Raw genomic sequence first — 126,438 nt, forward strand, 5'->3', positions numbered from 1 at the left:
TTTTCTGCCAAATCCGCTCCTCTCTGTGTCCTCCATTGTGTCCAGTGTTGTGTTCAGTAGCTCTGGGCATTTGGCCGCTACAGAGGACAATGCAGAACAGACAATAGTCGGACAATAGACGGGATACTCTGTGGTGCAATGGGATGAGGCACCTCGTATGTACTTACAGCAGGAGCCTGAGTGCACAGCCCAATCTGTTCTCATGCACCATCTCTCTGAACCTTTCTGCCACTCTCTATTGTGTACAAGATGTAATGTTCTAATCATGGCGTGTAATAAAACCTAATTAATTATGCAGTAAATTGCGGCGCTGAAAAAGCATCAGGTCCAAATCAGACTGGCAGCCAAGGCTGTAAGATGTGTGTGAGTGTGTGTGGGCTACTTAGCCTTCTAGCCTTAATGCCATACAACCCCCCCCCCTCCTCCCCTCCTCTCCCTCCAATGACCTCCTTCGTCCACCAGAAGCCAACTGGCAGCTTGACATCCCGTATCTGAAATCTATTAGTCATCCTTTCTCCGTCGCTCCATCCATCTCTCTGTCTCAATAAACCATCAGTGGTTTTGGTTCTGATCCAAATCAATCCTGTTCTGACGCTGACCCGAATCATTCATCTCTCCCCGCTGTCTCACTCTATCTTTCTGCCTTTCTAACAGTAGGAGTGTGTAGCCAGCTGCCAGCCAGCATCAGTCATGTTGTCAGGGTCTGGCTTTGGAGCTGCTGTTGGCTTTGAGGGCAACTTCTGCCACGAGTTTCTCTTCAAGTCTGTCCCTGAACAGCCCTGATGTACTGAAGGCGTTTAGGATCTTCAGCCTGGTCACGTGACTCTGGAGCCAAGTTTTAAGGCTGGTCGAGCTAAAATATGCAGACGACTTCAGTGACTTTTTTTTATTTAATAAAGAGCAATTCTAATAAGAAGTCTGGGATATTTTTGATAGTGCCATAAAAGATTGTTGTCAAACTACATGTAAAATTGAAAGTAAATTGTCTGCATCTGATTTTTGACATTTTTTTCATTTTATGCATTGGATAAGTAGATTTTTTCTGAAGGATGTATTGGGATTTGAGAATTATAGGCATATTATGAATATACATTTTATTTTGGTACAATATGGGAAGGAAGCAATAATATATAGTGACAAACAAAGTAACAAAGTGTGTCAAATTCATATGAGAATGCCAAAAGGTTTCCCTAAAAACTGTGCACAATTTGTCTGTAATAATGATTCTGTGCTTTCACAGTTAAAAAGTGTTTACAAGTGAGAGTATGTAAGCAAGCTATGCAAAACAGACCTAACCGTAACTACTGAAGGAAGAGGAAGTTAACTTGCATAACCTAGCAACAGGAAGTGTTGGTGAAAAGCGCTCTGAAACTGACGTTCCAGCGCAAAAAGCAGTTACCAGATGTAGGCCCTAATTCACCTCAATGTTTTGAGTTTATTTCAATTATAGAACTTGGTAAAGGTGGCAAGAGATATTTAGTCATGCAGTAGCTACAGTAGCCTATTCAAATAATTAAAAAGGAATAAATCTATATGTCATGGTTGTTTTTTCCTGACTTCTTTTGTTGTGTTTAAGGTTGATTCTATCAAAAATATGAATTTAATTAATGTTGAATATGTCTGCATTGTATTCTACCATAGCATAACATAATTTTCTTAAGTTATTCATTATAATTTGGACAGGTGTATAACTAATTATTTGCTATTGTTCAAAATTATTCAAAATATAATTTTGCATTTGGTTTGGCTGGCATTATCACAGGATTTAGAGGCTTCAGTGCGATCTACTTTTAAGATTCTTACAGATTAATCGAAAAGTCGGACATCAGCCGTTGATGTTTGAGTGTTCTTCAGGGTGTGTGAGTACACCATGACATCACTGATGGGTGTTGTTACAGGTGAGACAAGGAAAACATCTTACCACATACCTGGTCTTCTAGAGAAGTTAAAACACTGTTTCAGCCTGGCTGTAAAGAACTCTTTCACAGGACCTTTACACTTATTCTTTACACAAAAACTTGATTGCCTTTAACTTATGACAAAGTGTTGATCACTTGTGTTTCATTAATTGAAGCACTTTTGCAGTAATTCTACATTCATGGCTCTTGTTACACAAGTGCTGTGCTGAGCTTCCCCACTTGAGAAAAACTCTTTTTTTGCTGATGTGTTCAGTATGGAAATGCACAGCATGAACAGCTGCTTCAGGTTCATAAAGGCACTGAGAGTGGTATCCCACTGAAAAGGCTGGTCTTCATCTTCATGCATGTCTGGCTCATATAAAACTTTGAAAAATGTGTTGTCTTTGAAAATAATGTTGAATCAAACAAGTTCATAGTTCACCTGTGAGTTGTTAAGAGTGTGTCTGCCAAACAGCTGTCCAACTCGTCAGATTGAGCGCCAAAGGAAACATCTACTTGTTAGGCTTTTAGGCACAACAATTTGTCAAGTAGACTAACATCGTGTTCAAGATTAAGTTACATTTTGACTGCCTGATAGAACTGTGTCGTTGTTATAGTTTTTATTTCATCAAAACTGGGGTCAATCTTGTCATCTCTCTAACTTCAAAAAACATTTTTTGCAAAATTAAGAAAAGATTCACCACCAAACACTCGCCTACTCTTTCCAAACTCAATCTTTTCCCTTTTTCTTCTCCCTCCGTTCCTTCCAGTTTCCCTAAGATCAAATCCAATCTATCTACCCGACATGACAAGCAGTTAACAAGCAGCTCTTCCAGGCCTTTAAGATTAAAAAATGGAAAACTATTCTGCTTTTTTAGACATATTTTTTCCACCAAAGCCCACAGAGTCTCCTCCAGATTTAATTGGCCCTATAAATAAACCGTTCTGCTGCAAAAGTCTTTTGGAGAGAGAGAGAGAGAAAGAGAAATGAAGGGGAACACACAGAGAGAGAAAGAGACAGTGATATGCAGAGATAGAGAGACAGACGGAGAAGACAGACTAGGAGTGAGGGTGTGAATTACCACAGTAGATGAATGTAATTCTCTAAGTCTTGCCTGAGCAGTGTTCAGACATCCGACTTGGGATGCAGACAGTGATGGCTTCATCAGAGCAGCTGAGGGAGGGAGGGAGGGAGGGAGGGAGGGGTGTGCACGCATGAAAATGAGAGAGAGGATCTGTGGATGCCCCATGAGGAGATGGAAGTGACAGAGAACAACAGAGTTAGAGGGAGGGAAAGATCAACTCACGGAGAAAGAAGAAGCAAGATGGGGAGGAAGAAACATGATTGAGTGAAAACAGACGTGGACTACATAAGTCTTTCAGCTTAAGCAAGGAACTTTCATTTTGTGTCGCTCTTGTTGGCCCCTGTGGACAACTTTTTTTTTAACCCGGTGTAACATCTTGATATTACAAGCACATTCACTTGTTTTGGATAAAAGGAAAGAAAGATGCAACATACATTTGAGACTTTTGTCTTTTTTAACATGGCAGTTTGCAGGATGCCAGGCAATGACACAAGGTATCTACTGTAAGTCTTACTAACTAATATTTGTAATACAATAATGGTACAGCAAAGTAAACTATTTTCGAGTGCCGTTTAGACACCTTGTGTGCAGCAGCCACTATATCCTCCTCCTAAGTTTCGATTTCTGTGGCAGAAGGGTTTGTTTTTGTTTCGACCAGAGAAGTAGACAGTTTTATGACAAACCAACAGGTGTTACAGCGATGAAAGCAGGCAAGCAAACTGGTTCAGATAAACTGATTCTACCCAAACTAAAATGCCTCTGCATTTTTCTAATAAGCTCCATGCCCAGAAACATGGTAAAACTCGGCTAAATATTGGAGGTGCTTTGGGAAAATAATAGAGAGAGGGTGAGAACACAGAAAGCTTTAAAGACTGATGCAGAGCTGGCTGAACACTGAAGCTTCAGTGTCCTTGACGTGATAAACCTGCTTGCACATCGACTCTAGGGAGGAGGGGTTGGGGGGAGAAAGCTCTCTCAGTGGGTGCGATGTAACGGTTCGTCAATAGGCTTAAAACCCGCCACAGCTTTGGCTCTAACCCTGTCGTTATAGGTTGACTGAAAGAAAGGCTGACTGAAAGTTAGGCTGAGACAGCATTTCCAGCATGGCGGCAGCTGCCCATGAGCCTCCGGAGCCCCCTGCTGTAACAGATGGCTGACATCACTCAGGCTTCGTCCATTAATATTTACAGTCTATGGTTTTAACACATAAATGCTCCTGTGAACTTATTGAGTAAACTTATTTCGGGTTGTCCAAGTTTGGGTTAGGAGAACTTGACTTGCCTGCTCACAGATCTTGCCTTACGTACAAGGCAAAAACCCTGATCCATATAGTGTCCATGTAGTTGTTGTCATTCGGTGTATCCTCAACTTGTGACCCCAATTCTATTGGATTTTGCAGTCTTCTTGGGTTTTCTCATTAAGATTCAAAGAGTTTACACCACATTAAAGTTGATGTGTCTGAGGTTTAGGCACTAACTTACATATAAAAGCATCTCTTCAATATGACTCAGTAAATTGAATACCAATTAGCAGTTTCAGCTTTGATAGACGTTTGAGAGTCATAATTCTTATGAGCTCATTTCATTCAGCAACATAAGGCTATAGCTAAAAAAGAAGGCCATTACTGCTGCTTGATTTGCTGGTGCATCAGTCACATAAATAGAATAATTATGTAATGTGTCAAGAGGAAAAGCACAAAATAAGGATGACAAATTCCAAACATATGTCTGAAATACTGTAGTCCAAGATTTGCAGTTGATACATCGGCAGAGGTTCCAAATTAAATTATATAGTCTGTCTCTTAAATGTCTGTGTGAATCAAACAAATTGGGTTCATATACAAAGACATTTTTTCTATTTGCATGAGCGAGTGTTTGTGTATGTGAAAAAAGTGATGCTTGAGAGAGAGAGTGAGAGAGGCTAACAGTGAGGATTGTTGTTGTGTTGAGAGACAGACACGGAGTGTGGAGTCATTGCTGTGCAGGGTGTTGACTCCACAGGGATGTGCAGTAACATGCCGTGTAATTATCAGTGTCCTCTCAGTGGTGCGACCGCTGGTTCCCACCGCCCCAACAGCCATGATTAAAAGAGTTGTTCTCAAAGGACGGGAAGCACTTCCAATTCACTCCAGATACTTCCTGGATGTCGTCCATACAAAATCACCCATCTCATCTTGACCAGAACGGACGCTCTTTTAACTCTGCCTCTCACTTTGTCTCTGGGTCCTACTCGAGTACGCACACACTTTTCTCTTGACTTTTTCTCTCGTTCCCTTCATCTGTGCGCCGCTTTTTTTTTTTTTGCTTTTTTTTGTGTCTCTCGCTTCTCTCACCCCTTGCTGTCTGCCAAGGCTTCACATCAAAGCTGATGATTGGTTTCTAACCGTTCAGCAGGCAGTATTTTATCCCACTTTGTGTGAAGAGACTAAAATAATCAGCATGAATATGGAAAAACCTGCCTCTATGGTAATATCCAGCCCAGTAATATCCATATCAGTCAAACTAACTTGGCTTGATTTGACTTACATGCAAACGGATGGCACCACTTTACTCCAAAGTCCCCTTGGCTTAGAGTCACATTGTAAACACAGACTTTGACTTGTGAGTATAAATAAACTTACTTGTCAAGGTTGTTGGCTCAGTGCTGAAATTAACTCGTGTGCAGAAAACAACAATTTACTTCCTTCTTTTTTTTTGTTTTCTTGGCATCATCTCCACCTCCTGATGTAAAGTTTCCTCACCTTGGTTTGACTTCTCTGTACATCCCCACAGCTCAAGGTTGTTTCCTTTAAAATAAAACCTATTTTGAACATTGTATGTTTTACAATCACTGAGACAATGTTTCAAAAAACATTTGATTTCACAATAATTGAATGAATCAAGCCAATGCCACAAGTGTTGTAAGAAGAACACTTCTGAGTCAAACTTATGATGACAAAGGTGACAGATAAGGTAAAAACAATTATTGAAAAATGGGTTAAAGATCCAGATAAGGGCATCTATTGGCAGAGCAAAATGTAATATATTATTTTTCATGATTGTATAACCACCTTGAAGTTAAGGTGTTTTTTTGTTGCCTTAGAATAAGCTCTTGATAGTGGGGATGAGTTTTCACCAAGGAGCCTGCAAGGTTGCAAGGCCATGTTGCAACATGATCGCTCCAGCTTGTTTTTTTTTTGTTTTTTTTAAAGGTTCAGAGTATGTTCTCCAACACACTTGAAAGGGACAGCTGAGAGGAGCAGTTGTCAGTTGGTTGCAATCGGCAACTTTATAGCTTAATGTCACCATATTCTACATCGAAATGTTCTTAATATGGCAAAAGTAAGGCATGGTTATATGAGAAAATGCATTGTTGTGTTTATCTGCCGTCCTTATGAAATCCACTGGTACAAACTGGGCAAACTAAACCGCTTAGCAAGCCAGGAACGAGCTCAAGCTGGTTTGCTCACTAAAACAGAAAACTAGTTATTTTTGGTTATTTATAGATATTTTTAAGCTATTTTCCTCTTAATAGCCTTCATATGTACTGGAATACTGTACTGAGTACATGACACAGATACTCTATACATTCTTGAACACTATTTGGGATGCACAAAGGGAGCTACATTTGACCTCCAGTCACAAAAGATTCCCACCAAAAGACGTAACAAAAGGATTACAGGTGTCTTAGAAGGTTTGGATACTTATCCAAAGCTTTCTTGTTGCTTTGTTAATGTGTACATTTTCAAGTGTTGTAATAAAACCAAGGAAAGCTACTTTGTTTCCGTATCTGTCCTCCAGTTTTTAGATATTACCACAACTCTCCAAACCTTGCCTCTTTTCTGGAACTGAATATTCAGAGTTATGATCAAATGGACGATCCAGTAATGGTGATGATAGCGTCCTCTGTTTAAACTTTCTGGCACTTTAAGTTACACAGCACATATGGTTTGCTGCTAGCTTTTTTTCCACTGATGTAACAGACTTACAGTATATCAACCTGAAGTCCATCAACATTTGTGAAAATTTAACATATTTACTAAAAAAAGAACCATATGGTCCGTGAAACTAAGTCTCCCAAAATGAGTCCAGTAATGGAATTGTTACTGAAATAAACCTATACATCACTACTGCTGACACCTCAAATCTGCCACCTGCAGTGTGCCATACAAGCCTCAGATTAGCAGCTACAAATGACACATTCTGAAAATTGCTTCCAGTGTGTTCAGGCTTTAACTCCAATCAAAGCCTGGCCTCACTGGTAAGCTTTATCCTGGTTTCATAAGTTCTGAGGTGGAAGTGACACACAATATATGTGCCATTTGGAATCTTCACCTCTGGATATAATAAATTCTGCATAGGCATATTTTGATAGAGCAGTATTAGGTTGGAATCACTAAAGCTCTGAGGATTAAGTCTAGTGACATGATCTGAATCCTCAGTATCTCTGTAGTTGTTCCTGTTGCTCAGAGCAGAATTGCTTTCTATGAAGCAGAAAGTGAAGGAGAAATACACAAAGACTGGAGCAGATTGAGGGGAATATGGGGGAGGGCGGAAGAGACATTTTTCTCTCTCAAAGATTGATAAAAGAGAGATCTTTCTGTAACTCCAGGCTAATTCAATGAGTAGTGCCAGATCTCGCTGGGGAGTTACAGGCCTGGCTTCAAAACAATTAGCTGGAGAATGGAAGCCGTTTAAAAGACAAGGAGACGAGGAGATCTTAATACAGCTGTGGGTATTTCCCCATGGAGGAGTCATTTTTACAACCCTCTTACAGAATCCCTCTTTCACTGTAATGCTGCTAACCAATCTCCTCTCTATCATTCGCACAGAAGACAATTCTGTGAAAGCTGCAGTAGGGAAAAGAGAGAGGAAAGGGGGAGAAAAGGGACTAACACCAAGAGAGAGAGAGAGAGAGAGTGTGGGGGGGTAGAGAGACAAATGGGGACACTTCAAGGCAGAAAGTGAGAGATAAAAACACAATTGGACAGAGGGAGTGAGGAGACCCAGAGCATAAAAGAAAGAAGTGCTAGCTTAAACAGTGAGATGAACAGAAAGAGAAAGAGCTCTTGAACGGACATATATACGGCTCAGCAGAAGGCTGCTTGTGGTTGTCTTGGGAGCTGGAAGATTGAAGATCCCTCTCCCTTTATGAGGACTTCCTGCTTGCTGCCCTGTTTGCCGAGGGCCAATCAGTGAGTCCATCTGTCCGCTGGGGCCAATCAGTAAGAGCGCAGGAGAACTAAGTCAGCATGTCCTCATCCACATAGGTAATCAAAGACACTGTTAAACCTCTGCCATTCTGAAGTACTTTTCAAACCATCTTAAACAAGGTTTTTTTTTTTTTACACTGTATCATGACTGAGTATAGGTTGCCTTTAGGCGGCTTGTCATGTAGCAGTAGCTAAATCTGGCCTGAGTTACTGTACAACGTTAACCTTTGACTCATACCTGCAAGGCTTAATCTGCATGCAAGTGAAGGTAATAATTTTAATTACAACAGGGATATACATTCTACCGCCAAACTCTGCTGTGGGTGCTTAAAAAATCACCTAAAAAGTGCTTTAGGCTAGGCAAGCTAACATATGGCTCATGTCAGACAAACTCAGTAAGTAATTAAATGCAAATTTAAAGCTGCACTCATCAATTTCACAAGACAAACATTAGACCACATGACTGGATGTGGTGTGAGGGACGCTCTTAAACCCACAGGAAATGATTACCAACATTTAGTTGCACACAATACTGAAGGCCTGTTTTAGCACTTTTTAGCCAATTTTTTGGGTTTGATAGATGGCGACTTTGTTTTTGTTTACTCTCACCACTCTCATAAACAACACAGGACAATATTAATTAATACTAGTTCTTAACAAGAACTAGTACAGGCACACGGCACTACATGCCTTGACCAAACAGCAAACAGACAACTTTAGAATCTAGCTTAGGTAGCATTTAGCAGCTAGTTTAGTCAGCTTGAATTCATTTAAATGTCATTGGTGAGAATGTTTTTTCTCATCACAGTTTGATGTGTAAATAAGCCCCTTTTTTAAGATTTATTGTTTGAGCTTTCTTGATAGGACAGTTGATAGTAGAGCCTGACCGATTAATCGGCGAGCCGATAATATTGGCCGATATATAGCAAATCCAGTTACCAACAGGGTAACCTGTGCACAGCCTAAACACATTCTCTGGTGCGCACGGTTGCAGGAACAAACCATGAAAAATAAATCAAAAGTCTGTGGCACACTGAAAATAGCTTTACTATATTTTATTGTGAGCGAACAATGCCTGTCGCTTCCTCAGGTTCGCCCAGCACCGCCTTTCATTTGAGTTTAATTGTACTAGCATAATCTCTTTCTGGCTGTCAGCAGCAGAGTGACCTATAAGGATTACAACAAGCAAGACTTTCCAGTAGAGACCATCTTGTCATCATTATATATCTTCTCCACAAGTGTTTCATAACTGCATTTGAGGGATCAACCTAATAAATGTGTATATCTATATCTACCTATCTATTATCTATCTCTTAAGATCGAACAAAGCTCAAAAAAGATATTGGCCGATAGATATCAGATATTTTTTTCTCTCTCCAATATCGGTATGGCCCCCAAGAATCCTATATCTGTCGGGCCCTAGTTGGTAGAGTAGGAAATCTGGAAAGAGAGTGGGGAAGATATTGGTTAAGGGGCCACAGGTGGGACTTGAACCCAGGCTGCCCACTTGGAGGACTAAAGCCTCTGAACATGGGGCGTGACCTAACTGCTAGGTCATCTGCACCCAAAATAAGCATTTTTGCTGACAAGAGTGCCATTCCACAATTAAAATGTAATAATATGAAATTATGAAATGAGTAATGTGTAACTGAGCTTTCTGGGTTTGCCTAACTGAATATAAATATTTTTAAAAATAGAGGTATAAAATGCAAATAAAATAAATTAACTTTAAGTTACTTAAATTCTCATCTTTGTCTTTCTTTAAATAAAATGGCTTCAATGTGTCAAAATGTAGCCTTAAAGAAATAAATGTTCCTTTTTTTTCTTGACTTCTTCACATTTTGTTCAGTCACTTTACTCTACATCACTGTCAGTATGAAGAAAAATTAATTACCAAAATTCATCAGTAACAGACACACCTTTTGCACATCCCACCCACAGTACAAAGGCGTGCTGCAGTTCCCTGTGATGCAGCAGCCCATATCATCAGTACACTCCCACCCACACCTCCTGCTCTCTGTATGATGAATGGACTCCTCCCTGGAGAGTAAACAACAAAGCCATCCAACCTCAACCCTACCAGTCACTGTCACATTCAGGTATACAGAGTCATAGGTTACAAGTGGCAGAAAAAACAGCTGTTAGACATTTAGACACCTCGTGATGAAAGTGTGTTAAGATGTCAGGCGAGGAGGTGACCATGATCTGAGGCCATCTTCTGACCTGCAGGGCTCATGGAGGAGAAAGAGCTGTTTTAAGTCTTTGGTTTGATAGAGTTTAGGGACAAGACTAAAAAAAATATATAGTTTTTTGGGTTTATTTTATCTGTCCAATTAAATTATGCATAAATTAATGCACAACTATTTTACAGTTACTTGTGTCGTTAGGCGGGGTTTATCCATACTTGTCTCCCTTTTCGACCAAACTTTGTGTTTTCTTGTTACTACATGGCACAGATGTAATATTTTTTTTTTCTTTTTGAAGATCTTGTTATATAACATCAAACATACATGCATTAATATCAAACTTTTATTAACTAATACACTCTCATCTCTGGTGAGATAATGGTTAATATATTAAATGATAAGAAATGCCATCTGTTAAAGCTACTTTTTCAACTGCCAAGAAAATGAAAAGCAAATACTGGTATTGAGTTGTATGATAATCATTAGCTTTCTCTGTTACTATTGCATCTGTTCTCTGTTCCTTTATACGAGTCCCATGTTGTCCTCGGCTGCTAAAATCATCAGCATCATCACCAACAACAACACAAACAGTCCATATCATCGTACATACTGGCTTTCTCTTAACCTGAAGGCTTTTGAAAGAAACTCTTGAAGTACAAGTTCCAAAGTTGTCTGACAACCACTTGTGAATTCAAAAGCTTCCCTGCCTCTGTTTTCTGCTTTTTATCCACCGTTTTTGTTTTATTTGCATGTAAAGGTGTCTCTCTCGCTGGGGACCAATTAAATGATAAAGCAGAGCTGTTACAGGTTTATGTAAATTCACTCTACAAGAGGCTTGTATTGATAAATGGCGTGGAATTACAGAACAGCAAATAACTGCGGGTGGTGTGCATTATTTTCCCTTTTTTTAATTAATAAGGTTGCAGAGGAAAATAGAGTGTCTTAAGATGAGTAGCAAACCTTTCTCAAGGGTTGTTTATGTTTAAAGAGGAAGGAAAGGAAGAAAACGAAATAAATAGAAGAAGAATAAACACCAAGAAGAAAATGAATGCAGAGGCGCAACAGTCTGTTCAGCTCGGGACATGAGTGAAAAATGGAGTTTCTTATTGCGGCAGCCAACATCATTAAAGCCGCATTAAGCAGTTTTTTTTTTTACATTATCACTGAATCAGATGGCTCCCTGAATCAACAGCCCGGTCTAAAAGCTGCTTTCAAAATCTTTTTCTGATCATTCTTGTGCCTTACAGGAGAAAAAAACAACCAGAGGACCTTCACCAAGCTGCTATGAGAAAAAAAGGACACACAAACTAGCGATATATTAAAAGTGACTAGTGAGAGAAGTTTACCATTTTGCAGGCCATTGAGACAGCAAAGGGGTTTTCGTACCATATCTGCAGTCTCTTAGCTCAATGAGATATTAGATTGAATGTACTAGACTAGAATCTACTCAAAACTTACACACTGGACTGCGCAGGTGCAACAGAAATACAAAGTTATGACAAATTCATGTTCAAAAACTCAACAGTCACATTTCCTGCGACGAATGACATTCCTCCATATTAACTACAATTACATAATTGTCAATGTTTCTGTTATTTACAAAAGACAGGGACAAAAGTGTAAAGTTATGCTGTATTCACTTGATAGGATTTACTGCCAGCCCCACTTACTTACCTGTGATGCTCTGTATGTTTATGAACAGACTTTAAGGTTCTTAAAGTATGGTTATACCTGATTTGAACATATTCCTTTATGGCCCTGTAGAATCAGTGGCTTCCTGAAGTTGGCAAGTGACAGTGTTTTTTTCAGCTCCAACATGTCCCTCTCTGCTTTCACATTTTTTAAAAAATCAGCAGCGATAAGTTGTTTGATACCAGTTTTTTTGTCTATAGCTCCAGAAAATAATATTCTAATATACATTAGCATGTTTGACATGATACAAATGACATGCCGCACTGAGAACCCAGAGTTCCTCCCTACAGCTGATGAGCTGCTCTTCTAACTCTGCTGTGTCATCTTATTATACTTTTCTTCTTGTGTCTTGTTGCGTGTGCTTCTTTTTCTGAGTTTGTTGTTCAATCGGGATCCGTCTGCCTTTACGCCACCTCGATTGTTGAGTGGATGCTACAATGTTTGACTTCCTTTTTATCTCATCTCAGATGTATTCGTCATATGTCTGCATTCAGAAAGAATTCTCATACTGTTACACCCCTTTTTTTTAAAAAAATATTACTCAGCTTGTAACAAGTTAAACTACTTGTTATCTTTCATATCAGAAATGATACACATTAGAAAGATGGTTTCATGACTCAAAGTAAGTTGCTCACAACATCATCACTTTCAAAGAGACTCTCCCTAAATAACAAGGATTGATTTTATATAAAGCATCTGGAATTTGTATGAAGCATCAACCACTTAGAGGAGACTGACAGGCACAGACACACACAGGCAGACAAACCAAAACACACACACACACACGCACGCACGCACGCACGCACACACACACACACACACACACACACACACACACACACACACACACACACACACACACACACACACACACACACACACACACACACACACACACAAACACACACAGCCATGAGTAAGAGAGGCCTCTTGATGTTCTCATCAAGCCAGAAGGCACAGCAGGGACTGACGACTCACTGTCAAGAGACAAATCAGTACATACACACACACACACACACACACACACACACACACACACACACACACACACACACACACACACACACACACGAAGAGGAATGACTAAATATTTCCTGAGACGCAGCAGTTATTTCTTCAAAATGTTAACTAGTTATGATTCTCTCTATATATAAGAAAATTGAATGTTTATGTGTGTGTAACGCTCTGAGTAAGTGTGTCTTTTGAAAGAGACAGGAAGCTGGTAGCTATTGGCCTGTGATTTTCTTCATAAACCAGGATGACAAAAAACAAAGAAGTTTATAAAATGCAAAACTATTGAAGCACTTTGCCCTTCAGGTTCTGAGAAAAGCAGGACACTTTTATATCTGTTAGTTAAGTTTACAATTCAATTCACTTAGCAGACGCTTTTATCCAAAGCGACGAATGTTGTATTATGTTGTACTAATAGTTGTATTAATAGTACATAATGTATTATTATGTATTATGTTGTACATAATTATGTTGTTCTTACTCTCTGATGAGAGTAAGAACAACATAAGCAAGGATCTAGAAATGAGGAAACAATATCAGTAAGTGCAAACAAACAGCTTTAGGTTATGACACACAGGTGCTGTCAGGCATTGCACTGAGGCAAAGCACAACATTGACAGCTGTTCTTGAGAACTCTCATCAGTATAGAAACCATCTTAAAATCGTCGTTATCAAACAAAACCATCATCATTACCATCATCATCAATAAAATCAAAACCATCATCATCATCATTAAGGTCGTAGGTATTCATGAACAAGATGGGTCTTTTTCTTAAAGGTGCAAGGAGACTCTGCAGATCGAATGGAGTTTGGAAGTTCATTCCACCACCAGGGGCAACAGAGGAAAAGAGTCTAGTTAGTGTCTTAGGACCCTGTTGTGAAGGTTGGATCAGACGCCTTTCATTGGCAGAGCGTAGTGGGCGGGAGTGTAGACCTGGATTAGCGAAGGAGGAGTCATTTTTGTCGCTGTGAAGAGCTGGGTATTTTCAGCACAGCAGTGGTTATGAGAAGCCATGAGATAAGGATTATTAAACCAAGTGAGCTTGTGTATATGGAGAAGAGATGGGGACCAAGCACGGACCCTTGGGGCACTCCTGTGGATAAATTGAGCGCTTTGGACACTTCTCTGTTCCAAGACAAGTTCAAAGAGCGTGGATAGGAGTATTTGATGGTTAACTGTGTCAAAGGAAGCAGACAGGTCTAGCAGTTATAGAACTGAGGACTTAGGAATTCACCCACCTACTAGTCCTTCCTAGTTTTTGGATGAGAGCTTGTTCTGCTGTCCGTTTCAGATTCAGACTCTTTTAAGCTTGGATTTTAGTGAAAATCCCGCCCCTGCTTGATTTTCAGCTTGCAATCAACAGAGTATGTGACCCCATTCAACTGACTTTTCCTGTTGATGCTCAGAGAATGAAACTTAAAGTGCTCAGCCCAAACAAAGTCTGACAACGACCCACTATCAATCTCTACTCAAAGCAAGTTTCACTTCACCCACCTATGCTGACTAGGCCTTTCTAGTTTTCAGATCAGAGCTTGTACAACACACACAATTTATTAGCATTTTTTTCTGCTAAAATACTACTTGAAATATATTTCTTTGGTCCAAAGTCCAATTTTATCTTAATAAATAAAATCATTCCAGAATTTGTGTTATGAATCCTGTATTCCATTTTTTTTGGCTTTATATTGATGCTTCACCAGCTCCTCAGAGGAAAAATAACTCATAAGCCTGTGAGATACACTGGATCTGAGCCCACAGAAGGAGCCATGCATCAGTTTGGGTTATATCTGAAGTACTGAAGGTCTCAACATTACACACTTGTGCACTGTAAGACTTGTCAAGGTGATTGATCGGTTTCAGAAGTTAACACAGCTCATATTCTCAAATTCATTTTATATTCATGTCTGATGGCATCTTAGGCAGATATGTATCAATAATAAAATCAAAGGATATCATATGATATAAAGTGGAAAGATCCTTCAATGAAGCCATCGTGCTTACTTACAGAGTTTCTCCTAAGGTCCCACAGTGTTTTCTACATCACAAAACATTCCAAAAACATATTTATTGAAATCTGATTATGTTCTCTTTATTGGTGCACAGCTACCTTTTATTACACCTCAGCCACTGAAGAGGTCATCAACATGTATCACTGCTCTATGAAGTTGGCCACATGATACAAACAATACAAAGAACCTTTAGTGAAAACATTGCGCTATAACCACAAAGGTGGTCAATTTCTCCATGAGGTACCTGAAACTCTAAATGAACAGTAATATCTTATATAAAAAGGAAATTCTGGTTTTAACAATGCATTAATGCTCACAAAGGCACTAACAAAATGAAACTTAATACCTTACCACATCTGTACTTAAGGAGCTTAATGTGAACAAACTACCAAAGCTGAGTAAATATGACAGTCTTTGCTGGAGCTTAGTGGATACAATTTTTCACGTGATAGCAGAGATTGGTTGCAACTATTGACTTTTATTATGCATAAATTGTATTAAATTTACAAGGAAAACATCCATGTTAATCAGGTCCTAATGCATGTTGTGAAAACATAGAAGTACAAGACTTAAGTCCCGTTTCAACCAAGCAGTCCGATTCAGTTCGGTTTGATACCATTTTATTTGTGTTTCCACTGTCAAAAATGTGGAATGGTGCCAAAATCACCAATCCGTACTGTCCAACTTTTCTGCTACACCTCCGTTTGGTTTGCAGAGGGTACAGATCCGACCCTAAAGGCTGAAGCTGGACACACTACAGTCACTTTATTGGTTGAAAGAATCGCCACTTCCTGTGTTCAACAGTGGTGACAAAGTACAAACTCAAAACACACCATGTTTAAATATTCTATGGATTTCGACAGAGTGCTTTCAAGGCTTTTGTGTTTTTGCAACTAATGTCAGAATGAAGCGCTGCCCCATCGACGACCTTGGAGGTGAAAACCTCTGCCCCCCTTGAACACAGGAAGTGGCGTTCTGTACCCTGTGTCACGTTCTTCTTCTTCGTTGAATATATTGGCGGGCTGTACGGCATCAGGCTGCCGAGATGTCACGCCATTACATAGCTTACGCGGCTATCACCATCCAGTTTACACTCAGCTTACAGAGTGAGGGTACAGTTGGCTGTGGAAACTCGAGTAAGATTAGGGTTTACCGTACCAAACAGTACCAAAATGTTCTGAACCAAACCGGACCACTTTGTGGAAATGGGGCTACAGGAGATGGAGATGAATGAAACAACAGGCAACAAGCTGCTATCTTTGATTCACAGCAGTAAGGATCACACCAAGTGAGCCGGGGAACAATATATCTCATATATGATGACAATGCATCTCTTGTATTTATGCACACAAAGAAACCTCTAACTAAACTAATGAGGTCCAAAGAATCACGACATCAATTCTTCTATTTCTCCCTTTGGCCCAACTTTTGTATACACAATGCATGCTTTTAATTGCCTTTAATTAAGCACTTCTTGCAATCTGTTGTTGTCCTCAGTGTCTTCATAAAATGCCAATATTACAGCACTTACAGTGAGAGTAGACTCTGTTGTAAGTGTTCCCAAGGTTGGGTTTAAAACTATGGTTCTTAAAATATGGTTGTAGGAATAACAATCATTGATATCGATTTAAACAAAAAAGATGATGATCGATGTGTGTGGCTTTGGTTTAGATCAGTTCTGATAAGAATCTGCTGGTATACATTGGAATCCAAACTATGAAAACGATACCCGTATGTGTCTTTTCTACTGTTTTAAAGGGCTTTGAAAGAATTGGTTGAAATCTTAAGCTGCTATTTCTATTTGTACTATAACAATAAAAAAATCAAATGTCCATCATTACAGTATAATCTAGCTATATGAAATAAATTGCATAGCCATGATTCACCCACTAATGACTCTGCTAATTGGACCGTAGTGACTATGTGGGTGTATTCAATTGGTGCTTGACTGACATTAAGCTTCCTTGTTAGCTTTTCTGAACCTGCTTTGGTAGGACAAATTACCCCTTCAATAATCTTATTGGTACATGTAATTCCCATTATAGGTCCTCCCACCCTTAACCTGAGCAGAGGTCTAATCAAACAGACCTGGAAACACCTGTGTGGGTGTGTGAGACTTAATCTGACACAGTGAGTGAGAGCTTAATAACAACAGGAATTAATGAAGCAGTGTTGCCCCGATAACTCCAGTCAAAATGTTGGAAAGAAAGTTAGCAATATAAACAAAAAAAAGTGTCTAATTTGTAGAAGAGATCATTTTCCATACTGCAACAGTACACATGTGATTTGTAACCAACTGCATACCACAACACACACTTTATTATACACAATCAGTGCTGACTCTGCTTCATTCTGAAGTTCAGAGCCCAATAATTTGGCCTGACAAACAATTTTTTTTTTGGTTTTTGGCACTTGGCTTCACTGTATAGAAGCTTAGGAATGTTTTTTTGCAAAGTATGAGGCATAATGACTGCAAACTTTGTGTCAAACTACATGGTTATGTAATATATTGTCTCTGACACTCTTGCCAAAGCGCTCTCTCCACAGGTGGGCATTTCTTCACACAGCATCACAATGAGGGAGGTGTGTTCTTTTGACCTTCATCTTCCCAGCTCATGAACTCTAACAGAATGGGCTGGTGTTTCTTTTAACATCGTTTTCAAAGCACAGATGAGAGTGACATGTTGTAAACATTGATGCACACTGAGAAGTAAGAGGCTGCAGTGTGCTCTGATAACTGTAAACTGGCTTTAGATCAATAATGCAACCACAGCTGCAGTATGGTGATGTGATGAACTGACATGACGGACTGACTAATGGAGGTTAGACTTTCTTCGGACTGACAGCTGATGTGAACGAGATGATCTGTGACTTTCCATCAGTGTGCTCTCTGTGAATTTTAGAAAACTTTATCAAGAGGGCTAGTACACTAACCAAAGAGCAGCAGATTACTTTTCATTGACCTTTGAGGACTGCAGGAAAAAAAACGGCATTTATAAAGTTGTGGATTTTAAAAATAAATAAAAGTTTGCTTGGGTGACCTTAGTCAGAAAAAGGTAGACATGTTTTGCTCAAGTATGTATTAAAGTAGACCCTGTCAATGATAAATTATTGAATAAGATGTCGAATAAATTAAGAAGATGTGGTGGAGAAAGCAAAACATGTGCCCACAAAACAAACACAAATCACCAGAGTTCAAAAACGTGTTGTAACCAGCTGATAAACTGATAACAGGGTGGTGTATTTTTGCAAACTGCAGTACAAGTTTCAGACTGGATACATTTTCTCCATATTGATACAAAGGTAATATGTCGAGAAAGGTGCATTTTGAAGTATTCCACAAACATGCTGTTGCCCAGGGCATCACCACGAGCGCACTACATATCGGAGAGAGTGATGGAAGAGAGACAAGTGATGAGGATGAGGAGTGAATTCACAACCAGAAAGAGCACTCACAGAAAAATGTGCAAGCGAGGGATATGAGGCAAATGAATTATTACCAATGTTTCACTTCTTAAGTGTGGACACCTTCTGTCAAATACAATACACTTACGGTTCATTGTGGATAATCTGGAGGTAAAAGCCCAAGGTCACCTTTTTTTCAACGCTCCAGCCACGTCATGGTCATCAGCTGTTGGAATTTGCTCAGTTTTAATGGCAATTGCTCGGTTGTTATCATAAAAAATGCCTATCTAGTGTTATTTTTTTGTTACTTTAAAAGTATAGCTGTCTTTCTTAACATTATGTTTTACAAATGATTTCTGTATTAAACTGAACAAAGGTGAAACAGATTAGACCAGTTACATTCATTCTTCCCAATTCAGCAGGTGTCCTTTACTTCTGTCGTCTTAACAACTCTAGACACTCTCAGGCTTAAGCGTTAAACCTCTGTGTGTGTGTGTGTGTGTGTGTGTGTGTGTGTGTGTGTGTGTGTGTGTGTGTATGCGTGTGTGTCTAGCTAAGAAGGAAACTCAGGGAGACAGTTGCCACCACCATTTCAGCACCCAGCATTAAAGTATTGATCTCTTGTTTCAGCAGCTCTCTCTCTCTCCTCTTCCATCTCTCTCATCCCTCTTTCACTTCTTGTCCTTCATCCGTCTTGTTTTTCTCTCTCTCCCTTTCATTGCCACCGTGTCTAATTAAATTCCATTTTCAGTTTAATTTTCTATTTCTTTATATTTAATATCTTCCCTAACCCTCATGATACCCAATCTAATCTCATTTAACTCCCCTTTCTTTCTCTTGTTGCCTCGCTTGCTTTTTTCCTCTCTCTCTCTCTCTCTCTCTCTCTCTCTCTCTCTCTCTCTCTCTCTCTCTCCTTGTCAATCTCTCCCCCATTTCTCACCCCCCCACCACCATCCCCCTCACTCCTCTCCTCGTGCTGTTTCTCCTCCCCTTGCAATCCCTCTCTTCCTGACTCCTACAGATGTTAACCTTGTAGCACAGTTTCCTCAGGTTGGAGAGACACACGGCAGAGAGGGAGGCGGGGACGCAGAGCTCAATACCTCCACCCTCAGGTGATGATGGGAACTTTTCTTCCACAGGTTCGCTGTATTAAGAGGAAACCTTGATGATTCATGGCTTTTTAGAGACGTGCTGTAGAGGGCTGTAAATCAGTTTAAGATATCTGCCTCATAAACCTTGGCACAGAATCATCGTCCCTATGCAGACAGAGATGGATGGTGTCAGGATGCTGCTTTTAAGACTTACTTTTGTTCACCTGAAGCCTTAGAAAGGAATCGTCAAGCCTTTTTATTCAAGCTATTTCTTTTTAGAATAAAGCAGTAATAAGACGATGTAATCTTTACATTGAACAAGTGTTTTTCTGTTACATGTCTGTCTTGATGGATGGATAGAAAGACAGCATAACATCTTTCCAACATTTCAGTGGAGGAGCTTACAGGGAGAAAAAAAAATCACAACTCAACATCTGTGAAATTAGCCACGTCTCAATGGAGTTTCTTGCAGTGGAGACAATAAATTATCCGTGATTCTCCACATGTGCAAGCAAAATATTAATGAAAGTAATTACAGTGAGACAAAACACATCATCAAGCCTGTATGTTAAATAAAAGCAGAACAAGGGAAAGTGATGCAAAAACATTCTCTGAGCTATCAAGACACTTAGCCCTCCATTGGACTGATACAAGCAAGCCACATATAGGATCTTTGTTGTGCTAAAGAAGTTACGAGTGCTCTAACTGCTAAAAGGGAAGCTAAACAGTTTTTGAAACTGTATTCTTAACAAGGGTCACTTTTTCAGGTGTGGTGATGGTCTGTGCCTGGTCTCTCTGCTGTCCCTCCTCCCTCTGCTTGCTGCACACCTGAGTGCAATTAGCTCTCAGGTAAAGAAGGGTAATTCAGACTGCAGGGTGCAGAGGAGCTAAGCACTCACATATTGTACAACTCTGGGCAGAAGGTGAGGAGATCTTTTGCTCTCCTGTGTTTTTGTTCCCTCTTTTCCCAATTAGATCTTTTTATACTCAGGCATGTTTAGCTCGCTGGGTTTTGTTGTTTCAGTCCAGGCTGGAGATACCCAGTAGTCTTATTTCTGGGTGTCTTGTTATTCAGTAGGTAAAGCTGGCCACATACTAGACGATTGTATCTTTGATTTTGGGCCCGATTTGCCCCTCCCGACAATCGGGGGGGGGGGGCGTGTCCCGAATCGAGGCTTGTCGCATACAATTATTTTGTAATAATAATCCTCAAGTGTGTGGCGTCACTTCGATTATTTTACTGTTACCGATCGAGCCGGAGCTTCCCCGATTCTGAATCGTAAATATCAAACATGTTTGATATTCAGATTCCTAGTCGGGCTGCTTCAAACGGAAATACCTGCAACAGCCAATGAGAGCAAGCGGACAGGGAAGCCACTTGGGCACTTTGACAGATCACAGACATGGCAGCGAACATAAACACAGCTGAGCCCCGAGCCGAGTGGAATATTGAAAAAGAAGACCAGCTTGTTGAATTACTGCAACAAAACGAGTGTCTTTATAACATCTCCTGCAAGATGTTTGCTTTTCGTTTCTTGCTGCACAACAGAGTTCACGCCAGGGCAGCCAGCTGCCGACAATCGTCATTCATGTTTGTTTATCTACTGAAGTCACGTTTAATCAGGCAAGTTTATGTTTGATCTGGAATCGGCGCTGTAAAATTGTGACAACAAACGGCATTCTATAGATTAAAAATCGGCGGAAAATGTCTTCATGTCTGTGCTCTCCTACATTTTAAAAATCAGTTAAGATTACAAAATCATCTAGTGTGTGGCCAGCTTTAGTTTTCTTTTATTTTTAGGGGGCCCATTGCAAGGTGGGCTAGGCGTCTTCCCATCTTTTGTTCTTTTTGGCCAGAGTCTCCAGTCCCGTTTGTTTACTTTGTTTTATTATTTACCTTTGATTATTTCCTGGGGGGGGGGGGGGGGGGGGTATTTTCAAGTAAATAAAGCTTGAGGTTAAAACCGTATATGTGTGTGGCGTCTTATATGTTCTGGTCTCCTTTGTTTTTGAGCCTTATCTAATTATTCTAATAAAGGAGGATGTGACACTTGTTAGATATTTCAATACATGCGCTGTTAATCACCTTTGAAAAAGACAGTAAGTGCACTGTTAAGAGTTTAATTCGAGAAAAGGGACAAGAATACTAATTTTTTATAACAATGTCAATTAGTTAACAATTTTGTGTTGAGCAACTACACAGACCCACACATATCTGTTCTCATGCATTAGCTGGAAAAATAAGTATTTCTTTAATGAATGTAATGGTAGGTGTCGCCACTACAATTAAAACAATTTTAATGGTCTTCTGAATGTATATGTTGAAGACCTTTCTTTGTTCAGCAGATAAATTGCCTTGGAAAGTTTAGACAAGGTCTAGTATCATCTCTAGACTGAAACTAGTCCAGGGTCTTGAGATCAACTTTTCCAGCATTAACGCTGCATCGTTTGTCACTTCAATCAATATTACATCAGAGAAAGAGATAAAGTAATAAGGTCAAGATGACAAGGAGCATGAGAACAACAGAAGGACGAGAGGGAAAGAAGAGAGGGGTTAGAAAGAAGAGGCAATAAGTGGAAGGGACAAAAGGAGGAGGAAGACAAGAGGTGAATGTAGTCAAATAGGAGAGAGAGGAGGAGGAAGGAGGAAGGGGATAAAGCGTGAGAGAATGATAGCTCATGGTAAATGAGGTGTGTATGTAAAGGAGACTGAGACAACATGTGTTGTCAGTCTCATTGCAGCTTCTCTTCCTTCACTGTCAGCCTGCGTCAGTTGAAACACTGAACTTGGCATTTTTCCCTGAAACAACAAACACAAACACATGTACTATATCTCACTTAGACACACACAAACAAACTCATACTGTACAGGCAGTTGTTTAAGTCACACACACACTCACTGAATAACTCCTCCCTGCATATTGCTTTCTGCAAATGCATAAAAAGAAATAATAATAAAAACAGCAGAGAAACACCAAGTCTCAAAATGCTGTAGATTGAAGGTTTCAAATTCAACAGGACATCGGTAAGTTTAACAGCAACAGAGAAGTATTGAACATCCAGACTTCAGTTTGAAGGTAGAGTCAGTAACATTGATTCAGCTTGTAAACACAGCATTCAAACTGGGCCCCTCCTCCTGGACTCATCGCCACCAGAAGCGCTCACTCACTGCAGGATATATTGGGTACTGCTGGTACCTGCAAGCTACCGCACACTAGCATAAGCTACAGTAACCATCATTGTGCGGAACCTGCCTGTCCAACAGAAAGCAGACCAACTCCTTGCCACAGGTAAAAGCCATCACAGGGTTTACCCTTAATTTGGAACAAGCTTTATCCGCTTGACGTTTCGCCGCACTTTGATCATATTTGCTCGTGTATGAGGCCATTTCCACGTCCATTATATTTGCTGGAATCCTGTCTTGAATTGTATCTACTTCTAAACTCACCTGTGCGCTGTCATTGGCTGGGGGAAACACACCAGCTCCCAGCCCAGAAACGTCCCGAGTCAACCAAAACAAACCCAAACATGAAAATCCAGGCATGAGAACAGGGTCTCTGCAGAAACAGTCACCAGCACTCATGTACAGTATGAAGGCCCAAAAGTGATGATTGAGCTGAAGAGAGAGATGATTTGGCACTTTTGTGCAAGTCTATATTTTATTTTTGAGCAAAAAGCTACTGAGTGTCCTTTCTTAAAATAACAAACATTGCAATATTTTTTAAGAGGGTCAAGCAAAAGATAAGATTTATCTGTGAAGGGGAAAAGGTTTAAATCAAATAATTACTGCTGATTTAGCAGATTTTTTAGAAGTGCATTTTACTTTTATGGGTAAATAAATAAATGTACTGAAGTACTTAAACTTTGTACTGCACAATAAAAAGGTGCAGTTTCTGTTTCTCTAATAAATAATTGCACCTTCCCCTTTATTCTGAACAGAGTAAAATTCTGCTCTTTTTAAAATTAACTTTCAGCTTCTCCCTGGATCCATTCATATGATTGATGTCTTCATACTCTATATTTGCTCAGTTTATTTTCTGCTGTAATACCAGTTATGTAAATCCCAGCTGCTTCATATTGAATGAAATTCTTGAATGAAAGTTATCAAGAAACGAAAATCCTGCAGTTTGAAGCACTTAGTTATAACATCTCTCAAATAACACTTCATAAAGAGACTTCAAATAATCCCTGCTACGTCCCTGATGGCTCCATCACTTTAAGTAGGAAGCACACACTCATCATGGTCACGCACTCACACACACATTGAAAAGAAAAGATTTTCAGAAAACACACACACATAGATGTTTTCATACACACACACACACACAGATCAAGAGAAGAAAGCTTGTGTTTGTGTGCATGTGTGTGTGTTTGTGTGTTCATGTGATTTGCGCCCGTGCATGTGCTTGTGAATAAAAAGAACAGCTTCTTGGACAAATCCAGTCTAAATAATCATCCTATCCTGGCCGTCCAGATACCAACACTGTGTCCCATGAGGCTTCATTACTGTTTGCTGCTAATTAAGCAGCTCCAAATAAACACCATCTTCTGCCTTCATTAACACAAACACAGAAGCATCAACACATGCCTAAACTGGATGCATTTGTTGATGCCGACATGAATAAGTGAGGAAATACATAATATTCTGCTAATAGGATAGAAAATGAACACTATATATCATGACATATCTACTACCTACGAGACTCTAAATTCCCCACTGTTTACATTTTACATACTATTTCACATTGTCCCAACCCTCTGGCTAGAATCCTCAGGAAGATGCATGTCTTTGATTTATTTTTTAGACTCACATTTTTTTTAAATAAAAATGATATTTCATCTAAAAATCACAATACTATTCATTTCATTTGAATTAAAAAATGGTAACAGCCAGAATTTGGAACTTTGAATCTTAGTTGTTGGGGAAACATGGGAACTTCGTATCAATAGATGAATTACTTTAAAACCAAGTATAGAGTTTAAATTATTTTCCTATTGATAGATGATTCAATAATAAAGCCAGTTTTGAGGTAAAATGACTATGTGTTGGGGCGCTGGTGTCGCAGTGGTCATTGCGCTCACCCTTATGTAGGGAGGCCATAGTCTTCCAAGTGGACGGCCCAGGTTCAAATCCAACCTGTGACTCCTTTCCCGCATGTCATTCCCTACTCTCTCTTTCTCTCTCTCTCTCTCTCTCTCTCACTGATTTCCAACTCTATCCACTGTCCTATCTCGCCAGTAAACCTCACCTGGGTTTATTGCTTTTAGTTTTAGTCACTGCCTTGAGGTATAAGCTTAGGTCACCATCACTATGTGCCCAAACTGACGTTTGTAAATGAAGCATGTCAATGTTAACCATGTAACAACCTTAGTTTTGAATGCTAGCATGGTATTTTGGCAAATTGGAAGGTGACATTGATCATTATGTTGTAAAGGCGCGGTCACACTGGCAATGTTGTTGTACCGTGCTTAAGCACAATTCAGGAAAACTTACTGCGAGGAAGCCAGCAGGTGGGGGTGATACTGTTGATACTGTGACTATGTTCAGTACCAAATATAGCATTGTTTCATAAATGAAAAAAGGCTTTACACTATTGCAAGGTAACCCCTTCAACCTTACCACAGACCATCAACCCTAACCCTAACCCACAAGAAACCTTCAATGCCTGAACAAAAATTCATGGCCATCCATCTAATAAATGGTGACATCTCCATTGGGACTAAAGCTATAAGCGTGACCAGGTGTGGGAGATCTAACATCGGCATCCCTAACACCACCATATCTAAAAATGCCCCAACATTCACCTGTACAAGTGTCTTCATTCTAAGGTTATAATGCTTTTAATGTCACATTGACTACTGAAACTCCTTACTGGCAGGTCACCCCGCATGCACACTCAACCCTCTTCAGATGATCCAGGATGATGCTCGCTCACAGACCAGCTACATGAGTGACTCCTCTTTACCTGATCCCCCTCATCAAGGTCTACAATCCCTCCTGCCCACTACGCTGTGCCAAAGAAAGGCGCCTGGTCACAATTCACAAACTAGAGTCTTCTCCTCTGTAGTCCCCCGGAGGTCGAATGTGTTGCTAAAATCTATTCGATCTGCAGAGTCTCTTTTCACCTGTAAGAAAACGCTAAAGACCCAGCTCTTCCATGAACGCCTACACACTGAATGATAATGATGCTATTGATGATATTGAAGATGGTGATAATATTGAGGATGGTGTTGGTTAGAATATTCATCATGATGATGAAGCCGTTTATGATGACGATGATAAGAAAACCCAAACTCAATTCTATTGAGCCTGTGCTTTGCCTGTCAGTACCTGTGTTTAATCAGACGTTAGACTGTTTGCTGGCATTAATGGATGTTTTTTTTTCTCCTCTTTAGATCCTTGCCTGTGTTGTATTTACTCACATGTGTCCGTCTTCTTGGAGCATCTGCTATATGCAAATGAAGAAGTGTAGAACTGTAAAGTTTTATAGAAATGCCAGTTTAGGTCATGGGATCAATTGGGAACAATTCAGGTAGTAGGAAGCTGCAGCCCAAAGAATAGTAATTTTTATTTTTACATTATGTTACTACAATAAACAAATGATAAGTCATACATATTAACACCCTAAACCCCCACATGCCCTCCATTAAATATTGCACAAGCATTGAGAGAGCACAGGTACTTAGACTTTGCCGACATCACTGACTCATATTGAAGAATTAAGCGATGCTTTACCCATTTATTAACTGCATGAGCACTAACTCACTGTACGGATAATGGAGAGTCACAATATATCCACCTCCTCCACTGCACCAGTGGAGTACACTGGATGCTGATGTGATTTATCAGCAGCAGGCAAAAGGGCAGACAACAACTGAAGATCTCGTTTAATTAATTGGAGTCTGTAGTGAAAAGTGTGCCATTAGAAAAGAGCTGACAGGGGAGAAAGCATTCCATTGAGGTGGACGACATCAGAACTGTACGAGCAAAAGGTTTTCAGAGTCCTATCAGGACAAATGTACACTCAGTAAATATTGTGACATTTCTGTTGAGTGAATATTCATACACTGTATGTGCTACTGCATTTATATGCTGTGTCTGCACAGCACTGTGAGTCAGTGTGTTTGAAATAATGAGCAGAGGATGAAACATAATTGTGTGCCGAAAACTTAGTACTTCAATTTATTCCTTATTACAGCTCAGAGTTCAACACGCGGCAGAGACAGAAAAAGCCTTTGATTAGGAAGCTGTTAAAAACGAGAACACAACGTAAACAACAGCAGGCTGATCTCATTCGCTTTCTTTCATCCTAACAGAATTGATCCTAGATTTGCATACAAGGACATTTGCCGACAAAATGCTTGTAATGTGCAAATGTTTTGAGGCGTTTGTTTGAAGACTGCAGTGTTGCAGTTTTTTTTTTTTTTTTTTTTTTTTGTCAGAGTTTGGCTTTTCACAAAGTGTGAGGTTGATAATGTCAGAGGAGCTGCAGAGTCTGAGAAAGGCTGTGATAAAATGCTTCATAACCCCGTGACTAAAGGACACCTCGCCTCTCTTTATAGAATTCCTCAAATCTCAATTTTTCACTGCCTTTTCCATTTCCAACAGTTTACCCTTGAGCACCCTTTAGGAAACCAAAACAGGTGTCTTATGTATTTTATTTTGAAGTCACAGAAGACCAGGCCAGAGTATGATGGAGATAAAGAAGGAGACACTATCAGTATGTGCACAATGGTTAAAGTGAACACATTGAGGCTTCACATTTTCGGTTGAGTTTTAAAAGGGAAGAGAAAATTGCCTGGAAAATAGACTCTTTAGATCATCTCGTTTTTAAACATATCCCACATAAAAACTCACTTCCAGTGTAGGATTTTGCAGTGTTAATTAGTGCTGATTTTTCAGTGACAATTATAGGGAGATGATGATTTGATGGAGTGTTGTTTGTTCCCTCATAGTTGTGAACTTTGCTCTAAAGCCTCCTGTCGACTCTATCAGAGCCTGTCATTCAGCCTCAATAGTATCGAAACCTTTATTTATCACATATTCACAGTGAACAGTTTAGGATCATGTGTTTTATTTGTTTTAAAATAAATAATAAAGCTGGAATTCAACCAAGAAGTTGGACATTTGGTTTAAAATTAAAAGGGAAACAATTCCTAACCAAATAATGGGGAATGTGGGGGGAAACAACTGTTTTTTTTAATGTCTGGTTTCAAAGACTTTATCAAATCATCACAGAACCGCTAGAGGGGCAGCTATGGGGGGATCTCACAAACCACATTTAGCAACGGGGTGTCTTTTTCTTCAGATTATCAGATCAGTGAAATTCAATATCACAATCAATTAGAGTCACCATCCTATTACTGATTTAAAAAGAATATTAAGAAATAGTTTATTGAGAACCAATGATGTCTTAACTGGTGCTCTGTCAATGTAACGTTATCAGATGATTACAACCAATATCAAATATTGTCAGATCTTGCTGTTGAAATGTTTTGTAGATTTTGTTCCTTCACTATTAAACATGTCTTTTTTTATCTTAAAAAGGCTAAGGGACTGCTGATTAGCCTTTTTGGGAACACTGGTGGCTGAGTGGTTAGTTTGCGCTGCCCCATGTACACAGGATGAAGTCCTCAAAGCGTGCGACCAGGGTTCAAATCCGACCTGTGGCTCCTTTCCCACGTGACATTCCCCACTCTCTCTCTCTTCACGATTTCAGACTCTCAACTATCCCGAAGACCCAAAATAAATATTTTGAAAAAATGAGCCTTTGGCTAACTAGGGTACATTAGCATTTGTATGAATGTTGATTAATTGATTTACATTTTCCCTAATGAAATATCATGAAGGTCTATTACCGAAACGTTGCCAACAAATGTTTGTTTGCAAGTAAGACAGTGTGAGGGAGTTTACCTTAAAGGTAGAGATTTGATGGACACATTGCTCTCCTACGCACCTGCCTTATTTCTAGGTTTTTTCTATTTCCCTTTTTAAATAAAACAAGAAAAAGAACTCATGTGACATCCTATAAATGATGTATGAGTATGAACTAACACGTATATGAAGTGTCATGTCTGAAGGATTAGCATACTGCCATCCTATTTGTGTGTGAGAGAAGAATATTACTTAGTCTTTCACAGTGGAATGGCTAGTTCTGCCACACCGCTGAATCTTTGAAATATGAATGATATCCACACACAGAATAAAACACATCTAAATTTTACCCTTTAACTGGTTTAAACAAATTAAATAAATGTAGGGTACAGGGCCTTCACTCACTGTGAACTAATTTGTGAAGACTGATCTGAATCAGTCAAAGTTGCTTAGCTGTATAGCTTAACTAAAAGAAATTCCATTCAGCAGTCATGACCTTTTCGTCATTCTCTCCCTTTGTACTGGCCTTCATCAAAATTTTAAAACAAAAATATCCTCCCCCGCCACCACCACCACCACCACAATTATGTCTGCACGCTCCTAAATCCACACAGCATGTAGCTTTAAAGGTCTCTTCACTGAAAGCAGATCTTATAAAAATCTTTTAAACCAGAGAGTCTAAACTCACCTATTTCACGGCTGGAGAAACACTGAGGTTACAAACGAAACAGATTACATGCTTCCCCGTTGTTACCCATACAAAATCATTTCCACTTAACATCACCCTCATTCAGCGAGTTATGAATGACATTTCCCTGGGCAGACTGTTAAACATGGTCTGCTTCACATGCGTGTGTAAGAAAACAAACTGTCTTGTCCATCTCAGCGCTTTGTCTCAGTCTAACTCCCACTGGTGCCCTTTAATATTATGCAGCAAGTCAAACTGTGTTAGGTGGCATTTGCTGCTTATGTGTGTCCAATGAATTCCACAATAGTTTTAAACTCTGAATGAAACCTTGAACGCATTCAAGTTGTATTAAATGCAAACTTTTGTTAATAAATACAAAGCTGACACGAGGTAGAGAGTGAGGGGCTGAGAATGGATATGATATCTGACAGGCTGTGATTTGTTACTCAAACTGACAGCTTTGCCAACATGAAACATGTGTTTACAGCTAACTATATCAAACATCCAACCACAATTGACAGTACAAGCTCCTTGTAGGGAAACGCTGTCAAGTGGTCAAAAAAGATAATTATTTTGTACTTATTCCATCCAAACAAATGATGATGTTAATTACAGTTAATTACATACTGTATAACTAGGAGCTGTCTCTCCTTCAGGGCTGTTAAAGGTTCAAACACCAAACATTCAGTTGACATGTAGCAGAGTGTCTGCTGTGAGGATCTCACGCACATAAGGAAGTTTCCTTGAATAATTGCACAGATCTAATGTCATCATCAACAACCTCAAAGAATCTATGCGTTTCTTCTTCTCTAAAACATCTAGCCTATACAGCCATGATGTATATTACTATTACGTGAAAAGAGTAAGTGATTTAAGGTATGACGACAGCGTACAAGAACAATCTGGTGCTCTACCTGACAATGAAACATTAGCCAAAGCTAACAAAATGTCAGCGATGGGTGTTTTAATATATTTTAAAGTGAGGATAATTCAGATCATAAATAAACACAAATGAAGGCGCTGCGTGTTTAAAACCGGGATTTCTCTGGAGCCTTTTGGGGAATTATACCATGTTAGGAAAAACATGTTGCAGTAGGTGAGCTGTTGTTTATATTGCTTGGTTGTTGGAACTCATCTTGTTTTTAGGATATAGTGTACTGAACCAAGGTGTACATCAATGACTGCTATAACATGACTTATTAGTTTCCTACTACTGTGACATAATAATATGATGTTTTTTTTTGATTCACTGGTCTCCAGGAGAGCTGGTTAAAGCCAAATACTCTTGTCTTTGTTTTGAACATTTGTCAAGAGGGTTAGGGTTAGGGTTAGGGTTAGTTTTACCAGAACATCTTTCCTTTAGAAAATAATGAGTTACTTAGTCATTCTGAATAGAGCACCCCAAGTAATCAGAAAAAATGCATTGTCACACACATATGCAATGAATCCATTGCAAAAGTCTGTATGTATCATAAAAAAATAAGCTAAATTATTTCATGCAAACATGTAATGCTTTATCTCAATGGATGCATACATTTAACTTATTAGAAGGAGGAAGGTATGATGGCCATGCTTACAGACCATTTGGATGCATCTCAGGCTAACTTGCAACTAAAACATGAGGAAAAGCAAATAGACATGACAACTGTTCTAAAGCTAATGACCTTTTTACATTTTTTGATTTTGTTTAAATCATATTATCACAATATTTTCTGCACACATCAGAAATGTTCTTCATATCGTGCCGGCCTAGTTGCCCTGTAGGAGCACATTTTTCTGCAGTGAAGTGTGAGCAAAAAGCTCTATAACACAGTATGCCGCATGAGCCAGAACCCTGGACACATGAGGGTGAAGCTCTGCTAACTGCTTGGATGAGCTTTCAGTTTGATACAAGCAGCTTTCCAAAGCTGATCTACACCAGGGTCCTTGGCAAGAGAAAGTTTACTATTATTTCTTCCCCCCCATCCACTATTTTCCCACTCCCACCCCGGTTCCAGGCATCCAGCAGGAAGTCTCTCTCTCTCTTTTTCTCTCTCCCACCCTTTCCCTCTCTCAGACATGTGGAGATGGATGGACAGCGTGTTCAGAAGTCCTTGGATGAACTGTTAGTGCTGACGTGGCTCCAAGACCTCTTACAGCGTCATGACGCGTCTATCTGTCTCTCCATGATGCACTCTCTCTTTCTCTCTCTCACTCACAGGTGTATATACATAGAGTCTAGCTTTGCATGCTTATTTACTTAATATTGTGAGCCTGGGCAAACACAGAAAATGGCACACTTGCATTATATCTGCACACAGATTGATGTACTCACACCTGCAAACGCACACAAACAAACACACAAGAGTGCAGTTTCACATGTTAGCAGCAAAGCACATACACTCCTCTATCACTCTCTGTCTATATAGTGACACCTTTATCACTCCACCCAGTCTCCTATACAATCAGCATCAGTCTCTATTGTCACACACACACACTCAGACCACACCATCACTATCACACACATACACAGACACACACACAGGCTGTCTCACATATGCACCCATCCACACGCACACACGCTCAGGTCAGCTGAGTGATGTTATAGTGTGTGTTTCTCCTCAGCCTGTGTTAAAGTGAGTCATCTATCCTTCCACAGCTTCATTACCACCTGCAAGGGCAAACACTATCTCTCGCTCCCTCTGCCTCTCCAGATGGAGGGAGGAGAGATATACAGTAGATAGAAAGTGAGATCATCCCCTCCTCTCTCTCTCTCTCTCTCTCTCTCTATCTATCTCTCTCTCTCTCTCTCTATCTCTCTCTCTCTCTCTCTCTCTCTCTCACTTGATTTCTTAAGCTCTATATTTATCTTCTGTCTCCATCTATCGCCTTACATCTGTGTTTTCAATCACACTCTTTCTTCTCCAACCTCGCCCCGAGCAAGTGCCAGGATGGCTAAGCATCCTGATGTAAACATTTAAGAAGCACTGAAAGATGCAACAGCATGGATGCAACAGAGTAGATAAGATATAAAATACAGATGTGGCCAAAAGTATGAGGACAGCCCTGCCCACAGCTGCATGTTATGTTACTACTGGTTTTTGAAGAGTAAAACACATGTCATAAATAGGAATAAATGGGCTGTGTTATATACCTTTTTCACTGAATATATACAAAAATGTAGGCATGCAATGGAACAATCTAGATATTTAAAATGCAGGAAAGGTAATTTAAAGGTCATGTTTCTATAGTGGGAAGCAGAGACACAAATGAAAAGAGAAATTTTGTCTTGTTCCTACCTGCCTATCACTATTCAGACAGAGAGCTTGTAGAAAGCTTCCGTTTTTTGAGGCCCTACAGAAAGCATGAATAATGCATAGGGAAAAACCTCTTATTCTCTAAATTTTAAATGGCTTTCTGTTATCAAAAATAACTTGATCTGTGGAGCATTAGCAGACTTGCACGCAACAGAGTGACTTCCACAGTACACTTTTATAAAGAGGTGCCACAGGCACCTGTTCATCTTCATTTTTCCATCACTCTCTGACGGTCTTTTCTTTGATTTCTGATGTCCATCAGAGCTATCTTAACAGGCTTATTACAACATGAAGACACGTGTTTAATTATGAATGTATGTCCTTGTGAGACGACGTATGTTGATTTCTCATTGTCATGTTGTAAACAGAATTTTTTTACACACAAAAACAGGCTAGATGTTTTACCAGTGACTGCACTAAGTAAGACAAAACTAAGCGGTATGACTCACCCAAAAGTAGGAACAGGATTCAGGTCTTGGACTCCCTCTGCTGGTTCTAGGAGCAGGATAGTAGAAGAGGCAGGCTGTGGAAATTGTTGCACAGTTGTTGATGAGATGTCTTTTCAAAGGAATTATACAGCTCCGCTTCCCTGCAGAAGATGATTAGAAGTTGTTAGAAAAGAAACAAGCCTATCATCCATAAAACTTTTTTACAATCAAAAAGCCGACACGTTTTTAATCATCTCTCAGCCTCCATGAACAAAAGCAAGATGAAAACCATGAAGGGTGTTTTAAAAAGAAACTTAAAATATTTGATGGTTTGGGGGGAGTGTAAGAGTTAAAACAATTAGTGATACGTTTCCTATTGATCCCTCCCCAAGGTTTCTTATCCCAACAACTGCAGACAGGCTCATTACTCTAAAAGACAACCTTACGGACAGCAAGGACTGATAAAGCTGGATCAATGACTCTGATCAGTTCCCACCACTGTACGAATAAAGGCATAAAACAAGAAAAGACAGAAAGGGCATTCTCATCATAAGAAAGCTTTTGGCTGCTGTACACGAGGCGTGACCTGTTAGATGTTATTATGCCCTATGCCAAAGTCTCAGGGGAAGTTGGAAACCCAATTGATAATACAAATAATAAGCCTTAAAAAGGACTGGTCAAGTAGCATACTTTGGCAAAACAATAAAAAGAGATCTGCATCTCTAACAAGAGTATCAGTACATCAAGTCACAATAGGAGACCAGTGGCAATGCTCATTATGCACCATAGATGGAAACAAAAAACTAACTTTTCTTTTGTTATATTGCATTAGAGGAATAAAATATTTAAATAATCACAAGTATGGAGTAAAGTGTATACTTTTATTGCCACAAATAATATTATTTGTATATTCGATTTTTCACCTCTTCCTTCTGCGACCTCCCTCGTGGCCCCTGGCGACCCCCACTTTGAAAAACACTTAACTAGGCTACTCTCTTCTCTGTGGGAGTATTTCAGAAAAAGAGTGTCTATAATGACATGACATTGCTTCACACATTTCTATTCAGTTTACTCTCATCTGGGAGGAGCCCGGTTTGCATGCAGACTGAAACTTAGTTCCGCATTTGTCTTCTTCTGAGTAAATCCTCAGTCTGACTCCCCTCCAGGTTACACTGTGCAAAAGTCAGTCAAGTTACATTTCCACATCCAGGCTGCTGTCACATCATGTGGCGTCATGAACACACACACCGCCAGGTCAACAATACGGAAACCTGAGCTTTGGGCGGATAGTTTGGAAGTCTCAGCTCCCTTCATGGGCTACAACGCCACTGTGCTAGCAACAGGAATGCTACTACTTTAGACGTAAACTATAAGTAGGTTTGTGGCTGTTGTTTTGTGTTTCATTATGGGTGACTCGGACGTGGCCAGGGCCTCAACTCGCAGGAGACGGGCGACTTTCGCGGCGGTGAGAAGCGCCAGCCTGCTGCCGGCGAACGGGAAGTCTGCAGCGGGCTATCAGAGCTCACTGCCCGCTGGCATTAGCAGCTTCAATGGCCATGGAAAACCGGACTGTGCACCGGAGACAGTCGGCTCTGTATCAAAGAGTGAGAAAAGGAAACGGAGGAGTGACACAGGAGACAGACTAAGGTGAGTTGCGTCACATTAGGTAGCCTAACAAACTTGCTCCGTTTGGGGGAAAGTTTGTCTGTTTCAGAAATATCTCCCACCAGACTACTGACGTCACAGTAGTTACAGTAGACACAAATGATGTTATATTTCACATGTCGTCCGACTTTCATTCATACTTTGAATACCAGTGATGCTTGGCAGAGTGCAAAGCGTTAACATGAATGTGTGTTTGAAACATGAAGTGTGCATGGTGGCTGTTTCATTGTATGGGGGCGTATGGGGGCCCCATTAACAGGGCTGAACCATAGACTGTAAATATTAAGGGCTGAACTGAGAGGCTCGCTTAATCTTCTTAGGCCACTTATATAATAATAACATACCCTGTTCGCCCATTAAGCGCTTGGTGTTTAGTGCACAACAACAATATATGTAAATCTTTATTACATATATCTATTAACCTGAAGCTTGCTGACCCTTTGCCACAAAATGTGTATTGTGTGGCTCATTGGTTGTTTCCTGGTGTCTACTTCCCTCTTTCTTCCTTTTCTTTTTTTCTAACGTGAACTGTCAAAAATTCAGGAGGTCAGTAGAGGTTATTGAACGAAAAGTTTGTTTTCCATTTAATTTATGATGCAAGATTTAAAAATATAACACTTCCGTAAGCTCATGATATTCTCTATTGCTTCCCCTATCAATCCAACGACCCTATTTCTGAAGCTGCCATAAGACCCAGGAGTCCTTGCTGAGTTCAGCCAGTGGTTACAATAACTACAGAGGAATCCTCAACTGGTGCGTGGTCATGCTGGTAAGACAACAGTTTGAATAAAGTCAAAAAAACACAAAAAAATATAAATAAAAAATATTTTTAAACTCTACATTTCAAATGTCAGAATGGTAGACATACTGTATGTATGTAGGAGAGTGACCAATCTTTTGGAATCCTGGATGATGTGCTCCCAGACGGTTAGCAGTCCAATTAATTTATATATTTGTTACCACTGACTTTGTGATGTCTTTATTAAGATCATGTTTTGGTGCAATCATACATCAGTGCATAGATATGTCTATATAACCATAAGCAAAGTGTCCAGCTGCAAATTGAGTGCCTGCCTGTCCTTGAAAACTTCCCACTAAATAGATGCACAGGCACATTGTTAGTTGGGTGTTATTTCTGTATGAGATGGACAATTATGAAATCGTGAAACAGACTGTGGATCATCTTAGATTTATTCAGCCATGGTCAGACAACACAGAAACACAACACACATGGCTGACAAAGTGCGGACCATCGCTGACCCATGCTGACCAAGATCACACAATCATTGACAATCATTGGCAAAGTGGCCATCATGGGCAAAATGGCAAAATGGCAAAGTCTTCATCACACAGTGTTGCTTATAGTCTGCTAGAAGGTACAGCCCACAAATTCCTTTCCATTTGGGTACATCACTATAAAACAACAAAGATGACATGACACTGATTTGTATACGTAACAGATGTAGACTCTCTGTCTAGCAAACAGTTGCTGACAACATATAGTTGGCTCCTATCCATTTATAGATCTGCTACTACTTAGGTGCTTCACCCATATAAGGTTACAGCTTCACAGACCCAAAAGTAGAATTACTGTGAGATGGTTGACACAATTTAAAGATATGTCCACAAAATTCTCAAGATGAATGAATCCATGAAAATACGTACTAACACACATGTACTTATTAGAAGCAGTGTTGAAATTCAGGTATTCTCAAGTCTGTGCTGACCATTTCAAAGATTTCCAAAACAAAACAATATAAAGAGAATATACCAAGTATACACCAAAAGACTGACTGTGTTTGTTTTGGGTAGGTGCTGAGTAATGCCCGCCTCTTCTTAGAAAACCTCTTAAGGTGAGCATGTCTTTTTTTCTTCTTCAGATCAACAGTTAATGATTACCTGTTTTATCAAGAGGCTTCCTGTGTCTGTCACCATATGTCTTTCTTTTAAAGAGATGTTTCAGTTATCTTTAAGGTAGGAAAGGACTTTTTTTCAAAGATTTCACAACTCTTTCACAGCCGCTTTGTAGAAAAAACTGAAGCGTAATGAGAACACATATTGTAATAAGGCCTTCATTTTACTTAGTGAGCCAGTTTCAGGGTGCAATTACTGTGCCTCCAGGTTTATTGTAATGCTTTACCTGCACTCTATGAAATGGAAAATGTTCTCAGTCACACCTGTGCAGTTTTTGCGATGACAAGAGAAAATATCTTTTGTAAAGAAAATATTTTGTTTAACATCCCCAAACTTTTTTTTAAAGGTACGGTGTCCTGGTGGACCCCATCAAGGTGATTTCCTTGTTTGTGAATGATCCGTACAGCTGGCCAGCAGCATGCCTGCTGATTGGTAGGTAAACTGTCACCTGTTCTGAACGAAAAAAAAAGGTTTTTTTTCTTAATTAATTCAAAAGATTCAAGGACATTCAGCCCAGAATTTCTCCTAACAACCGAAGCCTCTAAATGATAAGGAACATCTTATCAGCGGGTTCAGCCTTATAAACATGAGTACTGATAGTTTATCTGCTGATAAAAACATCCATCTGACCATGTCAATACATTTTACCCCTCGACCTGGTAACTGGTGACTAGTGTCACTGTTCAGCCGTAACACTTTAAAATGTGACGAAACATGTATGATAATCAAACTTCATTCACTGTGTATGAGGTACTTTCCGTTAATAAGTGGTGGGATCTCTGTTCTTTCAGGCTCATGCTACATTTCAAGTTTTTTTGCTATATTTATGTGTTTGTTTTAGTGCAGTAAAAGCCTGCAGTGGTGCAGCTCCCTGTGTCTCTTGGGTAACAGTCCCCTGCCCTATTTACTGCATACTGGTGCTGTGCTGCAGGAACAGGAAGAGAGTGAGGAAATGTGGAGAAAGAGAGGAAATGAAGTGACTTAAAGTTTATGGAGAGAGAAGGGAAAATAAGTTTGCATGAATGAAAAATTGAGGCAAGTTTGAAATCATGGGGAATGAAGCAGCCCCCCTGTAGAGAGAGAGAGGGACAGCGAGAGAGAGATAGCTGCTGTGTAATGCTGCAGGAGAAGCGAGGAGGAGGAGTTAAGGTAAATGACTGCACTGACAATGATTAAGAAACAGGTGAGAGAGGGAGTCTGTTTACAGTAACATGGACGGTAAAGCAGCTCATTTCCCAGAGGGCACTCAGCAGTTCAGGAGACACTGCAGCAGCTTACTACTTACACACACACACACACACACACACACACACACACACACACACACACACACACACACAGGAAAAAAATCCTCAATCAATGGTAGCCTACCAGAAAACTTTTTTTAGTGGGGGAAAATATGTTAATTATTCTGTAAACTATTGTGGTTTATGACTTGTTATTTGTACTTTCTGTGAATATGTGAGTTGGTATATGAGCCATTTGGTTGAAAGAATTCACAGGCAGTTAGTGCCCTGGATATTTTAGATTCAATGTGGAAATATTTTCAGGGGAATAATAAAATGAATACCTTTATTCCGTATCTCATGTTGTTATAATGAGCACCGTTGCAGAAACCCTGGTGCTGTGAGCCTTACTTTATATAACTGACTTCAAATTGAAGAGGTTGAAAAACAAACGTGTTTCACTTTTGTATTGATTAGCTTCATTTATTGCCAGAACACGGTCACATGAAAACGGGTTCAGACTAATAACCATTTGTCTCTTTTACATTTTTTTCGGCTTAAACACATATATCACTAAAACGTTTGACCAACTGATTTGGATTGCAGAGCTGATAAATTGATGCTTAGATCACATTCGTCATTAATATGTCTGACAATAAACACATGTGCTGACTTCTTAGTTCAGATGTGTTGACATGGTGAAGTGTTGATTAGATCTTAAAATGGAACAATTTCTGCACATTCAGGCTAGTCTAGTTCAACTAACCAGCATTTCACATGCCGAAGGTTTTCTTCAGTCAATTCAGCAGTGATGTTTGAGTCACTACTACACACTACTTACACTACTACAACACTAAAGGAAGAACATAAATCCACATATAATTTAGCCAATTCAGCTTTGCATAGAATCAGGCCTAGTAGTAATAATGCAAGCAATGATGCATCATTTTAAGGAAATGTCCTCGAGAAAAATCTGTGCACTTCACACTACATTGGGATCAAACGTGTCCGACCCCGTTTCTCTCTAAAATGTGGATATTGTTGCTGTTTCAGCCAAAAGACAACTCTGCTTTATTTCAAATCCTAAATTTAAAAAAAAACTGTTTGTGCAGGCGACCGTAAAAATAGCAACAGTTCATGATTGAATTGTGTGATTGTGTGTTTGCATGTGCACATCCAATACACACACTTGCTTTGTCACCCAACTACCTAGCAGTTGGTGTGAGCTGTGCAACAGATATGCTCTGTTAGTGCTGGCTCATTTCTTTCATCAGGTGCTGCTGTGTAATCATGTGAGAGAATTTGGCTGTGTGTGTGTGTGTGTGTGTGTGCGTGTGCGTGTGCGTGTGCGTGTGTGTGTGTGTGTTGTTTAATGGTGACAGAGCAGGGTCTCTTTTAGAAAGGAAGCTAAAGACTTCATTTACCTTTATTTCCTGATTCCGCTCATGGTTCTGTTTGTTGCCAGTGGGATCTTAAAATAACTTGTCTCTCCTGCTTAAGCTCTCACACTCAATAACATTTTTACCTATTCCCTTTAGTTTCATTTTCAAGACAATAAGAACCTTTCACTGTTATTCACCACAAGCAAAGCCTTTTTAGGGCTTGAGATTAACATACTTTCATCCAGCAGAGCCCCTTGGGTCTGCTGGGGAAAGCAGAATCGCGGTCTGTTTCGGGAGAGCTCACATGAATCTCTCTTTGTGTTTTGACAGTGTCCAACATCTTCATCGTGGTGGCTCTCTACACAGAGAGGCAGCTGTCCAAGGTAAGTGGAGAAGCCCTGCTTGCTTTCAACATCAGAGCACTGAGGATTATTTAACTGAACTGTTGAATTTGGAGCACTTCCACAACCCCCAGGAGGGATTATTTTTCTAAAACTGTTCTCTAAAAAACTGACCCTCCCCAATCGCCTCTGCAAATTTAAAAATGGTTAAATGAGAAATTAGTTTCACCATCTGCATGTAGGGCAGATTCAGCTCAGCTCTGTGTGTTTGGCATGAATATGGAACATCGTGAGCTTTTTAAAACTTTAACAGGCCAACATAACTCAAAACTTAGGTTCTGTTCGAAAGCAGAGAAAACTCAAACTTAAAACCAACCTTTCATAGGTTTAAGAATACGTTTAAGAATTACTTCAATTTAAAATCTGAGAGGGGGAAGTGAAGGAACATAGTCAAGCAACTGTTGCTAAAAGCTCCTGTAAGGAACGTTTACTTTGTGTTGATTTTGGCGCCCCCTGTAGACAATGCAGTACCTCTATCTCTTTGCGTAACTGTTCCTGGACATGCGTAAGTAATGTTTTTGATGAACAAATCTAATCTGACTTTCATTTAACATTCAAATGTATCAGTCTTTGTGAATATTTGGGCTGTAAAAAGTAAGAATTGCTTCAAATCATGTCAATCATTTTGTCTGACACCTGCCTCCTGGCAGAAGACAAAAGGCAATAGAATTAACTTTATGGAAAATATCAGTCTTGTTGCTGATGGTAAAGTTTGCCTTTGTAGCTCATAGTGAAACATCAGTCTTCATTTCTCTCCGTTTCATCGCCAGTTTAAACCTCCTCACAGGGGCTTTAAAGAAATACAGCTGCCTGATTTGATGTTTAATGTTAAACTCGTTCTTTCTCTTTCCGCCCAGGGTTCATTCAGTGAAGTTTTGGGATTTCTGGTCCATTGCACTAACCTGACAATCATGCTAACATTCCCTGCTGCAGTGGTCCTACTGGTCCCCTCCATGACCCCAGGTAACTTATACTTACCCAAGACAAACGAAGACAAATAGCTGACTCAAACAGAAGCATCCATTTTACAGCCAAACCATTATCAGTTCATTGGCAGTTTACAATGTTGCCATGTGTGTAAAACAGAAATAATGTAGTTGTACTAAAGATTAAAAGGGTCATTCATATTCTTACCCTTCAGAGAAACAGTTGACCAGTTTGATAGAGCAGTAAAAGATACCTCTTATACAGAGTCATAATTGGAGACGGTGAGTGGTAATGGACCAGTTGGTCATAACTGGATTATTTCCAGCTGGCTCTGAGAAGAGGAGAGGAGAAGGGAAGAGAGGAGAGGGGAGTGAAAGACAGGAGAGGAGAAGGGAGGAGAGGAAAGGGAATTAAAAAAAGAGATGAGAGGAGGGGAGAAGAGGGATGCCAGAGTAGGTGTGGTCTGCAGTAAGAGGTCATCCAAGGGTCACATTGTTGTGTCTTCATCAGTGTGCCTGACAGAAAACATGGCTGCCACAGAATTCACTTAGTATTAAAAAGGAATACTGTTTAAAACATGCTACACCAGCATCAGTGATTCATTTTAAATCTTTAGATATAACATTGGCCTTCTTTGCATTGATTTAATATGAAAATGTCTGCATACATTAAAATGTTTTTTCTATGCTTAGTATCTAAACCAGATGATAGCTAGTAGCATGTAGTTGTAGTTCCATTGAACAGAACATTTAGACATAATGTCGGAAATTATTTCCTTACTTCATGTAGAAAAAGTATCCAAAGAGCCTCACAAGTAAAAGTTAAATGTTGAATCTCTTCGGGGGAGTCTATATATTTTGTTAAATAAAGACATAATGATCTGGAAAATGTAAAAGATTTCACAGCCAGGTTCACATTTATGACTAAGCTCACAACATTTCCACAACAGATTTGTTTTAAACCAGAGATAACTTTTACCTTTATTCTTCAAGCTTCAGATGTGACACTTAAAGCTTAACATTGATCATTAGACAGAAAGATAGTGAGTTTTTGGTGTCATTTTGGTAAATATATTTGAATAATATCTCCTCTCCTCTCCTCTCCTCTCCTCTCCTCTCCTCTCCTCTCGTCTCCTCTCTCCTCTCCTCATCTGTTCTCTCACTGGGAGGTCAAAGAGTAAAGGAGTCAGTCCATCTGTCTGTCTGTTCTCCTCTGTGCGCTGCTGTTCACACAGGAAGGGCAATAACAGAGGGCAGGTGTATGTGTGTACAGGTACATGTGTGTAAGTGAGTAATTTCACGCTGGGTTGTACACAAACTGTATACCTAACAAGTAAAAACCCAACACTGTGCTTATGCAGCATTCAGCCATTGTACATCAAGTTTAAACATTTTGCTTTTGCTTCCTGCCTTAAAGCTTGGATTAAGCTTAAAGTAAGAGCTTGCTGATGTTCCAGATGCAACATGTAAAAATAAGGGGGAACATTATCTTGAAGCAGGCATATAAAGGAAGACAAACGCACTTTTCAATTTTTATTTCTATGCACATACTCAAAAAGCTTTGAAAAGAAAAGCAGAAATCCTCTGCAAAATAGAGGGTAGGGGCGGTTATTAAACACAATTTCCTTTTTAGATGTCTGAGTTAACATCTCAATAAATAAATGAAGATAATTATCCAGCTTGTTGAGGCTTGAAGAGAAGTGGTGGCAATCGAGGTAGATACAGATACAGATAGTATCATGTTACCTGACTGAGCTGAGCGCTGCTTATTTTGTTCTGGTGGAACGGGTTTTTATCAAAGCTCTGCCCAAAGCAAAGAGACACAGCTCACTACCAGAACAAACGTGTTGCTTTTAATCTGTATAAATGACTCTCCAGGCCTCTATCGTTCTAAACTCGGGCGACAGAAAAAACCCAAACGAATGTTCCTCTGAAATTACTCTAAAATAGTTTTTCCACCTAAGCTCCGCCCCCCTGTGTTCCTCTATGAAGATGACTGTTTTCTCCTGATGCTATCTTGGAGCCTATCTAGATGTGTAGCAGCCACATAGAGAGAGAAAGAGAGAGAGAGACAAACAGATGGTTAATGGATAAGATCTGCTGTGGTGTGATGCCAGGTGTGCTGACCTCCACCTCACCCTGTTGGCAGTGTTCATTAGTGTGTTTCTGTGTTCATGCACATGGATGATCTTGTGGGTTTTTTTTTTCTTTTTCTAAAGCATATGGTGACTATTGATCCACACCGAGTAGGAAAACTGCTCAGCTGGCATGTATCGTCTACGAACAGTCATGCACTTGTTTCAATTTTTTAATGGCTCTCAAAAACAGACAGTTACATTTTTATGAATGCACTCACATATACACACACAACCAAAGAACCACATGGTGTCTTAACTGTTTAATAATCTCTCTAGAACACTTCTCTCATAGTTTAGGGTTGAGGGTAACGGACTTGTTTTATAATCTGTGTAAAATCATATTGTGTCATCTCTTTCACTCTTCCTTCCTTCTTCACTGAAATCCTCTCTCTTCTCTGTTTGTTTTTCATTACCTCCTCTGTTTCTCTATCCCTCACTTCCTTTCTTAATTAATATTTTCAAACCTTTACCCACCTTCACCAATGTCACTCTTCTCATCCTTCCATTTTTCTCATCAGGCTACAAGCTGGTTACATGTTCTTACTCTATAACTTCATACCACTCAAGGTGTTAACTCTTTATTATCTCTTTTCTCTCTCTAAGTTGGAGGTGCGTTCATTCTTGGTACTTACACCATCCTCTTTCTGAAGCTGTACTCCTACAAGGACGTCAACAGGTGGTGCAGAGAGCTGAGCACCGTCAAGGCCAAGAAACTGACCAGATCGCTGTCCTGTAAGTCACAAACACATGTGCATATACATTCAATGGGACCAAACTAAGAATGGGTAGTTTGTTAATTTTAACATGTGTTCCTGTTTCCACACTCAAGATGATCCTTCAGTCCCGTGCTCATGCTGTTATAGTGACATCTAATGGCACATACTTGATACTGCAGCTCTAAGACTAAATAGACATTGGATAATTCAACAGCAAACACAAACTTTTATAGTAGTGTGTGAAAATGATAATAACATAACATGAACTTTTCATACATCAACATTAACATTATTTTGTGCTTTAAAGTACAATGTCACCTCACACATGTGTTGCATGTCGTGTTTGTTTGTGTATGTTTTGTGACCACAGGTCCCTCAGCACAGCACTCCAGGGAAGTTAACGTGTGTTACCCTGGCAACCTCACCATCAAAGGTACTCAAATACAGCATCAGCTTGTATGTATTAAACCTAATCAAATCCGTTTTCAAATCCACTGTCTCTATTTCATTATGTCACACATTCTGTCAAACTGGCATTCCCCTTTGTCTGCAGACATGTACTACTTTGTCTTTGCTCCGACTCTCTGCTACGAGCTCAACTTCCCTCGCTCACCTGAGATCCGTATGAGCTTCCTGCTGTGGAGACTGTGTGAGATGGTGAGGACATATCTCATAAGCATCAGTCAGAAAAAAAAAACACCTTTTACCACAGCTGAATGCTCCTTTAAAAAGAGCCTTAAATCATGTTTGCTTCAGGTCTTTTTGTGATGTCTTTCATATTTTATAAGCAATTTAGAGCTTAACGTTTTTGCATAACCACTAAGAAGCCAATGTATACATTTAAGGTAGTGTTGCTAATTTATGCAAAAACATGGCTTATTTTCGTTGTTTCATCATCAGGAATTATGACTCTTCCTGTAGTAAAGAAGAATAGCATAAGTGTTTGCTAGTATATTGACTTGAGCTTGTATAGTCCTTTTCTAGTCTTTTGACTACTCAAAGTGCTTTTACACCGTAGGTCACACCTACCCATTCACACAACGATGTAAAGTGATCATCATAAGTAACTAACCCCATTCACACACCTTCATATGCTGCTGACAAAGCAGCAAAGCAAGCAGGGTTAAGTGTCTCTTGCCCAAGGACACATCGGGACTGTGGCTGCAGGAGCTGCCTGCAGTCCACAGTTTCCCTCTGGTTGAGAGACGACTGACTCTGCCAACTGAGCCACAGCCACCTAGTAAACAGTATTTAGTTTGGTAGTAAAAAAATGCACTGCTGTAAGAGGTTATATTTAAAAAGATAAGCAAGCTCACTGTTTGCAATTTGACGCAGTCATATTCTATTCACTGATAATCAATTGATTGACTCTGTGAAATGATCTCACTCGTTTTAGGAATGTGTGTCTTCTTCCACAGATGTTCTTCACACAGCTGTTAGTTGGTCTCACTCAACAGGTACTTTCTTATAATATGAAAATGAACTGATGTTTGGTGTGTTTATATCTATTCAAATTAACACAAATGTAATGAAATGACATAAAGCCAACACTTTTAAATATAGTTTGAAGCCCATGTCTGATAAATGTTTTACACTGCTTGTTTTCTTTCATTCTGTTAGTGGATGATTCCCATTATTCAGAGTTCCATGAAACCATTAGAGGTGAGTATGAAAGGCAAGCTCATAGTGCTCTAAACAACGTTGTGTCGTGATCTATAATGAAAGGATCTCTCTCCTGTAGGACATGGATCTGTCCCGAATGACCGAGAGGCTTCTAAGATTAGCTGTAAGTAAAAAGACACATTTGAGTCCTTTATGTGGATAGGAGTAGTGTTGCTAATCACACTAGTTACATACTATTAGGATTATTATTACCGGTCTTGCTGTGAATTAAAAACACAGTTCACCTTCATGGTTCATTCAACATTCATGATTATCACTGATCCACAGTCAAAGCCACCTGAACATTCACCTTTCATTGATGTCTTTCCAGATGTTACTTTTTTTTCAAATGATTGAAAACATAGATTATAAAAGGCATATTGCATATTATTGTGTTTTATCATAGCGATCAAAGCACAGAGAGCATCGTGGAAAACCTGTTTAAATTTTTCACAATGCTTTTACTTGTCGACTTAGTTGTCGTCTCCCAGTTTTATATTTTGCTTCCATTCCCTCAAACCCTCCCCCAGGTTCCTAATCACCTGCTGTGGCTCGTGTTTTTTTACTGTTTCTTCCACTCGTCTATGAACTTCAGTGCTGAGCTGCTGCGCTTCGGAGACCGACAGTTCTACAAGGACTGGTGGTATGTTTCTGTGTGAATGTCCTTGCAGGGAAATATGGTGGGGGTTTTTTATGAGACTTGCTGCGCTGGTTAAAAAATACGGTGCTTGCATGTGTGTGCATGGCAATGGATAAATGAACAATGGCTGAAAACTGAAAAGTGAGTGTGTGTGTTTGGGGGGGGGGAGTGAGAGGTTGGAAACTGTTGTTTTAGGATATGTCTAAAAACAATTTAAACTCATTTGTAAAGTATCAGGAATACATTTGATATCTAAATGTATGTTTTGTTACTGTTCTGTATGCGTAAATCAATCTCATTAATCATTGTAGAACTATTAGTATGTGTTCCTCTTCTCCTGCTCGACAGTAAAGATTTGAGCCTTCTTTCATATTCATCAATATCGATAGCACTGCTTTCAATCCATTATTTAGACCTTGAACATCTTCAAATAATTCACTGCTCTTTCAGGAACTCTGAGACTGTGACATATTTCTGGCAGAACTGGAACATCCCAGTCCACAAGTGGTGTCTACGGTGAGTCGTTGAAACACTAACACGCTGAGAGCCAGCAATGACACTGAGAACCAAACAAGGCGTAACAAGGCACACCGATGTATTTTGGGGGAAATTGATTCTTCCGGCTGTGAGTAAGTGGTAGTAATAAATACAGCGCCTGCAGCCACTTCCACATTCACTAACACAGAGGCAGGAGCAAACCCAGCAAGGTTTTTATTCAACAAGACAGATTTAATGAAATTCTATTGAAAGGGTTTTAAAGCCGCTTCACTTTATATTTCTGTCAGGTAGGGAGAGGTAAGGCTCTCTACATTACAACAGTTTTTAACAGTTAAAAATAAATAAAAACAAATCTTTCAAATGTCATTATTAGAATCTTTTTCTGCATTTTTTCACTCTCTGGTTTTAACCACTTCAACATCTTTTCTTTCTGCTGTGTCTCACAGCCACTTCTACAAGCCGCTGCTGAGGAAAGGATTCAGTAAAATAGTCAGCCAATCAGCTGTCTTCTTCCTGTCAGCTTTCTTCCATGAGGTGAGAGATGAACACAGAGCTTAGCTGCATCTAAGTTTGTCAATCACTGTTTGAAACTCTTTCCTGAAAAGAGATTGTGTTTCATAATGAACATATTATCATTTGAACGTTTGATTGATTTAAATAATTATCTCTCTGTCTGTTTCCGTGTCAGTACCTTGTGAGTGTTCCTCTCAGGATGTTCAGACTCTGGGCCTTCATGGGTATGATGGCACAGGTGAGAATCTTTCAGCTGTACTGTACTGATATATTTCATTGAAAACCAAAATCATCCAGTGTCTGTTACAAATTTCCATTATTTTTTTTTATTGTTTTATTCATCAGCTTCCATTAGCCTGGATTGTTAGTACCTTTCTACACGGTAACTACGGCAACGCTGCAGTGTGGATCTCACTCATCATTGGTCAGCCATTCGCCGTCTTGATGTACGTCCACGACTATTACGTCCTGAACTACAGACAGGAGACTGACACACACACACAAATATAAAGATAAACACACACACACACCTTTCCATCTGTTGTCTCATTGTTTCTATACAAACACATGTTCACTAGCATCCAGATGGTACGTTACTTGTTTTGTTTTTGTTTTTTTATTTTGCATACTTAATTAATCCCGCAGGGGGACATTCTGGTTTATACTCTGTTATTGAAGGACATGCTTCTCACACACATGCACAAACAGAACCTGTGGACGTGCATTAATGGAGTGATGTCAGAGTTGGGCTGCTACACACACTTCTCGAGGGGGCAAGCCAGAGCGGTTGGGGTTCGGTACCTTGCTCAACCTCCCCAGCTACCAGACTAACTTCCATATTATGGTCCGCATCAGTGCTCAAACCAGCGACCCTCTGGTTCCCAACCCAAGTCCCAAGGACTGAGCTACTGTGGCCCCCTCACCCATGTCAGGTTGATTTTCAGGTTTACATTTAACAACTCACTCTGTGTTTCCTCTTGCTGAGGAAAAACATCCTCAAGCTGGGAAAGGTATAAATAACAAACAGGGAAACCTTTAAGTGTAGAAGTTGAATACTGAAATACTACTTCAAGTTTAAATGGGAATTTCACTTTTGTATCAAGTGATATCCTCATGCAGCTTCTCACTCAGGAGATTTTTCTTCCGGCATTTTTTTTTTTAAACCTCTGAAAGCCAGTTTGACCTGAAATGTTTGGGCTGAAGAGATAAACTTTTGACTGTGGTACTTCATAAAGCTTCCAGTAAAAGTTTTGCTCCTTTCTCCCTGATTTAAAAAAACATAGCAGCGGATTGAAGTTCTTTTAATAATGTAGTGTCAGAGATTTTAGATCTTTGGTCTTTCTTCCAGAGCAGCTTGAGATTGTTCTGTTGTAATTTGAGATTGAACTGCATTAGCAAAAAATGAATGTATTCTGTTGGTTATTATTTAAGGGCAGTTTTTATTTTTGATGAAATGCCTGCTTTTCTGTAGTTGTGTATTTTTTTATGCAATGCCATTGCACTCACGCAGAACATATCCAGTCACTTAAAAAAGTCTATGCAAAAGACAACAAAGAAGTGTGTTTATATTGTTATGCTACTGTCAGATGGGCGGTATTTATGTGTGATGATATTTGTAAATTGTGCTTGATAATAAACATGTCAAGAATTCTTGATATTAGCTATCTGTCATTTTTAATTGATGTTTATCAGACTTAAAGGTTTTTATCATGAAGGTCAACATTTCATTTTGAATCAAAATAAATAAAGTTATTTCCTTTTTTTTAAGCAATCTGTTGCTGAACTCATTTAGATGAATTATCAACAGGTAGAAATCAGAATCCCTGACCTTCATACAGGAAAGTGGGTCAAAAATTTGTGAGAAAAAAAAAGGAACTGTTCTGTTTACTGTCATTCTTGGATTGTTGAAAATATGCTACGTGTTTAATATATATTTTTTTAAAGACTCAAGATGTGAATGTCTCTGATATTTATTCAATTTTCATCCAGCACTTGAGCTTTGAGTGTACATGTCTGCTGTTGAAGTTGTAGAATTTACACATATTTCAGGCTCCAAACTGAAAGAAAAGATATGTACTGTACATCCAGTCTGTCTCGTTTTAACTGAGGGCTCAATGTGTCTTTTGTTTATTTTCACTAGTAAACTTAAAGAGCCTGGTCACAACGAAAGACACTGCATTAGCACCTTTTTTAAGGCCTGTAAATATTAGCCATGTAGCCTGTCTTATTATATTTGGTGCCCAAGCAACATAAACAGTCACTGTATCAGAATGAATGGTTGAGAAAAATCTACAAAGACTTCTTCTCAGACTGATAATAACCTGCATGTAGCTGCAGAAAGCCAGCCCATCTTATTGCACTTTTCTAGATTTGCACTGTGAATCAGATCTTTACTAGTACAGGGTGCTGGAGTTATCTTTTTGCTTTAACAATATCTTTTTAAAGTACCCCAGTAAACCTGCTGAAATACTGTAGGTAAACAGAGAACATAACCTCTTTGGAGCTCTTCCCTGTGCAGATGGGGGGGGGGATGTGTTTTCCTCTACAATGTAACACCTCTTCTCACAGCTTTTTATTTTTGATTATATGCTCATAGTTATTCTCAGGCATTTGGTCTTGCGTGTGTTTTTTCTCGATCGCATGAATAGTGTTACTTCATGTCGAATGACATTACTGAATCGCTGTTCTGTGTCGAGACAAAGTCATTGTCCAAATTTTCATGTCATTTCAATCACACATTCAACACATTATTAGGTTAGTAATCTACCAACAACAAAAGTTATTAACATTTATTATGATAAGACAACCTACTTTTACTAAACAGTGGCACACCAGTTGTGGGAGTGTGTGTGTGCATATGTTTGGCGTAGGTGCATGTGTGTGTGTGTGTGTGTGTGTGTGTGAGCAGCCTTGTCTCCTGGAGAAAACTTTGGAGGAGAGTAGAGTGTGTGTGTGTGTGTGTGTGTGTGAGGACAAAGGCTTGAACCTGTATCTTGTCAGGTTGACAGAGAATTAAACAGCCAGTCTTCGGGGAATCACAAAGTTTCTGTTGGCGTGTGTGTGTGTGCTGTGAGAGTGTGACATTTAGTTAAACAATCATCAGTGAGGAGAAGAGCGTTGATGTGACAGGACACATGGATTTGCAGTTTAAAAACGTTATTTGAACCTTATATACTCCGTAAAGCTTCTTTTAACAAAACAATCTCATTAGATATTTTAAATGACTTAAGTCTAGATGATTTCTTGATACATTACTACATCATAGGACCATTCATGAAGCATGGTAAGAGGAAAAACAAGCACATTACTGTTCAATACTCTGCGGTAATGAGGAGTTTCACTTTGTTGGTTATCAGACAGCATCTCTCAGCATTCTTGGCATCACATTGAACAAATGATACTCTTCATCTTCTATAGTAGTCATTCAAGTCTCCCCCTCAGCGATGGAGGCGGGTGGGCAAGAAATGTGTTTCTAGTTGCATTTCAATAAGAGGGATTTGTGCAATTATTTGTCCAAGCAATCGATTCCTGACATCTGTCCTCAAACTTTACTCATGCGCTAAAAATTGAGCTTTTGCTGCGGGACAGCTGTAATCCTCCATCTATCCTCCTCTAAATCCTGACAAATAAACCATCAGAGGACGGGGGGAGTCGGGGGGGGGGGGAGTGAAAAGTGAAGAAACCTTGTCATCTCATATCTCTATAATCAATGTCCACAGACAGCTGCTTACACACACAGTTTTCCACTTTTCCTTGTTAGACTGACACACACAACTATGTGTCTTTCTCTTTCCCTGCACACATATCATATAATCATCATTCTTTATTTGTATCTCTAACTTTCCTTTGTCTTGTTCATTCTTTACTCCTTCCTCCTCTCTGTCCCCGTCCTGCACCTTCTCTTTGTGCTCGTCCTCAGTAACAGGTTGATCCATGGCTCTTCTCCTGACATCCGTTATTCCGGATCTTTCCACAGAATGCCGACAAGCTGTGAGTGATGATGATCCTCCAGACAGGAAACCAGGAGAAGCAAACCTGTCTCATTCTGTAAGATGGATGAAGTGTAGGCCCAGATACACGTCATACAGACACAGACTTACACAACTTTTAGCCAGGCATGTGTGATTTATGTATACAGTTGATACAGAAATCTATAACACAGTATCAAATACAAAAGGAAGGAGATTTACAAAATCACATTTCTGGCATACCTTTGTTTTGACCCAGTTTTTCTTTTCAACATGTAAATATACACAGTCGTGTCTTCCTCACATTTTCCAGCAGCAAGGAAATAAATAGCACAGAAACCATTTTGTTTTTTTGTCAAGTATCTGAAAAGGCTTTCTTGGTATCTTGTTATTGTGCAAGCTGTCGAGTTAGTTTTCTGTCTTATCCTAAGATAAAATCCACAATGCAAACCTCAAGCTCAAAAAGGTTTTCAGCCTCAGATTTAATATGTTATATCATATATTTAGTGAAGATGTCTTTGTCTGTCAAAATCTTTTTACAAGTAAAAAAGTTCACTTTAACTTCCTTTATATATTGAAGTCATGATGTTTTCTCGAATGAGTGTCATTCCTGGATACATCACAGCACTGCCTAACATGTCAATGAAAGTCTTCTTGTGTGTTTTTGTTTGTCTTGACCCAAATAATTTTTGCTATAGGGCTACAAACTTCAAATTCAGTTCTAAGAGTGGGAGCCATCACAAGATGACTTTAAGTTTCCACAATATGTTGACCATTTTTTTAATGTTGAGAAAAGAAAACAGGGGGACAAAAAAAGAAAGGTTTGAAAAAAAAGTACATTACACAGTGTAACTTATTCAATGTATGAGTGCAGCTTGTAATGCTGTGTGTCAAAGGATTTCTGTTGTGTGCATACACTTGTGCATTTGAACATATGTGCTATAAGATAGATAGATAGATAGATAGATAGATGGATAGATTGATTGATTGATGGATAGATGGATGTTTACATCAAACAACACCCACTGCCCCCTTCCCCCTCCCATATGTAGCCTACACATTGACCGGAATGAAGATTTAAATAAACCCCTACATAGATCAAAATTAAACCCATACATTTAAAGATTAGACTTATACCAAGAAAATGTACCTAATAATAAGAGTAGCAACCTATGTACAATTTTAAAACACCTGTAAAATTAGAGTTGTACAAATTAGTGTAGACAAAGTGTTCATAAAACAGCCCAAGGGCATGCATGTGCGTGTCCATGCAGAATGTAAACACACACTAAAACTTCCTGTGTGAAGGCCAAACTGAGAGGAGATTTAGAGTAAGGGAGGGAAGTAGGGAGACAGAGTGAATAGTGAGAGAGAGTGTGTTACTAAAAATGATGTTAACAGGGAGAGAAAAAGAAGAAGAGAAGAAGAAAGACACTTTGGAAGGAGTACGATGTACGACAATAGAGGGAAGCAGAAAGATCTGAGGATGTTTGAGAAATCTTTGGAAAAAAAAACAACACAACACACTGAGTAACTTCAGACAGGCTGACTAAGTGACAGAAATGACAGAGATGCTTCCTGATTCCCAGATCTGGAGATGTGTGTTGAGTTCCACAGTCATTGGAGAATCTAAAAGGGACACACCGCTGACACGCTGGTAGAAGAAAGGAAACTTTCGCTGAAATACTGAAGCGTGCAGAACAGAAAAGTGACTTGTTCAAGTGGATATTCAAGGATGATACAGAAGTGCACAGCGCGCTAAAAGTTGAAGCCTTGGAAAAGACTGAGTTTAATCTATTTGGACACTCACCAAGGATCTTTGGATTTGGACAGACAAGAAAATTGAACCTCAACAGTCACTGGTCTGACTTTATTTCAGTAAGTCTAATGTTTTTTCTTTTCCCCTAGAGTGTAGTTTCTATTTGCAGTGCATAAACTGTGCTGTGATTCAGCGATTTGCTTTTAAAAGATACTGTAGTAATAGGTAATAAAAGACAGCAACAACAACACAAACTTAACCAAAATGTATTAAACTTTGTAAAAGTCAACTCAGGAAGTTTGTAATTGGAAAAAGAACAGAAATCCTAATTAATGAGAATGAGCAAACATTTGATCATCAATGGCAAACAAAGAAGAGGGTTAAAAGAAACTACAATCATGCATCTCAGATCATGTTTGTAGCTGCATGAAAGATCCCTGTGAATCTCGATTACAAGTAGGAGGAACTATCATCAAGGTTGGGATCACTGTAGCAACAAAATGTTCATTTCTCCTTGCAGGTCTTTAATCTTTGAAGCTATAATTTGAAGCAGGACAGCGTGAGATCTGTATTCCAATATCCCATCCTGTCTGTTTCATTTTATCTTAGGCATGCACGCGCACAATTGCACACACTCACACACACACCCATTGACTCTACCACCCAAACAGGGCTCCCACGCTGCTGGAATTTATTTGGACAGTGTTATTTGTGATCAGCCTCTGGGCCCTCTGCTCTCCCTTCTGTATCACTTTACAGTCATTACATCAGCTCACTCTTTGATGTTGGAAGAGGAAGAGCAACAATGGAGAAAGCTGCAGTGATGCATTAAAATTATATCTCATTATCTGTTCAGACTCAAACCTGAGACTACATCACGTTTATTTCAGTATCGTATCTATTTTCAATTGTTGGCTTCAAAGACAGACGTCCAAAACTTCTTTTGAGCTTTTAAATGATGTAATTCATTTATGAAAATATTATGATCATACATTTATTTTTATTTTTTAAACACCAAGACCAAACAATTTATATTAGCATTTAATTTTTACTCATTTGGGGTTTTATTGTATTAGCTATAGGCTACCGGATTTTGTAGGATATTGCTAGCCAAAATGTATCAACTGATTGATGATTCATTACTCTATTCAACACAGCATGCAACACAGGCTCAAATACGTATTTTATCTTTCTTAGCGTTACAGCAGGAATGTGGCCTTTGATAAACAAGAGTCAAAAACCAAGCCATCAGCTTTGTAAGACTATACTGGAGTATTGAACTAGATGCTACACAATGGGTTTAGCCTGTTAGCATGCTTACATATCATGACCCAGTATTGAACAAGAACATACACCAAAGTGGGTTGTTGGTCATAAACCAGAATGTTGAATGGGAACTTTGGCCTGATAATGCCACAAGAGTAGAGTAAGGCCTAGCCTACCTGTGCACAGGCACAGATCAAAACCATGACTTTGTAATGACCAGGAGGGCCCCAGAACCGGAGGTAGACCACAAGGACTGTGTGAGGCTTTAGTAACCACTACACCACTGGCCTGCCTTACAGTGTTTTCTTGTCATGGCTTATTAAGATTAAGATTAAGATTTACTTTATTGATCCCGCAAGGGGAAATTCTGTTTTTACACTCTGTAAGTCATGCAACACACACATAGGCTGAAATATACACACATGCAGAAACAGGATCCTGTGGACATGCACTAATGGAGAGATGTCAGAGTGATGGAGCTGCCTGAGTTGATGGGGGGGGGGGGGGGGGGGGGGGTCAGAGCCTTACTCAAGGGCACCTCGGCAGTGCTCAGGAAGTCATCTGGCACCTCTCCAGCTACCAAACCAACTTCCATATTTGGTCCGCACCGGGTCCAGTCCCGTAGCTCAGTCCCTACAAACTGAGCTACGGCCGCCCCCTTATGTACTCTCCATACATATTGGCAATACAAAAGAGGTGTTAATGTAGCCATTGCTTGTTTGGTGTATGGTCTTTCCTTCACATAATTGCTATTCAAATGTGTGGTTCACCTCAAACACAAGAAAAAACACCATACACAAACTGAAGTTGAGGAAAGTCAGAACACTCCAATTCCACACAGAAAGGCCCGTGCTGGGATTTTAACCCTGATACTTCCTGCTGTGAGGAGGCACTCTGACGCATCTTTTAGAGAGAGAGAGCCAAAACATAGGGAAAGGCCCTGCTTGGAATTTGAACCCTGAACCAGCTTGCTTTGTGACAAAAGTGCAAGCCACCACATGCATGTGGCCCTGCAGGGCTTTCCTAGTGAATTGACTTTCAAGGACATAATGGCAATGAGAAAAATATATATACATTTAAATTATAAAGCACTTTTGGTTAAAAAATAAGCAACATACACTTCAGTGGGAGGAAGCTTAACAAATTCAAGCTACACAGGGAAGTCCACATCTGCCAATTGAACCAAGAACTTGGTTTTGAGAAACTTAATTTCCACAGATGGAAATAGTTAGATATGTCGAGGCTCCAAAGACCAGCTTTGAAATTCCATTATTTAAGAAGACATAATATTCAATTCGAATTTCTGAACAGGTGGAGTAAGCGGTTTAACACACTGTTTCCTCAGAACGATGATCATTACACTGGTTAACCCTGTTAATGATGATGAACTAGCTTTAGGAAGCTGAACAATATGAGGGGGATGTTACTGTGAAAACATCCATTTATTTCCTTCAGTGGTCCTAGTTTGCAGTAGCTGGACCGCTCTTTATAAAGATGAATCACATTATTCAAGCCTCACCCTCAAGATTACTTTTTGCTGCAAGAGTTCACTTATGAGACTAGACAAAACAATATGCTGGGCTTCTTAGACCCTTCTGTGTGGGACTAACATGAGCTATTGAACAGCATTTGTCATGGGAGAAGACAGTAGTATGCTAACCTCAAGGGGGGGGTTTATGGGATTACACACACTTCCTTTTTTATGAAATAAATATTTAACCCTTGTGTTATTGGAGAGTCATAATATTTTGACAAGATCTCTCTTGTATTTGACTCTACCAATGGGGCTTTGGGGTTTACTTTTTATTAATTCACTTTGTCACTTGCCAAGGTTTGTCTTCTGATCAATTTGGTGGGTTTAAAAAGAAAATCGTGCAGTGAAATCAGCCAAACAAAAAAACAGGAACACACAAAAAAACTAAGTCAGCTAAGGAGTACCAATATTTTTTAAGAGGTGAAACTACAGTCACAATCAGGCTGAAGTATCAGGCTTTCTATCTCTTCACTACATCCCCCAGTTGAATGCTTTCATAATTACAGGTGTCCTTCATGGACCCTAAAGGCTCTGTCTTAATGCGGCCATTGACTGCTCAATGATCTGCGTCAGCTGACAAGGAAACTTTAAAAAGGAAAAGCATCCAGCTATACTTACATTATATTTCATAGAGATATTCAATATATAGTATGTTATAGTCAGTGACTGCCCTCTGCTATCTGTAATATTCACACCTTAGATTATAGTTTATATTTGCACATTTCCCTCCTCATAGATGAAAACACCATATGGAAAGGGTTACACTTGTAATATCTCAGAACTGCAGGATTTTGAGTTGTTTTTTTTTTGAGTTGCAAAAAAAAAAAACCAACAACAAAAAAACTACTGAAGATGACAAGCTGTGTTATGATACAGAGACATCTGTTACAGCTTCTTGTTCTACTACGGAGTATTCTCCATCTTTATCAGCTGCTGTAGATAGTGATCATGCAGACTGAAGCTGTCATCTTTATCTACTAAGCAGTTCATTTTTGGAACATCGATCATGCTTCATAAAGGATTGAAGTTAAAATTGTCTGTGCTGAACCTAACAAACTAATGAAGGACAAAATGACTGATATGATGACATTTCACAAAACGTACATTGAAAATACCAATGATAGAACTGTCACCCTGTCTGCACCCATCCTCATAGATCTCCCAGTTGTCCCAACCGTGCTTAATTTCAATTACAAGTAGACTTCCCCGAAAGTCACTATAAACAAACAGGCCACATAGCCAGGATTGTTTTTCTTAGTGTTTTTTTTTTCAAGATTTATTTATGGGCTTTTTGCCTTGATTTGATAGGACAGTGGATAGAGTAGGAAATCAGGGAGAGAGAGTTGGGAATGATGTGCGGGAAAGGAGCCACAGGTCGGACTTGAACCTGAAATAAATGTATATAAAAACAAATATATAGGCTAAATAAAAAGTCTTAATATAGACGATATTGGTTTGACTTAGTTAGTTTGGCCATGCCAACAGCAACATCAACACTGAGGACACACTGAATGTTTGTGTGTGAAAGGGGCTGTGAGGTTATTATTTAGGTCATGGACAGACTTGACTAACTGTAGGCCAGACGTATGATGAAAAGTCACACAGAAAAGGCTGCCAGCTAATGTGGATTATGTTAGAATTTAGGTTTGTATCTTACCAGGGCAATTTATGCTATCCCTTGGTGTGCATTTGGTTTACTTTATTCCCACAGTCTCCAACTGCCAGTTTCGATTGCCTCCCTGTATGTTGTCTGTTGCATGCTGGGATATCTGCAGTAACAGTTTGAGAAGGAAATGAACAGGGCAAAAAGGCAACTTTTGATAATACACAAACTTCAGTGTTATTCGCGGTGACCACCCAACCATATAATGTGTTTTTGTTCCACAGTTTCTGCACCAACTCTAGATCATCATCATCGTCATCATCATCGTCATAACCATCTTCAACATTCACAATATCACATTATGATGAACTTCAACAGCACCGAGCCCTGGCTTTTCATCAATACATCATCTCCCATCATGCCTGTAATAGCCGGTCCTGCTAACAGAAGTGGCATGGAGGCATATTTTTTAGACGAGGGGCTCTACAACGACTTTTATGGCCTTTGGATTACACTCATGGTCATAAACTCTCTCATATTCTTGGTGAGCACTTTAGTAGATATTGTTATAGTTTTTATGTGAATTTCAAAACTTATTCAGACCATTGAAGTCTGTTGAGTAAGCCTTCTAATTCTCCTTTACTCTTTCTTAGGTTGGCATGGTGCTCAACACAGTCGCACTCTATGTTTTCTGTTTCCGCACGAGGCAGAAGACCACATCAGTGATCTACACCATCAACTTAGCAGTGACAGATCTCTTGGTGAATCTCTCTCTGCCCACTCGGATCCTGCTTTACTACAGTGGAGGAGCTTGTCTCACCTGCTCCTACCTGCACATCTTCAGCTACTTTGTCAACATGTACTGCAGCATATTGTTTCTCACCTGCATATGTGTCGACCGATACCTTGCCATCGTGCAGGTGGGTTTGGTCTCCCTGTACAACGTGCTGTCACTCTAACTCCAAAACAAGAGGGTATTTAAACGACAAATGTTCTTCTCTTTTGTTAAGGTTGAAGCTTCTCGTCGATGGAGGAACTCCAGTGTGGCTAAATGTGTGTGTGTCTCTGTCTGGCTCTTTGCCATCGTGGTCACATATTCCTTCCTCTCCACTGCATTCCAGCACCCAGGCTGCTGCCTTTCTAAGCTCCTGCTTCTCACCATCTTTGAGTTCTTCCTGCCACTCATTATCATTGTGGTCTTCACGTTGAGGATCATGTGGGCACTGGCTGACCCTCGCCTGATGCAGCAGAGCAGGTGAAAACAGAAGTTATATCATGACATATTGTAGTCTTAATCTGTTATTCCTAACCTTATTAGATATGAAAAAAATAATCAAAACTATAATATCTTGTTGATATATGTCTCTTTGTCTACTCAATGGCAACTGGGGCTCAGTGGAATTGTAAATGGTGAATGGAATTGAGCTTGTACAGAGATCTTCTAGTATTATTACTACTCAAAGCACTTTTACACGGCAGGTCACACCTACCCGTTCTGCACATTTACACACTGATGGCAGAGGTTGCTATGTAAAGTGACCACCAGAAGTAACTAATCACATTCACACACATTTATACGCTGCCGATGAAGGAGCTGAAGCAACTTGGGTTTAAGTGTCTTGCCCAAGGACACATTGAACATGTGGCTGCAGGAGCTGTGGATCTGACACCCAACTTTTGGGTTAAGAGACGACCGACTCTGCCAACTTAGCCACAGTCATCTTTCAATGGGAAAGTTGGCCATTCTCAGCTCTGCCTGTCCTTGGGCAAGACACTTAACCCCAAATATCTCCTGGTGGCCTAAACATGAGTGTGTGTGAATGAGTATGAATGGGATTAGTTGACAATGATGGCCATTTTAGAGAGCTTTCTCTGCCATCATGCCATATAGTGTAAAAGTGCTTTGAGTGATCAGAAGACTAGAAAAGTTCTATACTCCATTTACCATAACAAATGTTTTACATCTAAATGGCAATACCTTGTTTCAAAATTGCACTGACACCAGAACGGCCCTATAAAACAGTGTGGGGACAGAACCTACACTCTACTACAGACATTGGGTGCAATTCATAATCACATACACTCTTCTTCTGTTTTTAAGGCAGCCTTTGTTTCCAGATAATTTAAATTGATCTTGATCTGGATCATGTAATGTGAAAGTATACCTCATTCACTCCACTGCATGCACTGGTCATAAACCTGTTATATAGTGCGTTTTATCTTTGCAAGTATTTCAGAAATCCTCATTACAAGTTGAGGCAGATCTTTCCGCTGCCATTTTTGGCAACGCTCTAGGCCTGGATTTGACAGAAATAACTTTAAACATGTTGGCTTTTTCTTCTTTAGTGGCTCGGCAAGTAATCTTGCTTCAGTGGAAGAATTCTGCCCCTCCTTAGCACTAGCTCTGGATCACAGACGTTGTTTCCTGTATGAATCTAGAGAAAATCATTTATATTTCCTATGGAGCAGAGTGTGAAATGTGCAAAGTTATTTGGACCACTTCTTGCATTTCTTGAGTGTCCCACTGTAGTTACTCTGAATAGCTATTTTATTTGTTGTGTTTATTTTTATTTCGAGATCCATTTGCCAATTTTTGGGTTCTTACAAAGGACTTTTATATATTTTTATCTGTCTTCTTGGTGTCTCTTTATAATTTTAGAATGTACCTTCTGTAGTCAGCTTTAGGGGAAGGTGGAAGTGGAACAAAAAATCACTGCACAATTTGCTGGGATCCCACTTGGCTACACAAAAAGACATTTTAAAGAAAGAAAAGAAAGAGAACAATAGAAATGAACAATTGAAAGGAATAAAATAAAATAAAACTCACAGTTTCAGCACTGTAAGCGCTGCAGACTTAAAGATGCTTACAGCTGATGAGATGTCAAAGTGGTGTCTTTTTTTACTGTCTTTCTACAGGGACAGGAGACGGAGGGCTGTCCAGCTGCTGACCACAGTGCTGATCATCTTCACAGTCTGCTTCACACCTTTCCACATCAGACAGGTTAGGGAGAGACATTGTTTTAAAAAGCATCATCATCATGTTTTATTTATTTGAGTTTAGTCTCTCAACCCTTAGGATGGAGATGAATTTAAGGGGTCACAAGGGATAAGAAACTGGACAATAAAAGGAATAAGAAAGTGAACATATTGCGTGTCATCTCATGGTTGTGTTTTTTTGTGTGTTGTAGGTGGTGGTGTATTTCTACCCTGACTTGCCACATCATGTGATAGTCTACCACCTGACAGTCACTCTCAGCAGTTTGAATAGCTGTATGGATCCTGTTGTATACTGCTTTGTTACAAATAATTTCCAGGTCAGACTGAGCAAGGTGTTCTTCACCATGCTTCCCCTTACATTAATCAATCTTCATTTGTACAGCACCAATTCATAGCAAACATTATTTTAACACACTTTACCAAAAAATACACCCTGTCATCTACCTGTCAACCCTTCCATCCATCCTTCCCTCCAGTCGCAAACTGTCTATCTCTCACTAATCTATTCCCTTATTGATTAATCAGTTCACTGAAAAATGTACTGCCTTTTTCACCTCAGGCAACTGTGAGGAATATTTTCCGTCGGGCTGAGCCCGAGCAGACTAGTGGTGACATCATCAGCATGCAGCACAGCTCCAAGGCTTCAGGAGGGACAGCCAACGCCATCACCAAGGATGTGATTGTGATGACCAAGATTTCTTCTTCACTGCAGAGAGACAATGCGTGAAAGAACCACACTTTGTAAATCCTTTTTGCACGGAGTGAAGGGAGCTGAAAGTGACTAAGAACGCACAGTTGCTCGATGTAAACACGCTGATATTTTTGGACTCTGCAGCATGCTGACCAAAAAGGCCCTGTTCAAAGCTCCCAGGATCAACAGACAATACTGACTTAAAATCAGCGATAAAGAGCAACAAGTGCAAAAAAATAAGGGACTAGCTGAAGGGCGGGTTCAGCAAACTATGAGTATAATAAATTAATTACAACATAGTCTGCAAATAAACAGCCCTTTAACTTTTAAATTATTAGAATAATAATTAACAAAAATGATCAAATTACAGAACATAATCAGTTGCCACTGAAAAAGGAACAGTGGGCAATGAAAACTTTGACTTCTGTTATTCTACAAATCGTATGAATGTCCATGGAAAAGGTGCTGGTTTTTAAAAGAAAGTTAAAAATGTCAATCAACCTCCGACATGCTCGTCTAATAAGAAAAAGGACAATAGTCACCATCATAAAGCATTATTTGTTTAATTTAAAAAAACACCAACAACAAACAAACAAAAACACCTGAAAACCAAATCAGAAGATCCACTGAAAAAAACGTTTGTATTTGGAGGTAATGACCATTTTGTGCAGCAGAGGGCAACAATGCACTCCTTTTCAAAGACTAACTGTCAGAGACTTCAGAAAGTACTACAACTGCTAGAGAAATGTAGGCCTATTGGTTGACTGAAAGCACCTGGAATATGAATGTATGGGTTGTAATAATATTGTTTTACAATTAAAGAAAACGTCAACGCAAAAATAAATCGGAAAGTCGTTAAGTTGGAGCGAAAATGTCTCAGTAATTGTATATTGCAGAAATCTGGAGGGAAAGTAAGGGATGTTCAAGGCAGTCACTTTGTTAAGCAGTGATCTGGTACTTTTGTGATTCGAGACTAATCTTCCGTCTTTATGTTGACAGGATCAGAAACTGGAGAATGATAAGTCAAAAATGCATAATAAATGCTGTAGGCCTAATTGAACCATCTCATTCAGGGTCCTTTATGTAGACAGTTTCTCATGTCTGGCAACCATAGACTGTAAATATTGGCAACATTATCTTTTGGGAATTTTGTCCGAAAAAAAAAAAAAAATACTAAACCAATAACTTAAAATGTTCCTTTATTTCAATCAAGAGATAAACCCCACCTCTTTGTATACATTTCATTGATGTTTATTTATTTTTTTATTATTATTTATCGACAAGAAATAAGTAAAGCATCATTGCATCAACTCCCCGCCCTCCTTAGGTGAGGGAGACTGGTGACGTCATTTACGTTTTCCCATGACCACGCCTCGCTTTGTTACTGTGGAAACCAATGACACTGATGAGGGTAGTCATCCAGATGGTCGGTTAGCCAAATTGCTAACCCAAACCAAGTTTTTTTTGCTGTCGCGTTACCGATAGTTTACATAATGCGGAGCCGCTTGGACCTTATCCTGGCGGGGTAAATTCCCAGGTATGTTAGATTTTTCTTGTCTTAACTTCCTACAGTTAGCTGCTTGATTTATTAGCCATTTACAAGCCTGCTATAGTAATGTTAGCCTCAAGTCAAACCACAGTCAGTGTAAAGTTAATGTGTACAGCATGTAATGTGAAGTGAACCACCCTCGCAGTCCTCTTTAGAATTTAATTATGTATCCTACTGTACAACAGGTTAGAAGGTAGCCCAGGTAAGTCCGTGATACCGCTAGCATGAGAGAAACATTTCCTGGTTAATGAAGCTCCCTGACACCTGACATCGTCGTTTCTCATTCCTTAGAGAAACATGTTTGTTGTTTTCTTTACCTCAGCACGGTGAAGGTCAAGGCAAGGCAAGTTTATTTATAAAGCACATTTCAACAACAAGGCAATTCAAAGTGCTTCACACAAGACACCAAAAGCATCATGACAGAGGAAAGAAAAGAAACATTAAGATAGAACATTAAAAATAAAAAAAAATCACTGGAATTATTAAATCTGATATGTTCAAATAAAAATAATTCAAATTAAATTTATTGAAATAAATAAAGTAAAAATATAAAAAAGAGTTAAAAGTTACAGTGCAGAGTTAAAATGTAATATCTTATTAAAATTGTTTAATGAAAGGCAGCTGTAAACAGGTTAAAACATGTATAACAAAGTAACTACACTCAGGTACAGGTTCCTTGACCAGTCTGTGAGTTATGATGACATTGAATTGCACTGAACTGGCTCCCAGGTATGAGAAGCGTTTTATAGTTTATTTTGTCTATTCATTAACTTATATGTGACATTACCTTCATCTGAGACACTAGCCCTTTGTTAACCTGAGAAAATATAGCAGAGGTGCTTGAGTAAAGATGACAAAGTGGGCTTCATTGTAACCCTAAAAAAATATTTTAAAAAGTTAATTTATAGCCATCACTTATTAATCTAGGAAAGCAGATGGGATCTACTGATTGTAACCAGCAGCAATAACGCTACAATAATTCTGTAGTGAGAGTTGGTCTTTACCTCTGCCTTGTTGCTTGTCAGGCTTGTGTATTAAAGGTTGTGTTTACTGAGGTTATTGCTGCATCTTTCAGTTATTTTCATGACCTTATAATTTTTGTAGTATTTTCTTGACTGATTGATTAGTTCTCTGGACGTTAAAAAAACCTGAATATGGTGAAAAAAATGTTTGTGAGTTGCAAAGGCATCCTGAAATGTATTGTCATTTGATATATATTGTGTATACAAACTTCGGGTTATTGCTATTTTTTTCTTAAACTGGGATATTTGTTTCATCTCATATAAGTTGACTGTAATGGAAGATGTTTTTGCGAGACTTCTAGTATATTCTGTGCTTGATCCCCTTCTTAAAAGAAATACATATATAAAAGTATCTATATAAAAGTACTATGAAAGTACTGTATCTGTAGGAACAAAGATTCAGAAAATAATTTAAGGCAGGCAATGCTCCCACCAGAACAATGCCCCCCGTCTGTTTTTGTGTGTAGTTTAACTAACTTTTTCTAACTGCTTCAATGATTATTTTGCAGGTTGCTGCATGATTCAGTAGGTCTTTGTCAAGAGGTTTCCACATGCTTTGACCACTTGCTTAGAAGTTCAAGTTCTTACATGCGTGCATGCACACATACCTCTGCTGACTCCAAATCTCATCTTGCACAATCCACATACTGCATACACAGACAAACCATAGCAAACAAACACATTTTCAGACCTATTTTGCTGAAGAGCTTACTATAAACACAATCGCAGGGAACATTTCTCCCCCTGCCTCCCATACAGTATACCTCCAGGGCTGTGCTTCTCTGTCTCTGCTTTTTCTGAATTTTGAATTTGTGCAAGCCACAGTGAGGAACACATCGCTTTACTCTGAGCTACTAAGCCATGTCACACAGTCTGGCTTGATGGTTGTTAAGATGTATGGTATATATTTTTAGAGCATACATTTGGGATTGTTACTATTACTCCTTCCTCAATTATTAGCAAGTCTTTGACTTTGAACTGGGGGGGGGTGTTCTGACAGGCAGAGATTCTCTCTGATCAATCTTTCTGGATATCTTCTTACACAGGGACAGATCAGGAGGAAAACCATGGACACTCCATATTCTATTCAAATGTCACAACAAGGATATTTATCTTTACATGTAAAATAGCAGATGCTGTATATGTAATTAACACTAAAGTATACCAACCATCCAGCAATATAAATGGTTCCCCTGAAGGCAAATCAGGCTATGATGGTAGAAGAAGTAGAAGAGAAGGAGGCTTCAGGCCCTCCAGAGAAGAGAAAACCCCGGGAAGAAGAAGAAAGTGACAATGAGAAGGAGTTGGTAGAAGGACGAGGTGTAAGGATTCCTTTGCATCGCTGGGTTATGCACGGAGCAGTGATGTTTGGACGTGAGTTCTGCTACGCCATGGAAACTGCCCTTGTGACGCCAGTGCTGCTGCAAATAGGTAAGGAGACGCATTACAGTCATGTTGTGACAGGCACACTTTTGTCTCCTCTAAGTGATATTTTCTAGTGCTGGCCATCTTTAAACATGAGATTCAGCTGTTCTGGCAGCACTGGAATTTCCCATAAACTGAAAGTCTACAGTGGAAAGGTAAAAACTAAAAACATTGCCCTATGGTATTTCAGAGTGGCTGTGTACTAACCCTGCCATGGGTCTTAGTGATACATTCTCAGCAAAGACAATCATCGTTCCCTGCTTAATGTTAGGAAAATAGAAGACTCACAGGCTAATTAACTCACCACAGATTCAGTTGTAATCATCTTGTTGTTTGCTCATTTAGTATACTTAAAAAAGATGGTTTAACTTAGTGTTAAAGATCAACAAAGGTGTGCTAAAAAGTATACCCTTAGTGTAAAAACTTTCAGTTTTGAGGAATAGGACTGTAACTGCATTAGCCTTAGCCATACTGGATCCATGGATTTCAGGTTGCTGCAGTGTAACCTGTGTAGGAGAAGCTAACGGGGGGAATGCAGTTAGATGTAAGGTTGGTCCCCATAGCAGAAAGGGAACAAAAGCATTTCTCCCTGGCTAGGTATGACAAGAATGTTAAACACAGCACATTTCAATCTCTCTGTCACCTCTGTATTGACAATATTGCAGGAAAGATTGTGTTTCATAACTTCCAACCACATCCCATCCAGAGACTTTCCTCTATTGCTGTCAACACAGATGCTTGACAGAAAAAAAAGAGAATCCATTCACTTCTTTAATTCATTATTGCAATATGGTGTTTTAAACCTGGATGAAGCACGACTAGTTTGCACAGTTTAAACATTATCAGTGTGTTACTGTTTTTCATCACAAAATTCACACTTGCAGTACCATTCGTCTCTTGAGCGTGTGCACCCCTTTCTAAATGCATGAGACAAGCAAAACAGAGAGCCACTTATTAAAAAGCAGCAACAAGAGGACCACAGGTTGTTTCAGTCATGGTGTAGACCAATTTCAAAATTGAGATTGAGCAGCAATAGGAAAGTCAGGAAGGAAGATAATGTTCCTACTGCTAGTAAGTTATGTAGTGTTTTGTTGACTTAAGGGAGAGGAAAGGCAGGAGCAGAGTAAGGCAGCGTGGGTAACATGTTGTTCCCGTGAGAACCAGCCATCTCACCCATCCAGATTCTTTATAAGGGGTGGAAAATAAGGATATTTTGTAGCAGAATCTTTTCTTTTTTTTTTTAACAATGATTTACCCCTGAGTATCTTCCATAAATTTAACACAGATTTTATGAAGGTCGGTAAAATTAGAAACTACACTGAATGGCTGTAAGAATGAGTGTTTCCTGCTGACATGCTGCAGCTTGGTTCTGTCTTATCAGATGGTCAGTAAGGGAGATGATTTCAACACTTTCCTGGCTGGTTGTTGCATATTTCTGTCGTGAATTGTTGTAATAGGCCACATCATTATCTGAAATGTCTGTGCCACCCTTAAAAGCTGTTGGTAAAGGAAGCTGTCGTAATTCTTTAATGCCTAGATACAAGTTATTCTGGCGATTGCCTGCATGGCAATCATGAATGGTTTTCTAAAGTAATGTTTTCCTAAAGGTCACATATTGTTCTCAGAGTCTCAGAGCGCCCCAAAACATGTATGTGAAGTTTCTTGTTAAAAAATCCACTCTGATCGTGTGTTTTAGCATGCCTAGAAACCCCTCTATTTCAGCCCTGCTCAGAACAGGCTGTTTCTGTGTCTGTAGCTTTAAATGTAAGGCCCTGTTCACACTTAAACTTCTTTTTTCAACTGCCAGCGCCTCTTTTACATACAAGCCTATGGAAAATGGAAAAAGAATGATGCCTTTTCAAAAAGCGGACGCCTTTTCAAAAAGCGATGTGCCCGACACCTTTTTCAGTTGAATTATTTCAACTTTTCAGAAAAGCACTGGGTGACTTCAAGTGCCTTTCTGACAGCCGACCAATCAGGATGAGTAGTAACCTACGTCCCTAGTTACCTGTGCCCAAAAACGGCAAACTTTCACCAGATATGTGTGCTTTGCGTGTCCGCTCCGGTCTCTTATAGGTCCCTGCACATGCGCATAAGCGTTCAAAGGCGCTGAAAGCAGCGTTTTTTTCTGAAAAAAGAAGTCCAGTGTGAACACGGCCTGTGTATTAAGTGAACTGTAATAGACCACGCCCCTCTGGAAGGGAATGTGCCTTGGGCTTTCTTGCACTATGCCCAATTTTTTTTTTACGATGAGAAGGCAAACTCAGAGGGCAGGACAAACACCTAGCTGTGGGAGTGTCACCCACCTAGGGGAGGCGTTACTGCCCATTGTGATGTCACAAAGAGAAAATCTCCAAACGGCCTCTGAACACACATTTTCTGAAAAGTGGAGCAAGCAAAAGACGGAGAGGGTGGACATTTCTCATAACTAGGGGAATTGTAGACAGACTAGGGACACATATTAGTGTTAGAAAAACATGGTAAAGTGTATTTTGCACAATATGTGACCTTTAAAGTAGAGATGGGATGGGACGGATCTGATCTAATATCAGTATTGGGTCTGATATTAAAGTAATTTACGTATCAGATATTGGACTGACGGCGCCAATCGACGTCACTGATAAAGAAATATGGTTGGGCACTTTGAACATTCTCCACTCGCAAAGTCTCGCTTTGAAGACATTCAGACTGAACTGAAGAGGTGCAAACAAATCATCTCCATGACGACTTTTAGACAAGATGTAACAGCTCCTTCTATTTGATCAAAAGCACAATTGTTACACTTCGGTTTAAAAGATTTACTTTGAAAACCTGAGAGTTGTTGCTTCTTCCTGTTTAGGATAGGATAATAGGACAGGAAAAGGATAATACTTTATTGATCCCCAGAGGGGAAATTCAAGCGTTGCAGCAGCACAGACAAGTAAGAAGGTCATACAGAATACAAATTTAAACAGACTAGATAAAATAAAAATAGGTTTGTATGTTTGTATGTGAAGCCAGAACAATGCAATGCAGGTTTACCACAGTGCTGTGTAGCCTTACACATGCTACCAACAACAGTAACAGTAACATTATTAGCTAATAATGTTAATAAAAATATCAGTATTGGTACATATGTATCGGAATCGGATCAGTGCATCTCTACTTCAAAGATGACAGAACAAGGTCCAGTGAGTGAGGAGTACAAAGAACAACCATCTCTCAGTAGACATTTAACCCAAGTTAAGACAGAGTTATTAAAAAACAACAAATACAAATGAAAACATTTGACATTACTAAACATCATAAGTTAAAGTGTGTGGTAAGTATTTTCCCTTAGCAGACGGATAGTCTCTCAGGGGCAAAATGAACACAGCAACCATCTATTAAAGATGAAACAAGGCAGGTTTTATACTCAGTGCTGCCTGATCAAATAAAAAGTGAAGTGCTTGATCTTTTTTTTCATGTCACACATGCTTAATATCTGCTTTTTGGATTGCATTTGATGTTATTTTGGGATTTATCCATCAGCAGATAAAATATACCATAAAGTAATGTGTCAGTGTTTAATCTTTGCTCTCATATGCTCCCGTCAATTCAAATTAAACTGCCATTACTTTTTCATTTGCCTTTTTTAGGTCTACCTGAGCAGTATTACAGTTTAACGTGGTTCCTCAGTCCTATCCTGGGTCTCCTATTCACACCTGTGATTGGCTCAGCTAGTGACCGCTGTACTCTGCGATGGGGCAGAAGAAGACCATTCATTCTTGCCCTGTGTGTAGGTGTGCTGCTGGGAGTGGCATTGTTTTTAAATGGATCATTAATTGGTAAGTTGGAGATTAAAAAGGAGATCACCAGTGAACATTTTATTTATTTATGTTTAACCAAATTTTTACGTGGTGTTCTGTCAGGCCTTTCTGTTGGTGACACTCCCAGCAGTCAGCCAATTGGCATTGTCCTCACTGTACTGGGCGTGGTGGTGCTGGACTTCAGTGCTGATGCATCTGAGGGACCAATCAGAGCTTACCTCCTTGATGTTGCCGATACTGAGGAGCAAGATATGGCCCTGAATATTCATGCCTTCTCTGCAGGTAAGGCAAGCACACACATAGACATAAACCTGTATAAATTACACCATTTCTTTGTTATTTAATAATTGACATGTGTGTCTGTGTTTGCATGCTTCTCTGCAGGTCTTGGTGGAGCAGTGGGCTACATGTTGGGAGGTCTTGACTGGACTGGTACAGCTCTGGGTCAAGCATTTAAATCCCAGGAGCAGATCCTCTTCCTGTTTGCAGCCATCATCTTCATCATCTCTGTCACACTGCATATGCTTAGTATCCCTGAGCAAACATTAGCTCCATCACATCAGCTTAAAGTCACAGGAAGTGTAGAGTCTACCAGCCAAATGTCTTTCAGGCCATTTAGCCGCACACCCCCTCTATTGGATGTAATTGCTGAGGAGGATTGGTCTGCTCGAGCCCCATCTCGAGAGGACAAAGAATTAGACTCTGAGGAAGGGGAGATGGACTTTCTGGCTGTGGAGCGAGTGCGGAGTAAAAGTGATTCTGTGTTGGCAATGCCTGATGCTACAATCGAGTTGGATCCAGACCTCGACCCGGATAGACAACTTTTCCTGCCAGACTTTCTGCAAGAGACGCAGGAAGAGCTGGATGATGCTTTCAAACCATCAGACCACAGCATTGACTCTTCATCTCCTGCTGGTGGAGCTCCGCCCATATCTGATGGGATGGTGATCTTAGATCCTGCAGTTTCATCTCCTCCAAAGCTTAAGGATTCAACAAACAGTCGTCCCTCTGACCTTCAGATCAGTTCTGGCTCAGCAGACTCCCATCAGAAAACACAGGTGAAATTAGTTTGGTTTGGCTAAAATTACATTGCCAGGACAGAAGAATAGACAAAATATAAAATGGATCTTTCTGAGACAGAGAATTACATCGATATTTTCTCTTTCTGTGTTTAGTATGTAAATCTTTGTCTGTCTTCTGTCCCAGCAGGTCAAGGCTGTCAATGGAGTCAATTCAATTAAAGGCAATGGCTCCAGTAGGCTGATGACCCGTCCCTCCAGCTCCTCTGTGACATCACGGCCACACCCCCACACCTTTTACAGACAGGTTTATTTGCATTTAACAATTTTTGAATTACTTTCTGTAATAGTCCCACATATTTCCTTGACATCTGAGTTTATTTTCAAATGTTAAGAACCTGTCATCAACCTTTTTTTTTTTTTTTTTCTTTCTCCAGCCCTCTTTTACTTTTTCTTACTACGGACATGTTCGATCCCAGCGCTTTCGACTGCGGCGGACAGTTTTGAGTCCTCAGCCAATCACAACCTCACGCAGTCTGAATGATCTGACTGACCTCAAACGGCGTGCTGACAGGCGGGAGTTGCAGCTTTCGGCAAGCAGTCTTTCATCTGAGGGCTCCAGCATAGAGGAAGAAGGCAGGGGTACAACTGTTCGACTGCTGTGGTTATCTATGTTGAAGGTGAAACAGACATCAATGTCTTAAAAATGTGTGTTTTTTCATCCTCTAGTACATACTGTATGTACAGCATCACATTTACAACATTATTCACAGGCACTCCTGCAAGCAAAACAAACCTTTTTGACAATTCCTCTTCAATATAACCTTCTATTCAAGACTATCTGTGTTCTCCGCCCTCGACAGATGCCGCGGCAGCTGTGGAGATTGTGTGTGTGTCACCTCCTCACATGGTTCTCCATTATTGCTGAGGCTGTCTTTTATACTGATTTCATGGGGCAAGTGATCTACCACGGGGACCCAACGGTACACTTAACTTCACACTCAACTTCAGCTGACATCATCAACACAGCAATAACAGTTTATCTAGTCTGTCTTTTCAAATAAAGTGTGAGACAACTTAAAATGTATTCTCCATTTTTTCAGGCACCATCCAATTCAACAGAGCTCCAAAACTATCACAAAGGAGTACAAATGGGTTGCTGGGGACTGGTGGTCTATGCTGCTACTGCTGCTGTGTGCTCTGGTAAAATACTACTAATTGTTTGACTGTTCTTACTTACTGCTGAACAACTAAACTGGCTGCCTTCATTTACTTATGTGCTTCCCTACATTGTCTCTTATAATAAATGTGTCTCTTTCTCCGTCTTTCCATATCTCCTCTCAGCCATCCTTCAGAAGTACCTGGATAATTTTGATCTGAGCATCAAAGTCATTTACATTGTTGGAACTCTGGGATTCTCAATAGGTCAGTTGCCACAATTGAAAGAACAGTGAAGATGAAGATAATAGGGTCAACGAAATTGTGTAAATTACTTTTTTACCTTTTACCTTAGGAACTGCTGTCATGGCGATCTTCCCTAATGTTTATGTGGCCATGATAATGATCAGTGGCATGGGCATCATCTCCATGAGTATTTCCTACTGTCCCTATGCATTGCTTGGGCAGTACCATGAAATCAAAGAGGTAAGTACACACCTACAGTAGACATGAACTCTGTCCCTACCTATCCTTACACCTCAGATAGAAGCCTGTATTGTATTTTTTTATTGATCTACATTAGATCTACAACAAAAACACATTTGTTTATTTTTCTGTGTCATTTTGCCTAAATACCTCAGGATAGGCTTTGCAATGAAAACACTTCGTTTTTATAAAAGTGCTTAAAATTGACTCACCAACACTTCTTTCTCCTCAGTACATTCACCACAGTCCAGCAAACACTAGAAGAGGTTTTGGTATCGACTGCGCTATCTTATCCTGCCAAGTGAGTATATCTACTTCTCTCTATAAGATAAAAAGATAAAATATCCCATTAGCTCTAAACTCAAACAGTTTGAGGACGATCCTCTGTTGTTCAGCTTAGAGCCATCACGGTTTAGTCTGTGGGCTCTTGTCTAACAATTCTGTGTTGAATTATTCAGTTTTGTTTCATGACCAGGTCTATATCAGCCAGATTTTGGTTGCATCAGCCCTCGGAGCTGTGGTAGAAGCAGTCGGCACTGTGCGTGTCATTCCTGCAGTGGCCTCTGGGGGTTCCTTCCTGGGCTTCCTTACAGCCTGTTTCCTGGTCATTTATCCTGATGTGGAGCCCAGCAGCTCTGAGCAGGACCAGGTGGTGGTGGGTTTATCTGGAGATTCAAATGGAGACAGGACCAGTGAGCAGAGGTTGGCTCTGTTGAACCTCACAGATGGAGGTAGTTTGAAGAAGATAGAGAATCACTCTGTGGCCTGAGTGTGAACATGTAAAGAAATAGTCATGAGCCGTTTTCACATATGCACTCTGGATAATATCTAGAAATTTACAGGAGGACTTCTCTGGACATTCTCCCGACCTAGCCGTTCACATATGCTCCTCACAGCGGGGGACTTTCCCTGTCAAAGGGGAGGGGTCACCACATGTGGGGATTACTCCAGCTGCTTTCAAATGTAACAGCCTGTGACTTTAATAACTTTTACTTTGAAAGACAAAGAGTTGACGAAGTATCTACACAATGGGAAGATTTTCATCTTCCTGGAGAATGAAACTGACATAAAACTCTCTAAGGCTGCTCTACTTGTATTTTGCTACCTCAACCCTTAAAAGAGAGGTAAAAGTTCAGATGGCTGGACTGAGAAAAGTCAGTCATTAAAGCACAAAGATCCACATGACACTGAATTGGTCTGATTTTTGAAACAAGGTTAGCTTAGACTTCTGAAACAAACATACGCTTTACTTTCAAAAGCAAAGAGGGAGGCACACAGAGCACTTTCTGTCTCACCCCTGAAGCTGCAGAATGATGTTAACTGTGACATTTCATTTCAGCTGCTCTATAATTGCATATTGAACAATCGTAAATTTGTCAAATGACCATTTTTGTACTTCTACAATATCCAGTGACTGATACAGATGCAAGCATTTGTTCCAGGTTGTTTATAGAAGGCCTTGATATATGATGTTTTATAAATCCACTCTGCATTTGTTGTGCACACCAAACATTTTTCTAAATGTCATACCATTTTTTATATTCACATTTAAGATGTGTTTAAGATGTTGGATCCTGTTAAGAAACTCACTAGTGTGCAGTTAAAAGTGCTGATTTTTTGTTCATGCCTGTACTGAAAGACGGAACTCTGAATGCCATACTCTCTTATTTTGCAATAATATACAGGGGACATTTGAATATAATTTAGTTAAATGATAACACAACGGTTGTTTATCATGGCCTCTAAGATATAACCTTGATTGGTTTTTGGTTTTAGTGTTATTTTTTTAAACAGGGTGGTCTTAATTTTGCTTTCTTGTGATCTATTCAAGAAATGTTTTCACCTTTACATTCCAAATAGAGTTAAATTGGTTGATATGTTCCAAATCAGGTCATGTTCATTATTGCATGTTGGGCAAAATGATAGAAATGTGCTGATTATATCTTTAAACAACTGTAAAAGCCTTGTAAAAAAAACAAACCGGGTCCTGTGGTATAATAATAGCTCCCATACTGCCATGTTGTTTCAGCCTACCTCAGAATAACGAACACAAGAGCCAGCAGAGAGACCGTAGATGATTATTGGGACCATTGAGAAACCTGCAAAATAATGTTTTGCATGGTCTCTGCCACACTTTAACATACTGGCAGCATCATAAACCTACCACAGTGTTCACAGAGTAATAAGCTACTTGTTAACAAGAACGGGATAGTCTCCCATTCCTTTAGTAGAACAGTAACACACTTGAGTGTGGAGTAAGTGCACATTTGTCTGAGCACCTTTAAGTTAGCTAAAAACAACTATTTCTTTAATCAGGACGCTCAAAAAAACTGTCATGCTGCCTTTTGAATTGTAGCAAGGAGCAAGTACTGTAATATGCAAGGCAGTGGACTGACCTATGCAAACTTGAAATTCCCTTTATTGGGGCTTTATGACCAAATCAACCACTTGCTACTGCTACAAGCACTACAAGGGAACATCAGGATGTTGTGACATTTTTAAAGAGATAGTGTTTGGAACAAACAAAAGAAAGTTTGATAATTTTTTCACTAATTTGTATGCAAATAATGCAGAGATTATGCTGGGTGTACCATTGTGTTCTTTGGAAATTGTCCTCAGCCTTTGAAAATATGCCTCTGACAGAACTGGCATATTGAAGTTATTTTGATTTTATGCTGATGTTAAATGAAAATCACTGTTCTGGTTTGAAAGTCATGCACTGGCATGTTATTGTAGTGATCGGAGGTTCTCTTTGCTGCTGTACAAAGTTTATTCAAGGAAAATCAGGTATTTTTGTACCAATTTTGAAAGAAGACAAAGAATGCACCTTCGCTCGTGTCTGTGTATTTTTGACTATCACACATGCTACATGTAATCTTTATAAGCTGTTTTCCATACACTATCCAATAAACAACAGGAAATCAACCTTCAAGTTAGACTAATAAAGGGGACAGAATTATCAGCTATGAAATAGGATTCAACTCACAACACTACATAAAGAAATGAAGGCTACTTGGACCAGTGACCAGTGATTTTACAGTAAACTTATAAAATCCCATATGTCAGAATATTTATAACAGCTGCAGATTCTCAAAGCTCATGAGAAATAACTCCTTAACATCATCATGTACATTAAACCCCTTGCAAGGAGTTTTTAAATGAAACACTGAGCTAGAAGAGCTAACCAGACCATAATTAACAAGATTGACTATTTCTTTATAGTTGTTTTAATGCTGCTAGAGGGTAGTAGTCAGACTAAACCATTTATAACCCCCCCTTTCATTTACCCCCTATGATCAATGCATTTGATTTAAAAAGATGAATAAATTTGATTTAAAAGAAATCAGGATGAGATTTATCCCCAGAAAACACTACTTAAGATGTACAGGTTAAGATATGCAAATAGATCTTTAGAGCTCGAGCTTTATCTACCATTGGTGCCAATATTTACAGAAAGCAAAAGTTTTTAAATGTGATTCCTTATCTAGTTGCTTTTTAAACATTTTTATCTCTACAAGTTGCAAGGAATACCATGAAAATAATAACTCAATAATCACTACTATATTTAGAGTTATTGATGTCAAATTTCTAAAAATAGATGAACAAAACAGACAAGCAATATTCTTTCAAATGGCATCTATGTTTCAATAAAAGGTTGTCATACTGTATATATTATTTATTTTGACTGGATAAACTGAGATAATACTCAAAGATACTTGTTTTAACATACATGCCACAAACAACAATGTAAACTCATGTTTTTATATTTCTCCATTGCCTTTTTGTTCCAAAACTCATAAACACACATTGAGGTCTGTCTCTGTCTCTTCTGCATGTTAATACTCAATTCCTAGCACTAGCACCACCTTGAGGCCAGTATGGGGTGTTCAGAATCCAAATTGCCGAAGATTTGACGACTCGCATTAATGTATTTAATTCCATAGTTTTCATCAGAATTCATCCAAGCAAGCAAGCAGGAGGGCATAGCCTTCACATAAGTTGTTTTTTATTTTATTTTTTTACAGAAATTCCGCCACATCGGTTTTAATAAAATGTAGCCTATATCCTTGCAAAATATGCAAAAACATGAGCCTAATTATGTTAAAAAAATATATAAGTTGCATGGCCTTCTTTTTCTTGGAGGCCACCATCTTTTGTACTTATATATAACATCTGCATTGTTCTATTCCGCTTCCTCAGGTCGTCAGTGCGCATGATTGTACATTCTCTCTCTCTCACACACACACACACACACACACACACACAAAAAAAAAAACAGGAAGCAATGTGACAGCCTGTAAACACCGGGATGAGCTTGTGCCATTCAGTAACGCCGGTGTGTAGGCTACTTTCCAGACGGAGTCGTATTACCTGCCGACTGCTGTCATGAAAGCGGAGGGGGATGATTGAGGAGTCGCACGGTGGTCTGTGAAGAGGTGAGTCAATTAAAAATGAGTTATGTGTTGATAATAGTTAATTTAAACAGAAACTGCCTATCGTTGAAAAGTCGTGTACTCGCTATAGGCAATAAAACATGTGGTTAAGTAAGTTAAAGAACAGGTTTAACTCGCTAAACTTTGCTATACGCTCATTGTCTGATTAAATAATATTATTTGATTATATAATGGTTTGGAGGCATGCAACAGAAGAGTCATATTTGTAACAGTCAGGGGTTTGAAAGTAACACATTACACTTGGCTTACTCATTGAATGGCAAGAAGTTTCACTTTTTTTGAGAAGGTTTTGAAATAATAACTTTCATTTTTTTTGGGGGGGGAGTATTGTATTTCGCTACATTTGAAATAGCATAAGAGTAAAAAAAGATTAGATATAAGCTTTCCCTGAGCCTACGTGAAACTGGCCTGTTGATTGGCCCATGTGACCTCAGGACGGTCAGGAGCATACAAGAGTAATGAGTTTACCCCCCCTCATGTATAAAAGGAGCATACTCAGTAGCCTACTTTTACTTTTACTTCTACTTTTACTTTTAAACGATAAAATGTTTTACTTTTACTTGAGTGTAGGCTATAGGATATATTGGTAACAGCGCTTATACTTTGATACAATATTCTTGTATTCTCAGTTGTGGAGACATTGTTGCTTTGGTTCACAAAAGTGTGACATTGATTAATCTTGATACACTGAAACCTAAATAGGTGAATTAGCTAACACATTTCTTGGGTGTTATTTCAGTAAGTGCCAGTGAACTATTTTAGCTATGCCCTAACATAACAACTGCAACAACCAATACACACTGTATTTCCTGTTCAGGAGAGGTTCTGAATAGCTGCACTCTCTCTCTCTCCACTGCATTGAAAGTAACAGAGTGATATAGGTGAGGTAGGTAGGTAGTGGAGAAATTACAAATACTCTTCTCATCTCTTCTGTGTGAATGCCTGTCTGTTTTTCCAGCCTGAGTTTCCTGTTCGGTAAGGGCACATTTCACATAATTTAAGCCTCACCACTTACGTTCTGATTGTTGTGTTCATGGCTTTAACTGCACTGTGATTTTCTGATTAGATGTCAAACCTCTAAACATTGCATTGAAAAATACATTTAATTGTATGATGTGGATTTTTTTCCTGTTTCAAGGATAATATAATGGTTTAAACAGCATGGTGATACTGTTACATCCTTGGATGGTTAATGAAGGGAAGGCAGCAGGTCATGGGATCTGCTCTTTTAATGGTTATTAGTTGATTTATTCTGGACATTCTTGCTGCTGATTGGATATGAAGTTATTTAAACTCCTTATTAAGGGAACATTGTAAACACATCAACCGTAATGTTTGAGTATACTTTGTTTACTGAGCACTTGAAATCATTTTGTGCAGCTCAGCTTAGGGGAAAATATATATAATACGTATTCCTTGACTGACACACTGCAGTGGAATATATAATAATAACTGCATGTAATCTGCAATCCTCTGGAAAATAATGTCAGAATCAGGTTGTTGCTTGTAAGCGTAATATTGCAGATGAGTATTTTCTGTACTCTGTACTAATGATCCTGTGATGGAAAATGTCTGACTGAGTCGTTAGAAGTTGTTGATAAGAGTAGTGATAATGTTGTTCTAATGCAGATCTTTAAAGAAGACTGAAACAACAGCCTACACATTATTAACAGACTAGTTTAAACAAATGTGAAGTTTATTTTCTCACTATCTGCCCTTCCTCTTTCGTCTCTGTTATTTGCAGCTTTTATTCAACAGTCCTGATCTGGTGCCGGTGATGGCCGATCATCTGCCTCCTGTCCTGCTGGAAGCCTGTGTGGTGGTTGGAGCATCAAGTGAAAAACTCAGGGAGGTTTACCAGGTATTTACAGTCAAACACAACCCTAGGAATATATAGTATAAAAATGATGTGGACTGAATGATGTTAATAAATATTCCATGTGTCAAACCTAAAATTAGTACAGTGTCCTCATCCTTCGTTTACTATTTTTGTTTCAGACCATTAACAACAATGGAACTTCAGAGCTGCCCCTGTTGGAGCCAGAGGTACTGCATGTCCTGGCGCCTCCCTTCTTTAGCCGACCTCGAGCTGAGAGCGAATCATTGAGGCCGAATGGAAAGAAGAGGCGCGCCTTTCTCAGAAAGAAGAAAGAAAAACCTCCTTCATCTGCAGGAACTTCAAGCTTAGGTATCTGCCTGTCTGATTTTCTTCACACATGCCACTCAACATATCTTCAACTGCAAAACATCTGTGCAGCCAAAAATGTGTTGCTTTCCTCAAGGTGTCTGATTTGTCCCTGGTCTTAATTAGCCTACGTTGTCATCAGTGATTTGTGTTTGATTTGTTTTGTATCATGGTAGCCCCAGGAAGTGAAGATATCGGTGTTCCTAATGACAACGACCTCATGGCTTTACCTCAACTCTGCTTCCCAGGTATTATTCAGTGTTGTCAAAACACTCATGTGTATGACTGGTGTATGCATTATAAGCACAAAGAGAAAGAAAAATATAAGAATATAATACTTTTAAGTTGACTTGAGACTTAAATTTGTCTGTGATATTTGATAAATCTTTCAACTTTCTAACCCCTGGTCTAAAATGTTAGGATGAAGTTAAGAGTTTTATTATCATCACATATCTAAAACAAATGCACTTGTCATCCATAGCGACCACTAAAATATACATCAACGTTTCAAAAAATGTCTTTGTTTATTTGTGATGTTTTTATGTGCATAAACTCAGTAGTATAAAGTAACCATCTTTGAATTTTCGTATTCGTCGCTTATGTGTCAACTTGTTCCAATATTTATTTCTTTTTACCAGGTGGGCTCAGAGTAACCAACAAACAGGAAGATGAACAATTCCACTTCTTGGTTTTCACTGACGTCTTTGGCAACAAGTCTCACGGAGTTGTAATGCAGTGTTACCGACCAATACTGGTACATGTAATACTTCACACACCTTCACACAGTGTACCTTAATCCAAAACCTGTTTTACTACAACCAGATCATATAACCGTATACATCATACAGCTGCCATGATCACTGGAAATTTCACCAATCAGCAGTAACATTTACCCAAATAAAACCAAATGTCATATTTGTTTGTTTTACAGGAAAGTTCATCTGTCCTAGAAAACAGAGCTGGGTCCTCTAAGTTTTCTAAGCTTTTCTCTGCCTACAGTATCTGTGTGATATCCAAGTATCCTTACTTTACAGCACTCAAAGACTGTCTGTCATGGTGAGAAACAGGGTACCAAAGCAAACTGCATGGCTTTTGAATTGATTTAGTTTTATCTTATAAAACAAACTAGGAACACGTGCTGTTTGCTTATGTCCAGTTTAGCTGTTATGTCTGTTAAAGTAAGTGCTAAGATATTCCTGTCAACAGGCTATCCTGCAACATGTAATAATTTAGCTAAATAGTTTTTGAATAAAGAACAAAATAAATACTATCTTTATCTTTAGTTCTGTAGGTATTATATCATTAATAGTTTTAACCGATGTGTCTTATTCATATTCTTTGTGTCTTCCTCAGTCTGTTGATACAGCTGAGAACGTGTCCTTTATCCGACATGGAGGGGAGAGTAAGAGAGTTTGCAGCTAAACTGGCGCTGGTGCCTATCCCCCCTCCTGGAACACTACATCTGGTGTGTGTGTGTTGTGTGTGCATTTGATAGTTATTTAAAGACTCTGATAGATTTTGTGTGGATAGTTTTTGTAGTTTTAGCATTTCTCCTGGAAATGTAAACATTCATTAAATCTTTGGCTAGAAGTTATTGATTGACTTTGCCTGATAAAACAGTCTTGTCTATCATACAGTATGCCGTATTAGCAGCAATAGCAGCAGCATACTTGTGTATTTGTATGCATATTAATTTCAATTTGTGTTTTAGTATGCAAACTTTTAACATATTGTTTATTTTGCAGATGTTTACCCTCCGTCCTCTGACCATTGTGTTACCATCCAGAGAAGACAAAGACCACGTAGCTATAGATTTAGACCTCCATCTGCCTTTCCTCTGCTTCAGACCACAGCAACTACTGCAGGTATTACACACACTGGTTGTGTTAATGCTTTCCAAACAAAGGGGAGGCTCACATTAACTTTCAGGTCTCTTTTCATGTCTGTTTTTTTTGGTCTCTGTTTTTGTAGGTGATGTCTGGTCTCCTGCAGGAGCAGCAGGTGGTTTTATTTTCTGCTGACTGGGCAAGACTCACTCTGATGGGAGAGAGCTTGTTGCTTTTTCTGCAGGTTGGTGAAATAATGTCTGCAAAGAGTACAATGGTGCTTGATATCATCAAGGTTTATCTTAAATTTAATTCAACTCTGATATGTAAACTACTGTAAAAATTAAAATTACTATTCTTTCCTTATTAATCACATTTTTGATAGATTAATTCTTGATTAAGTAATTTTACCAACCGCCTCTCATGACTTTTTTTTCCAGCCGTTATCATGGCAGCAGCCTTATGTTCCTGTGCTGGCCAGAAGCATGCTGGACTTCCTCATGGCTCCGACTGCCTTCCTAATGGGCTGCCATCTTAGCCATTTTCAAGAAGTTGCTGATGTGAGTTTACAATCAGTCAAAAGAGTTAAAACCGAAAGCAGAGGAGACTATTATTTCATCAAAGACTAAAGCAAATGGAAGTAAAGAGTGATGTGTTGAGAATGTATTAAACCTAAAGTATAAATCGTTGAATTGAATCCCTGACCACTGAATTTTTATCACATTTATCCTCTAGTTCTGAAATTATAATGAAAAAAGTGAGTGAGGTCATGCTTGTTGCTATCTTAAAGGAGTTCTATGTAGCTCTGACACAGCAGTCCAAATTTAAAACAGAGAGATGTCTCCTCCTCCTCCTTCCTGACTAGAGCCAATACGCACGTGAGTTGTCATATCCTGGACACTGAAGCTTCAGTGTTTAGCCAGCTCTGCATTAGTCTTGAAAACGTTCTAAAGTCTAACCTCTTCATTTTTCAAAAGCCTAGTTTTACCACGTTTCTGGTCGTGGAGCTTATTAGAAAAATGTGGAGGCTTTTAAGTTCGGGTAGAATCTGTTATATCTGAAGCAGTTTACTTGACTGCTTCCATCGCTGCAACACCTGTTGATTTGCCATTTTCCTGGCAAACAGAGAGGTGTCCAAAATGTCTGATGAGAGATAGAGTAAGGTCATTTTATGATTTAATTCAGTAGATATCTTACAGATTGATCCTTTGAGCCAAGCTTGTTCACAGCTTGTTTTCATTGCGTTTAAATACATGTTTAAATCAGCAGCAGGCTTACTTATTGCTTGACCAAATTTAAGTCACTGATCCATTTAATACTTTGCATTGAATTTAACTTTGATTTCTTGTTAGTCCTGCTCTTAAATCTTGCCTAAAAGCTTAAACATTATAATGTATTTGCTTACATCAGGAATGTACAAGATAGTGACCAAACCAGATGGAAATATTTATATTATTATTTATCTGTCTTCTTCCAGGAAATAGATGATCTGATCCTAATAAACATTGATAAGGGAAGTGTCACTACTTCTCATTCTGAGACTCTGGGTCTGCCAGAGATTCCCCAGGCTGCTGCGGAGTGCTTCATACAGAGGTACTCAGAGTGCACATTTACAACTTTTCTAATTCAGTAACCTTACTTTTTTTTTTTTTTTTCAAACTTGGCAAAGATAAAAAATAAATTCTGTAAGTGTCTGCACACTATGGCTGTGTTTCTACAGGTGTCAGTCCCTGCAGATTCACTTCGACCTGCATCAGTGCAGCAGTACGAGCTGTACAGACATCAGTGAGCAGCGAGCAATGAGAAGAGCGTGGCAACACAACCTCAACCACGACATCCAGAGGTTCACACTGGAACTGATTGTCAACATATTCAGGTTCGGTTTTTGTTTACTATTTATCGAATGGGATTGTTCTACTAAAAAACATTTCTAACATACAGTATACTTTTGCATATTTAACAGGGATGTTGGCAGTCATCTGAACTATGAACATCGAGTTTTTAACAGTGAAGAGTTCCTGAAATCCAGAGAACCATCTGAACAGCTGTTTTACAAGAAGGTACACTCATTTAACAATAAAAAATAAGTGAGTTATCTCGTGTTTCAGAAAAATCTTTAAATTACCGTGGCTGTGTTGCAGGTGTTGGAGACGCACATTTTTCATTTCTTCCTCAAAGATCGCCTCAACAGGAAAATGGACGACTTTGCTCGAATGGAACTCATCACTCGTTCTGAGACTCAGAAGTAACTTATTCAAATGATAATATTCATCAAATTATTTTGATATATAATTCTCTTGATATCCTGATATTCTGTCCTCATGGTATGCCTAATACATAAAAAGCACCACTGCCTATAGCCTTAAAAAAGACAAGTGGTATACACTCTTCATATTCTTATTTAGCTTCAAAAGTACCCAGAAAATCCATTGAATCGTTCATGTGTTCAATAGGATGAAGGCTCTGGTTGAAGTCCCACGCAGACCCACCATGCAGGAGATTCAGGCTCGAAGAAAAAGCTCCGTCACAGAGAAACATCTTAGTAAAAGACTGGGGATGAGCCTCCCTAACCTTAGAGACGATCAAGCCGTCAGCTTCCAGAAGAACACACTGCCAAACAGGATCGTCATATCTGAGACTGGTGAGACTGGATGAAAGGTTGTGTATGACAGAAGAGCAATTTGTCAAGATTTAGTTGAAAAAGCTAGATTATAAAAGGAAAATATTTAAGTTTACTGTTTCTCTCCCTTACCTCCGCATATATTTCTCTCTCTGCCCTTCCTGTTTCTTGGTTTCTTAGCCCCGAGATCTCCTCCTAAGCCCATACAGATGTTTAAGCTTCCAGATTTCCCAGCCTCCCTATCCTTTCCCTCCATCCAAAATTACTACCATGAACTGATCCAGCAGCTGGGCAAGACCATTTTCTCTGCCCAAAACGAGAATCCTTCTCTCCTGGCCAGGTAGTCTGCTTTTTTTCCTTTGCCTTCTCTTTTCATTCTTAGTACATTCTCTCTACACCACACGTCTGTTAACATCTCATGGTCATATTTTCAACTTTCAGGGATTTCTTCCCGCCACTCCTCTGAAAATTAACCAAAGGCTTGAGTATAATCGTTTACAATCTGCAGATTCTACTACCTGCGTGGTTTCATCAACACACTGTGTTCTCGGCGGCTTGACGCCTTGAGTGACTTCCAGAACCTCTACAAGACAGACACCGCCATCTTCCCCACACAGCTGGTCACTTGGCTCGTGGACTCACTGCACCGAGATGAGAGACATCAAGCCAATCCTGAGCTCAAGAGACTTATCCTCAAGGTCAGTTAAAAACGTTATTCCCGTCCCAATTGAAGTATAATGGGTGATGTGGCAAGCAGTGGTGGCTGGTGCAATGTTCTCCAAGGGGGTCCAATTTCTCACAGATGGACCGGGATGTATATCTTATTTTGTTAGCTTGATGGTAACACATTATTACACTGGAAATGGCCGTTGTGGAGACAAACCTAAAAAATGTGCTGATTTGTCATGCTAGTCTGGTCTGCTGCTCTGGTCTATCTTAATTAACAATCTATGCTCTGAGCCAGGGACACTGCATGCCTCGTTCTTCATGTCTCAGTTCATGGGACATATCCCTCTGCTGCATACTTTTGTGTTGTGGTGTGTAATGCATTCATGGGCGCATTTTTCCTGTGCCCCTCTATGCTCCTACCTCTCGGAGCAAATGCACATGTGCAAATTGTAATGAGAGCCAAGGGAAACAAGTCCCCATTTATACCTTTAAAACTACATTTTTATTGCAGATTATACTTTATCTTATTGAACTTTCTCTCACTTGTCAGGTGAAGACGGAGAACGAGAAGCAGTCAGTTCAGCCTGATGACCATGTCAAGAAGTTTGAGCTTCCCCGAAAGAGTCTGCACCAGGAGGAGTTTGTGCGTTGTGTCCAGGAGTGTGGCATTATAAAAGATATGGCAACAATACACCGTCTGTTTGACGCTCTCAGTAATGGTAAGTGAGGACAGGACAGCTGATGTGTGTTTGTCAGTCATGACTTTTGATATCTGGTATTTTTGTTAATTGTACAGAAACATGTAACAATCAGTGATTCACTTTCCAAATCCTAAATCACACTAAAAGACTTGTACATATAAATGACAATTTTTTGCTATTTTCTTCTACTAACCTCTTCATTAGTTGTACACTGACTTAGTGGACACCATAATTACCTTCTCCAACAGTATTACATGAAGAATTTAGAATGATAATTTTCACTTGTTGCGGACATTATGGAATCAGGCAGCTTCAGATGATTTGTTACAGTCCATTAATAATCTGTAAGTGTGTAGTACAGTCTGTACAGCACACGATCTTCAGTGCAGGTTTTTAATTGGTGCCCATCACACATAAATGCAAACAAATTCTTTAAGTTGAGGGTACAGATGCATAGTGAATGAAAATCTAATTTATTTTACCTATTTATCATCAGTCAAATCGAACACTACAGACTAAGTATTTTTTCTAACCTGATTCAATGTTAGTGTTGGTGATTATTTATGTCTTTTTAAATACTGTATGTCATCTCGTTTTTTCCTAATCTTTGTTTCGATTTTCCTTAATGAGTAACACACGAAGAAATGTTCACACTATTCTGATCTATTTTAGATGTGTAGGATTATGTGCATTTTCACAGCTTGTAATTGTACAGGGTACAATTTTTTTCCCGGCTCAACGTATCTTGTACATGTTTGTGTGTCTGCTTGCATCTCATGGTAATATGTTTGATTTTCTCTCCCAGGCCAGCCAAAGCATGTGGACCATGAACTCTTCAAACTTTTCTACAGCTTCTGGAAGGACATGGAAGCAGAGGCAAAAGATCCTAACTTGCCCTCTGAGGTCATAGATCATCTTGGCTATAGCGAGTGTGTGTACAAGTTGTCGTCGTGTGTCAAGACCTCTCATGGTGTTGGTAAAATTGCCATGACACAGAAGCGTCTGTTCTTGCTTACAGAGGGAAAACCCGGATTTCTGGAAATCACAAATTTCAGAAACATACAGGTTAGGGTCCCTTCCCTCCCAAATATGGTTAAGTTTAAATTGCATTTAATAACCATGCAGTCTTATTTCAAATAAACAATAATGGCTAACTCTCCCCTCTCTGTATAGGAGGTGAGGATTTCCACGGCTCCTTTTCTACTCGTTCGTGTTCCTTCCCTTCGTATCCAGACCTCTAGCAGGCCTGAGGTGTTTGAGGCCAACTTGAAGACAGAGGCTGAACTCTGGAACCTAGTTGTAAAAGAGATGTGGGCCGGACGCAAGATGGCCGACCAACACAAGGTGCAACAAAGTCTGCTCAGAGATCCTAATATATTTTGGCTGGACCTGCCACATTTCCCTCCAGTCCAACAAAAAGGGTGTGTGTCATGGGTTTGTTCGGTAAAAAACAACATTCATTTGGCGAAGAGGGAACCGGAGCTTAAAACCAACCACATAAACTTTCTAGAATGTTTCAGTTACTTTGAATTAAAGATGGAGAGAATGTGTGTCGAGGTCTTTCCTGCTGCTGGTACTAGGTACATGGTGTTGACAAATGCTGCATGATTTCTTAACAAGATCACTAAAGAAATGACTTTTAAGTATATCAGTTTGTCATTTCACTTTCCCTCTTGTGTGAAAACTGAACAAAAAAATAACATGTGGTTGATTTTTTTTTTTTTTGTTGAGGACCCTCATTATATGACTCAAGCCCTGACCAATGTCCTCTTAATGGATGCTGTTGTGGGCTGCCTGCAGCCAATCATTCAAAGGCCAATCATTGCTGCCTCAAAGCTGGCCTACTTCGACCAGATCAAACAAAAAGGTAAGGGCTCACTTTTTTACCTTGTTTTGTTATTTTAAAAAACTTTTTTTGAAGTGCTAGAAAATTGTGCAGATATCTAACGGTCCAAGGTCACTGTTCACCAAACAACATTATAAAGCAAAAAAAATACTTTTACTTGGACCCAGCTAATGTTTGTCATTTTTTGCTCGATAAATTACTTAAGCAATTAATGAGTTATCAGATAGCTCCCAGATAACTTTATGTGAAACATCTATGCACGTTTAGCTCAAATTATTTCTCTCTTCTTTTTCTTTCTCTCCTGTGTGTCTTTTACTACCGTCTTTATTCATTATCCCTTTTCCTTTTTGTATATGTTCTATATAGTATCATCTCATATCGTATCATTTTTTTATATATATAATATTTTACTCTGACTAGTCCCCATAAAGGTGTCCCAAACTACCTCAGAGACTCTGAAACACAAGATCAACCCGTCACTGGGCCTGGCTGAGCCTCAGACTGTACATGTGCTGCTTTATACACCAGGTAATCTCTCTCTCTCTTTGTTCTCCTTTAAAAACCTGCTTTAACACAGAATACAATACCTCTTTGTGTTCATATATAAACTGTTCTTTACACTTCAAATCATCAAAGACGTTCTGTCTATTGATAATCAGTTTATGTGTGTTTAATGGTAATCAGTGTTCACACAACAGAACCCTGTCTGAGCAGATGAATCATCATGTGCTTTACATTTTCTGTAGGCTTTCTTCTCTCTAATTGATTGACTGTGGCGCTGCATGCCTGCTGTAAACCTAATTTCAAAGTCACAAGACACAAACTGTGAAATTATGCTGTGTTGTACCAAGTTATACTACTCTAATGCTAGAATGAAGGTCATAGTAAGGACAAATATGAAATCGTAAACATAATGTGTTCCTGTGCCACTATGATTAGTTTCAATCTAAACCAGTGATTGCTCACTTGTAAACGTTGTTTGTATGTGAACAGAAGCTCCAGTGACATGTATCCACATAACCTGATGGACCGTAACAGCTTCCTTGTTAGTCTGTGATTTGTTTACACCGTCGCTCTGAACAAAAACATCTTAGTTGTTGGTTTAAATGGATAACAGTGTTCAAAGAAGTGAATATAGCAGATCAAGATTTGAAGAAGTGGAAGAGGCAACAAGAAGCTGAAGTATGCCCTGAGTAAGAGGGTGATGAATCAATAAGCTATTTATAACGTGTTTATTTGGACAGTGGAAAAATCCCAAGAGGCTAAATGTTTTAATTCATTATTTTAAGAAACTATGTTCTCGTCTGTAAGAAATGTTTCCGCGCTGTGTTGTCTCTCTACACTAAAAACTTTGTTTGACTCATTTTTTTTGTTTTTTAGTTTGTACTGCAGTCAGCTCTCACATTTCAATGGTCACTGCTCTCCCCTTTTTCTTCCCCACTTTCTCCAGGTCAGTTGACCAGCGATGACTCCAAGGCTGTGATGAACCCGAAGTTGTGGGTTGCTCTCAGTGGGGGCAAACTGGTTGTATTTGATGCAGCGAGCTGGTCCATGCTGCAGGACTGCATCGAGGTCGGACAGTTGCAGCTGGTAAGGACGGCGAGCTGTACTCTGTTTCTAGAGTTAGATTTTATTCAGAGAGAAACTTCACCAAGTTTATACATCACGATCTGTTTGAGGAGAGAAGTGCTACTGCACATGTGAACAAATGTTGTTTGAAAAGTTACATGGCTCCAATTTCCACCACAAATCACATCACTTGAGGTACGTTTGTTGTGGCTGAAGAAAAGTCTGAGGGTGCTGGACCTCTTTAGCCCTCTCCTTAGGTCTACTTGTACACCTCTACACTACTTGCCTACTGTGTAGGTGCTTCAAATTACATTAGAAGCCCCAGGCATAGCTGTGACTAAACCGGCGCTGAAGTTGCAATGTTGGTAATGTAGCCTCTCAATTTAGACAAGCAGGAAAATACCTGGAATACAAGAGACAGTACCTAGTTGGAATCTTACAAAAGTGTCACAGTGTTTATTTTATGTCACATCTTGCCTCCTGAGAACCTCCCCCTTCCTCCCATCCCACAGGGGAAACTTATGTGACTAAGTAAGACTTCAGGGGTTATTTATGTTGTTTTTTTTTAACTTGATACGTTTCTATTTTTCTTTCTTGTTTTAGGTAAATGCTACATTGTTGCTGTTTTAGAATAGTTGAAATCTTGAAATCTCTGTAGAGTGAGAAAACAAGCACACTGTATGTTCTACACATTTAGAAATGTAAAATCTATAAATGACATTTTATACATGATTGCTGTCCTTGATTCAGTATGTCTCCCATATCCTAAATCAAGGAAATCTGAGATCTAATGTGCATCTTATTTTGTGTAGAACTGCATGCTGGGAATGGAGGGGCAGGTGTGGATCGGCTCTCAGGACTCTGTCATCTATATCATTGACACTCACAGCATGTCATGCAACAAACAGCTGACTGAACACAGACATGAAGTGACTGGACTCACAGCGGAAAACAGAGCTCAACACAACAGGTAGAGACTTGATGTCACTGTTTGTCAGCTACATGGGATTAAACATTAAAAGCAGTCTTATAACGGTGTGAATGGATGTGTTGTAACACTGTAAAAGCATGTGTGAATCATTCATCGTCATAAATAAAAACCTTGTTTCAGTCAGCAGACATACTCGTGCAGCAGTGATGGGACGATTCTGCAGTGGGACTCAGCCAGTCTCAAAGTGAAGCGAAACCTCCACCTCAGCTGTGACTTTCTCTCCTCCATTCAGATCTACGATGGTACACTGTGGTGCTGTAAGTGCAACAACTGTTTCCCCTTTGTCACTTCAATAACAAATAGTTGTGTTTCATTGCTCTCCATGGAAAGCTTATTTTGCTGCTGACTCTTTGTCTGTCAGTGTGGTTTCTTACTTCCTACTATAATATCCCTGCAGTCCTCATTATAGTATAACCTAAATGGCAGCTACATTTTAACACATGGCAGGAAAAGCTGATAAAAAAATGTGAACATAAGTATTTATGTGCAGGCTGTGGGGACAGCATTGTGGAACTGAGAAAGAGTGGGACTGTACAAAGAAGGTTGGAAATTCCTGATGACCTCAAGAGCATGTCCAGTAGTTTCAGCTCTTTCGTTTTCATCCCAGAGGTAAATTTGCATCTTTAAGCTGATATGACATTTATCAGCAAAGTAGGGGTTTTAGTAGAATCCGCTGTTCCACCAGTTATTCAAGTTTGTCAATTCAAGTCAATTATTTCATAAAGTTAAATGCAAAGTTATGCAATGAGTTAGACATCTAGAAGGTAAATATGTAGCTGGAACATGATTCTATGTATTTAAATACTGTTTTCTTCTAAGACTTGGATATGCAGATATCTCCTCATTTTTATTCATTTTGTTACCAAAGCTCTGAGTTATGGTATTCATTAAAACTAGCTTAAATTGTGGTTAAATTTCAGGGCCATTATTCTTTTAGCTAACATGCTTTTTTGTGTGTTCCAGCGAGGTGAGTTGTGGACAGGCTTTGCAGACTCTGGGGAGCTGTGTCTCTGGCAAACTAACAACCGCAGAAGTCCCTTTAAGAAGATCATCCTGCCAGACTGTCCAGGTGTCACCTGTATGATTCGAGTCAAGGACCAGGTGAGCTTTAAAACACAAGTGTTGATGGTTTATGGGAACACAGGAGACATTGCTAATTATTTAAGATAAAAAATCTGATATTATGATTCTGATAAAATCTTAAGTAGGTCTTATACATTCCTCTTCTTCACTCATTACTTATTCACTACTATCCTTAATGCTTGCTCCTCCCCTCAGCTGTGGGTGGGCTGTCGTGGTGGGAACAGTGTTGAGGGTCAGCGGAGAAGTCAGGTATTGGTGATCGACTCGGAGAGCCAAAGTGTGACAAAGGAGCTGCAGGCCCATTCAGACAGCATCCAGACGCTCTGCTCGGCTGAGGATCGCTACGTCCTGAGCGGCTCTGCGTGTCACGATGGAAAGATTGCCATCTGGAAAGTTGAGTAGAGAACAGGAACATAGAAAGCAGAAATGATGCAGAGGTGCCACTTAAAAGGACACAAACGAGACATTCCAGGTATTTGAATGTGACAATGAGATCATTCTCATGGAGCTTGTAACCATATTTGAATGGTAATGAAATAATTTATCTGGTAGATAAGATGATTAAAAATGCCAAAGGCAGCCTATCAAAGCGACTTTTTGACACTTTTGTGGATACCAGAGCCCTTCATCAAAATATGAATGTACATGACTGACATTAAGTTTCTGACACTGGACCTTGATGATGATATAAACCTTCTACACAAGAGATATGTAAAAAAAAAAGATTTTTGTTGTACAAATGTGATTTAGTCTAGATTTCAACAGAAATTATTAAGATTTCAAAATATTGTTGTCATCATGTTTTGTGACAAGCCTTGATAATAAACAAACGTAACAAGATAATGCTTTATGATTCTTTTTTTTAGAAAATGAATAGATTTCAACAACGCGTAGCTTCAGTTGGAAAAAGAACAGGTCAATGTGTTTGATTGAACTTAGTACAGCATGCCTATGATGTTGAACCAGAACACCTTTGGACACATACACACACATGTGTACAAAGGTTTCTCTTATATCCAGTGAAACAGTGGTGTTTAAATCAGATCAAAGTTATTCCTCATAGACTGCCTGTCAACGTGCTGCACCACTTTATGCAACAGTCTCCACTAAACAATCTACTAGATGTTGTCAAGTTACTCTTGATGTTAAAATGGGCTTCACTGCCTTAAGGTAGAAACTAATAACTGACTGACATTACTTGTGACAGCCGTGTTACCAAGCTGCACAGCCAGTGATGCCCTGCAGCACTTGTAAAGCCAGAGGATATCAGGGAGGAAATAGCCTCCAGCTAGAGATAACCAGCAGTCACACCAGATACCAACAGGTAACATCGACCACAGAGCCAGGGTACTTGTCTCAGAATGCTTTTGAGACTGTTTCTCCATTCACCTGCACGCTAGCTGGCTCATTGATGGCGATGTGTTTCCTTTTAACGACCACACACCTGTCTTCTTCACCCATCTTCTCCTCTATTACTTCTACACCACACTCCCACCACATTTGCTAATTCACTCCTCTCTGAAAGTGTTTGCACCTCTTTTGGATACTACAAGGATTATAAAGTTCTACAAGCACTGTAAAGCCTCCTCCATGAGCAACTGAGTTCAAACTATGCCCATAACTCAGTGTTTTATTGTGTAGGTTTATTGCACATGAACATTTAGAATTTAATTACTATACTAAACACATAAAACATCTATACAGTACATGAACTGAAAGTCTGAAACTGGTTTGTTTTCTGCTGATATTTAAAATGACTAAACATGACAAGTTTGATATGTTAAACAGGACAAGGAAAAAGCAGCAAAGAAATCAAAACATTTCATTACTTTACTCGACACCAATTGATTGATTTTTTTTCCTCTTATTTTTCTTTTATAAACAAACATAAATAACTGAAACAAATATGTGGATTGTATATAAAATATTTTGTCCCAGTATTTCTACTTTCCCTGTTCTCGTACACCACTGAAACAGAGGCACTGTATATCAGCAGACAGTTCTGCTAAAAAGAAGGTGTCTTTGTATAACAGGTTAACTGTGAGTGTCAGAAGACTCATACAATACAATTTTAATTTGTGCTTATTGGGCTTTAGGGTAAAAAAATCCTATTTTTTATTGACCCGTAATTTATTTGGTTTGTCAGGATTTATAAAAATGACAATTATAATTGATGTAAAATATAAGTGCACAGTAGTGACATTTTAGGCCAGCTCTAATCTCTGTTATGAAATTGAGGGCTGGTTTTAAATCATACATAAAGTAAAAAAGCAGCCCACTCTACCATGCTTTCTACATATAAATAACCTCTAACATAGGATCATTTAAGTTGTTGAGGGAAGAATGCAAAAAATAAATGAGTCTGCAATGACTATCAGTCTCTAGATTATCAAATGGCACATTTATAGGGATTTTGAGGAGATAGGGGGACCAATAAAAAAAACATTTCCGTCCCTGTGATTGAAAGTCCAAAGGTCACCTCAACCAAATGTGTCCATTATCTTGGATAACTGGGAAATAATCTTCAAAAAGAAATACTAAATTGGCAGATGGTGTTCCTAATATTTTGTCCACACAATTTTACATAAAAAGTACAGTTCAGTAAAAAGTAGAATTAAATCGCCAATCCAGTTTAACACAAGTTTTGACAGTAAACTGGTCAAACTGTATATCAAAAAAATAATATTTTATTTATTTATTTATTTTGTTATTCATTAGGGAATTTATTTTATATTTTATTTCCTTTTTTGTGACATTTCTTATCCGAGTGCTGCCTTTCAGCCAATTACAGTCGTGTCCGCGGTTCATGTGACATCGCCCCCCCCCCCCCCCCCCCCCCCCTCCCCCCGACGTCATCAATCTGCGACATTCTCTGACAGAACGCTCCATGTGAACTGGTTGTTTCACCAAAGTTACCATTAAATACAGGTAAGTCTTTTTTATCAATGTGATAACTGCTGTCACTATGACGTCATTCAGCTCGCTGCCTATGCAAAGAAACCACCTGACGGGTGAAGGAGTGAGTAGCTGCTGTGAAGCGGCGTCTCAGAGATTGTCTCCACAAGGTCAGGATTTATATGTTACATGACGGCGACACCTCTCCTGTGGCTGCTCCGGTTCCCTTTAATCTCAAGATTCTGATGGTGGTTGTGTTGCTCGATGCAGAAATATCAGCTATATTGTTAATCACAGCCTGTATGTATTGTTTTTTTTATTACTGCGTTATTCATTACACAACCAGGATTTTCTACAGTAAGAGTTCTGTAATTATCATGCGGAAGTTGTTGTTAGATTAAAGCTTTTAATGCTGAATTAAACTCAGAAAATGAAGATTGAGTTCATTGTCCTCGTGTTTATTTGTAACCACACCTTCTCCACTGCAGATTGGACATGGGACGGTGATCCTGTCTGCTGAACTTTGTGAAAAGCCGCCTCCTCACCTACCTGAGCCTTCTGTCTTGTCTCTGAGACCAGATGGCCAGCCGCCTCTTTGGCAGGTATGCCCGTCTGCTCTCCAGCGTCTCCTCCCAGGCGCCGTTTGCTGCTGCTGCCGCCGCGCGCCAGCCTCCGCCTGTGGCTGGACCTGCAGCGGTGCAGAGGGCTCTGGGCTTGCAATGGAGCGCAGAGAGGTTAATGTGTGAGGGAAGGACAATCAACAAGGGAAATACTTACGCAGACATACCTGCACGCACCCACCTGGACAATTTGATGGAAAAGGCGGAAGAGCCAGAGAGCATCCTGCTGGCATGGGTAGAGCACGGAGGGAATAGTCAACAGGCTGCTAACGTCCTGATAAAGTGGAGTCAGTTGGTTCTAAAGACAAACAGCAAATATAAGGAACAACCACCAGATGAGATAAATGATCCAAGGCTACTGGATGTGATAAATACTCTAAATCGAGAGGTAAGGAAGCCTGATACAGAGGCGGACTGGCAAAGTGAAAGAAATGTTATCCGAGTTCTTTGAGCTTGGCGGAAAATGTTGATTTTATTTTGTGTGTTTCTCTTCCAGGTGAATACAGTGTGGAACAGCACTCTAATGAACGTCCTGCGAGCTCTCTGGAGTTTGCGTTTCTCCAACAGTGAATCAGTAGTCACTTCTGTCCAGACGGAGGTTCTGTGGCGAATCCGCAGGCTGTCCTACAAACAGCTGGGCTTCCTAGTGGTCTGGGGGGCAAACAGGAAAGCACCGCAGGATGAGGCCATAGTGAACGCTGCGTTAAAACAGCTGGAACTGCGTTGGACCGAAATCGCTGACGCTAAAACTGTTTGTACACTGATGTCCAGAGGATACCGCATTTCACCCACCCTGATGGAAAGACTGGAAGACAAGGTGCGAGATTTGAAAACGTACACCAACCAACAGAGTAAACACAGCGTTTATGTTAACATTTCTCTTAACCTCAGTTTATACAAGGACTCGGAGGGAAATGTAATAGGAATTACAGATTCTGTTTGGTTGAAAACTGTTTTCCCTGGAGAAAGAATCAAGGATAATAAAGTTAAAAGAACTTTGATCAGATCAGAGAAGATCAGATACGTGTTCAGTAGCACAACATGTACAAATATATATCAAATAAAGATACATACACATCACAGATGATTAGGCCAGATAAATCTGGAGTTTGGAGAGGCCAGTGTGCGAACACAGTGACCGCTGTATCTCTTTGAAAACGTGACAACCTCTATTACCATCTTTCACATGAATTATTGATCCTGTAAGCTGAATGTGATTTCAAACCTTAATGGACTTTCTTTTTTTCATCCATCCCTCTAACCAGGCTTTGGAGATGGCTGAGAGCATTTCATCAGATGACATTCGTAAAGTTTGCTTATCTTTGGCAGCTCAAAGCCGCAGATCTGTGCCGCTGCTCAGAGCTCTGTCTTACCATCTCCTGCTGAAGCCTTCGTCCGAGTTCACCACTCCCCTGATACTGGACGTGGCCTTTGCATACGGTATTAACACTCGTTGTTGTAAGACATCCAGTAACACAGTAGACATTTATAAATAAATGAACATTGTCTCTGTCCATGTCTCTTATGCCATTTTCTTTTTATCCTGTTTTTCACACACTATTTAAAGATTTTATATTTTTAAGTGTTCATTTTTAAAACTCCAGAGGGCAGATATACTCCAAAGAAGGCTGAGTCAATGAAAATAGTACAAAGAAAGTAATGTTGTTTTCATTCTGCCCCCATTGACAAAGAGGCATTGAAATGAAACTTTTATGTGGAAACTCAATTTTCTTCATTCATCTTTTTATATGCATACACTTTTTTTTCTGAAGCAGGATTTGTTCAACTTGATTATTCTGCTTATCATTGCTGGACCAATGAAAACTACTACTATTGCGAGTAAAACCGCTTAATTTCACGTGAAAGGTTACGACAAATGAATCCACTGTATGCTCAGTAACTCCATGTCTCTTGCTTGCAGTAACAACTTTGTCTTTGTTCCTCTCTCTAGGAAAGTTGAACTTCAACCAGTCTAAGGTATTTCAGCGGATGGCCTCAGAGTTGTTACCCAGAGTCCCTGAACTCAGCGCTGAAGAAGTCACACGCTTTGCTAAATCCCTCGGCTTCCTCAAATGTCTCCACGTGCCTTTATTTCAGGCCTTTGCTGAGGTCAGTTACACATCTTGTGCAAACACAACTTCAGTGAATTTGAAAAAAGAGCTTTATCTCATTTTAACCTTTTTATCTTTTCCATTGTTAAACTATATTGTTTCACCAGCACTACACAACAAACAGTGAGACGTACAGCACAATTCAGCTCGGTAGTCTACTCATGACCCTGGCCAACCTCGGCTTTCAGCCCAGCAACCAAGAGAAGTTTTATACCAAGGTACTGATGATACTAAATGCTCCCTTTAGCTCTTCATGCTGCTTCTTCTTCCTGCCGTAAGAGTACTCTTTATTGATGCTTTTTCTTTTTTTAAAGGTTCATTCTGCACTAGAGGACTCTCTCTCAGGTCTGAGGCCCCACTTTCAGACAGATGTAGTCTGGTCTCTCTGTGTGCTTCAACAGGCCAAGCCTCATTACCTCATTCCGCTCACACAGCAGAGTCATATTACCGAATTGTCAGGTACGACACCGAGCTGTGGCATTCCTTCTCCTTCTATGCACTGCTAAATGTTGTATTTATATAGCTGCTCCTCTTAACAGAACTTGACAGGCCAAAGAGGCAGGGGTTGTTTTGTGTGGGGATCATAGAATACATATGACTTGTATACCTCTCTCCCTCCATACTGGCTACAGTTGTGTCCCTGGGCATTATTATCTGTGCCATTCTTTTTAACACGATCACTTAGTGAGGTTAAGGGGAAAACCTTGAAATTTAGGAAAAGGTCAATTTTGTTTAATGTTGACCTACTTATGCCCTTGGAATTCTTAGGGCAAACGTTTTCCTTCTAATATTTTCTCTATTTTCATTGTGAGGAAATGAGATAAAACAAGTGCTGGACAATACAAGACATGCAAAACGTGGAGCTAGGGGTTAGGAAAAATATTTAGAGAGTAATCAGACATAATCCAAGAAGAAATCGAACAAACAAACATTAAGAATGTCTGAGCGATGAAGGCTAAAATACTATTTTTATTTCAGTAGATGGAAGTGCAGCACCAGTAGATTTCTGCTTACTCAGGCATTATGAATTAGTTTTTTTCAGTAATCATGGATGCCTGTCAGTGTGTAGGTTCTCACTCTCTCTCTCTCTTGTATTTTTCTGTCTGTAGAGGGCAGCACAGCTCGAGTGGATAGCAATCACTTGAAGCTCCTCCACATTGCTGCCACCCTCCAATTAGAACATCCTGGCTTCTCCGATTCTCCATACTCCCAGAGTGCCCTGTCCATCCCTCCTAGAATTCCCCCCCTCTCACCGCTACAGACTAGCCTGAGAGGAGCTCTGCAGAGTTTGGTTGGTGGGGCGACAGAGGCTGTTCGCACTGGGGTCGACACTGTGTATGGATGGACACTTGGTAAGGAGATCCTTGAAGATTACAAACATTTAATACTGCTTACTGATTTTATCACTACAGTTTAACAAGACTTTTACATTGAAAACAACATTTACAACATCCCTCTTTACATTTTTTCTCATTTTTTCAAAAGATGAAAGGTGTACAACATGATGTGGTCACGTCATATTCATTTATTAAGCACATTTAAACGCGACTATGTCAACCAAATTGCTGTACAATCAAGACAGGCAGGTAGCGCAACATTACACATACAAAAGAACAAAAAAGGCAATGCAACACCCTAAGCAGAAAGAAAACACCCAAAACCCAGTTCCTCTTCATAAAGGTTTAAAGGTTCATCAGTGAGCCGGTGGCCATCACACTTGTTGATAAGTCCAACAGGTGTGTCCAGTTTACGTACAGTCCTGAGGATTTCCAGGTCAAGAAAGGAAATCCGTTGGATAATAGATTAGCACTCTGAACAGGGAGGATTTACTGATCATTACATTTCAGCACAGCAAATCCTGTCAGGAGAAACTGTATCAAAGATCTCTTTGTACCTCTTCATGACATAGCAATATAGATTCCAGAGAGGGAAGTGCCACATCTTAAGAGGGCAGATGGAGTCTAAAAAGAGCAGGATCCCCCAAAACTTTAGATTTGAAAACACTGTTAAGTTCATTGGAACTATACCGGAACAGAAGAAAGATATATGATATAGTTGCATTGCCAACACAAGATGAATGTCCTTCTGTTTTTTCTCTATGACATTAAAAAAGTATTTCTGATACTCTAGGCTCAATCTTGTTTCAAATAGAATTTTATGCAATGTATCTTTTTAACACCTGACATGCTCCTCTCTTATCAGAGGGTGAGCTGGTTGTGGATTGTGACAACAAACCAGTTGACATGTCGGAGCTGAAAGCCCCTCATCTACCCAGCGGAGGAGGAAACCAGCCTTTACCTGCAGGGGCTCGACGGTGAGTCATACTAGGGGAATCATGCAGGCAGGGGTTGTTAAAGATTTGTTTTGGTTTCTGTTTTGCTCTAGTTGTCTGGAATTATTTTTCAAACTGTTCCATTCATCTCTCTGTTTTTTTTTTCAGGCTGGCTGTCTTGGCTTGGGACTTTCCAAACTTTGGCTTTAAGTGTAAAGACCTTCTGGGGAGGTTCGTAATGATGAAGCGACATATCCAGCTGGCAGGCTTCATCATAGTGGAGGTAGGGAGAGGATGGAGATGGGATTAACCGTCTTTGTAGCAGTGTGGGACTGTGTTGTAGTGACTTCAAAGTAAAAGCATTTTTAAATAGTGACCAAGTTATTTTTTTCTATCTCTGTAAATAGGTTAAACCAAGCTATTTGTGGCTGAGAACAGTTTTTTTACTCCAAACTCTCTTAAGCCAGTGCAAATACAATTTTCAGAAGTGTGTTTGCTGAAATAATTCATTTTTCAATTTTTGAATATACGGAGGTAGCTCTGCTGCTCCTCTATCTGACAGTCAGAAGCTATGCAAACAGTGGACCTCATAATTGAGAGTCAGTTGGGTCCTGCTGCAGACTGAGGTATAAATAGAGCTCCAGCCACAGCCTGCCTCATCTAGGCCAATCAAAACTCTCATTCTATCTTCTAGTAGAATTCCTTGGCTGACTGTAGCATCGCTTGCCTCTCAGGTTTGCACTTCTTTAGGATGTCAAAATTAGCATAACCCTTTTATAATGTGTTTGTAAAAATATGGTTTCACAACTGTTTTCTCCTCTTATACACTTCATGAAAATGTATCCTCTAATGCAGTGGTTCTCAACTGGTGGGTTGGGACCCAAAAGTGGGTCACGGAGCCGTTTTCAGTGGGTCGCGAACATGTGACTGGAAAAAGAAAACGTGTACAAAGTCTATGAAGCGCTCTTAAAACATGCTGATTGTATTCCTTCTCTTTGTTCCGTCACATGATTGGTACCATTTGAGGTCCAAACTGCACTATTTTTCATTCAATAAATCTGATCAGAAGATTTTATTGAAGGAAGTGGTTTGGGGTCCTTTGGATGGACCAGTTAAGAACCTCTGCTCTGTGGTGATGAAATAATCACAAATCTTTCCCTTTTGTCCCACTTCAGATACCGTATTACGAGTGGCTGGAGCTGAAGACAGACTGGCAGAAACTGGCGTACCTGAAGGATAAAATCGGGAAGGCCGTGGCCGAGGACATGGCCAAGTGATCCGATCAAGTGTCAGGCAAATTTTTTTTCGCAGACTCGGCTAAATCAGAGCTTTCCCGACCAAATTGGACGACAGGGAATACACACATCCACCCACGCTCACACTTAAAGCGGAGCGGCATTGCAGAAAAGCTCTCTCATACTTTGTCAGGAAAATATACCGACATATTTTCGCTCCGGTTCCCTTGGCAACGTGTGGGGCTTTCCCTGTTTCCATGGTAATGATGAGCGAGGGTTTTTGAGGCAGAGAGAGAGACAGAAATAAACACTAGTCCTTCTGTAGAAATGATATGATCTACCAAGAGTGACTTATCAAAACAGAAGCTCTATGTTTAATATCAGCATGTATAGATGAAAGTAACTTAATTACCTCTGTGAATGTGTGTCATCGTGTGATGGAATAAACTATTTTATTGCCATTTTTACTTGTTTTTATTTTTAAAAGATTCAGTGTATGCCTTATGGGTGGATCACTTTTTTTTGAGCCTATACCGTCAGGCATGTTGCACTTGAAAATCATTGGTGTGGTATTCAGACGGCATATGTTTCATTTCACATCTATCAGTTAATGGTGCTTCCCTCTAACATACTGGTGTTTGTGGGTGCATCGTTATTTTTAGACATTTATTTGAGCAGAGTGCTACAGGTCTGAGGAGAAGTCTTCACATAGCTTGCTCAATGTGAAAAGGTTTTTCAAATATTAAAGTAATTAATTTACTTTTAAATTGCTCAAATATGGTGTGCAATATTCAAAAAGAGGCATCAAACTCACCACATGTAGTAAGTATGCACAGTGAATAAAAAAATGCATTCATTTGATACGTTTATTTTCTTCAACAGATTTGTATAATTTTTCCAAGTCCTTCTTAATCTATGTTTACATTAATGTGCATGTTAAGAGTAACAGCATTGTTATAAGAAGACAGTATGTGTAGGATTCTCAGATAAACACATTGCTGACCTGAGAGTGCTTGCACAAACAGTAAGGGCAGAGGCGGCACACTGAGTGGCAGAGAGAAGACATCTGAAGACTGCAGGCAAAAGAAGAGGAGACAAGGAGACAAGAGGGAGCCAAAGGATGATACAAAGCCAATAACGTGGCGAATAACGGGCAACAGGAAAGATGAGTGATGAATCACAAGATCCACAATCACGCTGCTCACTCGGGTTTTCCAATATTTTGAGGCTTTGAAAAGATCGATTGATGGACTTGAGAGAGAGCTCAGCTTGCACATCAAGTATTGAACCCTTTGGTCATAATATCCCATGAATGATGTGTTACAAGTGTGCAGGTGCAACCATTGTGTTAGGGGAAAGCTCATGATCTGAACATGAGGACATTAATCCATGAAAATGCAAGTTTCCTTCTTAATGCAAATCAAACCGTAGCCTAATTGCTACCCAAATGCATCAAATAAACATGATAAGAGCATGTTAGAGACAGTGATGGTAAATCATATTATTTCAGCTCTGCCTGATATCTTTAAAAAGCTGCAGAGCAAAGTACACAAACAGGTTTAAGCTGCTGATTTATCAACAGCTATATCTGTTGAGGTCACCCAGATTGCACTGAGGCTATAAGGGCATTATCCACTAAAGTGGTAATCACTTCTGCTGAGCTGGCACATCCATCAGGGCAAGTTTTGGGTTACCATGGAAACTACCCTGGCTGATCACTTGTCTCATTGCTGCCGCCCCCTCCATGTCCTTCTATTTCTATTTTTCCCTCACTTATTGTGTTGAAAGTGAAGAAATAGAGGGATAGAGAGCAAAGAGGAGAGCAAAACCGATGCAATAGCTGCCCTTGGGGGTGGGGTGGGGTCTCCATGTTGGGAAAACAATCAGAGCAGAGGCAGAGGGTATAGCACAGGTACACTTTAAGGTTTTGTTCATGCCTCTTTGATTGTCTGATTCTACTGGCTTCCTGTTTGTTTCGCTGTATTTGAGCGAATTTCTCCACCTTCCTCTTGTTTTTGCAGTACTGGTCCTTCCCTTCAAGGTTGAGGGCAGCACTGAGACAACAGTGGAAATTTGCTGACATCATCTCCCAAGATCCAGTCATTGCTTGGATGAGAGAGGAAGGAAGGGAGGGGGGTCATGGAGGATGAGGATGGAGGAAAGCAGGAACTGGGCATCAAGAGAGAATACTGCAGCTCCTCTCAGATTCTAAACACACACACATACACACACACACACACACACACACACACAGACTCTCATATGCAAATGAAGTGGATCATAAGGCTCTGAAAACACACGCCCACAACAGCAGCATCACTGCGCTGCACCACAGAGAGGGACCAGGGAGAGCACACTCCCATCTCTCTTCCTCTCTGTCTCATACGAGCACATACACACACATAGGCAGACACGTGCTGCAGGAAAGATCTGAGTGTTGGGTCGCTGAGCATTCAGGTCCCCCCTCCCCTACTCCTCCTTCTTCTTCTTCGCTCTCACTCTCTCACTCCCTCGCTCCCTGTTCACCTTGTCTGTTCCGGCTGTATGGTTTATTGTTGCGTCAGAGCCAGCGAGAAGCATGCCGGGGGAGAGCGCACACAGATCTGTCCCCACCGACAAACATCCAGAGCCAGGGGCTGAGGAGACAGGGCTCCCTGGACCAGGTAGGACCTCTGGGGTTTGGGATTGAAGAGGGTTGATTTGATGGAAGATAGAGACCAGGAGATAATCAAGAAAATATGGGGGGGGTGTAGAGCAGGTTGATTGCATTAGAAAGATTAGGATATAAGAGGAGAAAAGGGGAGAATCAGAAGGTTATAAAGAATGGCAAACATAGAAAAGGGAAACAAAGAAAGTGTGACACGATCTGCTTGAAACTTCAATGTTTTGAACAGTCAGTTTAGTGCTGGGTCATTTCTGTCTGTCATTTCTGTTGACATGTGCAGTCTGAGTAAGCTGTGATTCAGCTGCATGTTTGCATTCTTACTTAACTGCTTGCTGAATCCCCCTTCCAGCTCCCAAATTTAAGAAACCTCCCGCAAACCATCAACCATCAACCATCAACCTTATCCCTCCTTATACTAAAAACCTAATTTAAATCCTTTGTGTTACTGCCCTCTGTCACCTTACCCCACCCTAACCCTGACCTCCTTACCAGCTTCACTCCTTACCATGCTGCTATCTCCAGCCCTGTTGCAGCCCCATTTACATCCACATCCCTTTAGCAATTCTACAAGAAGTGTGGAGTGGCTACTCCCTCCCCCCGCAAGCCTCAGAAGGAACATGACACAGCAGCATGGCAGCTATCTCAGAAACACGCAAACACATCCTACTAGTGTTATTGTTGCAATTTGTTCTACACTGCTGCTTTACATATAAAGATGTTGTATGAAGACTTGAGATAAGTTATTAAACAGAAGTAACAAAAAGGAGAGAGAGAGAGATAGGCTTAGTGTTGGGATAGTGTGAATGAGTGATTGGGAGAGTCAACATTTTATTTTTGTCCCCTTGCAGTCAGGCAATAATGAACAGAGTGAGAAAGTTGTCACTGACAGTTATTGCACACAATGTAGTCTTTAATAAGTACGGTACAGTACACTGCACAGTGTTGTAACAGTCATGACGGTTAATAATAATGGCTTTGAGGAAAAGTCTCTGGCTCCTCCTTGAAAATTGCCATTTCTTTAGCTCATCTTTGCCCCAGTCTGTTCTTAGGCCTGAATTTATTTTAAGCTTTCTTGGCCTAAATCTAGGTAGAAGAGGGAGGATTGAAAATGACAAGATGCTAACTTGTATTCTGGCACTAGCATGATGAGAAAAGAGAGATAATGGAGCTGAATGTCATGAAAAATACGAGGTAGATGTATAAAAAAACAAACGGATGAGACTTTTGGGGTGCTCCCATTTAACAGCTCATTCTGAGCTGAAACTGAAGCCCCCCCACGGGCTGACAGGCCAGTGCTGCAGCCTCTGTGACGCAGCTTCAGTCTGCTAAGCTTAATGCGGCCTTTTCCTGCCTTACCTAGCCCGGTGCTTGATTTCAATGTATTCCCCCAGAGGAGACTTGCAGGCTGAGTGAGGAGAGGGAAAGAGAGGCAGACATTCACAGATGATTTTCAGCACTGAATCTGCAGCTGGGGGGATGGACTGGCAGTTATGCTAGCAGAAACTAAACATGTCAATGGGTTATTTAGCAGCCTAGCAAAACAGTAGTTGCAATATTATGCTTAGTTATTATTTCTTACATGTGATGCCAATGCTTAGCATACAATGACAGAATGAGAGACACAATTCTGAGCTAAATGCTTGAGTTTATATATGTTTGTGCACCGAGTTACTGATGCTAGCTGCCTTTTTATATAGAGGAAACAATTGAAATCAATTGTGCTGTATCAATTAGGCTACCCACCTGACTCTGTTTTACACAGACAAAGCAGTAGTTGGCTTTTGTGCTTGATTAACTGTGCATCTTTCTGATTAGTGGCAGGTTTTATCCCATGAGGCATGACTCAGCATACACAAACACACCTAGAGCGTATTTTTTGGGGCACTGATCATGCAGGACTACAAAGTGCTGATGACTGCATCCACCACAACCACCACAGGCAGTGCAGGAAAGCAATGAGGAAGGAGAAGCACAGGAGATATATTTGGTAAAAAAATAAACAAAACATGAAGGACAGGAGAAGAGACAGAGAGTCACAACATTAGGTGGAAAGAGGGGGAGAGGGGAATTTGATAGAGAAATATTTACTGAACATTTTTAGGGAGTGACCCAAAGGAGAAGTTACAGAACAGAAAGTGATGTGAATTAGCAAGTAAGTGATATCTGGGTTCCTGGAAGAGTAAGTGTCTATTCGTGTGTGTGTGTGTGTGTGTGTGTGTGTGTGTGTGTGTGTGTGTGTGTGTGTGTGTGTGTGTGTGTGTGTGTGTTTGTGGCTGGCACTGAGCTGAGCCAATTGTGTGTTATAATGGCCAATCATCATGTGGATTGAGGTCACTCTGGCAATGTCCCAGATAAGAGAGCAAACGAAGGTTCTGTTCCTTCTCTTGGTGTCCATATAGAACTAAGTGTACACCCCCACCCCACCCTTTGGCAGTATTTAAAAATATGTATGGTTTTATGTTATGGTAATTAATTCTTCATACCAAAATTATTAAGTAGAGTAACTGAAAACGGGGGAATATGGACTCTTATTCCTTCCCCCCCCCCTCACCACTTTCCCTTACTGCCAACTCAGAAGAATCACTTTACTCACCGATGATCTAATTTCCTTCATATATCCTGTCATTTCCCCTCAGTGATCTCCCCCTTCCTGATGACAGTTAAGAAGATGATAGTGTAGACTAGTAGGACATTAGGAAAGAGAACATGTAATTCAATAACAGTTTATTTTGCCTCCATCTTATATGGCAATTGTACATGTTGAAACAGAAAGTCAAATACAGAAAAACTTGGATTGAAATGTAAAATACCCTAATATTATTTTATTAATTCTTAAGTTTAACCACTACAAACAGTTATTCAGTTTTGAACACTTTTCAAAATATTAGAAAACAGCCCAACATTACTCTGTTTTCAGTCTTGCTATCAAAAACAATCAAGGTATCACAGAGATCATTTTAAATAATCTACTGACCAGCATGTTGGTGACTTTGTTATACCTCTGTCTGAGCAAGTGTATTGGAGAAGAAAATTAAACTTTGAACAATAGGATATAAAATCAATCGGTTATTTTACATTTAAGAAGTTGTAGCCTTGCAAAATGGCTAGTGTCAGGGATTACGATGTTTATGCCACTTGATTGCCACAAAATCTGCTAAAATATCACATTTATGCCTTTAATCAAGAATTTTTTACTTTGTTCTGGGTTTTTTTCTCCAGATATGACAAGACACCCATCTACTGACTCCACTCCTAGTGACAGTGGCTCCTCCCCTAGTGACAGTGGTTCCAGCCCCTCTCCCAGTACTCCTCAGAAGCTACTCCCAGCATGCAACTCTCCATTTGGACCACGCCTATTTCATGCAACACCCAGCTCTTCTGGTACTCCAAGACCTCAACCTGAAGGCTCTGACCGCCGCAGCAACACAACCAGATTGTCTGGAAAGCTAGGTGGACATGGACCATGTGGTCGCCACATCCCTGTTAAAATGGAAAGAATTAAGGTGAGTTATGTGTTGATGAGCATGTTTCAATCTTAAATGAACTGTCTTCATAAAAATGTTTATTTGAACACTGACATGAACTTTGATATGAATGTATAATGTGTATTGTATAGGTTCTGACTGGTTCTGAGGTAGAAAGCGACTATCAAGAGCCCCAGACCATTGACACGAGGGTGGTGATGGGTCAGGAGACACTGCTTAAAACAATGGAAATCCAGGAAGGAAGACTTCTACTGGATTCAAGGAATCTGGCTATCCCCTTGCCATATATTCCAAGCTTCTCAAATCCACAGTCACAAGCAAAAGAGACCCAGCCGGAACTCGTCAAAGAAGAAAGCCAAGCTCAAAGTCCTCAAAAGCAGCAGGAGCAACAAAAAGAACCTGTGCAAACTCCAACCTTACCCTCCTCCTCTTATCACAGCACCTTATGCCCTCCCTCATCCACCCTGGAGCCAATCACAACTGATGGCAATTTTGTTGAAAATGAGGAAGCGGGTAGAAACCTTTCTAACAATGAAGTGCCTTCCCACCCTTTCTCTGAGCGGGCCTGCCCAGTTGCTTTGTCCTTCAATGAGCCACCCTATACTGTTGACCCCCTAAGAGTGGGTGTGCCCTCATCTCTTGACCACGACCTGTATTATACTGCACCTTCAACTCCTATCAAGATGGCTTCTCGCTCCTTGCACCTTAAACATCATTCATATCCTGGTTCTCCAGCTTGCCCACTCTCCCCTGGCTCTCCTTCAGACAGTGAGGATCTTTGTTCTCCTCTCACCTCTCCCTCTGGCTCTTATATCACAGCCGAGGGTGGCAGCTGGGCTTCATCATACACCTCATCAACCTCCCCCTCCACCTCACCCAACTTGCTCCTCACTGAAGAAGCACAGGAGGCCCCTGCTTGCTTTGTGGGCTCTTTATCAGAGATTGGAGATGAAGTTGGGGAGGACAAGGGACGAGTAGGTCCAGAACGGGAGGAGGAAAGAGCAGGTGAATTCTGCCTTTATCATCCTCCAGAATTTGTCATGAATTCCAGAATGGGTATAACAGGAACAGCGATCCTTGAGGAAGATGAAGCCCTAAAAGGGGAGGAGGTCAAGATATCGAGAGAAAGTTGTCGTCCTTGCTGGGTGACTGAAGATACATCTCCTTTAAGAAGCAGCAGCAGCCATAGCAGTGATTCCCAGGAGGATGGGGGAGAATCCGAAAGCTCACTCTGCCCATTGGTAGAAGCTGGAAGAGCAGAGTTTGTGAGTCCCATGCAGACAGGCCTTAAACTGCAACTGGAGGCATGTTTATCAGAAGAGCATTACGCGCAGATGGACGACCTACCAGAAGTACTCTCCACTGCCTTGACTCCTGACACAGAGAACATGACCATGGCCTCTTCTAGCCTCAGTCCTGACTCACCTGTCATCCCGCTGAATGCCTTCTGTCCTGGAGCCTTTGGAAGGCTGGGCCCAAGCTCTTTCATGCTTTCCCAAGCAGCCTGTATGGATGATATACCAGATGACGAAAGAATGATCCCTGCCTCCCTTATCTCATTCCCCCTCCACACAAGTCTTATCTTCAAGGCTGATTCAATGGAAATTACTCTCTTCCCCACAGAGGAAGAGAATGACGTAGAAAATATGAATGACGAACACAAAGAAAGAGATGCAAATGCATATGCAGCAGGTGAGGAGGAAGCAGATGTTGAAGATGAGGATGATGATGAAGAAGATGATGTTGACTTTGACTATGATGGCAATGATGACAGCACTGCTAATGCCGCTTCTGGTGGTAATGATGATGATGTAAACAATGAAGATGATGTCATTGACAACCATGATGATGCAGATGAAGAAGCTAAGGTAGAGGTGAAAGTGGTAGAAGAGGAAGAAGAGGAGGAAGAAAAAGAGCAGGAAGTAGATGGTGAGGAGGAATGTGACAGCAAAGCAGTGAAGGATAATTCAGATGATAGCTCAGCATCCTTCCTTCATTCACTTTCAGAAACATCTATTAATGAGGGGTTGGATGAATCCTTCTGTTTCCAAGACGATACAGATGACTCACTGGATTCTGCCTCTTATAATGGGGAGGAAGATGAACGTCTTTACAGCACTGAGAGGCATGCAGAATCACTAGAACCCACATCATTGGATGCACTTGATCAGACTGAAATCCAACCAGAATCTACACAGGAGTCTACCACTGGAACTGATCAATCTGAACCTATGCACATGCAACACATCATGGAAGATGTAGATCATGCAGCCATTGCAGCCCAGCCAGAAGGCAAGAATATAGTGCCCAAACCTCTGGATGAACCTAAACTCATTAAATCCAAGTCAGACCATAAACTGGACTCTACCAGTGAAATAGATCAAACGGCATCTTTTCACACACAGCTAAATACAGGCAAACCAATGGATCAAATGTCCCATCAACCAGAGTCCTCAAGCAATCTGGGCGAGGGTAGGAGTGAGAGTGAGATGATGACTATCTCTGTTTCTTCCAACTCTCTTCAGCAGCCTAATGACAACCTTTATGTTCATTGCTCCACAACTCCTGTGGTCAGTCAATCTCTTCCTGGCCATACTGCTGAGATCCAAAAAATCCCTCCTATTGCTACTTTCTCGCAGGAGACCACAGACATTCACAGATCTGTTGTTTCAGAAAAAAGGGCTGAGGAAAATTCTAAGAAGAAAGATAAAAATTTGAAACCAAGCATTGATCATTCAGAGGTGCAACCCAAAGAAAAACCAGAAAAAGACTCTTTTAAGTTGCTTATCAAGCCCCGTCATAATCAACCAGAGAGCCAAAAGACAGTAGGAGCAAGCAGACTTGCATTATCAAAGTCATTCTCCAATAAAGTTGATGTGCCTGGAGCTGCAGAGGCCAAGTGTAGAGCCACTATGCACAGGGAATCTGAGATTGAACTTGACCAGAAGAATGGCAATGCCTCAGCAGAGTTAATGAATAGGGAGAGCACAAGCATTAATTCTGGCCCCTCTATGAATACGGCCACTGCAACCAATGACTTGAATAAAGGTGTTCTTTTTCTCTCCTGTTCTAGTCCCAACCCTTGCACCAATCCCAGTAATATCCCTGTGTCTACTTCTCCAGAGATTATCCCAGAACTTGCTGACAATCTAGAACTGACCCCTGAACACTGCCCATGTGACTCTGCCCAGGAAAACTTGAGGGAAAACACCCTTACAACTGATGATGGGGTGCTGGGTGTTGTTGGATCCCCACATTCTCCACTGGCCATTTCCCCTAAAAGGGAAAACTCAGAGACAGAGACAAACAGGGAAATGGTGTCCGGGGCAACAGCATGGTGTGACGACAGGATGGGGCTGGGACTACATCTAGGATTAGGGTCCGGCGTTGAGTTTGGTGTCTGGGGAGCAGGGGAGTCTCTTTCCCTGTCAATGGGGAAGAGGTATGAGGTAGAAGCAGAGAGTCTGCTCATGTGTGATGCAGAGGGCCAAAGCACACAAACTGCTTTGGCTCCTGAGGCATTGAGCAGTGAAATGTGCCAAAATGATGACAATGTTCTGGATTCTGTTTTGGATGAGGAAGATAACAGTCTATGTGGAGATAGGGACAAGATGGCCGATGAAGAGTTAGTAGGGGGGGGAACTTCTGAGTCCAACTTGACGCATTGGAAATCCATTGAGGAGATCTCAGAAGCAGGGGGAGGAGAGGATGGAAGCTCAAGATTCCCAGAAGATGATGTCAGTAATCTGAATCCAGACCAAGATGGAGATAGCACAGACACACAAATACAAGACACTTGGAAGAATTCTAACAATATCAACGACTCTGCTTTTGACCCCTTGGAAGTAGCCATGTGTGGGAGTTTGAATGCTCTATCAGAGGAAGTGAGACCCCAGAGTGTCAGTGTCAGTGTTAGAGAGTCCGTGTCTAATATTCCACTTGAGGAGATACCACTTCAGGTTTCTAACACCAATTTTGATGATGGAGATGAAGACAAAACTGGCAGATCCATTAGGCCATTAGTTGACACTAAAATCAGCCATGAGTGTCAAACAATCACTCAAGATAGTAATGCCCCATTTTCTTTGCTACATGGATCCTTTGGTTCATTTTCTCCTAAATATAAATCTAATCAATCCCGACAAAGTATAGCCTGTCAACACAAAATGCAGAATACCAGTTCTCATTCAGAGATGGTGAAGCCTCAGACTCACCAAAAAAGAGATGAAGTCAGTCCTGTGACTGACAGACTTGTCGATGAACCAAAGACTAAAGATGCCTTTAGAGGACAGCAGTGTGTTGTTTGTAACTCAGGGGAAGAAGATGAAAAGGAAAAAGCAGAGGAGAAAGCAATAGACGGAGGTCAACAGAAAGTCATGAAGAACAAAAAGGGAAGAAAGACATCTTCTGCACAGAACAAGCCAGAACACTTTGCGTGCCACACACCCAAGGAGGGACTTTGCAAAGATACACCAAATGTTTCTAAGAAAGGGAGACGAGGGAAGCAAAATGAAAATAGGGCATTCCAGACAGGCAGTCATGCTGACTCTAGTCCTGAATTTGTTGATGATCCAAAGGAACCATCTGTTCCCTTCAACACAACAGCAGATGGATGGTCAAAGGGAATCACAGACGATTCTAAAACTAAGAAAGGCCAAAAGGCAAATGACAAAGATTCAGTGTCTGACTGTCAACTGAGGACAACTGGATCAGACAAGGCTGAATCTGGTTCAGAGATCCAGGGGGAGAACAGTTCCATTCCTGATGTCAAAAATCCTACCCATGGATACTACAAGTTATCCTTGCATACCCCACACAACCTCAATGTTGTGATGACAAGGAACCATGAACCACATCAGGCACAGGAGGTTCTCGATAACAGACCCCTATCTGATAGTCGGAGAGGAATTACATTGGACATTAATGACAACAATATAGATACTGATCACAGCCCAGCAACCCAGGATATCTCATCATGCTCTCTGACTCCACTTTCTTCCTCAACATCTCATGTTTCCTCCTCCTCCCCCATACCTTGCGCTTCAACAGACCCTGAAGATGATCTTCCCACACCAGTGCAGGAATCCCAACCTGCGCTTTTAGCCCAGCAGCAGTCTTCACTGCCTTTGTGCCCCACCAACCCTACACTTTTCTCACCTTCCCCTACTTCAAAACAAGCCTCTAATTCCCAATTTCTTCCCAACAACAACCTCCAGGAAGTCACTGTTGTCCTTTATACATCAACTACATCCACCACAAGTGTTTCTTCACCGTCACTCTCCACTGCCTTGCCACTGAGCCTGTCTCAGCCTACCCAGGAGTCGTCTTCACCTGTCCTGGGGACTGTTGATTCAGCATGTGTTTCCAACACAATATCATGTCCAAAATCTCATTCCTTCTCAGAGTCTCAGCCTAATCTTAACATCCAGGCTCACAAAAAAACCAAGCAGGGTCACACATCTAGCAAACAAGGCAGGTGCAGAGGTGAGTATGGAAATAATTATATCTTTAATCTTTAATTCATTTAAACTCAATTCAGTTAAATTTAATTAATATCAATTGAATATGAAGACTGTTGAATGTTTTAGAATGTGTATGTGTGTACATTAATGTACTTGTGTGTGAAATAGTTTTTGAGGTATTACAGTGTGTGTGTGTGTGTGTGTGTGTGTGTGTGTGTGTGTGTGTGTGTGTGTGTGTGTGTGTGTTTAAAGTTGCCGTAGTGAGGTTTGTGCTTTATGTGCATGCATTTGATTATATTGTTGATATTTTTAAAGTTTAAAGTTTAAAGTTTGTAAATGTAAAGTCAAATATGAGCTTCCTTATACAAATCTGATCAATTAATGTGTGCATTGTAAGGTCCCAGTATGGCTGAGGAGGACACAGACAGTGAGGAGGATGTTGGACTGCTGCCACGCAGTCACAGATCTCAGCCCAGTGCAGTTGCAGAAAACAAAAATGGATCCATGCAAAAAGATTCGGGTCCATCTAATCAACTGGAGTTACAGCCTTTCTCCGCCCACAAAATCACCGACAGACAGTCAGGCTGTCCAATCAACCACAGTCACAGGATTTCTGAAGAGATCAACCTATCCTTCAAAAACAATTGTGAGTTGTCTCTTATCTTTTGCCGAATAATTTAGGGAGAGAATCCCCTTAATGCCATTTCATATAGTTAATAAAGTATTTGTTTTCTTTCTGTCTTAGTAAAGTAAAAGCAGTTTCACATTATTTGGTCCAACATTTCAATGTCATGATGAATTAGGTAGATGTAGCTTAAAGTAGCTCTGCTTTAATGACAAACAACATTACAAAAAATATAAATTGTCTCCATTTTAAAAGTCCCTGTTTGAATAATGGCTAAAAATCTGTTGTATTAAATAACATATTGCGTCTAATGCAAAATTACATAGTATAGAGATATAATTACATCTATTTTCCATGGGCTAATTAAATTCTCTGCTGAGCTTTTGTATTGTAAATGAACACTCTTCATCAGCATGGCACTAATGAGATAGATTCACTAATGTCATCATTACTGCTTCTATGGTGATTATATTCTACAGCAATATCAATAAAGCTCACCTCACTAATATGTTCTTGAATATCGTCTTGTGTAGGCTCCGTGATGACTTCCTGTAATGAGTCAGAGAGCGAGGGGTCAGTGCCTGAGCTAGAAGAGCCAGAACCACTGAGACCATCAGAGCCCCAGGTCAGTCTATGTATTCTGCTTGGAAATACATTTCCGTGTAAATAGTGTTATCCATATATTTTATTAGGATGATGGGCTCTGACATATTGCCCTCGTGATGTCATTTGGAGCCAGAGTAGCACAGTAGTCTCTGCCTACCTTTTTGACTAACCAGTAAAATGACAAAGATCCCTCAGAGTGCAGTTAAAGGAGAAGAGATTCTTATTTCAGTCTGAAGTAGACTCTTACAATATTAAGTGTAGAGATCAATTACTTTTTTTTTGTTTGTTTCCTCTAACTCTGCTAAACAGGCGCACACAGTGACACAGGAGCTGCTTTTGTCACCAGAGCTGTCTATCACGACATAAAACTAATTCAAAATAAACTTTTATTTTACTAACTATTATGGCAGAAACCATGTTCAAGAAATATTTATTTGACCTTTATTTTAAATTCAGTTTGAGCCATGTCCCATCTCATAACATGGAGGAGGCGGAGCTTATGACCCATTCTTCAGCCAGTCTGCAGCTCCAAATGTTTTGATTTCACTTTTGGGAAGCTGTCGTGTTGCCCATCTTTTTATACAGTCTATGGCCCTATCAGATTAGGTTTTGATTTAAAAAAAAATCTTTACAATGATACTCTGGAAATTGTATTACTCAACTTGAATGTTAATGCATGCTGCATTTAAGAAGCATGCGCATAATTTACACATGATAGGTTTGCAAAACTAACATGGAATTAACATACATAATTAAAGTAAACTAACTTATATTTCTTTATTTTTCTCCAGTCAATCTCCTCTGCAGATGAAGGGCTAAACAGACCGAAACAGAGTCGCAGTGAGAAGAAGGCACGCAAGGTCAGACTTTGACTATATCAAAAGGACTGAATAGAATTATAGGATATGATTTTGAAGCAGTTTTTCCTTTTTGTAAGAGTTTTAATTTCATCTTTCTTTTCCCCTCTCTCTGCTGCTGTAGGCCATGTCCAAACTGGGTTTGAAGCCGGTACATGGTGTGACCAGAATCACCATCAGGAAGTCCAAGAGTATCTTGTTTGTCATTAGCAGACCAGATGTGTTCAAAAGCCCTGCGTCAGACATCTACATTGTATTTGGAGAGGCAAAGGTCATTCTTTCTCTCTTTCTCTTTCTTTCTTTTTTAATCAAGCATGTGTTGTATTGCCTCTGAACCTCCCTCTCTCCTCCTCCTCTCTGCTCTCAGATTGAAGACCTGTCTCAGCAGGCTCATAAAGCAGCAGCAGAGAAATTCAAGGTGCCTGTAACCTCATCACCTTTGGCTCCACCTGTCCCACCCAGCCTCACCATCAAAGAGGAGAGTGAAGAGGAGGAAGAAGAGGTACTGGTCCTCCTGTCTCAAATAGTCTAAATAACTCCCACATTAGTGTCATTACAATTACTTTAAATATTGTATTCTATTGTAAACTTTTTATACTTTTTCTGGTTATGTTTTGTATCTGCTCATCAGGTGGATGAGGGGGGTCTTGAACAGAGGGACATTGAGCTGGTGATGGCTCAGGCTAACGTGTCACGAGCCAAGGCTGTCCGTGCACTAAAACACAACAAGAATGACATTGTGAATGCAATCATGGTGAGGAGGAAAGGGGGGCTAAAGAGTGGTTGTGGGGGAGGGGGGTAGAGGGAGGGCAGATGGTGAACAATATAATGAGTCATGGTAAGTAAACAGTGCTCAGAGGGGGTGTGCCGTATAGGAGAAAGAGTGGAGGACAAATGACAAGAAGAATTTCTCCCCAGTAACTGAGCAACCTCTACACTTCTGTAGGTCATCAGTGCAGTTTGATGACCACTAGATGGCAGCAACAACTCATATAATGGAGATGTTCTGTGACGCAGGTTAATTTTTCTTGATTGGGTGGAAAGCAAGATGATGCTGGCTTAAGATCAAGGACAAGAAGTGTAATTTCCACTCCTTTATTTAATGAGTTTTACATCACAGTGCAGCTTATTTCATCTTATTTTTTCTTCAATTTTAGGAAAGACTGATTTGTGTTCTTGTTTTCCCTTCCAAAAAACAGTTCAAACACTAAATTATATTAATTTTATCATATCTTTCATATATGTTTCCCTTTTTTTGATTAACCAACATAAGCATTTGTTTGAAAATCTCTTTTCTCTCTGTCTCTCTTTCTCTTTTCCATGTAGGAGCTGACCATGTAAGTGGCGAGGAGGATTTGACCATTGACCCCCTCCCACATCATATAAAGCCTAAACGCCACTGACTCTTCTGTATCGCTGCTACTGTATGTTGCATCCCCAGTATCTGCTAAATAAAGTCTGCTCCAACGTGGGATTGGTCTGTGTGGCAGAATTGTTTTTTACTGAAAAGAATGGTGTTACTTGAGTGAACATTCAGATCAGCACAGTCGTACTGCAAATCTGTAATATTCTGCAGATACACAAACATTGTGATTTGAACATTTTTTACTTTTCCAGTTTTCTGAATTTGACCGTCTATTTTCCAATCCCAAGACAATCTTTAAAAAAATCTTTGAAATGTTTTTATTATATTGTTTTCAAAAGTAAAAGTTAGCAAAAAAGTGTTTTAGACTTCTTACTTGATGACATTTGTGATCCAAATGTAAACAAACCCAACTTTCAACACAAAATTGGAACCTTATACTTGCTTCTTCGTAATTTCTAACATAAAGTAAAAAGAGTACAGAAAATGTTATTCATGTAGTTGAAAAATGACTTAATTGTCATGTAACACCTGCTGTTCATGTGTGACAAAGGCCAGGACAAATGACTGGAATCATAATGAACGAAAATCATGGTTTTTGGTAATGGGTTTTTAAAAAGTATGTTGCATTGCCTCATGAAGATGACATGTTTTAAAGTTTTGAATAGGCACTATTTAGATATTAAAGAAGACATTTTGGACATTACAACAACAACAGTTTCTAAACCAGAAATTGTACGATAGTCTCAAAGATATTTCAACCTTTAATACAACAATGAAAAAAAATCTATTTTAGCTCATCCTTAGTCAGCGTTTATATTTACAAGAACTTATATTGTCCAAAATGTTCATTTATTAGTCATAGTTACACTTTACTGCTGTGACAGACTGAGATTTAAAAAAGAAAATTCATTATGAATACAACTCCAATTTTCTACTTTTTCTCGCTCTTGCTTAACAGATCCCAAATAAATGTCTGTTAGTACAGAACAAGTTATAGAGCACAAAAGTCACTGACTGCAGTGTTCTGTTTGACTGAACACTGCAGTCTAACCCTGATTCCAATCAAAAGGAATGACTTCACATGTAAATGTGGTGATTCCATTCTTCCACAAATACAGATGTGATTCACAGATATAACTTTCAGTGTGTGAAAGAGGAATTTATTGGTATTAATTAATAAAATACTGCCATCTGCAAATTAAATGACCATCAAAGTCATGGTTATGGAATCTGGAAAGGTTTTGTTAGCAATGTCAAACAGCATTTCTTCTTTCACTGTAAACACCTTCACATACCCGGATCCATTTTCAAAATACAAGCAAAGGACTTTGAGCCTGAGTGCATCTCATCTTATAAAATCCATATAAGATAGCTCTTCTACAGCGCAAGAAGTGGTGTTCCTGCTTATCAGTGAGAGCAGATAACTTCAAAATGGAATAAATGCCTTGGAGCTCGAGTCAAGTTGATGGGATTCAGACATCTTTAGGGATTGGTTTGAGCAGGGAGGACATTATTCTCAAAGTGTCCCTGGTTAGTGATGTTCCCAGCCGGGAAGTATCTGGCCACCACAAAGGAAGAACCGTCTGATGCTGTGGCCTTACCCACACCCAGCTTTGTGCTGTTTTTCCACACCATCGCTGTGAAGTGGCCTAGGACAGTGAAATAAAACAAACATATACTGTAAATAGAGAGGAATTAAAGGCAGGGAAAGTAAACAAAAAAAAAAAAAAAAGACAGGACAGGACATGGTTGAAGCCAAGTGCACATGGACTTCAGTTCCTCTAAATATTTATACTTTTAGGAATCTTAATTCTTCTCTCACCTATTCCAAACCTTTGCCCCCATTCCTTTATCTTATACGTTTTTTATTTTCTTCTCTATCAAGGAACTTTATATGATCCGTGTGTATGATTAAGTTAAACAGACTTTGATGTTACTGGAAACCATTAAACCTTCTGAAGGAATAAAGGTGGACTGAAAATGTCATATGACCTGAGGAGTGATAGAGGACTGTGATTCCCCCAAATTTCCCCATGGCCAGTCACAGAGTCATGTGCACTCTGACTGTGTGAAAACAGCACTGGAATAACAACAACCTTGGCTTTGCCTGGGTAAATGTGAAACTGAAAACGATCAAGACCAAGAGAAACAGAGCAAAAAAAGAAACTATACACTGAGAAAAATACATTTAAAGAATATTAGGTTACATTTAAAGAATATTAGCATATTATATGGTGTTTGACATGATTAGACAGGACTGAATCAAAAATGTTATTTTGCATATAACAAACTATGTTTAACTAATGATTGCAAATTCCAGCTGAACAGAGGTATTTGCTTTTGAAATATTAGAAAAATATATTTCCTATTGTGGTAAATGTGTGGCTCAAAGCTTTATTTTTCCAAAACTTTAACAGACGAGTACAGTTATTTTAGTTGTAATTCACTTCCTGATTATTCCCTTGATATTCTCTGGGATATTAAGTGCCAGAATATGAATGCCAATCAAAAAGTCCTGAAGCCTGATATAAACTAGCTTGATGTGTGTCATGTTTACTTTTAGCCAACGTTGACATTTTTCCTAAAAAACACACAAATTAATAATCATTGAAAATATTCAAACTAGTTTTCTGCCTAAAGCAGAATACAGTGACTTTAACTAAGACCTAGAGTTTATTTGATGGTCTCACATATACACTCAAATTGAGTTGATTTTAACTCTTGAGAGAGAGTTAATTCCTTAGGCCTGAATTTGCTGTGTATTATTTGATTAACTAAAATTAATGTTAAAGGGATACTTCACCCGTTGAAACATGAATCTGTATTGACATTGGGTCATATATGTAGTAGAAATGTGAAATTTAATTTTGAAGTTGGTGCCTTCTTGGCCGAGAAATGGCAGAAAGTGTCTTTTTCGCTCATGTGGATGAAAGACACCAAATCCCACAATGCACAGAACCACAGGCCACTCCCACTAAGGTCAGGTTTATAGACATATTTACTTCAACACACACGGCAGTTTCCTCAACTGATTCCGAGATTTCTTCCAGAAGGAATTAGCATCTTGGAAATTCCTGGCAGAAAACGTACTCTATGTCTGTGTCCATAGGCTGCGGCCAGCGGTGGCCCCGGGGAAGCCGAGAAACAAAACCGGCCTGTCGGCAGCAGCCGTCTCGCCACTATATTTATATTTTTTCGCCATTATCAGCTTTCTCCATAGAGCCTGTTAGCATAGCTTCCAAGCAATATGGCAGACTTTAAGTTTTGATTCTGGGAGTGAGTTCCCACCCACTGATCTGTGATTGGTCTGTAGCTTCACTGGTCGAAAATACGAGGAACTAGCCTTGTAGTTTCACCCCGCTAACCTTAACAGCTTCCAATGACGCAAAATGACGATTTTTGCATCATCGTAAGCTCCTTTTCAGACTTAGAAATACAAAGATTTCCCATCTCAGGGGAAAATGAGGGCGGGATGCACGACCATTCAAAAATACTACCAGGTTTCTAATGATACAAAGATTAATGCAAATGGGTGAAGTATTCCTTAAATATAATATTTAATTATTCAGGGTGTAATCTTACATATCCCATATTGTTATATATTTAGATATGCATATAAATATCAGAAAGATCCAATGATTACTTATAATTCCATAATTTACAATTCATTTGATTGGCTGGTTTGCTGTAATTATGCTGTTGGCCAGAGGAGTTTGAACCCTGACTTCTAATATAAAGTGAGAAAGACAGACACAGACAGACACAAACACTCTCGTGTTGAGCCTACCCGTGCCCGAGGAGAATCCAGGACGGTTGAAGTTGTATTGTTTCACTTCATCATACCAGCGGTCTGTCACATCCTTCCCTGCATGTGCACATGACAAAGTGTCAACTCATCATAAAGTGAAATCAGATCATATTCATACATGTTTATAATGACAGTGATGTGAGAAGACTGCACCCTGGAGCTTTTAAATCTCATTCAGCACATGTTAACAGCGCTGCACTTTTTGTCACTGAGTGCTGCGCTGTAGGAGAATGTTTTATGAATCACTTTGAGTCCCCTGCTGACATGTTTTTGCAGTGAGTCATGGTGTCTAAAACACAGTGGGAAGTGGAGGGGAAATAGATCCCAGCTGTTCACTTTCAGGGTGCCTCATTGACTATAACCTACAATATATGGAGGAGTGTGTCCTATTAGAGCTTAAAACAAACTGCAAGCTTCTCAGTAGGATCAAATAAAAAGAGCATATAAAATATAAGTGTGTGTGTTTACTGTGAGTTTACTGTACCGGACTGGTCATAGGAGGCCCATGCCAGGTTCTCTCCACAGCTCCCCCTGCTGGATTCCACACTATGTTTTAGGATCCGTGTGCTGGCCAGACTCTCAGCATAACTATGGGCAGAGAAAAGTGATTGTTAGCACTGCTAAATTATACTAAGACACTATTAATCCAGTTACAAAATCCACTCCTGCACTGGAGAGATTTCTGCTGTAAGTGGTTGAGTAAACTTTAAAGCTCATCACCTCTTAAGATTCAGCATTCCCAGAAGCCTACGCCCTCCGTGTAAACAGTTTAAAATCAACTCAGAGCTTGTATCTTGTGTAATTATTCAAGGTAGGCACTGAAAACAGTTCGTCTAACAGCTTTTGGTAACAGGTCTGATATGAAAACCGGTTAAACTACCATCTACATTAACGATTTAGATGTTGCAAAGTTAATCACTGCAAGGAAATAGGAGTATGTTTTCTAATCTTGTTTTTTCCCTTAGGTTAAAGGTCACACACTGACCCGTCTCATCCACCTTTCTCCCTCCCTTATCTCACCTGTTGGTTTTTTATCAAGTTTAAATTTACAGTATGTAGTAACATCACAACAGTGTATAACATCAAGTGTCAACATCTTGGCCTTATAAAATCTGATTACCGTTTATAATCCAAAGCGTTTATTGGAAATCATGTGATTGCCATGTCAATAGTTAACCACAGTATCTAATGCTAAACTAGGTGTGTCCCTCATCAAAAGAGATAATGTTGCATTTTGACAAGACAGACTCCAGCTTCTCATCATACGTCTAGTGAGCTTCCTAACTCCGATATAGTTTACTATTTCTTTATATGTTATTACCACAACAATTCATAAGAAATTAGCAGATGAGGGAATAACTATCTCCTCATCAGTGGTGAATTATATATTATAAAATAAAGTGGTAAGTGCCTTTACGAACATCAGTTGAAACAGGAGAGACAATATGTTAACCATCATGTTCTACAGTTTCAGTTTTGTCATATTAAGATCCATTAAAGAATAAACTGATTGTGTGGTCTCATTATGACTGTATACTCCCATATATTATATTAATTTCATAAAATTGTATGTCATAAACAGTTACCTAAGGTCTGCATTCTCCTCAGAGATTTGTCTGGTATTAGTAATGTAGCTGCAATTAGTAAAAATGAATTGGCAACACAATGCATTATCACAATCAAAACAAACCTCAATGCTGAGTTACATTTTGTAGTTATATGATTTGACGGGTGATGCTGAAAATGTCGCTGTTATCCAGATCACTTTAACAATCACTGGTAAGCAAAGCCCTCGCTATTCAGGTTTCTGGTTTGATCCGTGTTCATGAACTCACCGGGTTGCATCTTTGCTCAGCTTGCTGCTCAGCTTCAGTGGAGGAGCCTGGTGCTTCCCTCTGAACTCATTGTGGCACTGCAGCACCTCTTGTGCAAACTGCTTCGAGGCTAAGATACAGACAGGTCAAAGACAGGATGTGTTAGACAGCCAGAGAGAGACAAATGAGACACTAGAATGAAACATAAGGATTCAAAAGGGAAACTCAATCTTATACTGTATTGAGACACAGTCTAATTTTTGGTTGTTTGCATTTTATGGTGTGTTTTTCGTACCTGATTTTGGCATAGTATACTCTTTAAACTGAGTTGATTAGCAGTAAAAATTTATTTATGCTTGAAAAAATTGGTCAATTTATGGATTATTAGAATTGCTGAATTTAAATGAAAGTCTTTTTTTTATATTCCAATAATTTTTAATTAATTTCCAACTGAATTAAATGTTTGTTATAATTTTGAATTGTGATGATGAAAACAGTTAAAAATGATTAAAAATAAATTGAATAAAAATGCTGATGTAGATTTAGAGATCTTGAGATAAGCAAACCAGGTATGTATTTTTTTCTTTTGTTAAAGAATGGTAACCTTTTCATTTTTATTTTTCTCCCTGTATTATTTTTACTCAACCTACTAAACTCCAAAAGATATCTTAACATTGTTTAAATGTTGTTTTCAAATACAAAGCATTTAGAGAAAAAAGGAGCTGAGTAGTCCTCTACTGTCTCCCCTGCCTTTGTTTCACTTCAGGCAGATATTGAAACTGACAAAAGCTCTTGACAGCACCTGAAGGCGTGCTGACCTCAGACATTGAGTACAACTCCATGACAGATGATGAAGAAAACGTCATCCACACAACCCCCCTCCTGAGTGGTGCCTATCACTCACTGGCCTTTTCACAATCTCTTGACTGCTCAGACAATAGGCACATTGAGACTGCCCCACTGACAATTACCAAAGCAGTGAGCCTACTTAGCATGCTACAAGTTGAATCTTAGCTAAGGATTACTTTTTTTTAATGTCCTATACCCTTTTCAAAGTAAAAATCACACATATATTAGATAAAAAAAGCCCCACAAAGTTTCATGAGGGCAAAGTTCTAACTCAGGCCAAATTGCTACAATCAAAGTGAAAATCTTCAGGGTGCAGTTTTCACTTACCTGACTTTCCCATGGTGCTGACACAGGAAGCCTTCAGTTAGATCAGCACTCACAAAAGTAGCCTCCCCTCTTTCTTGTTTACTGTTCAAGTTCTCTTTTTTTGTGTGCCTCACCCTCTCTTCAGTTAGTGCTGTCTATCTACCGCTGATGCTTTCAAACAGCTGCCAAAGCCTTCATTTCCATCAATTCCTTTCATTCCCCGATGAACTTACAGCAGTTGTGCAAAGTTCCTCTTTAGTAATTTTTCTGGATGTTACGCAACATTCTTCTTCCTCTATAGTTTTCTTTCACTTCATTTAACTTAAAGTAACCTGCCTGTTTCGCTTGAGGCCACAAACCCTACTATCTGTCTGTCTGCCATTCCCTGTGTGAACACACCCACTTAGTTTTAACAGAACATTCCTACAAATGAGAGGGGAGCCCCTGCAGTTGCTGGTGGTGACATCATCTTTGTGAGACACACGCCCTTATATGGCTCTTGTGTGGATTCTTGTATTCTGTTACTTGGCTCTTCTCACAATCTATGCTGTCATGATGCTTGATGCAGCGTTTTAAGGACAATAGTCAACTCTGACATACTGAAGGCACACTAAACATGACACCCACTTCTATTTCTGAGCTGTCCTACTTTTCTCAACATCCTTTCGCTTTCACTTAAGCTTCAAATCTCTCCACACATAACAACTTAATCGAGGATTTCCCGGTTTTTTAAAGTCCCTTCCAGTTCAGTAAGTTACCTCACGCACAACCAATTGTAAAAGAGTGATTCCTTTACCACCACCCCTGATGAAAAAAGCAATGACTGAGCTGTTTGCAGACCGCAGTTGACACCCAGGTAGAGACAGAATCACCATTCATCATGCTGCGGAGAAGGTTTCTGCAATTTGTTAAGTCTGTGTGAGGTATCCTTCCCTCTGAGCTTTAATGGTATTTCCCCTCTGGGACATTTATCAATTCAAAAAAAGTATGTGACACCCTTTTTATAACAAAAGGAGCAATGTTGTGCAGCAGAAACTCCAAATTGATTACCTCATAGATTACTATGCATCCCATAATTCAGCTGTTGAAAGTCTCTCTTCATGTCTAGTACAGGCTACAGCTTGTACAAAGAATGAGAAAAATGACCTTTTGTTACGCCCTAAATCAATAAGACTTCATTGTGTCAGCATCAAAAGTGTGCTGATGAAGTTGTTTACTATGATTCTGCAGAATGGTAAATGTAACTTCTTCCACACTATGTATAGCAGGAATTAATAAAGGTCAATACACAATTCAGTGCCTAAACATACACCAGGATCCCAGGAGGAGGAATCCTACATCGTTTGAGTCCATGAACTATGTTCTAAAGAAATACGAGGGTGAAACTTCTTACCAAAACTTTGGTTTATAATCACATTAATGCAAAAAAAAAAAAATGACATTATCATATGACTATGATGTACTTTGTGCTCAGAGCTGAATAGTAATTAGCAGGTTTACAAACTAAATCAGAATGCGTAACATTACCTCCTGAATGAAGCTCAACGTAAATTAAAGCAGAAAAACAGTTTCATACTCTTCATACATTAGTCATCATCCATTCATGTCACTCTCTCTCTTTCGCTTTCTCTGTCTTCCTCCTCAGGTGATCAGCTGATTACTCTTACACTTTAAATGCTTATCTAACCATGAGCTCTATAGACCAATCATCCATTTTGTTGCTTCAGTTTGATTGCTGCAACCCTCCTCCACCCCAGTCTCCTCCATTCCTCCTCAACAGGGTCCAGGTCGAGCTCCTCAGAAGTCCACTCCTAATCACATCCAGTATATTTCCATCACTACCATCACACCCAGGGTATCCTATCTGCTGCCGGCCTCACTACCCCTTAGAGTAAATGATGACATCATGATGGAGTCTAAACACCAAAGCGTGGCACATTTTCTCCCTCTTCCAAACTTGTAAATGAAATAGTTCACTCATAATCAGGTCTCCCCTCATCGAAATATAAACCAATAACTATTTTCTGTGATAGCCTTTTCCAATACTAGCTTTAGAATGTAGCTCAAACCATTACTGTTTAGTCTCACAAAAAACTAGCATGACTGTGAACTCTGTCTCTTGATGAATCATCTCTTTCCATGCTTTTTTATTTTTTTCTGTCTTGGCAGCTGATGCAGCTGATTCATGCTGTGAATTCAATTAATTATGATCTCACATAAAGCTTGTTGATGGACTCATATTAAGCTGAATGTCACTTCATGTTCCAGCTTCCAAAGAGATTTAACTATCAGCATGTTTTTATTTATGAGCCATCAGTGCAAACACCGCAGAGTGGCACAGATGAACACACAGTGGTTACAAGTAGACATTTACATTGACTGAAACATTGCTGGTGTGTTTAAACATGAATAGAGTGTGAAAATTGGAAAACACAATTGAGGTTCTTTATTGATTTTAGGTATTTAAGGTTAATTTACTTTTGTATTTTGAATTGACCACAAGTCTCCACTTGGTCAAGCTTGATAGTCCACTGATGGTACCATAGACATTTACTGTATGTGTGTGTACATGTTATATCCATCATAATGTGATTTGAATTGTTTTAATACATTAGTGTTACATTAGATTTTAAAGTAAATTTAGGACTGTATTTTTTATTTTTTTTAGAAACTGAGATTCACACTTGGTCACTAGCCCAATATTCCTCTGTTAGTACCATAACCATGAATGTGTTTGAGCGTTACATTGCTCTGACAGGTATTGTCTTTCAGTAATGTTTTTATTCTTTTCCGAAACCCGAAATTAAAATCAAAACTGTAGGACTGTAGAACTGGTGAAAGATTTTTAAATTTAATCTATGGTTTTACATTCTTGTCCAGAAACAGAAGTCTCCAACACGATCAATTTAGCTTGAAAGTCCACTGTTGGTACCAAAGGAATGTGTGTGTCTGTGTGTGTGTGTGTGTGTGTGTGTGTGTGTGTGTGTGTGTGTGTGTGTGTGTGTGTGTGTGTGTGTGTGTGTGTGTGTGTGTGTGTGTGTATGCAAATTTTGTGATTCATTTTTAAATACTTGTCATTTTTTTTTGTGAAAATAAATTAACCAAGAGATTTTGTGACATCAAGGCAGTAATTGCCCTGTGTATACATTAGGTTCTTCTTAAGCCTCATAGATTATTCAAATATTAGTGCCCCCCCCCCCCCCCCCCCCCCCACACACACACACACACACACACATACACACACACATACACACACACACACACACACACACACACACACACACACACACACACACACACACAAACACTAACACACACAGGCACACACACACACACACACACACACACACACACACATACACACACACATACACACACACACACACACACACACACACACACACACACACACAAACACTAACACACACAGGCACACACACACACACACACACACACACACACACACACACACACACACACAAACACTAACACACACAGGCACACACACACACACACACACACACACACACACACACACACACACACACACACACACACAAACACTAACACACACAGACACACTTGAGTAATTGGACTTTGTGTAAAACATTTTCTACATCATTATAAGTATACAAAGAGAGTATGTGAAATACAAATCTCAGGCTTGAAATGCTTCTGTTGATATACCACTTATTTTAGAGAGCTACATTTAAATAATATGAGAGACGAACATAAGAAGCTGAAAACTGTCCCTAATCGGAGATCCTGTCAAGTGTAACTATCTTATCTGCCACAAGGTGGGACTGTTAGCAAAGACACTGAAACAAGAATGTGGCTGGACTATTAGTCACACTAAGTGCAACTAATGAAATCTTAGTTTCATAATATGAGTGGACATGATGGGATTCATGTGAAAAGTCAAGCCACTTGATTTCTCATTAGCTGGATAGTGCTATCTTAACAAATTGATTCCATCCCTGCCTCGTCCTACAATCTGCACAGTGATGGAACCGGACAGCTGCAAGAAGACATTTACATAGTGGTCGTGAGGCACTGAGAGTTTACAGCCATACATCTTCATTCTTACTAATTGAGATAGCTGTGGAGTGTGTGGATTTGTGTGAGTCTGTGTTGTCAGTGTGTATATTTCAGTGTGCGTGCGCGTGCACTTTTAGGGGGAGGGATGGTGAAGTAATTTATAGAGAGAGCCCCTTTTAGAGGGACAGTACAGACATCGATCCATGCAGATATTACATCATTTATCTCTGCACATTGGCTATATGTGCTGTACTTATTGCTTGGCTCCCCTCCCTGTCAGCTGCGACATCGTTCTTCTCTTCTCCTCTTCTCTCCATTACTCTCTCTCTCTCTCTGTCTCCCATCCCCTCCTCTTTCCCCTCCAATCTGTAACTTTCATTTTTTCCCCTCACCTGAAGCCCCTAATGAAAATCTTCCAGTGGATCTCTTTAAAAAAGAAAGGAACACAAAATTATTTCTGGGCCAGGAATAATTTTCCACCCTTGTCGTGACTGGATTGAACGTGGATTTATGGCAACAGAAATGTGAAATAACTCTTACTGGGGCTGTAAGTGCACTTAGTTGCATATAATTTCTCTGTAGCGCTCCCAGGAGGAAGGTGAGGGCTTTTTAATAACTCCTTGCATTCACCTCCATCCTCATTAAGGGGTTTAGTTGACTGAAAATGGTGAGCTCTACAGAAGGAGTGCTGAGAGGATTGATCTCAGCTGAGAAAAAGAGAAGTGAGTGGGCTGTACTTTTTCCAAGAAGTTGTTGGAAGCTCTCCGCTCCAGAGTTTGACACATCAAGAAGCCTTTTTATGGTGTCATTAGAGTAACTGTTCCTCCGAGGACAAATGATTCTGCGGGTTAAGAGGAGTTAATCACCTGCCAATCAAACCTCGTCAAGCCGTCTCTACGGATGAGGCGCTATACAAATCTCATCATATTTACAGAGCCTTCAATTAAACAGGGAGACGCATGCAGAGGGGAGGGAGTTACGGGGTGAGAAGAGGGCATGCTGGAGTGTAAGGAGGGGAAGGAAGACAGAGATAGAGGGGGGCAGAGACAGTACACAGGGGCTGGACGACTCCTGTCTGACACTAAGCAGTAGAAATGTAATGTCTTAAAAGGCCATCGCAGTCAATAAAGTTTCTAATGTGCTTAAAGCAATTACTGTGTCCGGAGAGAGCAGAGTGCATGCAGGATATTAACCTCAGTAACCCGCTCTATCTGCTCCATAATTAAATTATCCTCACATCCTCATTCTAATACAGACACACATATACACACCCAAACACACACTTTTATTCAAGCATGCATTTATGCATGTATGCTGTGTGTTGAACCGTATCCTGACTTGACAAGAGAAAAGAGAAAACAGGAGTTAAAGTGAGAGTGAAAGATTGATGACTGTGATGTTTGTAACAGTTTGGGAATTGTTTGACCTTGATTTTGATTGACATGTGTTTTGATGGATGTTAAAGTCTCACACATTGGAGGTTCCCATGCATCCATCTAAAAAAAAACCAACAACTTTCTTTCAGAGTCAATATTATCTACCCTTTTAGTGAAGAATATGGGGTTATGACTTATTTTAGAGTTGTGTAATTGCGAAGTCAGGCAGAGGCTACCAGAAAGGAATATGCAATTGTGTATCAATTCATGCAAAAAGACTCTTTAACTAGTGCTTTAATCAAATAAATTAGTTAGATACAGATCAGTAAAAAAATATTCTAGTAGAAGGTTAAGATTAAATGTTGATTTCATTCGTTAAAAAAAGGGCATTTCATTTAAGGAAAATCTTCTTGAAACCAAAGAAAAAACAACTTACTCTACTGGGGTAGTTTCCTCAGAACTTTATCTCCACTATAATTTGAACCCATTACCTGTATCTTTCAGGGAAACTTTGAGAAAATGTTCAGGAAAGAAGTTCTTGGCAACTATTTGTGCAAAATCATTTTCCTCCTTGCTTTTGCTCTCCCTATAATCCTCGTTTACAGAGATCTACTTTCCCCTGTCTTGTCACCCCCCCCCCCCCCCCCACCTCTGTTCTTGCTCTGCATAATATATATTCTAATTTAAATAGCTATGTCCAAGTAGTATAACTAATAAGCTCTTCAAGCTGATTTAATGCCTTTTAATAGTTGTCAAACAAATTGTTATTTGGGAGCCAGGGAGGAATCTTGACACTATGGAGGCTAATTATTGCTTCTGAAAATAACTAACCACCCTTGGGCTTCATGCATGGACTCCCTGTGGCGCTTCTCTCTGCATCTGGGGCTGCTTTTGTGGCTGGACCGGGCAGAAAGCTAATTTAGTATTTCTGGATGGTGCCTCGCTCGCTTATTGTGCTGCTGTGTTTTCATTGATAAGTAATATTTTCTGACCTTGCCTTGGGAATGCTAAGCTGCTCCGGGTCAGCCTAACAAAGCTGTTGTATTAAAAATGAATTGCCGATATGTGTGAGTGCGAGTGTGAGTTTGTTTCGCATGTGTGTCTTTGACGAGGTGCTTGGCTTACAATGCTATGGAGGACTCCATTGCTCTGGCGAGACGAAACAGTAGGATAGGCTGTCTGGAAAAAAACATGTTAGCCCATCAGCAGGCTGTCAAGCCCACACTCTGTCCCTCTCTCACACACACACACACACACACACACACGCACACACACACACGCACACACACACACGCACACACG

General features: G+C 39.8%; 7 protein-coding genes across 10 annotated transcripts; 6 read left to right on the forward strand and 1 right to left on the reverse strand.

Moving 5' to 3' along the window:
• Positions 1 to 33,969: 33,969 nt before the first annotated feature.
• On the forward strand, positions 33,970 to 48,192 carry dgat1b (diacylglycerol O-acyltransferase 1b). Its single transcript, XM_020648492.3, has 17 exons — positions 33,970 to 34,503; positions 35,203 to 35,290; positions 36,334 to 36,374; positions 36,782 to 36,867; positions 39,374 to 39,426; positions 40,302 to 40,407; positions 43,112 to 43,240; positions 43,595 to 43,657; positions 43,778 to 43,881; positions 44,643 to 44,681; positions 44,845 to 44,886; positions 44,966 to 45,010; positions 45,417 to 45,529; positions 45,977 to 46,042; positions 46,471 to 46,558; positions 46,713 to 46,775; positions 46,883 to 48,192. Exons 1-17 carry the CDS (start codon positions 34,262 to 34,264, stop codon positions 47,045 to 47,047), a joined length of 1,533 nt encoding a protein of 510 aa, XP_020504148.2. The 5' UTR covers positions 33,970 to 34,261; the 3' UTR covers positions 47,048 to 48,192.
• Positions 48,193 to 51,909: 3,717 nt separating this feature from the next.
• Positions 51,910 to 60,399, forward strand: LOC109994972 (G-protein coupled receptor 20-like). The gene is made up of 7 exons (XM_020648517.3): positions 51,910 to 52,383; positions 56,952 to 57,211; positions 57,321 to 57,587; positions 57,678 to 57,922; positions 59,584 to 59,668; positions 59,856 to 59,981; positions 60,224 to 60,399. Exons 2-7 carry the CDS (start codon positions 57,029 to 57,031, stop codon positions 60,389 to 60,391), a joined length of 1,074 nt encoding a protein of 357 aa, XP_020504173.2. The 5' UTR covers positions 51,910 to 52,383; positions 56,952 to 57,028; the 3' UTR covers positions 60,392 to 60,399.
• Positions 60,400 to 61,751: 1,352 nt separating this feature from the next.
• On the forward strand, positions 61,752 to 73,633 carry slc45a4b (solute carrier family 45 member 4b). Of its 2 annotated transcripts, none has more exons than XM_020648503.3 (13): positions 61,752 to 61,892; positions 63,973 to 64,357; positions 67,969 to 68,157; positions 68,242 to 68,421; positions 68,524 to 69,197; positions 69,346 to 69,465; positions 69,596 to 69,838; positions 70,022 to 70,141; positions 70,262 to 70,361; positions 70,503 to 70,583; positions 70,672 to 70,802; positions 71,035 to 71,103; positions 71,278 to 73,633. In XM_020648503.3, the coding sequence occupies exons 2-13, from the start codon at positions 64,111 to 64,113 to the stop codon at positions 71,569 to 71,571; spliced, it is 2,448 nt and encodes an 815-aa protein (XP_020504159.2). In that variant the 5' UTR covers positions 61,752 to 61,892; positions 63,973 to 64,110; the 3' UTR covers positions 71,572 to 73,633. The 2 variants fall into 2 exon arrangements, with proteins under 2 accessions (XP_020504159.2, XP_020504160.2); XM_020648504.3 differs by having other exon boundaries at positions 69,349 to 69,465.
• Positions 73,634 to 75,074: 1,441 nt separating this feature from the next.
• On the forward strand, positions 75,075 to 89,589 carry LOC109994995 (DENN domain-containing protein 3-like). 2 transcript variants are annotated; one of them, XM_020648543.3, is made up of 28 exons: positions 75,080 to 75,238; positions 77,001 to 77,117; positions 77,255 to 77,444; positions 77,618 to 77,689; positions 78,080 to 78,195; positions 78,373 to 78,497; positions 78,795 to 78,906; positions 79,187 to 79,306; positions 79,413 to 79,511; positions 79,708 to 79,827; positions 80,745 to 80,860; positions 80,988 to 81,143; positions 81,231 to 81,327; positions 81,409 to 81,512; positions 81,721 to 81,908; positions 82,068 to 82,227; positions 82,396 to 82,585; positions 83,107 to 83,275; positions 84,063 to 84,322; positions 84,431 to 84,601; positions 84,989 to 85,124; positions 85,524 to 85,631; positions 86,554 to 86,693; positions 87,485 to 87,642; positions 87,784 to 87,920; positions 88,154 to 88,272; positions 88,627 to 88,764; positions 88,942 to 89,589. In XM_020648543.3, exons 2-28 carry the CDS (start codon positions 77,034 to 77,036, stop codon positions 89,146 to 89,148), a joined length of 3,792 nt encoding a protein of 1,263 aa, XP_020504199.3. In that variant the 5' UTR covers positions 75,080 to 75,238; positions 77,001 to 77,033; the 3' UTR covers positions 89,149 to 89,589. The 2 variants fall into 2 exon arrangements, with proteins under 2 accessions (XP_065814062.1, XP_020504199.3); XM_065957990.1 differs by lacking the exons at positions 88,154 to 88,272; positions 88,942 to 89,589 and having other exon boundaries at positions 75,075 to 75,238.
• Positions 89,590 to 91,591: 2,002 nt separating this feature from the next.
• tbrg4 (transforming growth factor beta regulator 4) lies at positions 91,592 to 98,340 on the forward strand. 2 transcript variants are annotated; one of them, XM_020648493.3, is made up of 11 exons: positions 91,592 to 91,674; positions 92,130 to 92,649; positions 92,758 to 93,078; positions 93,527 to 93,701; positions 94,213 to 94,370; positions 94,480 to 94,590; positions 94,687 to 94,831; positions 95,482 to 95,724; positions 96,575 to 96,686; positions 96,813 to 96,927; positions 97,820 to 98,340. In XM_020648493.3, exons 2-11 carry the CDS (start codon positions 92,221 to 92,223, stop codon positions 97,919 to 97,921), a joined length of 1,911 nt encoding a protein of 636 aa, XP_020504149.2. In that variant the 5' UTR covers positions 91,592 to 91,674; positions 92,130 to 92,220; the 3' UTR covers positions 97,922 to 98,340. The 2 variants fall into 2 exon arrangements, with proteins under 2 accessions (XP_020504149.2, XP_020504150.2); XM_020648494.3 differs by lacking the exon at positions 91,592 to 91,674 and adding an exon at positions 91,820 to 91,941.
• Positions 98,341 to 100,156: 1,816 nt separating this feature from the next.
• nacad (NAC alpha domain containing) lies at positions 100,157 to 113,051 on the forward strand. Its single transcript, XM_020648539.3, has 10 exons — positions 100,157 to 100,542; positions 103,764 to 104,047; positions 104,161 to 109,513; positions 109,889 to 110,137; positions 110,650 to 110,741; positions 111,514 to 111,582; positions 111,704 to 111,850; positions 111,947 to 112,081; positions 112,211 to 112,333; positions 112,906 to 113,051. Exons 1-10 carry the CDS (start codon positions 100,458 to 100,460, stop codon positions 112,918 to 112,920), a joined length of 6,552 nt encoding a protein of 2,183 aa, XP_020504195.2. The 5' UTR covers positions 100,157 to 100,457; the 3' UTR covers positions 112,921 to 113,051.
• Positions 113,052 to 113,693: 642 nt separating this feature from the next.
• Positions 113,694 to 120,128, reverse strand: glipr2l (GLI pathogenesis-related 2, like). Its single transcript, XM_020648540.3, has 5 exons — positions 119,744 to 120,128; positions 118,589 to 118,697; positions 117,238 to 117,341; positions 116,733 to 116,810; positions 113,694 to 114,594 (listed from the first exon to the last, which is right to left on the reverse strand). The coding sequence occupies exons 1-5, from the start codon at positions 119,754 to 119,756 to the stop codon at positions 114,428 to 114,430; spliced, it is 471 nt and encodes a 156-aa protein (XP_020504196.1). The 5' UTR covers positions 119,757 to 120,128; the 3' UTR covers positions 113,694 to 114,427.
• Positions 120,129 to 126,438: the final 6,310 nt, after the last annotated feature.

The sequence above is a fragment of the Labrus bergylta genome, chromosome 8 (assembly GCF_963930695.1).
Source record: "Labrus bergylta chromosome 8, fLabBer1.1, whole genome shotgun sequence".
Classification (NCBI taxonomy): Eukaryota; Metazoa; Chordata; class Actinopteri; order Labriformes; family Labridae; genus Labrus; species Labrus bergylta.

Excerpts from the sequence above, each read along its gene's own strand:
- dgat1b (XM_020648492.3), top strand. The coding sequence starts at position 34,262 with ATGGGTGACTCGGACGTGGCCAGGGCCTCAACTCGCAGGAGACGGGCG. Across the intron at positions 43,658-43,777 it reads TGGCAACCTCACCATCAAAG|ACATGTACTACTTTGTCTTT; the intron begins GTACTCAAATAC and ends CTTTGTCTGCAG. Across the intron at positions 43,882-44,642 it reads TGTGGAGACTGTGTGAGATG|ATGTTCTTCACACAGCTGTT; the intron begins GTGAGGACATAT and ends CTTCTTCCACAG.
- LOC109994972 (XM_020648517.3), top strand. The coding sequence starts at position 57,029 with ATGATGAACTTCAACAGCACCGAGCCCTGGCTTTTCATCAATACATCA. Across the intron at positions 57,212-57,320 it reads TAAACTCTCTCATATTCTTG|GTTGGCATGGTGCTCAACAC; the intron begins GTGAGCACTTTA and ends ACTCTTTCTTAG. Across the intron at positions 59,982-60,223 it reads TTGTTACAAATAATTTCCAG|GCAACTGTGAGGAATATTTT; the intron begins GTCAGACTGAGC and ends TTTTCACCTCAG.
- slc45a4b (XM_020648503.3), top strand. The coding sequence starts at position 64,111 with ATGGTTCCCCTGAAGGCAAATCAGGCTATGATGGTAGAAGAAGTAGAA. Across the intron at positions 69,466-69,595 it reads CCCACACCTTTTACAGACAG|CCCTCTTTTACTTTTTCTTA; the intron begins GTTTATTTGCAT and ends TTCTTTCTCCAG. Across the intron at positions 70,362-70,502 it reads TACTGCTGCTGTGTGCTCTG|CCATCCTTCAGAAGTACCTG; the intron begins GTAAAATACTAC and ends ATCTCCTCTCAG.
- LOC109994995 (XM_020648543.3), top strand. The coding sequence starts at position 77,034 with ATGGCCGATCATCTGCCTCCTGTCCTGCTGGAAGCCTGTGTGGTGGTT. Across the intron at positions 81,144-81,230 it reads CTGATTGTCAACATATTCAG|GGATGTTGGCAGTCATCTGA; the intron begins GTTCGGTTTTTG and ends CATATTTAACAG. Across the intron at positions 84,602-84,988 it reads AGATGGCCGACCAACACAAG|GACCCTCATTATATGACTCA; the intron begins GTGCAACAAAGT and ends TTTTTTGTTGAG.
- tbrg4 (XM_020648493.3), top strand. The coding sequence starts at position 92,221 with ATGGCCAGCCGCCTCTTTGGCAGGTATGCCCGTCTGCTCTCCAGCGTC. Across the intron at positions 94,371-94,479 it reads TATTTCAGGCCTTTGCTGAG|CACTACACAACAAACAGTGA; the intron begins GTCAGTTACACA and ends TTGTTTCACCAG. Across the intron at positions 94,591-94,686 it reads AAGAGAAGTTTTATACCAAG|GTTCATTCTGCACTAGAGGA; the intron begins GTACTGATGATA and ends CTTTTTTTAAAG.
- nacad (XM_020648539.3), top strand. The coding sequence starts at position 100,458 with ATGCCGGGGGAGAGCGCACACAGATCTGTCCCCACCGACAAACATCCA. Across the intron at positions 111,583-111,703 it reads GTGAGAAGAAGGCACGCAAG|GCCATGTCCAAACTGGGTTT; the intron begins GTCAGACTTTGA and ends CTGCTGCTGTAG. Across the intron at positions 111,851-111,946 it reads TTGTATTTGGAGAGGCAAAG|ATTGAAGACCTGTCTCAGCA; the intron begins GTCATTCTTTCT and ends CTCTGCTCTCAG.
- glipr2l (XM_020648540.3), bottom strand. Across the intron at positions 117,342-118,588 it reads CTGAGCAAAGATGCAACCCG|TTATGCTGAGAGTCTGGCCA; the intron begins GTGAGTTCATGA and ends CTCTGCCCATAG. Across the intron at positions 114,595-116,732 it reads TGGATTCTCCTCGGGCACGG|GCCACTTCACAGCGATGGTG; the intron begins GTAGGCTCAACA and ends TCACTGTCCTAG.